The following is a 115,384-nucleotide window of genomic DNA, read 5'->3' as shown; positions in this document are numbered from 1 at the left end:
GGCTTTACCCTCGGCAAAGCCAAGCCTCCCTCGGGGGCTACTACGGGGGGAACCCCTGAACGTCCCCAAAAATTGCCAACATTTTTTTTCGAAAAAATTCCGTATCCAAGTTTCTCGTATACTTAGAAAGGTAGACGCAAGGCGCAAACGACTAAGAAACGGGATCGGCCGAGACGCGGGATCGCCTACGCCTCCGGGATACGGCATCCCCACTCACCTCCCTATGCCTAAGTCGTTTGTGAACGCAAACTTCCTCGCTGAAAACTATCTAAGACGCATATGAGAACACAGAAGTAAAGTAGGAAAAAACGAGGGCTCGAACACACAAGGCCTCGATCGGCCACACTGTCAATGTACATTAGCAGATTTCTTACTCCAAAAATACAATTACGATAAAGTACTAACTTATGTACATGGGCTCCGAGGCCCAGACTCTCTACAGGTTATCCTTCCCCCTCTGCGGGTCTTCAATGGCGTCGAAATCAGCTATCGGGGGGATGTTAGCCTCGAGCTTCTTGGCCAGGGCAGCGGCGAACTCCTCGATGGCGGCGTCGGCATCATCCATGATGGACGGTGCAGTGTCCGCATCGGCGCCGGTCGGGATGACGTACCCCGACGACACCAACGGAAGGTCCATGTCGTAATGCGTTGAGGCCACGGCGAGGGCCCGTTGGACACCGAGGCAGAAGGTGCTTTTGGCATGCTCGGTGACCCGATCGCCCAATGCTTGCAGGCGGCTGGCTACCGAGCTACCTGACAGAGCACCCTCCCCCTCGAGTTCATGGCACACGGCCACAGCGGTCAGCTCGAGCTCTGTGTACTCGTCCTGCACCGCCGTGAATGCGGTGCAGGCAGCCTCCTTCACCGCGGTCTCGTCCGCCACCTTCTTCCTCAGCTCTGAACAGGGGAACCAAGATAAGTTGCGCTAAATAAGAATCAAACAATAGTGAAATCTTGAACACTTACCCGCAATTAACCCCTGCGCCTCTTCTTGCTGGACCCGCGCGGCTTCCTGTTGCGCGGACAAGGAGTCCTCCTTCTCCTTGAGGGTAGCCTCCATGTTCTGGAGGGCCACGTCTTTCTCCTTGAGGGCTTTGTCCTTCTCCTCGAGGGTCCCGGTGAGTGTAGCGACAGTCGCCCTCTCATGTTGGAGCCCGGCCTCTTTGCGTTGGAGCTCGGCCTCTTTCGCTTCGAGGGCTTTCTCCTTCTGCTCGAGCACCGCTCTAGCTTGCCGCAGCTCGGCCTCACATGCCTCGGCCTCCTCGGCCTTCTGGTCAGCTGCGGTCACTGGGCGTCGCGCTCACCGGTGGCTCGGGCCAGCTCCTGCTCCAGCTCGCGGATGCGCGCCTCCTGGGGTGACACCTGGTTAGCTCGTGCGTTGGCCTCCTCCAGTGGTGTGACCAGGGTGTCATTGTGTGAGCCAAGCTAGTGCACCCTGGAGTGCAGCCGCGCCAGCTTCTCGCTCTTCTCCCTCTACATGGACAGGAGTTGCTGCAAGTGGGGAGGTGCGTGAAGAAACATAAGCAGAAAATGAATTTGTAATATTGAGAGTGGGCGAACAGAGCACTTACGTTCCTGGCGTCGTGGTACGCTTGCGGAAAAAGTTCCACGACCCGGCAAAGGCCCTCCTCGACCTGGTCCCCGATGGTCATGTGGTTACGCCAGGCGTCGCCTTCCTCCCGCTCGGCGTCGGCAAAATCCGAGGGGATGACATAGGCCCACCAGTCGCTTCCTCCTCCCCCCTCGGCGTGGGTAGGCCCCGATGGGACTCTGGATTGAACGATCGCCTAGTTGTCGTCACTACCGAGCTCCTTGTACCTCTGCGTACCGAGGACCGCCTCGGAGGTCGAAATGAACTCGGCGACCCGGTCGGCGGCATTGACCGCAGCAGCGGGGTTGATGTCCCCTGAGTCCCCGTACTCCTCGCTGCTCTGCGGCAGCTCCACCAACGGCACCGCGTTCTCCGACGCTGCTCGCTCCATCGCGGCCGCAGCGGCACCCTCGTCCCTAGCCTTCGCAGGCTCCGGGACGCGGGTCTCCTCCACCGCCGGCGCCCGTAGCGCCGACTCCTCCTCTGTGACACCCTCGACCCCAGCCCTTGGGGGCTCGAGGACGAAGGTCTCCTCCTCTCTCTGGCACAGCTGGGCGGCGCTCTCCGCGTCACCCCTGCCGGTTTCTCTCTCGGCGTCGTCCCAGGCGGCCGCCGTGGCCTCGCCCTGACCAGCGTCGCCTCCGCCCTCATGTGCTCGGGCCAACTGGGACTACAGGACCCCCCGAGCCACCACTTCGTGGAGCTTTTCGGCCTCCTCCTCTATGTCCACTCCGGGCAAGGGCTGTGGCGCCGTGTGCGCCGTTGCAAACGCCCCGGTCTTGAGGGCCTTGTTCGGTGCGAGGTGGGCCGCACTCTTGGTAGAAGCCCTGCAGCCGGGCAATTGGGGAGGGAACGTTGGTGTCAGCAGGATTTGGAGAGTCGAGCAAACGAATGCAAAAGGCAAAGTCGAGATCACTTACTCCAACCGGTCGCTCATGCTACGCTTGCCCGCACTGCTCCTCCGGGCCCGCGGCACGCTGACACCTCCCGACAACTGGCCCGAGGGCGCCACCCTCGGGTCGGCCTGGCGCCTCGAGGCCGTCTGCACGGGCATCTCCGCACTCGCCATGGACCCACCACCTCCCGTCGACGCCGCGGGCGCGGGTGTTCTCCTACCCGTCGCCGGTGTGGGCGACCTCTGCCCCGTCACGGGCGTGGACGATCTCCTGCCCGCTGCCGACGCGGGCGACCTCTGCCCAGCCACCGGCGTGGGCGACCTTTGCTCTGTCCTCGCGGGGGGCGGCTCCACCAGTGATCCCGGTGTGAGCCTCGCCTCGCCTCGCCCAGCGTCACCGTCGAGCCCTCGCCGTCATCCCCTCGATAGACCGGCAAGGAACCCGCGCCCATCGCCGCCTCGTCGTCATCCGAGAAATTGAGCTCCACGTCGAGGAGTCCTCCTCCTCGGTGGACTCAGGCGTGGCGGGCCATGGAGCACCCTCCGCTTCTGCAATCTTGCACTCCCTGGCGTGCTTCTCTTTCCTCTCCCTCTTCCTATCGGCGGTCTTCTTCACCACATCCTTCTTCTTCTTCGCCGCATCATCTCGCAGGCGGTTGGCTTCGCATTCCTCTAGGACTGGGGGATTTGAGACATAGTCCTTGTGGCTCACCACTTGCAAACGCAACCAAGTTAGAAATAAGGAGTGGGAAAGAAATAGCACGAAATCAACAATAAATTGAAACTTAAACCCACCACAGAAATGTACCCTGCCTCGGGGCGCATCTTGATCTCCCAGAGATCATTTGGGTTGTCTGGGAACTCCGCCACCGCACTCTTCGCTCTATGGGCAGCGACGACGTGGGGGAGCAGCACGTTCGACGTTCGACCGTGAGAGGAATCACCCTCTACCAATGAAAATTTGCGATGATGGCAGCCGCCGTCAGTCCCTTCCTCGCCAGGCGCTGCAGTGCGTTGGTTAGCACTTCGAGCTTGGCCTGCTTGCTCTGGGGCGACATCCCCCAGCCCCACTTCTCCGGTCTCTCCCGGAGGACCTTGTTGGTGAACGCCAGAAGCCGCCCGCCATCGTTGCGCAAGTAAAACCACCCTCGGGTCCACCCGGCGTTGTTCGTAGTCATCCTGCAGGGGATGTACAGATCCGACCTGTTCGTGCGCAAATGGAGCATAAGGCCGCTAGTGTGAGTGTACCTCTTCGGCTGGCCCTGTGCGTTCTCGATGTAGAGGTCGCTGCGGAATAGATGGATCCACAAATCCCAGTGCGCTTCGATCCCCAGGTAACCCTCATAGAGGGCGACGAATACCGCCGCCTGCGAGATGGAATTGGGGCCGAAGTTGTGCAACTCCACCCTGTAGTAGTTGCAGAGCGCCCGCATGAATCTGCCGACGGGGATGCCGAATCCCCGCTCATGGAGCCACACAAGGCTGATGATGTAGCCGTCGGGGGGATTCGGCTCGGTCTCCTCCGGCCACGGGGGGATCCACACCGGCCGCTCCGAGTTGGTGTTCAACGGCAAGATCCTATCGTTGACCAACTGCTCCAAGACCGTCGCGGTGGTGGTGGACTTCCCAAACGGAAACGGCTTCTCGGTCCTCGACATAGCTTCAAGTCGGGCGAAGAACGCGAAAGGCTAGCTCGAGCAAAGGCTAAGGTGCGATCTCGCTCTCTCCTTCTTCTTCCTCCTATCGCTCTCGGCTCTGGGCTCTGGATGCAGGGGAGGCGGAGAAGGCAGGGGAGACGAAGGCAGGATGGCCAGGTGGGCCCGAACGATTCCCCCTTCCCCGCTTTTATCCATCAAGACGGGCGGATTCACCGCCGCAGCCCTAACCCACCGCATTGAATGCAGTAGATTTTGCTATCGCTGACAACTGGGCCCCACGACCACAGAGTCCCCCATGCGCGCACCCAGCAATAAATACGGCGCGGTAACCGACGGGCACGATGGGACTGTAGCACTGTCCCATCTGCCAGCCGCCGCCCACGCCTCTTCGCCTACCCAAGGCAGCCGCCTGAAAAGGCGTTCCCGCATAGCCCGCACGTACTGGGCCATGTCACCCACGACTAGCGGGAGACCAACGCACACGACCGGCGACTCCGCGCCATTTAAACGAACCGTTACGGAATATCCCCTCCGGGGATTCTTTACCGTCGAAGGAAGTCAATTTCGAGGCCTTACTGATTAGGGGTTCGAAGCGTGGCCCATCGAGGGTTCGACAGGCGCCCCAGATCACCAGAGTCAGGGACTGCACGGATGTGCCGTACAAGCTACCCTCGAACACGGAGTTCGAGACATCCTATGCAGTGTTCAAGGCCAGTCGAGGGTGCCTAGCAGGGGGATCCCATCGAGAGAGAGCACCGAGCCCTCGGACCCTATCGAATGGGTTCGATCCCCGCCTAGCGAACCTTTGCGAGTGCTTTATGTGACGTGTCCACGGACCACAAGCCGACCCTTACCGAATGGGGCACGGACGTCCACTTGAACCACCCGATAATAGCTCACTGAAGCAGTCATGGCTCGCGGTCCGGGCATGGGTAGCCTGGTGCGCTTCACCCCTCCTTCCTGCGGAAGGGCGACGTGGGTCGTAATAAAAGTCGAGGGTCCCCTGAACACCTTCATGCAGGCCAGGGCTCGGGGGCTCCTCGCACGCCGCGGCTCAGGTCGCGCCCTTGAATGAATCGGCAACCGTCGATTGTGGAGTTCCATGTGTTTAACCTAACCCCCCGCACTCAACGCGCGCAGGCCAGATGGTTCAACAGAATCACTGGTCGCTGTCCCAGCGCGAAAAATGCCGAGGCCGGCTGAAAGGAACGCCGAAGCCGGCTGAAAAGACGCTGGACAGCCACCCCAGTTAATCAACCATGCAGGGCGGCGCATATAGCCCTTGGACGAGTGCAAACACTCCTCCAAGGCTTCGGGGGCTACACCCGCGGGTGCGCTGATGCGCCCCCACGGAGAAATCACACACATTCGGGGATTGAAATTCTTTTCAGACCAGCTCAAACACCCCTTTCGGCACGTTGGCGACGCCCCCAGCGGCAACGCCATGGTGCTCGAGGCTACTATGATATGCATAGACAACTCGGAGTAGACTCCTCGCTAGTTCTCCAACGACGAACCTCGCCCTCGAGTCAATCTCCTCCAACAACGCTCACCGGAACGCCGTCGCGCCCCCGCCGGACAAACCAAGATCTCCACGGTCAGTGCCCGAGTCACGCCCTCGAGGGGTCAAGCCTCTGCAGGGCTGATGCTCATCCCTACAAAGGCTCGGGGGCTACTGTCGGGTACCATGATTAGGGGCACCCTAATCAGGAGACAAAATCACCTTTAAAATGCAAAACATCTGTTAGGTGATTGGGCCCACGAAGGCCTACAGCCTCCTTCCGATCCAAAGGAAAGGAAAGGACTCAAAGAAGCCCAAGCCACAGCCCAAGAACACAATGTGGCCCATCCGAACCGCCTCGAACCCGCGAGGCAATCTCCGCCTCGCTCGAGGGCTCCCCGTCGAGACCCTCGACAGCACCCCGCGTCTCCACCTCGCTCGAGGGTAGCGAGCCTACCCTCGAGCAAACAGATAGACTCCGCCTCGCTCGAGGCCACCCCTCGATGGAAAGGACAAAATGGCCATCCGTCCACCCACCCGCCGTACGGAGGCATTAAACGCTAACCACTCCGCCGCAGTGCCCGGATCAGATGGAGTCATGCTCCCACTCCGCACAGTGGCTGCGACCAGGGTCTTATCCGCCAACTCCAGTCACTGCACAGCCATTCCCGGCGCTGTGGCACCACGTGGGAACCTGCGACGCACTGTGCGAACGTGCGCGGCGCTCCTCCCTCCGCTGTGCTGCCAACTCCTCGTACTTTCCATGTACTTTCCCCTCTGCAGGAACCCTCGAACGGCATGGGCATGACCCTCGGGCGCGGTTCGGACCTTGACCAGATCAAGACCCCCGCCTGCAGGACCCTCGGAACACCGCCACGTCGAGCGCAGGGGACGGTACCCTCTACAGTGACCACCATGCCGCCCGCTGGAGCTGCCAGGACGCCGGCGCGATCTCCGCAGGACCAAGGACGACGCCCAGGACGACTAAATTCCCGGCGCCTCACTCTCTAGTGCGGCACAGTGTACTTTGCATAGTAGCTAGCCACTGCACGCCCCCGATTCGGGGAAGACGACGACTTCTCCCACCATCCTGTATAAGTACACCGCCCCTCCTTGTGTCTATAATAGGGGGAGGCAGTTTCTGTCTTCTGCATCAATGCTGTTCTCCACACTTAGCACAACTCACAAGAGCACACACGATCTCCTGAGCCCCGATATTGGCATTTGCCTCAATCAACCTCTCCTCTAGCAGAGACTTGGGAGCTTCCATCCCTCTCTCGACTAGCTTGTATCCCCTACCGCAGGCACCCCCGGTGCAAGATAATACAGTGCCCTCGCACACTCCCTTGCTGGACGTACGGGCCCACGGTGGGAACCAGGATATATCGTGCGTTCCTGTGTTGCCTCTTGCATCAACCACCCATGAACAGAGATCACGCAGCACTTCACTAGTTGGTGCCGGACCGCCGGGTCAGGACACCGACAGGTCTCATATCATGTGGGTCCCATACCTTAGTGACTTAATGTCATCGAGAATGTCTCGGAGGAATATCACCAAATCTGCGTTCGTTGACGGCCTACTAGTCAAAATAATATAATCCCGGGATTCTTTATAGAATAGGGAGGAAGCACTCGATTTATTTGTATGCATTATCAAAATATATTCCACAATAAATTTAATAGAATAAATTTGACATATTGTTATATTTTTTATGAATTTAATAAAAGTCAGACAAATTTTGATTCAAGAGAAACGTTAATGTGATATGTAAAAAAAGAACGAAGTAGATGGGGAAAATGACCCTTTTCTCTTCTCCCTTGAAGAACCCCTCTCGACCTCGGAGCTGGAGCACCCGGCGGCGGAGCTCCGCGTGGAGATCTTGGACACCGTGTCCAAGATCGGCGTAGGTGGGCACACAACACTTGAGAGAGCCTTGGGTGTGGTTTGGGTACGCCTGGGAATGGATCGTAAAAATCCGAAGGCCGAACGGAGCCGCCCCCAACCCGTGGGCCTTCCTTTTAAGGGAACATGTCGATTTGGATTGGATTCTATTCGCTGTGTTTGTTTGGCTGTGGCTGGTGCTTCTTTGTTATGAAAAAACAGTACTGCTGGCTGGTTGGTAGCTGGTGGCTTAACTAATTTAGTATGATATAACAGTACTGCTGGCTGGTTGACTAACAAACCAAACGAACAGAGCGATCATAGAGTTGGCCCGAGTTAACACGTACGGATCATAGAATAGGGGCGGTCCGCGGATCGGGAGAAGGATCCATCTCTTAAGCCCTCGTGAGTCGCGACCTTGGAGGCAGCTCCAATATGACAAAAAAGTTGACTTAAGCATTAAATGCAGCTACGGTTATTGACAACAAGCATTGTGAGGACAAACCACAAGAAACATCTAATAAAAATGCACCATAAGCTTAAGGTGCAGCCACAAGACATAAAATACAATAAATTTACTGATTTACCAGAGTAGATTTGAGGGACTTTACGGTGGTGGTTGAGAAACGTGAATTGTTTTTCCCATAAAGCTGGTCCACCTTTATTCCCCAGAAAGCTTTAACCATTGTATAATGGATCATAGTTACGGCGGACTGCAAGAACCCTACCGTTATTGCTATACGAGAGATATACACTGGAGCTGGCATGGAGACTATGGCCTTGATTAGTTGAGACGTATTTACTAAAACTAATTAATCTGCCATTAGCATATGTGTACTATAGCAATTTAGTGTCTAATCATAACATAATTAGGTTTATTAGATTCGTCTCCCAATTTATAAGCAAACTATGCAATTCATTTTTTATTTCATTTAGATTTAATACTCCACGCATATAAGATTCTCTTTCGATGTGATAGTTTTAAAATTTTGAATTTTACAACTAAACAAAACTTATATATCACACGCGTTACAGAATTATCATTCATCACCTGAAACATGTCAGAACGGTCATTTGAAAATAGAGTTGCGTTTAGTTTGTGAAAACTTTTGGGTTTGAGTACTGTAATATTTTTGTTGTTATTTGGCGAGTAATATCCAATCATGAACTAATTAGGCTTAAAAGATTCGTCTTGTTATTTACAATTGAACTGTGTAATTAGTTATTTTTTCCAACTACTTTTAATATTCCATACATGTGTCCAAAAATTCGATGCGATGGATACTGTAAAAAAAATTTTAGGAACTAAATAGGACCTAGGTCTAATAACTTTCCAACAGCCTAGTGTAGCGGCCCGGCGCTTTCCACACACATGATGCATGCATGCAAAATTTTAGCTTTTCCCTCTTTCCTTTTTTCCCCTGTTCTTCTCTATGTTTTATTCTCTTTCCTGTTTCTTTATCCCTTCTTACTTTATTTCTAATCTAAAGCTGCTCACAGTGGGGAACTGCAAAATTTTCTTGAGGACCGTTTTATAGGTAAATACCCTGCAGCGGGCAACGCTACAGCCTCCGGTACCCAAGAGGAAGCCAGGGACTCCGCCAAATCTATCGCAACTCCATTCGTCCTCTACGCTCGTCTCCGGGCCCACCTCGCAACTGCTGCTCCTCCCTCCCGCCATGCCTTCGCTGCTGCTCCGCCGCGCCCCGCCCCGCCGCGCCCCGCCCCGCCGCGCCCCTCCTACTCCTCCGCCCCGCCGTGCCTCTGCTTGTGCTCCGCCACGCCGCGGCCGCCCCTGCTCCTCCTCCCCCGCCACCATCCTGCCCATCGCGTGACTCCGCGCCGCTGCGGCTAGCCTCACGCAGCTCCGCGCTGTTCAGCCTGCCACGACCGCCCCTCCTCCTCCACCTCGCTGCAGCTCCGCGGCGCTGCAACTCGCGAGCTGCGCGCGTAGCTCCGCACCCGCCGCCGTCCAGCCGGCCGCGCGCCGTGGTCCTCGCCCCCGCGCGCACCCGGCCACTGCGTCGTGCACGGGGCCAGCCGCCTGTACGGGCCGGTCACCTCTGCCCCGCCGCGCACACACCAGCCGCGCGGACCTCGGTCCCGCAGCGCTCGCCACCCACCTCCGCCCCGCAGGGGAGAAGCGAAGCAGGGGAGAGCGAGCAGGGACGGGGGCCGCGCCCGCCGCCCGCCGGAGGGAGCAGGGAGGTGGGAGGGGCGACTGTCAGCCCAAAACCAGGAGAGTTGGCCCAATCAGGCGCACGCCCGGAGGAAATCCTGCTACACCCCAAAAGCTAGCCCAAGAGGTGAGAGACTCCCCCCACTTTTATGTTGGTTCAACTCTCCCCCACAACCAATGTGGGACTAATCACAATAATCTTCCCCTCACACATTGGTGCCCCTTAGCACTAACTGGGTCCACACCACAGTCCACCAGTGACCGGCTCCACACACGAGCACATATGGGCCTCACACCCGCAGGTCCACTGGGCTTCAGGCCTACACCACAATCCACCAGTGACCGGCTCCACACACGAGCACATACGGGCCTCACACCCGCGGTCCACCACTGACCGGCCCGACACACGAGCACACACAGGCCTCACACCCTGTAAGTGCATCAAGGCCCTAATGGGTTTTGGTGAGTTGAATGACAACATGATTAAAGGACTAATATTTTATTTGAGAGATCATGAGCAGAGACTTGTTTGTATATCACTTATACATTGACTCATATGAAAAAGAATCAAATAAAAGAGAAGTTTATCGTTAAAAGTCAAGCATATTGTGAAGGAAAGCAAGAGACAAGTATTCATGAAATATTATCAAATTGTCTCTATTTATGGCTTGGCACATTTGAGGTACAAATTGTTGAAAGCATTATTGCAAGGCTTCATGGATTAATAAAATTAAAAAAGACATACACCTGTGAGTAAGATATATTGGTCTTATTTATGGAAGCTTGCAATGCGTGAAATATGGTTATCATTCATGATTACAACGCAAGACAAAGAAATGAAGATATGAGAATAGAATATTGAATTTATTGTTGGTGTGCAAAGCCTAACTCAACATGGCAAGGGTAAGTGATGAAAAAATCAACCGGGATGACTAGTGCGAGGGACTAAGCAAGCTTTGGTAGAGCGACGGCTCACCATGTGTGCGAATTGCTAAGGTGAAGTGCTAGTATCCGTGGGTTGTTCGAAGAATCATATCCAAGCCTTGTTGTGAGAAACGATGCAATGCATCAAATATCTTATTGGAGTGACTTGAGGATATAAGGATAGATTTGCAAAAGTATTGGGACTCTAAGTCACTAGCTCAAGTATGGAATTGCTCAAAAGAGAAGATTATGCAATGTTGGAATCCCAAGTTCGAGGAAATCAAAGTATGGAAAATATGAAGTGATTCAAGACTCAAGTGGATGAAATGTGTTTTATATTTAATCTTGAGTATAGATATACCGTACTATCAAGAGGGATGCAACATTGATTATTTGACTCGGTCAAAAGTGCTCATAGTTGACCCATGAGAGGATCCTGAGAGAGAACCTCTGAGAACTAACATAGAAATACTTGAATGATCAAGTCTTGACTTGATAGATCAAGTGGAGTTTTGTAAACTGGGGTTTGGGCTTCTCTGGCCTGGACCGATCTGACCAGTCAGGGGCCAACGGCTAGTTTATTTGAACCGACCGGTCTGAGGGACCGGTCTGACCGGTCTGTACTGACAGCAACGGCTAGTTTTTGGGAGTGGTGCATTTATACCCCTCAGCCCTCTCCTTTGAGGGTTGCTGGTTCCTTGGCATTCCTGAGCTTCCCAAAGTATTTTCTTGACCAGCTAGCTCTCCCCAACACTCTTTGTGAGTTGTGCTAACTAGATTGTATATCTTTGGATTGGGTTGAGAGATTGAGCGTGTGTGAGATTGTTGAGCATTGTGAGAGCTCTATTTCGAGCTGTTGAGAGCAACCATAGCTTGAGCACTATTGGTTCTGTTAAAGATTCGATTTGCATTTGTTACTCTTGGAGGTGTGCCTCCTAGACGGCTAGGTGTCGCCGGCTATCTCCCAACAGTGTGGTGAGCAGCGGCAAGTTTGTGCGGGCGTGATCTTGCCCCCTTAGTGGAAATTATCAAGATAGTGGAAAGGAGGATTGGTTGAAAAAGACCCAACTCAAGGGATCGAGTTGCAAGAGACTTAAACCCAACAAGTTCCTCAACGGAGACGTAGGATTCACGTTGGTGAATCTGAACTTCGGGAAACAAATCTTTGTGTCTTCTTTGTGGTTTGCCTCACTACTCATTTATCTAGCTATTACTTTGTGCTTCCGCTTCGATCTACTTGGTTGTGTTGTTTTTGTGTGTGCAGGGACTAGAAATACATTTGATATCACCTGCAAAAACACTACACCAAATTACATTTGTGCTAGAGTGAAAGAGGGGAGAAACTCTGATTGTGGGCAGGTTCTACATAGGACCGGTCTGACCGGTCTACACAACCGGTCTGACCGGTTGCCTCTTTGATTTTTGCGATTAAGTCTTTGACCGGTCTGACCGGTCTGCCTGACTGGTCTGACCGGTCTGTGTGCTGACAGTGCTTTTAAGTGTTGAATTTTGCAGAAATTTAAGAACACATATTCACCCCCCCTCTAGGCGACATCCAAGATCCTTTCACACCCACGGTCCACTGGGCTTCGGGCCTAACACCACCCAAGTGTGCACGGACACAGGAGATTGCGGACCCAGTTCTGATACCAATTGTTAGCCCAAAACCAGGATATTTGGTCCAACCGGGCGCACACCTGGAGGAAGGCCTGCTACACCCCAAAAGCTAGGCCAAGAGGTGAGAGACTTCCCCCACTTTTATATTGGTTCAACTCTCCCTCCACAACCAATGTGTGACTAATCCCAATAATAAATGTTAGCAATAATCTTGCCTTGTGTGTGCGTGTGCTGTGTGCGTTGTGTGCATGCGTGTGTGTGCAGGTTAGCTGCGTGTGTTAGTTGTGTGGAAGCGCTGGGCATGGCTCGCGGATATCTCGGCGTGGCGACCAATTAATGCAGATGAGCAACGGCTCAGGTGAAGGCATGCCGGGTCACAAGGAGGAGCTCGTGTGTACATGCCGCGAAGACCGCAGGAAGCAGTTGCAAACGCTGAGGCTATAAAACCATGTAATCCCGTTCGTCCGGGAGATGCTGAGGAGAAGATGTAGTCTCTGATAGGCTAGATAGCTGGCCGGCAGGTCGCCGTGGAGGACCGCCGGAGATGCCGAAGTGTGTGCTTTTGCATCAATAGATAGCCAACATACAGGTCGTTGTGGCGGCCGGGGCGTTGGTCGCCGGAAATTCTTGTGTTCATTGTCTCCCTCGCCGGCGTCGTGTGATCGTGAGTATGAGAGAGTTCCTAGGCGAAGACAACAGCGACGGGGTGGGTGGGGAGCAGAGAAGGGGCTATGCCCGAGCTCGGGGCGGCGGCGCCCAAGAAGGAGGAGGATGTGTGGCCGCCATGTCGCGTCGGAGCCCCTACGACGGAGGAAGGGAGTGGCCGGCCTCGTGGCGCGGCTGCGCGGCCTCGCGTCGCGGCTGCCCGGCCCGGCCTCGCAGAGGGCCGGCTGCCAGCGAGGGAGGGAGGGGCGGAGGGCCGGCGAGGGAGGGAGGAGAGCGGCGGAGGGCCGGCTGGGGCCGGGAGGGAGGGGTCGAGAGAGAATGAGAGAGGGAGGGAGGGCTCGGTAGATAAAAAATGAAAAACAATATGTGATGCGTGGGCCCCATAGGCTGGTAATTGATATAGAGGATGAATGGGCGTAGGAGAACTGGAGATAGAGGAGAGAATCTTGATGACAGAAGGAAATATTTCTTATAGAGGATGATTTTAGAGGAACATGAGTGCGAGCAGCCTAAGTCTCTTTCTGACTTTTCTGCTCATGTTCATATTCCATTTGCATATAAAATAATTTATTTGTGAGGTGGATGCATTGTTCTTCATGTAAATTATTTATCTGTATGTAACTAATTTGTTCATAATATTAAATTATTTGTTCGTTTTATAGACTAAATTATTCGGTGATGTTGAATCTTTTGTTCATGATATGCATGCATATATTATTCCTTTTCCTCTGGTGGGAGTACTACTCGTCCAGCTAATTTCCCCTTGAAATTTGTGGAGCAGGTGAATTAAATGACTATACACCTATTTAATGACCGCGTGGAAAATACTCTTAGGTGATGATTGTTAATTTCATCACCTCTGGTGATATATAATCGCACCCCGTGGGGCGGGTCCTTGCTCAGAGCGGAGGGTCAAGGAGGCGAGGTTGCAATAGCGGTGGAGGATGCATAACCTAAGTGGATTCCAGCTTCACGTATTAGGCCATTCCCAGTGGAAAGTTTCGTGGGGTTTCATTCTCATTAAATAGCATGCCACATATGAATTTTTGATGACATGACATCAAATTTAAGAATAGAGAGGAAACCAATTTCATCTAGATGAAACCATATCTACACGGATACCAACTCTTGTTGAGTCATAAAATTAAATGCTACTTGGAGCCTATGAAACCGTAGTATGAAATTATACATTGTAGAGTTAGTTTCAAATATCATTTCATTTCTTAGTTGTTTATGTGGCTGTCTTAGAAACATCAATATGAAACACTCCACTGGGATTAGCCTTAGCCACAGTAAGTTTTAGTTGTTTGTTTGCAGCCACACCTGCAGCCTAGAAAAGCTGCAGCGAGCACTCTATTTGTAGGCAAATACTTCCATCTTTACCAATCAGTTACTTCTCGAAACTTTTTCCTTTTTGAAATTTGAAATGCAATTACTTCCAAATGCCACATTCTAAGAATGAATTATTCTTTCCTTGAGCTTCATACAAAAGAGAAACAACATTTAGGAGGCATTCAGTTTATGTACAAAGTTATGCAGTTTGCCTGTGGCCAATGTCTATAATTTTTACTGCAGATGTGAGGGCAAAGAAACAAGCCCTGGTACTATCTGGTGCTGATCATCCTACTGAAGATTTGCAATGCAGTGATTAACTGATAAATTTACAAGGCACTAGCTAAATAGTTGCCATTTAGAATTCTCATCCAGGTGTTTTTTGCTTGCCTCCTGACTTTGTTTGGTTAGTTGGCATATCAAGTTTCCTTGTCTTGTCTGATGGCATAAAACTTAGTGATAGTAGTTGTGCTGATTAGCTTGCTATGTTGATCTGTTATTGTAGCTGAGGGAACTGGAACGGGGTGTATAAATCCTTGTACCGTAAGATTGTTGAAAATATATTCTTTCCTTACATATCTATATTATATTTGATTCATTTGCAGGTGTTTAGGCTGCACAATCACTTCAAATAGTAATGGTTAAATGAAGCAACTCGCCAGTCAATATGCAGAACTTTTGTGCTTATTTGTTATAATTCCATTGTAATCGAACTGGATGTAATTTATTGATTGTCTGTCAGTTATCTGAACTGGATTATATTACAGTCAAATGGTTATATTTAATATATGCGACAGCTAGCCTTTGGTTCGTCGTCAGTATTGGCGTTTTGTGCTTGCGCTAGTACATTTGAATATAAATGTGCCGGCACTTGGATTGTCAGTACTATCGGCCCGTAGGATATATCTAAAAGGATCAGGAGTGGGTTAGGATAGTGTGAAAAGGATTGGATTGAATCGGGCTATATATTATAATTTCAAGTTGGAACTTGATCGGGCTTACAACCTAATCACACAGGATTGGAGTGGGGCTCGGAGCCATTCCCAGGCAGGCGTAGGTGTAGGTTTAGCACAACACCGTACCACCAGCCACGGCTGCGTGCACAAAGCATACGTGCTGCATGAGAATGAGCAGTTGCTCGGCACCGCACGCACGCGCACTCACCACAGCACCAGCATGCCGCCCTCCTTTCATTTGCTGTAAACATGCATGTTTCATTCGTTCGAATGATATGATACCCATCGGTTTTTGTATATTGTGTGCCGCGTCTGTCTGTACTCGATCACTTTTCATTCCGGACTGGAACAGGGTGTTGTGCTATTAAGCAATCATTAAGTACTTAGATGATCTGATCGATGTAAAACCATACTGTTTTGGTGCACTACTACGAAGAGTGTTTCTAGGGCAGGTAAAAACCAAATTTTAGGGGCGGGTACTGCCTGACCCTACTTTTCATAGCTAAAAATGTTGTTTGAAGGGGCGGGTAATGCGCCCTGAAAATCCAATTCCAGGAGCAGATGAGAGCATGATATGCCCTTAGAAATTGATTTTCAGGGGCGGTTTAGACCACGGCCTGCCCCTACAGCACGGGTGGGCCCAGACATCTTCGTCAGAACAGCAAGATTTTAGAGATACAAGCGCTGCAATGTGGCCTGTCGTAAATGTTTTTTGGAAAAATCTACAGGGGTCAAATCTTTCCGATTCAGGTTCTGCAGGGTGAGGCCATTGATTCTGCAGTCGTGAAAAAAAAATCTGGCTCGATTCTGTGTCCGGATGGCAAAGATATCAAGGTTTTATTGTCGCCACAAAATCAGCATCGGCAGTCCACGGTGTCGGGTCCGCAAAGTACCTTATCGGACTGGTTATGAACTGTAATTGATACTGACTCATCTACACAGTCCACGCTACCACCCTATGCACCAGTCATGCCGCAAGGAACTCATCTAGGAACAAGATTTTAGAGATACGAGCGCTGCTCTGTGGCCTATAGTAAATGATTTTTCGAAAAATCTACCGAGGTCAAATCTTTCCGATTCAGGTTCTGCAGGGTGAGGCCTTTGATTCTGCAGCCGTCAAAAAAAAACCTGGCTCGATTCCATGTCCGGATGACAAAGATATAAAGGTTTTACTGTCGCCACAAAATCAGCATCGGCAGACCACGGTGTCGGGGTCCGCAAGGTATCTTAACGGACTGGTTACGCACTGTAATTGATACCGACTCATCTACACAGTCCATGCTACCTCCCTATGCACCAGTTGTGCCGCGAGGAACTCATCTAGGAACACGGGTGGGCCCAGACATCTTCATCAGATACCAAACAAAAAACAAATGAAAATGTCACCCATTCAAACAAAACACCCCTGAATTAAAATGCAGCAGGTGTGAGATCCAATTGTTTATTCATGTGTTGCGTCTCTCTGGTTGCCATTTCGTGGCTGCTTTAGACTACAGATGATTAGGTGTAGAAATTGATTTATTTATTTTTGAATAATAATTTTTAGAATAACATATATCTGAAATTGCGGAGGACATCCATTGTAGTGTTGAATCATGTAGTTTTAGAATAATAAAAACACCAGCAACATACAATAGACTTGGCATCTCGCTAGTTTATTGTTGTACCGCTATAAAAGGGCAAGTCCGTCCAACAATTCATGCTTGCCCTGTTAGCATTACACTTTTTTTGAACAGAAACAGCAGGGGAAACCCCCACTGTGGTAAATATATTTATAGGATAAAGCAAAATAAATAGAAAAAGTACAGAGCCCTAGAAGGGCAACAACAACACAAGAGTGCCCCCACCAACTGAAAAGAAAAAAAAACTATACATCAGCTATACAGAGTTTACCCAATCTAAGAAAACTTGTTTGTTGCTATCTTTTAGTCTGTGCGCTTGTAAAGCTGCTTCTTCAACAAACTGAGATGTCCAGGCTTGAAGAGAAGGCCTTCTTCCTTCAAAAATAAAGTTATTTCTTTGCTTCCAGATTCCCCATGCAGCAATGATAAAAGTTTCCACGAAGAAGTTGTTGCTGTTTTGCCTTGCATCTTTCATCATATTATAGAAAGGCAAATTAAAATTCCATAGCACTCCGATCTTTTCCCAACAAGCTTTGCTAAAGGGGCAAGTAAAGAAAAGATGCAAGGCGGTTTCTTCCAGATTTTCCCTACAAAGCACACAATTGTAGTTTCCATTTTCAATTTGAAAGTTTCTCCTTCTCAACAGATTTCTTGTGTTAAGCCTATCCATCAAAAGCAGACATGAAAAAACCTTCAGTTTGTTGTTGCATTTAGAGTTCCAAATCCATTGGAGTGGGGGGGGGGGGGGGGGGGGGGGGTTGATGTTTTTGAAGGGCAGGTTGTAGAACTTCTTGGATGAGTACCTGTGTGTCCCCCAAATGTAGTGCCATTTGTCCTTTTCATTCTCTTGAATCTGTAGATTCTGAATCAGGTTCTGAAGTTCCTGATATTCTTGAAATGCTTCAGTGGACAAAGGAGTGTGAAACTGATCTTCAATTATATTGTTTTGGAGGAATTCCACCACTGAGATATCTTGATTCTTGGCAAAGGAGAAGAGTCGAGGGAAGGCGTCATTTAGATGGTTATTGTTCCATACATCTTTCCACATCCTGCCTACGAAGCCACCACTGAAGTCACAACAATTAGAAGAATCAGACTCTAGATGCCCACGAGTCAGTTTGCCATTGGCATTCATCCGCTGGATTCCAGATTGATCGGCTGCATTAGGTGAGCAGCTGACCTTCGCCTTCGCTTCCCATCTGGTAGGTCAGCCTTCGCTTCTTGGGGGAGGACTCGCCACCTTTGCCTGCATTTTGCAGTGGGGACTTGACTCTCTTCCGAGCAAAGTGTGCCTCCATTTCTGGCCTCTGGATTCCAGATTGATCGGCTGCATTAGGTGAGCAGCTGACCTTTGCCTTCGCTTCCCATCTGGTAGTCAGCCTTCGCTTCTTGGGGGAGGACTCGCCACCTTTGCCTGCATTTTGCAGTGGGGACTTGACTCTCTTCCGAGCAAAGTGTCCCTCCATTTCTGGCCTCCGATTGGGACCAATGAGCCTTACATGGAATGGATTCTCTGCTGTGTAACACACCAACTCATTTGTGGCTTGTCCTTTGTCCAGACCAACACTTCTGCCGTTCACCTGTAACATTCACGTGGCTAAAAAAATGCTTGGGGTTGCACCAGATGACCAGATTACGAAACTGGAAGAAAAGGGAAGTTTACCAACTGGAGAAGGGCAGAGAATGTTCTGGCAACCTCATATTTTGGCCTGCCACTAACAATCTCACTAAAAGATGCAGTTCCTGTATTGTCAGTTCTTGATGAAAGTGTGTCAAGGATTTGCTCCCCATATGAACCGATATCAAAAGGTGGGTTTTTATCCTGACAAGACATGAATGTAGGGGAAGCGCTAAACAAGTTAATGGATGAAAATTTGTAAGCAGTTCAAGCCAGCAACAAACCTGCTCTTCCAAGGCATCCTCAATTCTTTCTTTCCATGTTGAAACTCGAGCATCCATCTCACTCTGTTGTTCAGCCTCAGCGATGCTGGCAAGGAGAGCATTCTGTATGAAGAATTATCTGTCAGTTTTGGAAGTTAAAGAGAAAAGGCAAATTCAGGACACAACTCAAAATTAAAGTTCGCAACTGCAATTTGGATTCTAGAAATCAACAGGCAAAATAAAGTTTCCAATCACATAAAAGCTTTGAAGCATCACCTCCAGGTGAGTTTTGAGGATTTTATGTGTGTGGATGGATGTGTAATATAGCTAAGTTAGTATAGCTTCGCTTTAACGTCATGTCATTAAGACTTTAGGTGTTTTTTTTTTCCACGAACGCGCCTGAACATGTATATTTCATTAAGTGGGATAGAGAGTGCGATCGCACACACGTCCAAGCCAGAAAAGGGCTTAGGCAGCACCAAAAACAAAAGAGCTTGTTACACTAAAGGAAATAAAAAGTGACCTACGACTAAGAATCTAACTCCACATCTGAAAATATTCAGCTGAGACATGCATGCATCTCATTGTCCAGGCAGTAACAACATTGAGGACAAACAACCATATGGCCAAAACAGTATGCCTTAAGTCCTTAACCAGTGCATGAATGAAAGGTGGAAGCACATTAAATATACCAGCATAATATTTTATTACTGCCAAAGATTGTTGCATGGGAATTTACTAATCACAATCAGTCAGTTCCTCCTGACACTTTATTCCAGAAACTTGTTTGTAAAACCCAACACATGACAAGGATGCAATATCAGAATTGTTGGGAAGACATTGCAACTAATCCTACAAGCAATTTTGTCCAATGCAGAAATAATCTATTATAATAAGGTTTATCCTAGCATGTTTTGACATGCTTACACCTAATATTTAGCCAACATATTGACTTATAGGGCACCAAGATGCTTGTAACCACACAAGACATAGATGTAAATGGACTATAGAACCATTAAAAAACTCACCAGATGTGAACGACACAAGTCGTCGAGGCTTGTATGTGTATTTATGTCATCCTGTGTACCATTCGGAGTTGCAGCAATAGTCTGAACAGAGGAAAAATAAAAATGAAATATTACCCAAATGTTGATGGATAAGTCTGTGTACTTGGTCTTTGTGGGGCTGCACAAGAGGAGATGCTCTTGCTGCAGCACGTTGTGCTTTGCTGCCCCTAGAGGACAGCAAGGACAGCATCTTGACTACCTTTCAGTTGGCATCTAGGACAACATCTAGGACAGCAGTTAGGACAGCAGTTAGGACTAGCAGTTAGCATCTTGGACTAGTGTCCTTAGCATCTAGCTTGGCTGCCCTGCAGCCCCTTTGTATAAATGTATCCCCAGCCCCCCCTTAGGATGGCATGGCTTTGAGTTTGTGAGTGAAGAAAAACCCAGAAAATTGCCCCAAGTTCATTGTCATCCTCTCAGCTCAATGAGAGTTAGAATTGAGCTTCTAACATCTGGTATCCAAGCCGTACTTTCCTGTAGGTTAGACATCTCCTGCTCTTCTCCCTCCCAAGCAGCAGTTCAGCCACCACCACCACCAGCTAGCACAGCAGCACCTGCTGCACCCTCTGCTCCACCTTCCTCACCCGAGCAGACGAGCAGCAGGCTGCGTCTTCTCCACGCAGCAGCCCCTTGGAGGCGCGCCATGTCCGACGCACCGTCTCAGCGCTCGGTCGCCTCGAGCGCACGGCGTCAGCGAGATGCCGAGCTCGCCGCGGCAGAGGAGCGCAGGCGAGCGACGGCACAAGCCGCTGCAGCAGCGGCGAGGGCGGCCAGGCTGGCTGCAGCGGAGCTGGCGGCGGACAGGGCGGAGGTGGAAGCAGAGGCGGCGGAGGATGCAGCGCGTGCGGCGGAGGTCGAGGTTGAGACCTTGCGCGGCAGCCTCAGCGGCTCCATCGCCGGCGACGCCACCGCCGACGAGGACCTTAAGGAGTTGGAGAGGGAGAGAGCGCGGGACCGGACCGCGCGGTTGGCAGCAGCCCACCCCGGCGGCGGCGGCCTGGATGGCGGCGCGCCCGGCGGCGGTCCAGGGGCCCGCGCGCCCGGCGGTGGCCTGGACGGCGGCACGCCCGACGGCGGCCTGGACGGCGGCGCGCCCGGCGACGGTCCAGGGGCCCGCGCGCTCGGCGGCGGCCTGGACGGCGGCACGCCCGGCGACGGTCCAGGGGGCTGCGCACCCGGCGGCGGAGGCCGTGCCCCTGGCGGCGGCGCGCAGGGCGGAGGCGGCGCCCCTGGCGGCGGCGCGTAGGGCGGTGGCGGCGCTCCTGGCTGGGGTGCGCGCGGCGGCGCCCCCGGCTACCACGGCCTCCAGGCGGTGGTCAGGGACGTCGGTCCCGGCGGTGGGTGGCCCACCCTCACCAAGACCAACTACGTCGAGTGGGCCGCGGTCATGGAGGTGAAGCTCCACGTGCGGCACATGTGGGAGATAGTCCGGTACGGCGACGTCGGCTACGATGAGGATCGACGGGCGCTGGATGCTCTCATCACAGCAGCCCCGCCCGAGATGCAGTTCACGCTTTCCAAGAAGCGAACTGCCAAGGAGGCCTGGGACTCCATCGCTGCGGCACGTATCGGCAGCGACCGCGCCCGCAAGACCACTCTCCAGGCACTTCGCAAGGAGTGGGAGAACCTGTCCTTCAAGCCAGGTGAGGATGTTGATGACTTCGCCCTCCGTCTCAACACTCTGCTGCAGAAGGTGGTGCAGTTCGGCGACGACACCTACGATGAGGAGAGAGCCGTCGAGAAGCTCTTCCGCTGCGTCCCCGAGAGGTACAAGCAGACCGCTCGCTCGATCGAGTCTCTGCTGGACCTCTCCACCATGACGATCGAGGAGGTGATAGGTCGCCTCAAGGTCGTCGACAGCGACGAGCCACAGCCTCCCTCGGGAGGCATCTCCATCGGTGGGAAGCTCCACCTTACTCAGGAGCAGTGGGAGGCCCGGCGCGGTGACAGGAGGAGGGGGGAGCCCTCTTCCTCGACTGGTGGCCGCAAGCGCGGCAAGCCGCGAAAGGGGCGCGGAGGTGCCCAAGCCGGGGCACGAGGGCGCGCCGAGGGTGGTGCCCACGGAGATGCTCATGGCGGCGCCGCCAATAGGCCCAAGGCGGCACGAGACGACGCTTGCCACAACTGTGGCAGGCCCGACCACTGGGCCAGGGACTGCCCGCAGCGGAGGCATGGGGGCCAAGCCCACGTCGCGGAGACCCAGCCGGATGACGAGCCGGCTCTGTTCCTACTCCACGGGGACATGGAGCCGCATCCGGCGGCACCGCCTGCCACCGCTCTACTCCACCTCGACGAGCCGCGTGCCCGAGTCCTCCTCGGCAACGGCTCCGACGATGACAGGGTCGATGGCTGGTACCTCGACTCCGGCGCCACGCATCACATGACCGGGCGGCGGGAGTTCTTCTCTGACCTGGACGTCGACATAGGTGGCTCCGTCAGGTTCGGGGACTCCTCCGCCGTGGAGATCAAGGGCGTGGGCTCCGTGATCTTCACCGCCAAGTCCAGAGAGCACCGGATGCTCACCGGAGTCTACTACATCCCGGCGCTGCGGAACTCCATCATCAGCCTTGGGTAGCTCGATGAGAGCGGCTCCCGGGTGGTGATCGACAGCGGGGTCCTCCGCATCTGGGACCACCGTCGCTAGCTTCTCGCCAGGGTGGTTCGAGGGAAGAACCGCCTCTACATCCTCCACGTCGGGGTGGCCCAGCCTCTTTGTCTTGCAGCTCGCAGGGACGACGAGGCGTGGCAGTGGCACGAGCGCTTTGGGCACCTTCACTTTGAGGCCCTGAAGCGGCTTAGCGCCAAGGAGATGGTGCGAGGCCTCCCGAGCCTCGACCACGTGGAGCAGCTCTGCGACGTCTGCGTACTGACGAAGCAGAGGCGACACTCCTTCCCCCAGCAGGCGAGCCTCCGAGCCAGGGAGCGGCTCGAGCTCGTACACGGGGACTTGTGTGGCCCGGTGACACCGGTCACACCAGGAGGACGGTGCTACTTCCTGCTGCTCGTCGACGACCTCTCCCGCTTCATGTGGGTGATGATCCTCGGCAGCAAGGGAGAGGCTGCGGACGCCATCAGGCGTACTCAGGCTGCTGCGGAGGCGGAGAGCGGCCGCAAGTTGCGCATGCTGCGCACCGACAATGGCGGCGAGTTCACGGCGGCTGAGTTCGCGGCGTACTGCGCGGATGAGGGCATCCAGCGCCACTACTCCGCGCCGTACAGCCTGCAGCAGAACGGCGTCATCGAGCGGCGCAACCAGACGATTGTGGGGATGGCCCGGGCCCTCCTCAAGCAGAGGGGGATGCCGACTGTCTTCTGGGGAGAGGCGGTGGTGACGGCCGTCTACATCCTCAACCACTCGCCCATCAAGGCACTCGACGGCATGACGCCGTATGAGGCTTGGCATGGGCGTAAGCCGGCGGTCTCCCACCTACGGGTCTTCGGCTGCCTCGCGTTCGCCAAAGAGCTTGGCGACATCGGCAAGCGCGACGACAGGAGCACTCCGGGAGTGTTCATCGGCTACGCGGAGGGTTCGAAGGCCTACCGCATTCTCGACACGGAGACACAGCGTGTGCGCACGGCGCGCGACGTTGTGTTCGACGAAGGGCGAGGATGGGCGTGGGACAAGGCGGTGGACGACTGCTCGGCTCCGACGTACGACGACTTCACCGTCGAGTACGTCCACTTCGAGGGAGCCGGGGAAGTAGGCAGCTCTCCTTCGCCGAGCGTGCCTACCCTGGTCCCCGAGCCTCCACCGACTCCGGCGCCCGACACACCGGCGGCACCACGCTCTTCAGCTACGACTCCAACTGCGCCGAGTTCCTCGGCTGCACCACCACAGCCGGCGACGCCGCGCACTCCAGTACCGATGGCCACTCCTCCGGGCACGTCTACTTCGACACCTGCTCGCGCTAAGCACAGTCCGATGGAGTTCGCTACTCCGCTCTCTCACGATGAGGAGCGCGTCGACGCGTACCACGACGGCGAGCCGTTGCAGTACCGTACGATGGAGGACCTTCTCGGTGATCAGCCGGTGCCGGGACTAGTGCCTCACGACCTAGAGGCGCAGTTGCACCTCGCGTGCGACGACGGCGAGCCTCGGTCTTTCGCAGAGGCCGAGGGACACGCGGCATGGCGTGCCGCGATGCAGTCGGAGATGGACGCGGTTGAGAAGAACTGCACTTGGGAGCTTGCTGACCTCCCTCGCGGTCACCGCGCGATCACCCTTAAGTGGGTGTTCAAGCTGAAGAGGGATGAGGCCGGCACCGTCGTCAAACACAAGGCTCGCCTGGTGGCACGAGGTTTCGTGCAGCAAGAGGGAGTCTACTTCGACTATGCCTTCGCTCCCGTGGCACGGATGGAGTCTGTGCGACTCCTCCTTGCGCTAGCTGCCCAGGAGGGCTGGCGTGTCCATCACATGGACGTCAAGTCGGCGTTTCTCAACGGCGACTTGAAGGAGGAGGTCTACGTGCACCAGCCGCCGGGGTTTGCGATCCCTGGCAAGGAGGGCAAGGTGCTACGCCTACGCAAGGCCCTCTATGGCTTGCGGCAGGCCCCGAGGGCGTGGAACGCCAAGCTGGACTCCACGCTCAAGGGGATGGGCTTCGAGCAAAGCTCGCACGAGGCGGCCATCAACCGGCGGGGCAATGGAGCAAATGCCTTGCTGGTGGGTGTCTACGTCGACGACATGGTGATCACCGGCACCAAGGATGCGGAGGTGGCGGCATTCAAGGAAGAGATGAAGGCCACCTTCCAGATGAGTGACCTGGGGCCTCTCTCCTTCTACCTGGGGATCGAGGTGCACCAAGATGACTCCGGGATCACGCTTCGACAGACCGCCTATGCCAAGCGCGTCGTTGAGCTAGCTGGGCTCACCGACTGCAACCCAGCTCTCACTCCGATGGAGGAGAGGCTGAAGCTGAGCCGTGACAGCACGACGGAGGAGGTGGACGCCACCCAGTACCGGCGCCTTGTGGGGAGCCTTCGCTACCTCGCCCACACATGGCCGGACTTGGCGTTCTCCGTCGGCTACGTTAGTCGGTTCATGCAGCGACCGACGACGGAGCACCAGCAGGCCGTGAAGAGGATCATCCGCTATGTTGCGGGGACTCTCGACCACGGTCTCCACTACACGAGGTGCCCTGGAGCTCTGCTCCAGGACCGGGATGGTTCAATCTTCCCACAAGACGACGCACAAGACTTAGGGGGAGAATGATGGATAAGTCTGTGTACTTGGTCTTTGTGGGGCTGCACAAGAGGAGATGCTCTTGCTGCAGCACGTTGTGCTTTGCTGCCCCTAGAGGACAGCAAGGACAGCATCTTGACTACCTTTCAGTTGGCATCTAGGACAGCAGTTAGGACTAACAGTTAGCATCTTGGACTAGTGTCCTTAGCATCTAGCTTGGCTACCCTACAGCCCCTTTGTATAAATGTATCCCCAGCCCCCCCCCCCCTTGGGATGGCATGGCTTTGAGTTTGTGAGTGAAGAAAAACCCAGAAAATTGCCCCAAGTTCATTGTCATCCTCTCAGCTCAATGAGAGTTAGAATTGAGCTTCTAACAAATGTTGGGTAGCTAAACACAGGAACCAGCAAATAAAAATGTCAATTAAATAAACCTCGCCAGGATATGTTGGAACATAAGGATCAACATCTATGTCATTTGGCATGTCTGGATCATCATTCTCAAAATTAATGCCAGTATTTGATCCATTGTCATCTTTCAAATCTCCAAACACATTGGGATTTTCTTCTCCAAATTCAAATGATCTCAAAAATTGCATGTTGGATGGTTAACAAATTAAATAATTTCTAGTTCACCAAAAAAGATATAAATTAAATAAGTCAAATCAAAAGATTAGACATGCCTAATTTACATGGACACTGTAACAATGCTGAGTACCTTTTCAAAACAAGGGGGTGATTGGAAACCATAATGTTCCTCCTGCTGAGACTGCTGCGCTTCAAAAGATTTAGCATGTTCAGGTATGACGACGCCATCCATCTTTGCCATAGGAAAAAGAAATGTGAGAGTTTTCTTTTTCGAAGTGCCAATAACCACCCGTGGAGAACCTTTCACTGCTCCAAAACAGATCAGTAAAGACAGTTCAATACATAGGTCATCAAAATAGCTTTACAAAGCACTAAACAAAAGAGATATATCCAACTTCCAGTACCTCTTAGGTAAGACCGAATCTTTAGGTTGCCAGGTTCATGTGGATTCAAAGGTTTCCATGGATCCTCATCATCAGAATAATCTCCAACAGGATCCTCTATATCATCTGGGTGAGGCATTCCAACATCATCAGCAAAGCTAGGTTCAACAGGATCAGACCAATGGTTGTCATCAGGAATGGTTTCTTGAGTTGAAGATTGGTCAGGATTCTCCTGGGTTGGATCTAGACCTCCTAAGACTTTTCCAGCGGACGATTTACGACATGTGCCCGCTGATCTAGCATTTGGGGAAGTGAAAACATTGGCTCGGCTTTTAGAAGGTGCTGAACTGCCTTGATGAGCCACACTATTTTCTTTACCAGAATGTTTTCCTTGCAGGAAGTCAAAAACAGCTGGTGCATCACAAGGATCCAGCAGGAGGAAATCTCCATAAAAATCACATGTTGCTAACTGCAATACATAAATAATTATGACTATTTCAGTATGGAAGTAAAATTTGACCAAATTTGGCCAGAAGGTTTTGCTAAAGGGGGATAGAAAGTTTACCAAATATGTGTCTAGCTCACTCGCTTCGCTATCCAGACAGTCCCCTTCAAACACCAGTAGATTTGCTGGTGGCCTCACAATTTTGCTTCGAAAACCATCTCGATTGACATTGTTATTCAGAGATGTCCTTGATTCCGCTGGAAATTTAAACAGGGTTAAAAAAATGTTCTTAGCTCCATGACATTCCAAGTCAGTGATGGATTCACTTACCAGGGACATCATCTAACCCCATAAATATATCATCTTCTTCATTGGCAATCGTGCTAGGGTCACTTTGATTAGCTTGAGCTGAGCCATTTTCCAGTTGATCCTGCCTGGTATAATTATAATGCTTTAGACTATTGCAGCTAATAAGAAAAGATTAGCATGTTATAGTATTAGAGAAATCCTCAAAATATCATTTAAATGTTGAACACCTAAGGTGCCACGCTGGTCTAAACTCTAGACGATCATAAGAACCACTCTTGTACATACAATGACAACTTGATGAATCAGAATTCTATTCTCCCAGCAGTACTATAAGCTGAGAGTTGTCAAGATGTTTATCAGACTATTGCAGCATTTTCCCACTACTTAAAGAGTGTTCCAAAAATGTAGGAGTGAAATAATCAAACAGTAAGGCAAGATCATACTTTTTAAGGCTGCAAGGCGAGACATGGCAAGCCACTCATTCGAGTGGACTAGGCGGCACCTAGGCGACCATAAGGCGAGGCAAGGCAATGCCTTACAATTATAAGAAATAGGAAAATGGCAACAGGGAATAGGCAAGAAAAAGGGAAAAAGGGAAAAAGAAAAAACAGAAAAGGGCAAATGTAAAGAGAATGGTTGGGCCAGCCCAATAAGCAGCCCACAAGTGTGTCATTATCCCTTCTCTGGTCATCTCTCACCTCACGGGCGCAGAGCAGCGGTGCCGCATCTTCTCCCTGCTTCACGCACACAGATGCGCGCCGCCGCATCTCCCTCCTTCATGCAGGCGCAGTTTCGTCGCATCTCCTCCCACATGGCTCACGTAGGTACAGTGTCGCCCGCCCATCCTCGCTGCTCCTGGCTGCATGCACTCAGCCTGCCTCTGCTCCCTTCACTACCTCCTGCTGCTGCTCCCTCAGATCCGCCGCAGATGACCCAAGCGGCAACAGATCTGGTGGGGATGAGCGAGGAGGTAGCTGTATGGCCTCTCCCTATCGATTTCCTCTGCTTTTGGCTAGGCGATGGGGACGCCTTACACCCTGCAAGCGCCTCGACGACTTGTTTTTTTTTTGGAAAGGAGTCGGCAGGGAAGATCCCTACTTATTTTTTTTCATTTTATTATATATATGGGCAAGAATACAAAGAATAAAGTAATATACCTGCCGACTACGTTGAAACCTAAGCACCTAAGGCGTACATGAGGCAATGTGTACCCTCCTCTCAATGGAGGTGGAACAGGGTTCAAGGCAGTAAAGGAGGACATGCTTAATTGCTTACTGTAATATTAAGAGTGGCAGCAGCAATGGTGAAACAAAGGAGGAGGCAATGTGGAAGGGGCAATGGAGGAAATGGAGCCATTGGTATTGTGAAAGGGGCTGACCCCGATGGCAAGTAATATTCCATTGGAATTTCCAAATTCGTCGGGGCCGGCTGACACCGATGGCTCGCTGTAGCTCCACCCCTACACCTACATGATGCTTTAGTACCATGATTAGATCACTATCTTCCAAAGTACAGGAAGGCCTTCATTTAGCATTATGTTGGCATTGATCCCTTTGAGCACAGAGTAAATCTAACCAAGTGAACATGGATTTGGGCCATCTACTTGAGCTCAATGCTTGGGAGCTACATATAGAGTTTAAGACAATAAAATGCCCGGCATGGTGGAGTCCCAAGAGGAAGAATGATACTCCGTAGGTGCCAGCAGAGATAATCTGAAACAGGCATACTTCATCGAGGTTCCTATGAGGGGGATACATATGCCTTATTTTGAAACTCTATGGTTTCCAAACCAAGCAGCAAATGTGTATCTGCCGCATTTTTAAAGCCTACTCATTTTAGATGCACAAAAATGTAGAATGCATTTATCACTGTCGGTTTCAGGCCCACATTCGACAACGGTAACATTACATATAGTGTCCAGGGAACCAATTAGTACATAACGGATAAAAATGAAATCAGCATCTACCTTTACTTACTTCTTTTGCGAAAGGAACTCTAACGCATGAAGCACCAACGAGTACAAGAACTCCACCTTCCTACTGTACACTTGAACCGATCCTTGGAGTAATAATGCGGCTGCAGATAAGAAAAAACAAATTAACAGGGCAACTGCAGACTTGAAAAAGGAAAGAACTTTGCTGTGATGCGATACCCATATTAAATTGTCCTTAGGAAGGCTAAACCTTGGGTGAGCTAAACAACTAAAAAGAAGCTGGTTTCTTTAACATTTATTCAAGCAAAGGAAATAACACAACGCAAAATGAAGCAAGTCCACATGTTCCAGGCTCCATCCATAGTCAATCCATCCCTGCTCTACAGACACCTACAGATAGCACAAAACCCCGGCCCTCCGCACCACCGTACCTTCGGCAAAGTTGACAGAGCGGGCCCCGTCCTCGCTGGAGACCTCCCCTGAGCAGAATCTTGAGCAGGTACTCCTCGAGGCTCTTGGCAACTGTCATGACCCAACGAGGATGCTATGATCCAAGAGAAGCCCAAGACTATCAAGCCCATTTGCGGAGTCACAGCCCAAGTAAAGTCAAAGGCCAAGACTACATAACTGAGCTGCTAGCACATCTGTAGGGATCGAACAAGAAATTCAGAAACAGAAATAGAAGAGGAAAAGGAAGAGCGTCTTCCTCCTCAGGCTACCAAGATCTTCTCATACTTTCTCTTGTGACTGCTCACGTCCCGGAGTTGATCTCGCCGGTGGCTACGGGTTGTTACAGCAACGTCCACCTCCCAATTCGACTCGGGGTCCCTATTTGCCTGCAGAATCGGGAACCTCCCGCTGTTCGAGCCCACCTCCCATCCGCCGCCGTCCATGCCTCCGTCCCAGGCTACTAGGCCCAAGAAAACATCTTTTTTGCGGGATTAGGGCTAGAAACCCGGTTCCAGAAGCTTCTGGAAATGAGCGGGAGACGTAGGCGCGAGGAATCGGAGATGCGAAGGGGAAGGGAAAGCGGAAGAAGGGGGGCAAGCCGGCTAGGGTTGGGAGAGGGTTTGGGGAATTTTGGATTTTGGGGTTCTCCCGCTCAATGGATTTGCATTAGCGCGAAAGAGAAACCCGTTCGCTGTGACGTAGAACCCTCTATGGTGACGTTTGGATATAGGGAATTGGGAGGGATAGGGAGGAGGAGGGGAGGGTGCCCTCGCGGGGTCAAGCGCCGCCGCGCGCAGGGGAGGGAGCAGGGGGCCCACCGTGCACCGGCCGCCACGCAAGGTGGAGGAGGGAGTCCTTTGACATACATGCCATTAAAAAAGTTAGGTGTGTCATACATGCCACTGAATAGTTGAATGAGTCATCTATGCCATCGCGCGAATTTCTTTTGACATGTGTGTCATTCCATCCATATTCCATTAGAACTTAACAGAGTTAGAGCCCTTACAGATGGGACCCACCAATCCAAATGACCATTGTGCCTCTGGATGTGCTCCTACGGTCCGTGCGCGCGCCACCGGCAGGGCGCCGCGCCCCTCCTTCGCCTCTCCCCTGCTCGCTGTGCCGCTCTGCCCTCCGCGCCGCCGCCCGCTCACCGCGCCACCGGCTCGCTTGCTTGCCGTGCCCGCCACGCCCCCCACGCCGGCGGAGCAGGGGAGGGCCGCGCCGTGCTTCGCTGCACGCGCCATGGCCCCGCGCGTGACCGCCGCCGTGGAAGGCCATGCCCGCCGCTGACCATGCCCAACGCGAACGTCGTGCCCGCCACCAGGGAAGGTCGTGCCCGCCGTGCCGCCACTGGCCGCGCCCGCCGTGCCGCCACTGGCCGCGCCCGCCGCGCACGCCATGCTGCTCCGGCATGGACAAGGGTGAGGAGAGCGCGCACGCGCTCGCCTAGTGCCTCGCCAACGTCATCTCCCCGGCGGGCGGCGACACGCTCGTGCTCGTGCACGCGCGCTGCCGGTCCCCCGTCTACGCCGCCATGGACAGCGCAGGTATGACTGCCGCATTGGTCGCTAGGTTCCTTTGCTCAAATCGACGATCGATGATGGCCTTGCTTCCGAGCTCACCGGCGGTTTCGAATCGGCTGCTCGACCTGCTCGTCATGGGCAGCCATGGATACAGCTTCATCCAGAGGTATCACTCATTTTCGTTACATTTCAAAACTAGGAGTACAAGCATCCATCTCGATCTCGCGAAAGCAATGCCATGGCCACTGGATAAGGATCGGAGGAGAAAAATCTTTTGCTTACCATCCCCTCCAATTTTGACATTTACACGGCCGTCACTGGGTGCGAATTGCTTACAGGGCGGGCGTTCCTGAGCAGCGTCAGCAACCACTGCGCACAGGCACCCGGGGCCGCAGGCCCAGAGGAGGCGCGGCAGAGGAGCAGCTCCTCGATGGCGCCGCCGACACCAGCTGCTCCGACTTGGTGCTGCCGCGCGCCTTCGCTCGCCGGAGAGAGAGAGAGAGAGAGACAGAGTAGCAGAGTATTCGAGGGAGAGAGAGACACGGAGGGAGGAGGACGCTGTGGGAGTAAAAAAAGAAGGGACACAGGGAGAAAGCATGGGGAGAGAGACATCGAATCCTCTCCAGGAAGTAGAAGGGCAAATCAGTCTTTCTCCCTCTTCGTTAGTGTCTGTTATGCCTCTTTCCGTTCAAAGTGGCATGTGCGTCACAAAAAAATCGTGCGATGGTATAGATGACCCATCTAACTTTTTAGTGGCATGTATGGCACATCCAACTATATTAATGGCATGTATGTCAAAGACTCTGGAGGAAGAGGGTGCTCACGCGGGATCAAGCGCCGCCGCCCGCGCCAGGGAGGGGAGAAGGAGGGAGGGGGGGTCGAGCGCCAGGGTTTTTTTATACATTTTTTACCATTATACCGAGTGTCACTCGCTCAATTATCACTCTTAGGATGACGCCTACATCTATACCATTATTGTTTAGAGGCTCCTTCTTTTTTACCACATTTGCCTATGTGGCAGTCCACGTCGGCCTGACATGCTAGATCCGAGTCAGCGGAGGGGTGCGCAAAGACCTCGGTGCCCCTGCCCATTTCCTCTTTACGTCGCGCCCGCGCGGACCCCGTTGACCGACCCCTCTCTCTCTCTCATTTCGTCCCCCCTCCCCGTCCTCGACGGCTCTCTTTCTTACCCCCGCCGCCACCGCCTCCCCTCCCATCCCGCCTCTCCCAGCGCCAAGCCGACCTCATGGTGACCGGACTTTTGTCGCGCCGCACATGATTGAAGGTATGTATGCCGGATTTCTCTTATTTTCTCATTGCCACCGAGAGGCCACGTCGATTAGGCCCGTGGTCGCAATGGATAGTGGTGATTGCCCTCCCTGGTAAGTCCTTAAGCTCCACTCCTTGAATGTGCATAATCCGCATAGCAAATAGAGTAGTTCCTCATGTTTTTCATTATTTCTTATGATGCCAGGATCGATCCTGGCAATGCATTTAGGCTAGTTGTTAAGGTTTCTCCATATGTTGCTAATGGTGAGTACGGGCTAGTAGAGATGGCAGAGCAGCACCATGACATATGGTTTGATATCAACAGTCCTTACTCTCTGGATCAATCCACTGAGGAATTAGCCTCAAAAATTATGTGGGGGCCTAGTCAAACACTATCAATCTGGGTTCTTGACCAAGATACTGGGTCTAAGTGGAAGCTAAGGAGGGATGAGCATCTGAATCAAATGATTGAGGACAGATTGGATGAGAGAAAGGCCTTTCTTGTAGTAGATGTTGTGAGCAAAGCCTCTGTTAATGCCAAAGCTTTCTCTGATGCATCAAAAGGTAGATGTGTCTCTGGTGTGACTAATGAATCCAATGCAGAGGCAAATGAGGTTGAAGGTTGTGGTGATACCCAGAGTCTCCCCCCCCCCCACCAGCCCCTGCTGAATAGCCAATACTAGTAGTAGATTGGAGCACTCTTACCATATTAGAGGACCCAGATGAAGATGGACTAGCTGCACAGCTCCTTGATGAGGATCATGTATATGAGGCAATGGGGTTCAAGGACACTGTGCAACCAGAAGAAGAAGAAGCTGGTGGACAAGAGGTGCCAATTCCAGCTATGTCAGCAGAGATGCAGGAAGATATGAATGAAGCATCTGTTAATGTTGATGACACAGCTGATGAAGAGCCAATGTATGAATGGGACAGGGACAATCCCGATCTGAGTGTAGGCATTTGCAACCCTAGCATGACAGATTTGAGGCTTGCTGTTAGGCAGCATGGCATAGTTAATGAGTTTGAGGTTCAAACTGAACATTCTGACAAAGAATGGTACATGATTTGCTGTGCTGCTCAAGGCTGTCCATTGAAACTTAGAGCTAGAACCCAGCATGATGGCAGTGTCAGGGTATAACTTCTTTTTTTTTGTACTTTTGTGAAGCATCTGACTTTATGTGCTATGTTTGATACTAATTTGAGTTGAATTGTACTTATCTGTGGCTGTTTGTTATATGTGCATATACAAATAAATCGGGGAGCACATAATTGTGTATCTACACAGAGGGTTCTGATCAGGATGGCATCAATAAGCTGGGTGGCAGAGAGGGCTGTTCCTTTGCAGAAGATGAAGCCATCAATGGGGGCTACTGAAATGCAAAAGGAGTTAAGGTTCAAATACAACATTGATATCCCCTACCAGACAGTGTACAATGGGACTAAGAGAGCATCTGAGAAGTTATTTGGTAAGTGGAATGATTCTTTTGATTGGTTGTATAGGTTTAAGGCAGAGATAGAACTAAGATCTCCTAGTAATGTGATAGAGATTGACACTGTCACTGATGAAGATGGCAAAGTTAGGTTTAGCAAATTTTTTTGTGCATTCAAGGCATGCATAGATGGTTTCTTGAATGGCTGCAGACCATATCTTAGTAAAGACTCTATGGGTCCGTTTGGTTGCCTGTATTTGGGGGCCGTTTAGTTCCCAAAAATTTTCACCCAAAAATTTTCACCTCCCCTTTAAACACATGTATGAAGCACTAAATGTAATTAAATAACAAAACTAATTACACAGTTTGGATGTACACGATGAGGCGAATCTTTTAAGCCTAATTATTGCATGATTAGCCATAAGTGCTACAGTAACCCACATGTTCTAATGGTGCGGTCAAAGGCCTCAAAAGATTCGTCTCGCGGTTTCCAAGTGAGTTTTGAAATTAGTTTTTTAATTAGTGTCCGAAAAACCCTCCCGACATCTGGTCAAACAGTCAATTTGACATACAAAAATTTTCATCCAGGGAACTAGGGCAGTTAGCCAGGCTCTGGCAATGCAAGAAAGGCCTCTTAACCTGGCTTATCTAGTACGCTCGATTCGGTCGCATTAATTTGGCCAGGCTAGCATTGGTGCACGGTGGCTCTGCTGGCGGTTCCTATCACCTCCGCACCGCATCTCCCCTGTCCTCCTCCACCATGGACGTTCGCAACCACGTGAGTTCGTCCTCCTCCACCATCTCCGTCGGAGCTCGGCGAGGTGCCGCGGGATCGATGCGGAGCTCGGCGAGGTGTCGCGGTGTGGGAGGCTGCACGAAGAAGAAGGACTCCACTACCGGGTGTCGAGGCTGCCGCTGGGCGCGGGCGGCGGCGGCGGCGGCGCGTTGTCGTCGTCGCGCTCGCGGTCGCCGTCAATCAGGCGGACCTCGTCGCACCGGCTACTGCAGTTCTCGCAGGAATTCTGCGCCGCGTGCTGCTGCTGGCCCCGCTGACGCCGTGTCCAAGCTGCTGGCCATCTCCTTCGCCGTGGCCGCCGCCTGCTGGGCGGGCTGCTGCGGCTGCGGTAGCCGCACCAAGGGTCCAAGGCCACCGGCGGAGCAGAGACCATTCTGAAGGTCTCAAGGCTCGCCGTCCTCCCCTCCATTCCCAACCCCGAGGTGCTGCGGCTCAAGGCCGCGGCGGAGCTTGCCGCCCTCCACTCGCCTGGCGCTGCGTCTCAAGGCCGGTGCGACCTCTTTGTCGTCGGCGGCTCGTCCTCCATCACCAGCCATGGTGTCGCATCGAGCCCGTTGGCCATAGACTCCGTGAGCCATTCGCATCGATTTGCTTTGATTTGCCAGGCGGCCATGACCACGTCCGTCGTCCGTGTCCGTCGAGCCGCTCCGTTGATGCTGTGCTGCTGCTCTTGGTTTGTCCGTGTCCGCCATGAGCTCTTGGTGTGTGCTGTTGCTGCTCGCCGTTGATGCTGTGCTCGTCACCGTCGTCTGGAGGCTGGAGCTGGCCGTGTGCTGCTGCTGCTGGTCGGGGTGAGCATGCCCAGAACGTGCTTGATAAAATGGGTCAAAGGGGGTAAATTCACCTACTCCAGAAAGGGGTAACCGTATGCAAATCAAGCCACCCAACCAAACACCATCTCATCCTAGCCAGGCTCAACATCGCAGGTAACCAAATAAATGTTGGTTGGCTCCCTGGGGACAGGCCTCGGCTGCCCAGGCTACGTTTGTTGACCAGGCTTCATGAGACCAACGAACCAAACACACCCTACACATCTCAATGGAACGTGGTGTGGCCACATGCCTGCAGCCTTAGCTCTAGATGGCCACAGCTGGATGTTTCCAGTGGCCTTTGGTTTCTTTGATAGAGAGAGCAAGAAAAATTGGATATGGTTCATGCAACAGCTTAGGAAGGCAATAGGTCCCATGCAGCCTTTAGCAATCGGCACAGATGCAAGCAAGGGATTAGAGTCATCTGTGAAACATGTGTTTCCACAAGCAGAGATGAGAGAATGCTTCAGTCATTTGATGGATAACCTTAAGAAGTTATATAGTGGTGATGTCTATGGCAAGAACATGTGGCCCGCTGCTAGAGCATACTCTCCACATAGGTTCGAGTATTTCTTTGACAAGGTGTTGGCAGTTAGTCCACAAATCCAGAGCTGGTTGGATGAGCATCATCCCTTTCTATGGGCAAGAAGTAGGTTTTCTGCTGACATAAAGTGTGACTACATCAACAATAACCTAGCAAAATGTTGGAATGCTTGGATCAAAGAGCATAAAGACCTGCCTCTCTTTTGCATGGCAGATGCCATAAGAGAGAAGATAATGATCCTGTTTGCCAAAAGGAGAAAGATTTCTACAGCATTGCCTCAGGGGATACTACCTGTTGTCATACATCAACTCAATGCTACATCAAGAGGCTTAGGACACTTGAAAATTTCCAAAGGGCACCCCAATGAAGCAGAGGTCACAGAGGTGTACAAAGATGAGGAAGTTAGAAGGCATGTTGTGTACTTACCTCAGAAAATCTGCACATGTAGGCAATGGCAAGTCACTGGTAAACCATGTCCACATGCATTGACTGTGATTACTAGCATGAGACAGCCTGACATGGGGTCTTTTGTGGATAACTACTATTCAGTGGCCAAGTTTCAAGCAGCATATGCAGGCATAATTCCTAGCATCACTGACAGGACTTAGTGGCCTGAGGTTGACAAGGGGTTCATACTACACCCCCACCCCAATCCAGAAAAAGAAAGAACTTGGAAGGCAGAGGAAAAACAGGATCAAATCAGCTAGAGAGACAGGAGGCAAAGCTACTAGGCAAGTCAGGTGCCCTAACTGTAAAGAATATGGTCACAGAGCTAGTCGCTGGAAGTGTCACCTCACTGGAACAAAGAAAAGGTGTCCAGATTCTTATATATTTTCCATTTTTGTTCACAAGTTTCTTAACTTCATAACCACAAATGAATTATCTTTTGCAGGAAAAGATCTAAGAAGAAGCCTGCCAAGCCTGGGAGGAAGAAGAAGGCCAAGACTTCTGCTGATGCTGCTGAACCATCCTGCACTCCAAGGACCAGAAGAGCATTGGCAAGGGAAGCTGATGCCAAGGCAAAGAGAGAGAGGCTGAAGAAGCAGAAATGAAGGCAGCTGCAGCAAGGGAAGCAGCACAGCAAGCAGCAAGGGAAGAGGTTGAAGCTACAAGGGAAGCAGCACAAGCAGAAAGAGAAGCAACTGAAAAAGTAGCATCAGCAAGTGACTTTGGCAATGTCAGAGAACCAAGTGCAGACCCAATTCTTCAACCCATGGCTTTGGCAGTAGTACATGCCATAGACCCCATTCAGCATACCCCCCCCCCCTAAGCAAAAAGGTATTGTTATTGTTTTCTTAACCATTTAATTGTCCACTGTTGTATTCATGTGCTTACCTTCTCTTTTTTCACAGGGCACTATTCCAAGATCAGGAACCAGCCAAGAAAATGACACCAAAGAGGAAGATGTTGGCAAAAAAAAAGTAAAGAAAACTCCTCCTAAGAAGAATGCACGCAAGGCCAAGTGAACCATGACTGTTCTGTTCACTTACTTTTGCATGGCATTTGGGAACTGTATTTTGTGATGAACATTTCTGTAATGGGCTGGCCAATGGCCATAAAACTCTGTGTAATGGCACCCCTGTTTGTTGCCAAACAATGTGACAACTTTAGTTATGTAATGTGTTCTGTGATGGCCACTTGTCATAAAACTCTATGTAATGGCACACAATTTGTCATCTATTCTGCCCCTACATCTTTTATTCTCCAGTGCATTACAATTGTTCACACAAATTCCATCCAAAAGCATTTCATTCAAGTTGTTGGTACATCATTAAGAACGGCAACGGGTCGGGTTCGGATCGGGTGGAGTCTCCGTGCACCCAAAACCGAAACCCGAAATCGAAACCCGAACCCGAACCCGAAACCGATTCGGGTAGAAATCCATCACCAAAACCAAACCCGCGGATACCCGAAACCCGAATGGATATCCGAAACCCGCGGATAAATATACACATATTCACATGTATAAACAAGAGGCAACAAATAATAAATATTTTCGTGACTCAACTTTCAATAAATTTAATAGTCTAAGTAAACAAATTATCATTAACATATTATAAAACATGAGTTTTAATTCCAAATAATTTATTTCGGATATCCATTGGATATCCACGGGTGGAAACCAAAACCCGAAACCGAACCCGAAACCAAACCCAAACCCGAACCTGAAAACCGTGGGCAAAAAACCAACACCAAACCCGAAACCCGAAAAACCGAAACCCGCGGATACCCGCACCGAACCCGATCCGCTGCCATCTCTATACATCATTGCCTACATCAGTTCTTCACAACTGATTTCACAACAGCAGCCAATACAACAATTGCAATACAAACAACGACAATGTTCATTTTCCACATCATTTTCTCCAGCTTGTTCTCCAGATGCTTCATCCCCTCGTCTTGACCTGTTGCTTCATCCTTTGTGGGTACACCATGCTCTTCTCCTTCAAGTTCCTCAATCGGCTCATAGCAGAACTTTGATTATCTTCATATCCACCAATTGATCCAAATATTCCTTCTGAAACCTATAGAATCCACACAGCTTTGGATTCTACAAAAATTCAAAGAAAATTAAACCCTAGATTTGATTCCAATATCACAAACAGCACAACTTACCCCATTTCTAGGGCATTTAAAGAAGCAGCGCCCCTTGTTCGGTGTGTCCTGCCTGACCACGCGCAGCTCAATCACCCGCGCAACCTTGCAATCTGGGCACACAATCAAAGGGAGCCCAGTCTCTTTACCGACTGGATGCTGCTGGTGCACAGAACTGACGCCTCTTTCCTACCTCCTCATCGCCCTACTCAAGCTAGAGGACTCCGTCCTGTGCGACATTGCTGTGGTTGGGTGGGCTTGGCGTTGGGAGAGGCGGGATGGGAGGGGCGGCGGCGGGGGGGGGTGAGGAAAAGAACCGTCGGGGACCGGGGGGGACGAAATGAGAGAGAGGGGGGGTCGGTCAACGGGGTCCGCGCGGGCGCGGCGTAAAGAGGAAATGGGCAGGGGCATCGAGGTGTTTGTGCACCCCTCCGCTGACTCGGATCCAGCGTGTCAGGCCGACGTGGACTACCACATAGGCAAATGTGGTAAAAAAGAAGGAGCCTCTGAACAATAATGGTATAGATGTAGACATCATCCTAAGAGTGATAATCGAGCGAGTGGCACTCGGTATAATGGTAAAAATGTAAAAAACCCAGTGCTAGGGAGGGGAGGATGGAGGCGGGGCCGGCGCGCATGCGCGCGAGCGAGCGAGAGAGAGAGAACGGGAGGGAGGAGAGAGAGGGCGCAAAGGGGGTAAAAAAGGGCCTTGTTTGGTTATCTATCTTTCATAGCACGCACGTTTTCCAAGAAGAGAATCTTGCATGCATGGTGGCCTAAATGAAGTCTATTTGCAAAAAATTTTCAGAGATGGATGTAACTTTTCGCGACGAATCTAATGACGGTAATTAATCGATGATTGCATACGGTGATGCTACAGTAACCATCCTCTAATCGCGCGTCAAATGCCTCACTAGATTTTTCAGGGTTCCTAGCGCGGGAGTTCTGAAGTTGGTTTTATAAATTGATTTTGTTTGACACCGTAATTAGCAGTCAAAATATTACTATTCCCCAGCAAGAAACAAACCAAATAGTCCTGTGCGCATGGGTGAAAAGTGGTGTCAGGTATAGGACACGCGTCAGCGAGTAAAGGAGGCAGAAGAGAATCTACTTGAGTTTTAAAATCGAAATACAATTTTCTCTGGAACCGTTAACCCATTTGAAAAAGTGTTTGAACCGCTGTGTTGTTTGGAATTAACGCAACATAACATGATCCAATTTGAGTATATTCTTATTTATTATGAATATTTTAAAAATGAACATTTGGTATTTACCAATTCAACATTTTGGATAATACTTCTTCGACATTTTGGACATATCATTTCAACATTTCCACACAAATGTTGATCTAGTGTATCCACATTGCCTTGTTTTACTGGAAACTGACCCAAACAACTCAGGCATAGCATATGCATGTTTGTGCAAGAAAGCAGCTAGCCGACCTCTTCATATGCATGAGTTTTTTTTTTTGAAAAAAAATCATATGCATGAGTTTCCATGCACAATGTATATGCTTTGCATTTTCTATTCTGGAACTAGTGTACATACGTGTGCAGCTGCGCATGGAAGATGCATGAGAAGTTTCCTGGCAATATGGCTACACCTAGCAAAAGCAGACACTTCTGTAGCTAAATAAACACGCTTAAACTTGTACTGCAAATAACGAAATGTACAGCCGTACAGGCGTTATACACCGTAATTTTATGCAGCAGGTAGCAGGCAGTGACGTACGGCCTTTTATACGAGATACATTTGGACATGGATCGATAATCAGACACCTAGTCTTTGCGCGCTCTTCAAACGTGCGCTTACATATCACAAAATCACAACATATTAATTTGTTTTCCACACATTGATGACACAGGCAGACGACATATATGTGACTGGAACACAGCAGTCACACTTGCAGCAGAGCATCACGCGAGGACAGCCGCCGCGTTTTTTTATTTCCTTCCTTTCCAGCCCATCTTCAGGGTAGCCATGTAGGCATGAAGTTGTTCATATGCTCAGGAGCGAACCTGCAAGGCATGCCACAAAAACACGGCAGAGAATACAGTACAGGATCAGATGGCTATTCAGAGTTTCAGACTTCAGAGACGGCACCACACAGACCGCAGACAATACTCGTAGCGAAGACAGGAAGCAAGCTGCAGGTACACGGCATCGTACCCAATCTGCAGGGTTGGCTCAGGGGCAACTTCCAGGGGATGAAAGAATCCGTTCCTAACATGGGACGGGCCCTGCTGTGGGGACTGCCGCTCGTAGCCAAGCAAGTTGCCACCGTGCTCCCACACTTGCCCATGCACTTGGCTGCTGGTCTCCTCCAGCTGTTCACATTTCCTCGCAAAACAATCACAAGGCACATTAGTAAACCCTGCAGCTCATCAGTTGAGTATAATTACGTGTTGCAATCCCCAGCCACGCATGGCAAATAAATCAATAACCAGTTGAGTGTAACAATATATGATTTGATTTCAATTCCCATGCACTTTGAATGTTGGTCCATGGTAAATAAAGGATCACCCTTATAGCAGGTGAACAGTAATGTGATGGGAGACTATCCTTTCTGAAAATACAATGATAACTAAACTACAGTGTTTTTCATACGAAACCGGCCTGACCAAAGATAAGCAGCACAGTACGAGTGTACATGCAAACTGGTTCAGTCAGGATCATTGTTCATTTCTGCTGATGGAAATTAAACTAAATCATTGATGGCACATGAATTTGCAATAGCGTATAGTGTAGAGGGATCGGAGCACAGTGCTATATATAGATATATATATATGTCAACAGTAGTCAACTTGAAGGGTTCTCCAGATATGCATTTGGCTCAAACTGTATATGACTTGAAACTTCAAAACGTACAAAATAATGATATTTCCTGTAGTTTCTAGATAAGATCAACGAAAATAATTATGCAACATCAAGTATAGCTGGTAAGGAGAGCATACCTTTCTTCTAAGGCACTTATTTGCTTCGCACAGCATATGCTCCTGGAAAAAGGTTGACATCATTAGTTGGAACACTCATGCTCTTTTCTGAGCAGAAATGAACTAAGAAGATTAAACCTATATATGGCTAGGAATCAACATCATTCGCATTATATTATGAACATACCCTCCTCTGAAGGTCATTGAGCTGATCAAGCATATGCTGTGTCTGCAGGAACAGAGCTTTGATCAGTTAGCATTTATCAAAGATATATGATACTGCATCATTCAGACCTAAATCAAATATCCAGGCTGACATAATAGGTTTCAGGAAATATATGAAATTAACATAAATATTGTGGAATATAAACATTATATATATATATTATGTGTTGACAATCCCCAGTAATGAAAATTTTAGTTATGTACTGTCACAATTATATTATATATTCAAAGATAACCAATTATTTCAATACATGAAAAATTGTGTTCTCCAAGAGAACTTTACTGCATGACAAAATGGTGTATTCAATCAATTACCCTTGTGGATCTTATGTGCCTTAAGGATGAATCAAGTTGCTTCTCAAGCTGCTCAAGCTCTTTGATACCAAGTGTCCCGAGATCTTCACCGAGCAAATTTCTGTAGTTGCCAATAAAATATTGATAAAAATTATATGCATTTTAAATAAGTTATACACATTAAGCTAACTTCTTCTAACAACTTCAACTTGTATATATGCTTAGGACCCAATGCAATGCTTTAGTTTTTACACTAGCCAACCAGCAAATTAACTAGGGCAAAACCTTAAAGATGCATAGATACTTCTACATAGAAAATGTAACCGATTACCTGCTGTGGACTAGTAACATACACTAAAACTACAGTACTGCCTAGGTATTGCACTTCTTACAGAAATTGTCCATCCTCATAGCAGTTAAATCCAAAGGTCACTTCATCATGAAAAAAACTTATCGACTACAGATTCAACTTGCCTCTGAGTCCTCTGTAAATTTTCCACCCTTGCTTTCAGTTTGAGGTACTCGTTGCGACTGCTTTGCACTAACTGAAAATAGGAGCTACTTCAGAAAGATCTCTAAGGAAACAAATACACATTAAGTGCTTTTTGAGCAAATTGGCAAAGTGGACAATAGGGATGAAAAATGTATTCTGCATTAAAATAAAATAGCACTTCGCATGGAATTATATTTGGAAAACAAGTAAGCAAAGATGTAAACTTAGTTTTTCTGCATCATTATAGCTATGATTGTAACTTATACTTGGCTCATGAGACCAGAGAAACAAATGGCAATATTCTATGTATGAATGTATGACAATTCAAGAATTATTCTATAACAAGATATTTACTAGAATAAAATGAATATATGGCTATTGTAACTACCACATATTTCTTAAAACAACAAGACCATTATGTTTACTTATTAATAATTTATTAAAGATCAAAATAAATTGTTTCAGATGGAAGAGTAGTACTAGTATAAATCTTTTGACAACCAAGGAAATACTCAAAACAGAAGAGCAAATATCAGAAGAACTGGTTCATCAGATAATAAAAGTATCAAGCTAACCTCATTCTCCTTGTTCTGTATCGCAGTATCTGGTCCACCATAACTAGATTTTTGGTACCTCTCAAGTGTTTTGGTGATGCTGCTACAAGTTCAAATTGACATGGATAGTTAGCAGAGTACATAAAATACTATGGCTGGGGAAGATAAAACGCAAACGTGACTAAGATTCTCAACTTTAGAAGGATTTTGGTTGCATAAAAAAATATCAAAGCATCTGTACTTTTATTTTTATAATGGCAATGATAGTTCAAGCTCATAGAACTAGCTAGTAAGCCAGTAATACATAACACAAAAATTTCCTGAAGTTTAGATCCTTTATTTCACCCTGAAATTGACCTTATAGATACACGAACAAAAAAGCACAAGAGAGGGAGAACCTGGCTTCCCAACGGAACCCTAGAATAAATAATTCGCACCTATACCATCCTATACAATGGGAATTTCAGTTGTTCTGCGGTTCTGCCATGCTGCGGGCTTCGGAGAACATAGGAGGGACAAAATCTACTGTATACGATGAGTATGTGTCAGCATAAAATACTAGTGATACTAGAGTACTGGCAAGGTAGCAATTGTATAGTCTTTGACGGGACATCTGATAAATCTTTTCCTTGGCTGTGTTTAGTTCCTCCAACTTCCTCCAAAATTTCCAAAATTCCCATCACATCGAATCATTAAATGTACCAAAAGACGCATGCATGAAGTATGAAATGTAGATAAACAAAATAACTAATTTCACAGTTTAGATGTACATTTCGAGATGAATTTTTTGAGCCTAGTTACTCCATGGTAGGATAATATTTATCACAAACAAACGAAAAGTGCTACAGTTCGCTACAATGCTAATTTTGGAGGATTTCGCAGGATCTAAACACATCCCTCGGAGAGTTTTACAGGCATGTGGGGCATGAAAAGACAATTCCGCAAGACAAGGTGAGGAGACACGCAACCAATGACATTTGAAAGCTGTCATTGATTGTACCCTAGTTATACTTCCAGGTCAATCCTAGGAATCTTGTACCTTTCGTTGTCCTGGAACAACACAGGTCTCACGCGGTTACTTTTCACACTCATAGTACTTCAATACTACAAATACAAACCTCAAAGATGAATTAATTATGTTTTCCCTTTAAATTAAATGAAGTTAGACATGTAGGCTGTTTGATGTAAAAATAATTCACATTTTAGTTCGTGACCTCTCGACTTATTAAAAGAATTAAGAGGGACAAAAATGAAGAGCATGTATATCGGAAAGTAATAATATATTGTCCAGCATACAAACACAAATAAGGTGTGGAAATGCATACTCTGGTTTCTTCTGGACATTTACAACAGAAATAAGAGTTTGTTGTTTCAGATTTAGAACTAAATAAAATAACAATTGCTTGCAATTACCAGTCATCAGATTATCATGAAAGTTTGTATAGAATTTCCAGCATCTCAGCAAAATATTTAGTGACGCAAAGACAGACCAATACACACCCAATCGTTACCATAGCAGCTAAATTTGGGAAGCAAGGTTTCTCTTTTTTCCATCATTTTTTCCCAGCAGAGCCAGGCCGAAATTACAATGTTCCCTAGAGAGTAGGGCAAATTTGGACAGACTGCATGTGTCCATTAGAAAAGAAAGTTATATAAATTTGTTACATACTGAAATTCATGAGTGATCTAAAATCATGCTTATTGTTTTTTTTAACTGTATGTTAGATCATTCAAACGAACCAGAAACTGACCTCTACTAGCCTTTCAGCTGCATATATCATGGCAAAAAGTATACAAATAAACCAGGAAAATAGACATTAAAAGTTCACATATGCGCTGTCATCTTTAGAATATTTCGTTTGCTACAAAACAAAAACTTAAGTCATCAATCCTCATTATTAATTTGAGACTAACAAAAATACTTTGGCAAGGGACTTCAGAAACAGCAGCCACTCATCAGATGCGAATAAACGTTTTCTGTTTCCTCCCAAATCCCAAACGATCTACGCAAACAAACTAGGGGTTAGGGGATGCATGCCGAGAACCTCGACCAGGACCAGTGTCCCTGCACGACAACAGAACGCCAACTGGCTAATACGTGATGCCCAAATAATAAAATAAACTTTCGCCAAACTCTTGTCAAATGGCACACCAAAACATGCCAAAATCTGAGCAATGACGGCCCCGGCTTTGATGTCTCTCTCTAGCTCTCACGCATGCAAGTACGCAGTTATTAACCGTGAGTTTCGCGCCATCTCTAGACCAATCGGGTGTACTCTAACCCCGTCCGGGAGCAAAAACCACCAGATCTACAAAGATCACTACACCCCCCACAAGCCACAGAGCAACCAAAACCCTAATTCCGCTAGAAATCCACCAAGTTTCTACTCCCAAACCTCGAAAACGCATCACACATCACAAGTTTAGAAACCAGGAGCTGCGCCTCTGGCAGATCCACCCGGTCTAACCCAGATCCCCGCGAAACCACGCCCGGAAACCCCTCCAAGCTCCCGCCAGCACCCCGTGCGCTTCCTCCGGAGACCAGATCCGGCGAGATTTCCGGTGCTGCCAACTCGTACACACACATGTATGTGCACCGTGCTGGCGCGTGCGTATGTATATATACCTCTGCCCGCTGCAGAACTCGTAGAGCTTGCCGCGGTTGGAGAAGATGATGAGCGCGACCTCGGCGTCGCAGAGCACGGAGAGCTCGTACGCCTTCTTGAGCAGGCCGTTGCGACGCTTGGCGAAGGTGACCTGGCGGTTGATCTTGTTCTCGATCCGCTTCAGCTCCACCCGCCCCCTCCCCATGGCTCCCAACCCTTGTTCCAGCTAGCCGCAGCAGCTACCTCCGCACCACCCACACCACCGGAGCTGCTGCTAGCTGCTCTAGCTCCGATCCCTCCTCGCCTCCCCCGATCGAGCCGCGCAAAAGCGAAAGCGGAGGAGGGGAAAGGTGGGGAGGGCGCAGGCGGGGATGGGAGGGGGGAGGAGCCGGGGTTGGGGTTAAAAGGACGAGGCGAGCGGGGTGGTGAGTGATTGGGCCGCGGCCCCCATTGCCATTTCCGGCAAGGTGGTGGGCGACGCGGAACCCTAGAGGCAAAAGGCCAACCCCCCCTCGTCTCGTGATCGCTCTCCCTCTGCGGCCGCTCGATCGTACACGCCACCTTCGTCGCATTAATCAAATTCAATTCCGCACCACAATATCCGGCCATGTGTCAGCCACCCTCTCTCTCTCTGTGCTGAGCTGATGAATGGACCAGTGAGGACTCGACAGGTCGAGGCAGGAGGGAGAAAGAGAGAGAGAGAAAGGGGAGAGAAAGGCCGTGGACTTTTCCGGATGGAACCTCGGCGTGTCGTGGTTTTGGGCAAAGGCCCCCTAGCCTGCCTAGACACGCACACACCACTTTCCTCTTTGCCCCAGTTCTTCCCTTGAGTCCCTCCTTCCCGTGGATCGTTTCCGGCTTCTTCCAACGGGCGTGCAGCGGCGAACGAGCCTGCACCTATGCCGTTCTGGTTCGTCTCTCGTTGCCGTAGTTCGTGTAGACAGGACGGAGCTCTCCGGTTTGGAACACTGGATGAGGTGAGAGTATACGTACCTGCTGCTAGCTGCTGCCTCCGTTTCGCTTTTCCCTGAAAGGAGAGGACGGAGTTGCTCCGTTTTGAATTGCTCGCCGCCTAGGGATCAGGATGTGTGTGGTGCTGTTGTTTCAGTATGCGTGCAAGATCGTGTGGAGTCCTGGACTTTATCACTTCCATTTCTGTTTCAGATTCAGAAAAGGGTGGATCTGCAGGTGCCATCTGAAGCTGTTGATCTGGTTCGATGGGAACCGAGGCAACAGTCATCACTGATGTAGTAACTTGCCCCGGATTTGATCTCTCTTGCAAGATGGTAACTGCACAGCAAAGCATTGGTAGTTACCTAATTAATTGTTGGGAGCTGACAATTTGCCAAACGTGGCTAATAGTAAGGAGCTAGTAAACGGTTGGCTGCTTTGCATGTGTAATAGTACATGGCAACTGGATACATCAAGAAATTTTGCTGCAAAACCTATAGTTTTGTCCATGCATTAGCGAGCATGCATGCATGTCTAAGTTATTAAATAAATACTCCATGCAATATGCTTGGACATCAATTATTCAGCAAGGAAAAATTAAAAATCACGCTATATGTATATTACGTACGTTTTTCTATTCAAACGTTTATTATTTGCTCCCACCTTGGGACTTCAAATTAAATGCTTGATGATGTAACCATATGTACGCCTTCACAGATGATTGAAAAACCCAAATAGAGCATGCTGCACATCACGTCCATTAGTACCATCTGTGCAACGAAAACAAAATTCAGAAATATCCAGGAGCACAAGTTCACAGCAAAGCCATGCACAAATTAAAGACGCTATGCTGACCAATGCAAATACGTGGAGCCAAGGCCTGTAGAATATAATGTGGATCAGCGAATAATAAACAAGCAATGTGCACCTATGGTGTACCAGTACACTGAACCCACAGCAGCGGGCAGCTGGTCAGGAGCATGCACGCACGAGATCAAGTGGCAGTGGCCTGCTGCCTAACCTAGCCAAGAGCAGCCATATATATGTGCAATACTGGCATACCCAGAGGGGCTAACCGGCAAACCACCATCTCCTCTCCCCTGCCCAAGCTCATGATCAACCCGTACCGGCGCGAGGAGAACTCCTGCAGCTGCGGCCTGCACGGTGCACAGGCACTCGGGCGCCGGACGGACACGCGCCGGCCGCCGTCCGAAACCAACGGTCCGCGACAGGGGCCGGGGGACACCCAACCCGGCAGGCCAGGGGGCGAGCAGGCGATCGCCCAACGGACCGCGCGCGGTGCCGAGCCTGCTGGCTGCTGCTGACGCCCGACGCGGGGCCCGTCCCGTCGTCCGATGCGATCGTCCGAGGGATATTTGGCTGAGACGGGCGCCGGCCGGTGGTGTGCGGTGCCGTGGTGGACTAGTGGTGAGAACGTGACAGGACCCAAGCGCGCTCTGCCCCCGTCGGCACCACGTGTCGACCGCCGGGCGGGGACGATGCCGATCGGACGACGGGCCGCCGCCGGCAGCGGCGCGGGCGGTTGCGTTCGGCTCGCAGCCTGCTCCTTCGTTCCCCATGCCTGGAGCTGTGGACAGACCGGAGAGGGCAGGGCCAGGCCACCCGGGCCCGGCCGCCAAGAGCCCAAGGGCCGGTGGGGTCGCACGAGCCGGGAGGCGGGGCGGGGCGGCGCGGAGGCGCTTGCGTGCGTGTCCCTTTCGACGCTTTTCCCTTGGTTTTGTTGCCGTGCAATCAATGGCCGGTCAATCAATCAATCATGGCCCCGCCGGGGTGGCGGCCACTGCCTGCCGTGCCGTGCCGTGCGAGACAGCGAGCGAGCCCGCGGACGTGACGACCCAGCCAAGGTTGGTCGGAGCCTGCTCCGCCCGGCCCGCTGGATCGGAGCGTGCTGCCTCGCTGGGCTTCTCCGATCGACGACGGCCGGCCTTGGCGGTTAAGCGCGTACGTAAAAGGAAGGAACGGCATGCATGGCACTGTGCCGTGTTGAAACAAAACACAAAAAAAAAAATGTAGCTGCCCTGCCTGCCACACGCTGCGGCCTTTCGAAATCAAAACGGTGCATGATGCACGGTCGTTTTGTGCATGTGGCCACATGCATGCACCAGCAGATCAGTATTTATTTTCTTTTTGATAAATAAGTATTTCTTAATTTTAATTGCGCTAGCTGCATGCCGCGCTGTAACCGAGTCTCTCGGCTCGATCTGATCGATGTGCCTGACATACGTGTAGCCGGCACGTGTAGGGCTCTGGGCATGCAGGTGCAGCTACATACCCGGCACGCGTCAACGAACCCCCTGCATTGCGATTTTGTATGTAGTCGAGCTACCAAGCGACGCTGCCCCCACCCGACCTTTACGGCTGCGAGGACCGGTGCCGGTGGCCCTGCCCGTGGTTGGCTTGCGAGTCGCCATCCTCCACGGTTCCCTCGAAGATGCCGGCCGGTCAGACGGTCAGACTTGACCCCAGCCTCGGAGACGGTTAGATTGCACCGTCGTTGCTGGCCGGGTGGCCGGCCCGGCTCGCTCGCTGCAACGGCAACAGCATGTGACCTGAGGCGTCGCTCGACGTGACGTGATCCTTCTTCCCCGGGGGACTTTCGTGCCAACAGATCGAATATGTGCCTGACGAATGGTCAATGGCGGGCTTGCCCACGCTGCGTTACAACGTGTAGGTACAGCTTTCTCGGCCCATACTGGTCCAAACAAGCCCATAAGCTTTCCTGGCCTATGCTGGTCTAAACAGGCCTACCTTAGGCCGAAGCCCTCCTTCAGTCGGAGAGAGAGGGGGGCATTTTCATTTCCTTGCCCATCCCCAGCCCAGACGTTCATTTGAATCAAGTACTTACCCTAAAAAATTTTTGGAATCAAGTACTTTTAACTACAGATTTGTTCAATCCAAAATAATGTTGGTCGCACGGAACTCGGCACTCCCGAGACTGTTAATGATGAAGCCTACGATAATCCTGAGTCAGCAAGACATCGAAACGATTCCAGGAGATCAATTTAGCACTAACTTCATGCGAGTTCTTTCCAGGCCGATGATGAATCAGGAAAGGCAAAACGACGGAACGAACAAATGGGTGGAGAGAAACCGGAGGGGGCTGAGATTAATGGACACAGAAAGAACAGGGAACTGGTGATCACTACAGCTGAGCATGCAGCCAGCTACGCGCAAGCGCAACACAACTACACAAAGCAAGGAACTGGGGCGAGGACACTAGTGGTCGCCGAGACCGAGAGGGCGCTACTACTGCCACGAGAACGGGAGCGACGGGGACGTGCCATCAGAGGAGCCCTCGCCTCCGACGTGGAAGATGCCGTGGTAGTTCATCTCGTGGCCGTCGGAGCCGGGGACCAGGACGGTGTTCAGCTGCTCGCTCTCCACGCTGGGCGGGCAGGCGAACCCGCCGGCGCCGGCGGCGGAGGCCACGCCGCTGGAGCCGGCCTGCGAGCAGGCGAACCAGCCGGGGGGGCTGCCGAACTGATGCTGCTGCTGCTGCTGCGGGTGCAGGCTGGGGACGAGGGGCTGCGCCATGGGGATGTGCTCCGTCGGCTGGACCATGCGGCTGACGTCGACGCTGGAGGAGTTGGCGGGGGATGACAGAAGAGAGAGAGCACAATCCGAGTCGAGCACGGGGGTGAGCCCGTCGGAGAAGATCTTGTTGCTGCTGCTGCTCTCGGGCGGCGGGGCCACCGTCTTGAGGAGGGGCTGGCACACCGCGGAGACCTCCAGCGCCGCCGCCGCGCCCGCGCTGAAGCTGACCTGGTCGCCGTCCTGGAGGAACGGGAAGCGCCGCCCTTCCTTGGAGTTGGAGTAGGCCGGCGTCGAGCCGGCGAAGTGCGGCCGCGTGCTGAGGACCTGGTGATGCGTGTAGTATGAACTGTCCTCGGATTTGATGACCCCAGACCAGCTCGGCTCCGGCCTTGGAGCCGGGAACGACGAGAACCTTGTCCCTGCACTCGAAAACAAGCCTAAAAAGCCGTCATGAAACAAGCATGAAAAAGCTACCCAATTTTTCGCAATGTAAAACAGACTGATTAAGATGCATGGGATCAAATGGCTACTAAAGCTATATGCTTCAGTTTTACAGGCCAGATTTGATGAAATATCAGAGTTAGAAATATAGAGGCATTTTTACGGATTGAGTTTTGCGATAATGTACTCTATAGTTCAACTTCAAGTTTCGAAAGTTACCATATAGTAGCTAACTATATTAGTGGCATCTGAGTGACTAACAGAAAAAAGGTACTCGCTGAACCAAAAAAAAAACGCAAAATACCTTGCTGACTTGTCATAAAGGTTCCAGAGTTCATAGTATCTGTCTGTGGCTTCCTGCGACGCCGGTTGTGCCCATCAAGTCTCTTTCTACAGCTGCGCTTCGCGTCATCAAACTCCACCAGTAAGTGAAACCTAATGAAACAAAATTCAGGATAAGAAGTCCAAACAATAGGCAAAAAAAAAAAGGCAGGGCATACATGATAAGAGGAGCTGCAGATCCTTTAAGCACTATTATTTATAATTGCTACTGTAAAACTGTTATGTGGAAAGGAATAGCAGAAACTGCTACATCAGGAAGTGGAAAGAAGACCAGAACTTGAATGTAGTAGCAACATAATGGTACGATACTACTGTTAAAAAAAATAATGGTATGATACTGACAAGTTATAGAAAAAATGCATACAACAATCTGGATTCAATGAATAAAATATCAAGAGAATTTCAAGGAGAAACTAAGAGATCAATCTCTCCGGAGTCAGTCGGGACCATCACCACAGATGTTGATGTACACAATTTTCTGAACAAAGGCTACACTACAGGGTTACTCACATAAATAATTCAAAGTGGGGGCTGAAATGCTACTCATAGCTAGAGAAGCAAGATGCACATGTTTTATTCACCCAATATTTAAAAATAGTACTCGCCAGCCTTCAAAAATAGAAGTACACAGCTGGACCACTGAGATTTCAGAATGTCAGTTAACAAATTGGTTGCATTGGGCTTCAGCTTAGATAAAAGTTTCGCATTCAGGACCTCTCGAGCACAGAAAAGTTGTACAGCTCCTGGTGGGCATCCGGGACCACGGTATAATGGTTCCAACAGATATATGCCAGTACGGCACCCTACCAACTTGTTTGGACACTGAGGAGCAATTGATAAAGTCTGCCAAGCAGTATGGTGATCTAACTTTTCTCTACTAGGCAAGGTAATCAATCATTGGGGCCCCAGTAAATATAAAATTTTGTGAAGAAGTAGGACAAATTAACCCAAGCATTATATTTGCATTATTCAAACATAACAGGGACAGAGGTAGCTGTTCGACATATATCAAGACATTTAAAAGGCAGCAGCACAATTGAAACACACTTGAGCATCCTGAGAGGCTGAGACAAGGTTTTAGCTAGTATATATTAGTACTAGGATGTCAAATTTGGGGCACAGCATTTGTCGCAGATGATCGGAATTCAACATCAGTTGGATCTATATATCACTTTAACAGTTAGTCAATCCGGAGTGCAGGTTAGACAGAAGTTTAGGTTCATGGCTGAAACAGATTAACATCAGTTTAGCTCGGACCAAGGCAACAAAAGTACCAGAATGTATAAATAATCCCCTTAGTGGATGGAAGCTGATAGTGCAACATATATTTTCCAGGTGACATGGTTGGTTGCTAAGATAAAATGGCTGCATCATTTTTTTTGAATGATAAAAAAGGCTCCACCAAAATTATGCAGAAAAGATCCGCTAACTGTCTAGTGTCTAGGTCTCGACATATGTGTTGCTTTTCTTCATATGAAGAGCATGATTCATCGCCAGATGCAAGCAAAGGCAGATGTGGTAGGCCAGTTTCTGCCAGGAATTGAATAAGGATGGTTTTTTTTTTGAATAAGGAGGTTTTATGTTCGCTATCTTTAACCATAAAGAGCCCCCACACAACATATGCTGCGGCGCAAGACAATCCACGAGAAAAATGCAAGAAACCTACGGATCTCATTACTAATTGCAAGGAAAGGTATTCAGAAAAAGTAAACATGCAACAATGCCAAAGATGGGGCTTAAAGATTTGAGAGTAGTTCCTCTCAAGTGGATGGTAAAAGAAAGATCAGCTCCTGACCTCCATGTTTGCTTCGAATTTGTTCTGTCCTTGTTTTGTACTAAAGAATTGAAGCATTTCCGTTCAACAGTTTGATATCGCAAAGGATTTATTTTTCAATTTTATCCAAAATACAAATTCGAGTTCATTACTCATTTTTCAACCGCATGTCTGTATCATCAAAAAATATACCGTTCCAAGGGTCAGGTGAAGAAGCATCAACTGCCACAAGAAAAGACGACTCCAGCTGATATCTTCAGCACATGAAGTGCTCCCAGGCTTTTGCCGGGTGATGATTCTCACTGATGGGTTAGAAAGTTGGAATGCAGAAGTAGAAAAAAGAGGTGGTGGTAATTCAGGTAATACTTGTTGCCAAGCTAAAGGGAAGCAGGGAAAAGATTGGGGTACGTTCATATGAAAAGGCTGAAAAGGTGGGAGCCCGGAAAGGTAAAGCTGTGCATCCTTGAAACAAGACAGGCAGATATATGCTCACCTCACGTTCATCATATATGATTGTGATGACAAATTGGCAACGATTGAAGCAAAGACAGGGAAAGCCAGGGCCAAGGAAAGAACTGATTTGGCATTTTCACTTTAACCGGAGAGAATAATCAGCAGTAAAAAGGAAAAGCTGTGGGGAAAAAATGACTGACGTCAATCAGTCGGTTCTTTTGATTGCCTGTGCCAATTTCCATGGCGACAATTCAAGCAACTAACTTTTTTCAACGAAAATCAGTTTTGCGCAATGAGTGCTGGTGGATTTTTGCAAGCAAAGTGAAGTGAATTGAGAATGGTTGGAATTGTTGCGCATACCTGCTGCACTGTTGGCAGAAGCGCATCTCGCGGCCGGCGACGACGACGACGGGCGTCTTGGAGTGCGCCTCGCAGACCTTGTGCCGGCGGTGGTAGTCGCGGCACTTGCTGAGGTCGGCCTTGCAGCCGTCCACCGCGCACGACGGGCACTGCGCCCCGCCGCCGCCGCTGGCGCCCGAGCGCGGGCGCTTCATCGGGCTCGCGGACGGCACCGCGGCCGCAGCCGCCCCGGCCGACACCGGCTCCTTCATCCGGTCCGCGGCGCCGAACTCGCCCAGCCCACCGAGCTTGAGGTCGACGGAGCACTCCGCCCGGCTCGGCGCCCCGCGCGCCGACGCCGCCGCGGCGGCGGCAATGCCCGACGACGCTGCGGCACGAGGCGCTGCCGCGGCGGTGGCGATGGCCGGCACGGCGTCGTGCTCCAGGTCGGCCAGGTCCCAGGACACCGGCATCTTGAGATCCCAATCCATGAACGGAGCTTCGCCGAGCAGCGGGGGGCAACCAAGCAGCGCAAGCTCCGCCGTCACCGCCTCCTCCCGGGCCACTGCAGAGGAAGCCACCGCCCGCCCGTGCCCGTGCCCGAGCTGGAGGAGCGCTCTGTTCACGGCCAGGACACTGGCGCGGCCGGTTTGTTGTGTCCCCCCGTCCCTCTCATCCTATAGGCCGCTCTGCCGCGGGGAGGGTGGCAGCCACCAAGGGGGAGTTATTGCCCCGGGGGGCACCACCGCGCCCAGAAGCGAACAAATCAAGCACGGGAACAGGGCAAACGCCGCAGATCGGGCAGGGAGCTAGCGCGGGCGCAGCACACACAGGAAGCTTATCTTGATGACTGGTAGCTATGGACGATCCCGCTAGCTTAGCTGCTGGGAGGAAGGGGAGGAGAACAAGCTCAAGCAGAGACCACCACGGCGCTCCGCGCCGGGAGACAGCGCCACAGCACAGCAGCGGCAACGAGCCAACGACACCGCCACCGAGGACGAGCGAGGCGGCCGGTGGCCACAGCCGGCCGGCCGGCCAGAGTGGGAGCGGCAGAGCCAGGAACTGGGGGGCAGTCAGTACTTGCTCGCAGAGGCAAGTGCAGCGCAGGTGCATCAGCAGCGTCTGGGTCACTGGGAGAGAGGGCTAGCTATATCAGTCAGCCAGCCAGCCCCGTCGAGGCCGAGCAGCTCAGCTGCTCAGGTATGGCAGTGTTTAGTTCCAAACAAAAAAAATTTGGTTGTCAAATCAACCGTTTAATCAGATGTCAGATGTCGTGAGGACTTTTAGGACACTAATTAAAAAACTAATTTCAGAATTCATCTGGAAACTGCGAGACGAATCTTTTGAGGTCTTTGACCGCATCATTAGCACAAGTGGGTTACTGTAGCACTTATGACTAATCATACACTAATTAGGCTCAAAAGATTCATCTCGTCGTGTACATCCAAACTGTGCAATTAATTTTATTGTTTAACTATATTTAGTACTCCATATACGTGTCGAAAGAGAGAGGCACAAATTTCGAGGTGAAAATTTTTGGAACTAAACCCACTGGAGTGTGAGCCTCGTCTCGCTCGACGGCTCGAGAGTCGAGACACATGCCCATAATATACTGCCATTTCTTTAACATTACATTTCCCATCTCGTTAACGCAAAATACAGAAACGCAAAATTTTATGAAAGAATCTTACTAATTTGAAATACTAAATGAAATCTATTTACAAAATTTTTTATATGGATTGGCTGTAAATCACGAGTCGAATCTAACGAACCTACTTAATTCATGATTTGCAACAGTAATGCTACAGTAACCATCCGTTAATTATTGCTTAATCATGGATTAATTAGCACCATTAGATTCGTCTCGCGATTTACAACCCATCTGTGCAAAAAAATTTATAAATAAACTTTATTTAGTACTTCAAATTAATAAGATTCCGTCGCAAAAAAATTTGCGTTTACATGCATCAGGAAACAGGGCCAGTGTTGTTTGGCGATGTGCTGCAGTGGCATTTGCTTGCTCGCAGCCATTCATCAGGCCATCAATCCCCTGACAGAGATTCTAAGGACTTGTTTAGATGTTTACCCGTAAATTTTGTAAATGTAAAAAAAACATCCCATCGAATATTGAGACACATATATAGAGTAATAAATGAAGTCTATTTACAAATTTTTTTTTACATGGATGTGTTGTAAATCTCTAGACGAATCTAATGAGCCTACTTAATCTATGATTCGTCTCTCGATTTACAACATATCTATGAAAAAAAATTTGTAAATAAATTTTATTTAGTACTTCAAATTAATAAGATTTCAACACAAAATTTTTACATGTAAAAAAAACTAAACACGGCCTAAAGGCGAGGGGCAATGAATGGCGGGGCCCGCGGCGGCACCAGGGGCATGTTCATCCTTTAACACCAGCATGGAACCCTTGCGCTTGCCTGCAATTATTGGGGGAGGGAGGGGTTGGTTTGGCTCGGTTGCTTTGCCTTGCCTTGCCTTGTCTTGGCCGGGGAGCTGGAGGAGGGGAGAGCAGATGGGAGCATTACTCTTCTTGGCTTCATGTTAGCAAGGTTTGGTGAGTGGGGGAGAGGAGGTTATCAGTTTACCAGGGTGAGGAGCTGCAGTATAGAGTAGTGATGTTTTTTCTTTCTTTCTTTCTTATAAACAACAGTAAAACTTTTCTTCCTCCAAAAAAAAACAACAGCAGCAGTGAAGCTCTTTCTGTGCTTCCACTGGGGATCATTGTGAGTTGTGACTGCTGTTGTCTGAGGTTTCTTATTACTACAACAGTAAATTTTTTCACTGTGCTTCCACTGGGGATTGTTATTGCCGTTGTCTACCGAGGTGTACAGGCTATTTTTGTGTTTGATGCTCCTGTTGAGCATGATGGCACTAGGTTACTATGCCGGAATAGTCTCGAGAGTTGGATGGTTGCATTGTTTGAAACGTGGAGTAAACATTAGTTTCCTCGGAGGAAATAGCTATGCTTTTTGTTGGACTGTTGAACATTATTGCTCTTTTCAAGGGAGAAACACATTATTGCTAAAATAATTAGGATGTTGCTCTCTCTCTCTCTCTCTCCAGCAGTGAATAATTGTACTCTAATGAACTGATGCATAGAAAGCCCAAAAAAAAGGATCCATTGTTTTACTGGACTAATGAAATCCATGTCGCTTCAGTTTTAAATGCAGGATTTGTCACATGGATCGATCCATTTCGTATTGAAGCTAGAAAAAAAAAAACCCAAAATTAAAATGAGATTAATGCACGTCTTTAAAAGTTCCATGTATTCCATATTTGACTAATGTGAATCTCGTTTAAAACAAGTTTTAGTTTCACTATTGTGTGAAGTTGCAAGCATAATTTTATTAGGTTGTATAAGTAATTGTTCGGCCAATCTGGTGGCGTCCTTAATAGTTAATATGCCTCTTGGTGTCCCTAAGAGCTAGTTTTTCATGTGCTTGATGTCCAAACATTATTCTATGAAACATATCTGCATCGACATGAGATATTCAATTGCCTCTGACGCTTCTCCCCTTGTCAGGGACAAGTACAGTTAGCAAATACCTTATCCACAGAGCTCACAAAACCAACAACATGGGTAGACCACACAATCTGACGCCATGAATAAAAAAACTCCCTGAGAAAACTTGGACTGGAACACTAGTTTAATAATGGTCTTGTTTGGTTTGGTGCTACAATTCTAGCGCTACAAGAGAATTTTTTCCGCATGAAAGACTCAATGAAGTCTATTTGCAAAATACTTTTTAGAGATGGGTGTAACTTTTCGTGACGAATCTAATGACATTAATTAATCGCTGATTTGCTACAGTACCATCCTCTAATCGCGCGGTCAAATGTCTCATTAGATTCTTCAGGGTCACTAGCGCGGGGGTTCTGAAGTTGGTTTTGTAAACTGTCTTTATTTAACACCGTAATTAGCGGTCAAATTATCACTATTCACTGACACGCTGCAAACCAAACGGGACCGATGTACTTCAGCTTCCCCAAATCCAAGATTCATGCATGTTCCAACTGCATCTCTACAGATCCCTGGTCCAGTTTTTTTTCTTAAAAAAAGAGAGAGTTGGTTCGTGGTCCATTTCTCCATCACAAGTACAATTTTCTATCAATCATATACAAACCATCTGCTTGTTGCTTGCACATTGTCGCCACATGTGGCACCACGCCTTCCTGAGAATGTGGTGTACGCACTGAAAAAAAAAAAGGTTTTTGTGGGTGCATGGGGAGATATGTTGAGAAGGGAATCTGTATGTGGCAGCCTGATTTGCGGCCTCAGGGCATGGGGCTGGTTGGTTGGTTTGTTTGTTTGTTCCTTTTGGTGTGTGGACTTGTTGTGTGCGTAGGATCAACGGCTCTATAAAAGGAAAAGGATGCAAGGATGATAGGTGAAAGATTGCACCACCATGATAGGGCACCTCCTTGTGCCCTTCATTACTCTGCAAAACATGCAGGAAATAATTGGTCATATGATGTTCCCTTCTTTGCCATTCTCTGTTGCTTTAGCTCTAGTCAACCTTGTGCATAACTAGTATTAAAACAGTCTTGTGTTGTGCCACAATAGCATGCTGTTCTAAAAAAGGGCATTGAGTGTTCCTAAAGTGTTGTGGGTTACTGGATAAGGAAGCCACACCTGATTCAACTGTACCTCAGGATATGCACGGCTTTGGGCACCATCAATTATTTATGATCCCCTGTAATGGATTCCTCTGCCGTTTCCACATTATCTTCAACACAATTCCCACATCCACCAGCGTTGTGGACTGCCCCAGCTCGCCCCCCTTTCCGTTTCCGTCGAGCGATGGCTGCAATTCGAGCGAAACCGATTTGATGTCCCTAAGGACGGCGGGGTAGACGAGCCAGCAAGGTGTGTAGTAGGGCAGCCACACTGCAAGAGGACAGGTTTTTATGAAGAAGAAAGGGGCATGGTGGTCATTTCGTCCTTAGAAATTTCAAGATTTATTTCCTCGTAATAACCCACAAAATATGATCAAGGTTTTTAGTTTTTACGATTTTTTTTTGGAATTGTAGCATATGTTGCGTAGGCATGCAAATCAGCCCCCACTGCAAGTTAACCGTCTGCTTTTGTGAGGCTTGAAACACGAGTCCTTATTACCATGTCAACAATGTGAAAGTGAACCCATGCATCAATCGGTTTCCTGCCAACCAAACAAGAGGCCGTGCATGTTTCACACAAGTCTTTCACACTTGACAAAAACGTCGACCTCTTCCCGACGACCACCCCATGGATTTCGATGCATGTTCTTGACGTGCTCAAGTACCATACGGTTGCTATCTCGCACGTCTTTGACCTGGCCAAAGCCGCCAAACACAACAAGTACAGCAGCGTGAAGTAAAACATGGCCTGCAACAGAGCTCATGCATGCAGTGGTCTGGTGGATTGTCAGTCAGGTCACCTGATCGTGAGCAAAGCTATTAGCCAAGCGAGCCGTGACCACAGACGCGTAGTTGTGCTAGCACACGTACGGATATGATCGCCATGCATGCGTGTGAAGAAGCTAATGCGCAGCTGATGCTGACCGTCGATCGAGGCATGAACGTGCTCTCGTCAACTGCGAACTGTTGGACAGTCAGTTTCTTGCTGTTGGTGAAGGTGTTGTGACTGTAAGCACCGCGAGAAGTGCAAGCAACTTAAATTAACAGGCAGGATCAACGCAGTTGTTATACGAAAAAAGGGGCACTGATGAACAATGACCGTACAAATCAATACAGTAACACTTTGACGAAACAGAAATCGCCTCTGTTAATACACGTACGGTTGGTGCCGGTTCAGAGCCGTGAGCAACATTCAGAACAGTGGAAGCTGGTGAAAGCACCAGCCTCGCATCACAAGTAACTTGCCCTTCCTCGCTTGAGAGATCAGTGGCACCTAGCGATCTTGTTCCATAACTGTCCGATGAGCGGGGTCGTCATGACTTCACCGAATCCTACCCGCGCCCAAAAATGTGGAAGGTTTTCTCTGCAAGCACCATTCAATGATCCCATCCTGACTAGTAACCAACATGAGATCATCGACAAGCCTTGCGATTAACTTCCTGTGCGCAATCTCTCGACATTACTGGACAGAAAAATCCGGAGTGAAAAAAAGAAGCACTGTATTGTTACTGTACAGGTAAAAGGGAAAGGCCCACTTACTGGTGGCAGTAATTGTTGAACAGAAATCCCAGGGCGGCAGCAGCTGCTGCAGCAGCCAGTCGTTCATCTTCCCTGGCGCGAGTGGTAACAGTAATCAGAAAAGCATGGCGGCCGCAGCTACGCCCGGTAGGAGCGGAGCTATGCTATGCCAGCATTACGAGTGGAGCGAGAGGTGGTGCGAGGAGACGGAGGAGGAGAAGGCGAGTGGGATCCCGACTCTTTTTCGCGACCGTGCCTAAGCACGTTTTTCATTAAAAAAACAATTACAGACACAATCTTGTTGCGGCCAAACAGGACTTGGACCACACAAGAACACAAAAGACTAACAAAAAAGAAAAACTGAAGAAAAAATACAGACAAACTCACAAACAGTCACATACAGCAGAAGAACACACAGAGGGGGAGGACACTCCAAACAAACCACCAAAACAAAGGCCACCCGAGGAGCTGGATCAAAAAACTGTCGCCAACACGAAGCAGAAGATGGTGGCGAAGCATCCACCGAAAAGCACGACCATAGCGGCAAAGCCTAGAGGAATGGCGGCAAAGCATCCGCCAAGCTCGAAGTAACGATAGGTGGCAAAGCATCCACCAAGCAACACGATCACGGTGGCAAAGCATCCACCAAAGTACGGCAGCAACGCATCCGCCAACGATCCACCATCTGCAAGCAAAAGCAGACATCGCAACAGGGCGGCAAAGCATCCGCCACAAACCTATGCTTCCAAGACGACAGTGCATAAATCAGAGCGAGGCAGGTACAGGGGAAGGTGACCAGCCATAGTGGGCACAGCGGAGGAAGGAGCGGACGAATGATGCCTCCAAGAAGGATAACGGCGCCCGAAGGCAAAGGCTTTCGCCTCAGCTCCACCCCAGAGCACCCACCCCAGTGACGATGACCCACCACAAGGCGCGCCGAAATGATGGAGACCACAGCGAAGAGGCGGAAGGACGACGTTTCCCAGGGCAACACAACAACACCTCCAGCGAGGGGAACGACGCCCGCAAGTGCCGTCGTTGTTGGCCCAGCACAGTACTAGGCAGAGCTTTCGCCCAAGATCCTAGGAACTAGACGAACGCCGCCCGCCACAAGCGTCCACCAACGGCAGCGCCAACAGATGGCGCCCCCACCGGCAGAGGAACCCCCACGACCCACGGCGACCACGGGCAGCAACAAAGGGAAGGGAAACCCCAACCCGTGGCCATGGGAAGGGGATCCCCAGGCCCGGAGGCCACCACGACGAGAAGGGGCGGCCCGACGGACGAAGGCGCGCGGGATGCAACCACCCGAGACGAGCGGCGATGGCCACGGCCCCGGAGCGGCACCGGCGGCGGCGAGGCCACCCGAAGTCATAGGTGGCCGCGACACCGAGACGGCCGCGACGCCGCGGCGCCCAGGCCGGCAGGAGGCGGGGGAGGGAGCAATCCAGCCAGAAATGGCTAGATCCGGCCCGGCGGACCCCGGATCCGACCCCGGCAGCCGGCGACAAGTCGACGTCAAGGGCAAGCTTGGGGACCAGGAGGAGTGAGGCGGGGGAGGAGGAAGGGAAGAGGGAGGGCGGCGGCCACCAGGGGCGTCCCGGGGAGGAGAGTTTGCCGGCAGTGCGGATCGCCCCCGAGTCGCCAAGAGGAGCGACGCGGGGGAGGGGGGATTCCTCTATGGGTAGTTGGATTTTTTTTTGAAGCACTCAGAAGTACTGGGGAGTCATGTAAAATTTTTGGACGTCCACGCTGACCAGACTCAGCACAGTTGAGACTGTCTGAGAAGTCTCAAAACACGTCGTACAGAAATTTACGCACACCACTACACACGCACACACACCAGCACACACTCACGCCCCACTGTACCCAGGTGCGGGACGGGGTTCGAACCCCCGCCGGTAAGCTCCCATGCTTGAGAGTTACCACTGTGGGCCTCCCAATGGGCAGTTGGATTGCTTCCTACTGTGCAGGAGACAGACGGCTCCTGTTGGCCTTTATTGTGCCCACCCATCCATCCGTCCATCGGTGGTGGAGCAGGACCACACGCCCAGCAGAACGATCGACTAGGGGCTTGTTGTAAAAATTTCTGGAACTTTGAAATTGTAGTACTTTTGTTTTTATTTAGTAATTATTATTTAATTATGAATTAATTAGATTAAAAAAATTCGTCTCACAAATTACAAACAAACTATATAATTAATTATTTTTGAAATTTTAGATGCCACTCTAGCTGCTGCTGCTACGTGTGCTACGTCTAGTGGACGACGATGATACCTGCCAACTTGTGCTTGCTCCGCCTGCGTGTGAGTGCGAGAGGAGAGAGAAAATCGAGAAGGATCACGGCGCAACTGCCACGTCCTCGTCCCCGAGCGAGCAGGAGGCGCCTAGGGCAGCGTTTAGTTATCGAACTTCTGAGCCAACTTGTGTTTGCAAAGTAGCTGTCAAATCAAACTTTCAAACATATGTATGGAATATTAAATGTAGTTGAAAAAATAATTAATTATATAATTTAACTAATTCATACGAGATGAATCTAATGATATTAATTAATCCATAATTAAATATTAATTATCAAGTAACAACAAAATATGCTATAGTATCTAAATTAAAACTTTTTCACCAACTAAACACCCCGCGAGACGACGCTGCGGGCGAGCAAGGTGCGCTCTGCTCTCCACGTCTCGCCGCCGCCCGTGCGAGTTCCGTGCCGCGCCCGCCCTCTTGTTTTCCAGGCACGCCACGGCGTTCACACAACGGAACCCTTCCGCACGAACGAGACATGGCAGCCTCTCCTTCCTAGTTCTCCCCGAACCCTCGCCGCGGGGCCCTCGCGCCAGCGGCACGCCAGCCGAAAACGCCAAGCAGAGCACACCACCACCTTTTCCACCCCTGCTCTTGCCGCGGCCAGGCCCAGCGGGCGACGGCGACCGGAATCGACGGCTCGGTACTCGCGTTACGATCGGGACAGGGGGGGGGGGTATGGGGGGTATCTGTATGACTGTATCCAGCGCCGCCGTCGCCGTCGCCCTCTGGTCAGGCTACAGGGAGCGGATCGGAGGTTCGATTCGGATCCCCCTCTGCCCCGCCGCGTGCGTGCGCGTGCGGGGCGAGAGCCTGGCGCTGGCCGCGGGGCTCGGCTCGGCGTCTCGGCCCCGGAACAGTGCGCGCGAGCGCGACGGCTCGGGCGGGGTCGCTGTCGGGGCACACTGCGCGCTTTGAAACCGGCGTGCCGCGCCCGGCGGAAGACGACGACGCGGCCACCGCCAGCGGCCCGCCCGTGTGTGGATCGGGATCGCCATCACCAACTGGTGGTTGTTGCTCTTCAAGCCTTCGAGGGCGGCCTCAAGGGTTACGGCCTTCATGTACTCTAGCGATTTTATTAACGAAACCTCTGCAAAATTGATGGCCTTGTCAAGTCTGCGTAGCTGGGAGCAACACACGCCAGCATGATTTTTCTTTTCGGTTCGGATGCTTTTGTGAACTACTAGAGCTGATAATTTCTTATGTCTTTTTTATTCTCTCTCTCACACACACATTTATTTAAGAAAAAAATCTCCTTTTCTTATCTTGCTTTCCCTGTAGCGTCTTCTAGCTAGGGTCACATGTGTATGCGCCAGAGATTGCACGCTGACTCACTGCCGCGCGCCTGTGCCGCTGTGCGTGCTGCTGGTAAGCCCTCGCAACGAGACAAGGGGCGGCGATTTACCCTACCGTGCCGACAGCCGAGCCTGTCTGCCCTTTGGGAGTTCAAGTTGCCAGCATCCCTGACAGCGCCATGTAACTATTTTTATTTACCGTGGCCTTGTTTGTTTTCACCACGCTATTCCATTCTACGAATTTTTTTTACATGCATGATATACTAAATAAAATCTATTTGCAAAACATTTTCAGGAATATGTGTAATTTTTCGCGACGAATCTAACGATAGTAATTAGTCGATAATTGCTACAATGATGCTACAGTAACCGTCCTCTAATCGCACAGTCAAAGACCTCATTAGATTCTTCAGGATCACTAGTGCGAGAGTTCTAAAGTTGGTTTTATAAACTGATTTTGTTTGACATCGTAATTAACGGTCAAACTATCATTATTCACTGTCACGCTGCTGCAAACCAAACAGGCCCGTATACCGACCGGCGGACTTCGGATGCTGAGCAGCATGACATCACGCAAAAAGAAAAAGAAAAAAAGGGCACTCACGTCGTGCTGCCTCTCGTCCGGTCAAAAAGGATGCTGAGCAGCATGACATCACGCAAAAAGAAAAAGAACAAAAAGGCACTCACGTCGTGCTGCCTCTCGTCCGGTCAAAAAGGCTAAGGCCGTGTCTAGTTCACGAAGGTGTAAATGCAAATTTTTTTTTGCGAAAGAATCTTCGAAGTACTAAATGAAGTCTATTTTCAAAACTTTTGTACAGATGGGTTGTAAATCGCGAGACGAATCTAATGATGCTAATTAATTCATGGCTAATTAATAATTAGTGAATGGTTACTGTAGCACTACTGTTGCAAATCATGAATTAAATAAGCTCATTAGATTCGTCTCGTGATTTACAGTCCATCCATGCAAAAAAATTTGTAAATAGACTTCATTTAGTCCTTCAAATTTGCAAAATTCCTTCACAAAATTTTGCGTTTTTGCTTTTACAGGGTGGCCTAAGGTTCAGTTGCGATCAATGATGACCTCACCCGGGGGGGGGGGGGAAACATTTGACCGCGTGGCAGAATCGCGCCACCACAAGTCAATTAAGCCACGTGTGATTGCTCAGGTAAAAAAACTGCTCAATGCACGGGAGTCAAATGCAGGAAGGGCCCATCAGCCACATTGTCGGACACAACGCACCGAGCCGCTCCCTGACCAGACCAGCTAGCATCATGCAGAAAAACTCCTCACATTCATCAGAGTCACCGGACGAACAGCTTCACGCCGCGAAATACCACCACCAGCGTGGTGAGTAAAGTACTCGTACTTGTCAAAACACTCGGCATGGTATTCCGCGTATTGGCAGCGCCCATAAATGAGCTTTCCCAGACACGAGCTGACAGGGAAACCAATCGGGCTGCGCCCTAGGGGACGCCCTTCTACAGCTGCAGAGACATCTGCGCGGCGCGACCTCCATCTGCAGGAGCCAAACAGTGAGCAGAGAGAGAGAGTCAGGAACAGCTGCCCTACATAGTGCTTCAGAGGGTCTGTTTGGTTTGCTACGATGAGTAGCCCACACGATTCCCGAGAAAAAATCTCACATGCATGAAGTACTAAACGAAGTTTATTTGCAAAACCTTTTCACGACGAATCTAATGACAGTAATTAATTGATGATTGGCTACAATGATGCTACAGTACCATCCTCTAATCGTGCGTCAAAGGCCTTATTAGGTTCGTCTCGCGAAGTAGCGCAGGGTTGTGGAGTTAGTTTTATAAATTACCTTTATTTAGTAACCCAAATTATTGGTCAAAATTTTTGTGCTACTTATACTACGAAGAACCAAACAGGGGCAGAGAAATAAAAAGATCCAAGACGGCGCGCAATCATTCCACGACTCCTGCAGCTAGTCGTGCGTTTAGTTCCCAAAAACAAAAAATTTTGGGTGTCCCATCAATGTTTGACCAGATGTCAGGAGGGCTTTTCGAACACTAATTAAAAAACTAATTTCAGAACTCACTTGGAAACCGCAAGACGAATCTTTTGAGGCCTTTGACCGCATCATTAGCACATGTGGGTTACTGTAGCACTTATGGCTAATCATGCCCTAATTAGGCTCAAAAGATTCGTCTCGTCGTGTACATCCAAACTGTGTAATTAGTTTTATTATTTAATTACATTTAGTGCTTCATACATGTGTTTCAAAGGGGAGTGAAAATTTTTGGGAACTAAACGCCCCCCCCCCCCAAATATCATCACATTGATTGCTGGCGACATTGAATTGTGCGATCAAGGTGTGTTTAGCTGGTAAAAAGGGTCACATCGGATACTGTAGCATATTGTAGCATTTTCGTTTATTTGTGGTAAATATTGTCCTACCATAGACTAACTAGGCTCAAAAGATTCGTCTCGCAATTCGTCTCGCAACGTACATCAAAACTACACAATTAATTTTTTATTTACCTACAGGCTGTGTTCACTTCCCCCAACTCCAAACTTTCCAAACTTTCCATCACATCGAAATCACATCGAAACATTAAATATAGCAAATGACACATGCATGGAGTACTAAATGTAGGTAAATAAAAAAACTAATTGCATAGTTTTGATGTACGTTGCGAGACGAATCTTTTGAGCATAATTAGCCTATGATAGGACAATATTTACCATAAACAAACGAAAAATACTACAGTACACTACTACAGTATCCGATGTAACCCTTTTCACCCGCTTTTCGCGGATCAAGCGGATCTAAACACAGCCCAAAAGTTGCTGTGATGTTTCTATTGACGGAAAGCTGAGACAGCAGGGTTGGTCTGCTAATGGCAAGTGTAGATTTCTGGAACAGTGCGTGCGATAATTTGGCAAGCCTTAAATGTGCACGCTAGAGCTTTCGATACTCTTTTACCAGTGTGAAAAGGCTCGTACCTGTACCATAAACGTCTGGCGATGGTACACGGTACATCTGTTTACTGTTCCAGATGACTGCCAAGCTGCTCAGCATTGTCAGAAGCTTTATCAACGCCTGCACGCTGCAAGACAGCAAGAGGAAAGACAAACATGTGTGTTTATAAATACATTCAACTGAATAATCAAAATTCAGAAATGCAGCATCTAAGTAAACGTAAAAACTATGGGATATGTATCGTGGAGGCTGGCATTCTTATGGTTCTGGGAAAAACAGTAAGAGGGTAAAATGATCACAAGAACCATCTTGATTTAACACGCTCTGTTTTCCTCATTAACTCAGTATGGAAACAGCTATATGTAGCTGCAGATAGCCTTCTAGCTTATGCTCACACGATCGAGCCTCCTTTTCAAAATGCCTTATAACATAGCCTAGGTGGAATGGCAGATCTAACTAAATACTTTGGTACAGAAGCGCATGATTAAAATATTTGGCAAGTCATACTTTTGCAACACGCACAAAGCTGAAAACTAACATGATGAGTACTGTATGTCCCTTCCATGTAACTTAATACCAAAAACAAATTACTCGTAAACAGCTCAAGCGACTTGAGTACAGTGCAGATTGTAACTTAATACCAAAGAAAGGAAATGACAATAAAGCCAGCTGTAAGCAGGGCAACTTATATGGTACCATTGTTGAAATAGATGAGAAATGACAGTCTGAAACTGTTTGCAGCTAGTGTTGAGGTGAAGTTAAATATGAAAAAAAAATGAAAAATCACATTTACCATCCGTTTGCTGATGTATGGTTTTATCTCCAAGGATAACTCATGGTTGCTCTTTGTGTCATGAAGTTTGCGGTTCTTCTCAAAACCTTTCCTCGATTCCTTTCTGGTCCCAGATTGCCAGACACCACCAAAATTAGGTAGCCAACTAGAATCAGATGTTTCTGGAACAATTTCGCCTCGCTTCTCCATGTCCATTTCAGCTCTTCTTCTTTCTGCCCATGCAGCACCAATACGCTTTGGGTTGAGTTTCCTTGATTTCCCTTTCCCAGGAGGACCACAGCTTCTGAGTAACAAATTATTTGGATCATGCTCATTTGCTTTTAACCAAGGAGGAGCACCAGTATGCACATTTGCTTTTGGGCCTATATAGAAATGATGTTGTTTCAGAATTCTGAGAAGGGCAAAAAAAAGAGAGAGAATCCCCACAGGTGCCAGCAAAGACTAGTGTTTGTCAAAAATTACAACACAAGAATATAAAAGCAAATGCATCCCATACCAATGCTCAAATTCCCTCCAGGGTGATTTTGTTGGACCTGCGAAGGTAAAATCTGTGCATCAAACAAGCACACCAATTATGCATACATGCGGAATAAACGAGAGAGAGAGAGAGAAAAAACAGAGCATTAGACACATGTACTTCTGTATTGAATATTGCATGCATAATATGCTTTTCTTAATATACAAGAACTTCAAAGAACTAACAAGAGAAAACTTTTTCTTTGTAGAAGCATATGATTATCATTCTGTTTAAACTACAAAACCACAATCCAGTGCATGTTTTGCTAACATATTGATAGCATTTACAATGGCCACATGTGGAACATGAATGTAGTGGACCAACTACGGATCATATAGCCAATCCATGGGCCAACGGAGATTGTAACCTGTTACTTGGGAAGGTAAAAAGATGTTTTCAAATAGGGGGAACAGTGCAAGAAAATAAACAAGGCAACAAGTTCAAACAGAAACGGAAAAGCATTTGTGTGCTGTTCTCCAATGTATTGTGATTTTGTGAAGAAAAATATAAACTACACACATAAAATCCAATAATGTGGTTATGTGAAAAAAAAACACACACACTACAACGGTAACTAACTGATCTAAATAAAACAAAAAACAAAAAATAAACATAAATTAGATGCTAAGTCATTGGCTAAAACTGCTTCAAATTCTGTGACAAATTCCCTTTGTTTAGCTTTCCTGCCATTGAGGTTCGATATACTTTAATGGTGCAAGCTCCTGCGGTACAACATTTAAGAAGCATACCTTTCTTTTGTGCAAGTGAAATGCATATTATCAATTGCTAACAGTATTTCGAATATCAGAGCCATGATAATATTGAAGCATCACATCATTTATTGTCATTTTTTTCACTGGATTTTGTGCTACTTGTTGCATTGACAAGTGCGTGCGCACTACAGACTTACATGTGCATCACAAGAAATCGATGGGCTTCGTCCATTTCCAAGGATAGTAGATTGTTGACCTACAAAAGGAAATAAAATTATCCAAATATGAACCAAGAAATATAATCACAGAAAATAGAAGCATTGGTGGCGGTACAGTAATTTGACGCTTGTTCTTACCTTTCATTTCAGTACTGTGAAAACAATTTGTAGACAGCACAGCCTGCTGTTCATGTGTTCTGGCCGATCCCCAAGGTGTGATGGGTAGTCCAACAGTTCCATATGGAGCAGAATAAGAAACACTTGCAGAAGCAAAAGCTCCATGACACGCTGTACTAATAGGGTGGTATGCCCCATTGGTAGGAATTTGTAAAGGCATAACAACAAAAGATGCAGTATTACTAAAAGATGGGATATTGGTTTCTGCACAACTATCCAAATTATCACAGGTAGATTCATTTTGGATATCTTTCATTGGCCCAAGGGATGGTCCAATCAGCCCTTCAGTCTCCGTCTTTGCTCCTTTGCTGAAGGATTCACAGCCTTTCTCCCACTGAAATTACAAAATTATGACAGATCAGCTTAGCACACACTGTAACATCTCATTCTGTCAGGTCAATTCACAAAAAAAAAAACAATCAACAGCATACCTAAATAGACCCTCTTACATAACTAGACTGAAAAATGAGGGCAATCAAAGCATATGACACACCTTAGCAAGCTCATCCTCTGAAATCCTAAGCGAATCCACCTGATCCATCCCTCCCCCATGCTTCCGCAGGAAATCCTTCACACCCTTCAGGTGCTCACCACTTGCCAGATGGTAAATCGCATCGCTACTGTAATGGAACAGAACCGAAGTTAATTCCGCCCCTAAAAATCCTTTGTCTACAGTGCTCAGGAAACCTAATTACGCATCCAACGCCCGCCGTACTGAGCCCCTTATCCTACTGTACGATGGTTCAGCCAACTAGTGCCCAAATGCATGTTCTATCGGGCAATTCCACGCTGCAATTGGAACCAGCTAGCACCTGTAAATCCAAACCGAAACCCTAGGTGTGCGGGGACGAGGAGTAGGTAGCGAGTACCAGGCGGAGCGGTCGTCGAGGTCGGTGGAGCAGAATGGGCACCAGAGGCGGGGCCGCGGCGGCTGGGAAGAGGGGGAGCCCTGGAGGAGGGCGCGGCGGAGGTCGGATAGCTTGGACCGGAAGCGGGTGAGCGTGGCGCCGAGTTTGTCCCGGTGCTTGCTGCCGTAGCGGTGGCGCCGTCCCAGGTCGTGGTGGTGGCGGCACAGCTCGCAGTACTCGAGCTCGGCGGCGGGCGGCTTCTTCGCCGGCTTCGGCGGCATCGCGGAGTCCCGGCGGCTCCCGCGTTTGTGCGCGAGAATGTTTGGGTTCCAGTCTTCCAGACGACGGGCGGGCGGAGCGCCGATCCAACCGGGCTCGGACGAGCCGAGTTGGGGCGGCCCTTGGGTTGGCACACGCAGAAGAACCGGCGCGCAAACAAGTGATTATTTTTCTTTCCCAGAGCACCGTACAAATTTCATGTGAATCTGAACAAAATCGTTCCGACGTTCGCATTATTTCACGGGGGGTACTTTTGTGGTATAGTGTGGTACAGATCTAAGAAATACGGAGCGGGTTCGTTGTACACACGGGGGTACTTTACATTGTCCTAAGAGCAACTCCAATAAATTAATCTGTCCCTTTCCTCTTTCTCATCGTATAGGGAAATCACATTTCTCAATTTCAACATATATGGAAGAAGTGCTCCAGCAGATTGATTTTCCTCTATTTCTATATGGAAAGGGAGATGTGATGTCTCCCCTTTCTATTGGGGATTGGAGAGAAATTATTGGGGATTGAGAAAAAATAAAAAGGAAAGGGAGATGGAAAATCAATCTGCTGGAGTAGGTTTTTTCAACATCAATCCCTTATATTGAGAAAAAGTGGAAAGGAAAAAGGGGAAAATCAATTTGTTGGAGTTGCTCTAAAAAAAAGATTTTTGTTTCAGTGCCGTGTGTGTTCATGAACACACCTCTTGCCAAAAACGTTCGAAAGCCCGTAAACATGAATTGATGCAATAAGCTTGGCATGGTTCTCTATAAATTCTACACCAATGGAGTAAAAACTGCAGCCATGACCGGCCGGTACAAAGCAGAGGATGATCTCGTATCGTTTACCCGATATGCTAGCAAAAATATGTTCAGGAGCTCTTAAGAATCCGCGGTGAAATTCTCCGGTAAAAGAAACTGTGGTGACTGGTGAGCGCTTGCTAAGCAAGGGTAGGAAGATTCTATCCCAAGATCCAAACGTACCATTGCCACCCAATCCACCACAACCCCAGCAACCAGGGACCCGGCCTACATCCCATTAACTCCAGCCTCCAGGAGGCGTGACCACAGCGCCGGCAATAACTGGGGTGCAGCCAACGGATCCCCCAAACGACTGAAATGAATCAATCATTCACGCACAACCGTAGCTCGAGCAGTTAGCACAGGTGTACCGCAACATAAGCACATGGGGCGAAATTAAGGCTTGGTCACGATCCACGGAGACCACCTACCGATCATCGGACATCAGTGCCACTACGCAGGAAAGGAGACGAGGGCATGGGCATCCAAGCCGGTCCCCTCCGGAAACTTTCGCAATACGGCAGGCAAGGAGAGGAGGCAGCGAGCTGCGAGCCGAGCCCTGTCCGCGTGAACAGTGCCCCCGTGGAAAGGCTTGTCGAAAAAGGGAAAGTCCAGTTGCGGTGTGATGTTAAATAGATCCAACAAACAAAAGCGGCCTCGACCAACCAAAGAGGATCTCCAACAATGTGTGACCACATCTCATTTATAAGTTCCAGCGGCGTGTTTGTCGCTGAGGAACAACAGCATAGCCAGGTCACAGTGGAACATAACTCAACATGGGCACTGAACTTGCTGGGGTGCTCTATCTGCACAGGTTTAAGAAACTGACTTGGGGTCTGAAGTTCTACGCCTGAACGACACACCAGAGGAACAAAACTCTACCTTGCGAAACATAGGGACTGAAATCTACAATCTACCGTGAGTGCTGTAGTTGCCTATCTGCAGAAGGGCCTGAACTCGGATCTGTACTTCGCCTGAACTACGAGGTTAGCTGAGCGTGTTACTTCCACAGTTCCACCCCACCTCACTGGGCCTGAGGCTTTTGGCGCTTGACATGCTGGAGTATCGGCTCCTTCACCTGCGGCATTTTCATGGGGGGTTACAATTCAGTGTTCATGATGTCATGCTGTAGCAGTGATGTGGGGTACAAGATGAACATGTCGATCTTGATAGGATTGAATTATCTGTGACGTGAGTTCATTTCAGAGAATAAATGCTGAGTTTACCATGCTAGCCTTCCTGGATCGCTTGTCCTGGGTAGATTGCATCTCACTACCAACAGTAAGGGACCTTTTGATTTTCTGTCCAAGCACTCCACTCTCCAGGGAACAAACAGGCACCGCCAGCTGCAAGAAAGTTTCAGACATACATTCAACTCAATGTTTGGGATCACCAATGCTCTAGGTTGTAACATTTTACTGGGAGACCAGGCTGTGGATATACCTCACGCGCACTTGTGGGAGTCCTGCTAGGATCCTTATCTATTGCCGAAGCTTCTTGCCCGCTCTGCATGGACACATTCTGCTGCAACTCTGGTAGCTCCCGGGTGCGGGTAAGATCAGATCCGATTGAGTGGAGGCAACCCATTGTGGAGCCATCTCTCATTTCATGGACTGTGAAAAGAGAATTTGGACACGTTTGAACAACATGATATCACTAGAGCAATGCAAAATTCATCATTGAAGTAGTGTGGAGATGCAGATTTCCTTTAGCACTTACCTTTCAGAAGTTCTTTGCGCTCGGACTCAGCACGCTCTGCATTGGTGTCAATGACCTGCACAATGTAACATATATTGACGACTAGTCCATGAACGCTGACTCTTTGGTAGAACAACGTTGCAAGGAGTTGTTGGAGCTGCTAGTGATATGAAAAAATCTTATTAGAGTATAGATGATACGTTACCATCTGTTCGCCATCATTGCCTTCCAGTATCTTTTTTATCTCAAGGAGCTTTCTGTTACTGGATTCGGAGTGAATGACTGCTTTGCCTACAGCATATCAGGTATTGCAAGTACAAATTAGACAACTGCATATGGGTATCTAAGTATGATAGCATGGTAGAATCACAAATTAGACAACTGTTTTTAGTTAATTACTCCCTTCATTACAAATCATAACATAGCGTATATCAAGCTATGCACCTAGAAAAACCAAAACGCCCCTATAATTGGGATGGAGGGAGTAATTTACTGTCAGTACATTGCATTTCAAAGCTGGGACTACAAAATGACAAGATCAGGCATCCTGAGTCATTAGCTTTTAACAAATCAGAATGCAACAATAAAACATGACCCAGAACTATAGCCCATTCAAACAGCCAAAATTCTTATAGTATGTATCCCTCCAAACAGGCCCTAAGTTCCATAAACAAGTATTAGTTTAGACAACATCCTCTCCTGACACAACATATATCCTACCTCAAGGAAATTCGTTCAGAAATTCTGCAAATGATGCAAGTAATTGTTGCCATGCACCAAACCAAGTAATTATTTGAGTTACAGTTGTCCTTTGAAGAAACAGGACTAAAGTAATATATTGATCAATATTAATTCATGAGTTCCAATGTCCTGTAACTCAAGTTACTTCCAACACGACATGTTAGACTACTAATTCAACAACATACTCCATTCTCCCCAAATTATTAGTCGTTTTGGGTTTCTAAATACATAGATTTTGCTATGCACCTAGACATAATATATATCTAGATGCATAACAAAAAGTATACACCTAGAAAAGCCAAAACGACTAATAATTTGAGACAGACGGAGTAATAGACAAACACCTGGAGATATACTAGAAAGTAATAAGGTGTTTCAGACTTGCTGTATATAAATTCAACTAATTACCCAGTCTTCGGTTGGCTGAATTGTTCACATATCCATCTTGCACCATTTTGTCGATTAACTTACGGACCGTATTCTGGCTGGCTTCCCCATCCAGCTTTCCTTGAAGTTTGCCTATTGTCACATAATCCATGGGAAGTGCATGATATAATGCCTGACAATATAATGTTGTATCAGATTTCAGCAGGTGGCAAGTGGCATACATAAGCAAAACTAGGTAGCGAATGTTAACCTTCATATATATCAAATCATCATTGTTCTATTTGGTTCCTTCAGTTGGTGATACATTTTGCATGATGACCTCTTTCTTTATATGAGGTGTTTTAGGGTCAACACTCTGAAATGTGAAAAATTCCAATACCTTGTTAGTAAAAAAATAGTATTAGCAAAAACTTGAAATAAAGTATAGCATATGATAAACAATGCACTTCATTAGGTTGACCTGGTTGATGGTATAACCATCTTTGCTTGCCCTGGATAGTACACCATCTTTAAGTAGCCTCTCCATGATATCTGAAAAGCCAACCATTAGTCTAGCAACTTAATACTTCAATGGGAGTAAAGAAGGAATGCCTGATTTTATTTCCTGCAAACAAAACCCTTTTCCTGCATTACCTTCAACCATTTCCTGCAAAATATCAACACGAGGTTGTCAAAAACAGGTCATACAACTCATGTAGTGTGTATGAAGACATGGGTTGATTTACATGTGCTGTACTGCAAAAAGTTTGTCACTTGCTTATAAATATAGCACAGAAAACGAATAATATACAGAACAGCAGCAAATTACCATGGATATGTCAGGGAAGTTAGAAAGGACATCTGAAACATTAATGGTTCCAATTTCTTTTGAGCATATCCACTCTTTTAATTGGGTTGTTAGCTCTTCCTCATGAGCAGCATCTTGAGTATCATCTGCGAACATTGAAAGTCAGAAGAGCAAATATGCATGGACAACAACTACTGTGAAACATATCAAATTCAGAAGTGACTAAGACACTTTTTTTTTAATAAAAGTGCCCAAGACATACAAATACACTACTTGATTAACAAAATCTGGCTTTGTAATTAGTGACAAATAAATCTATGCACTGGCACATGAAGTTACCAAACCAAATATACCTTCTGAAATAGTACCAGTACTCTGACCTTTGCATTTCCCATCTGTTAGAAAAACTGTATTAATTCCAGAAACAGCAAATGCCAAACAAAAAAAAAAGGGGGGGGGACTTACCATTAGGAGCTACAACGTAACGATTTGCCTCAGATGGACGAACCTAATACGATAAAAAAATTATGTCAAACAAAACTTAAGATAAAGGAACAGAAGTTAGAGACATGGGTACTTGAGTCCTTATGTTAGTAACACACTAGATCGCTAATTAAGGCCATTGCAAAAACAAATATAGCATCATGATTCACCTCAGTATCAGAAAAGTCACTATCTTGATCTGACTCATTATCCACACTCATGCCATCATCTCCACTGTTAACATTGTTGTCGTCACATGGATCAAGGACACTCTTAACCTGCACAAAAGGAAAAACCGTGAGAAATGTCACTTAATTCCAAAGTAAAAAGTCAAAGACCTGCTGTCTCATTTTCCTTTACCTTCAAAGCTAACACAAGGTGCTTGCTATTGACATTCCCCACTTCCATCTTCAAGGGGTTCTTATTCCATATATTAATAGCTTCATTTTCAGCACAACCCTTGAAGAAAGGAGGCTCGTAATCCTCAGGCTGATAATATGGGGGGAAACAGTATGCACTTCAGCCAACAAATTCAAGAAGAACAAGAGAATTTATTTCCTTATTTATTAAGATCAAAAGAACAAGGTTCTCTGCTGTGGTCAAATGAATAAACTCACTGTGACATCATCATAGTACAGTAGCTTCATTAGAATGGTTCGCTGCATACAAACAGACCACAGTTTCAGGTAAGCATAATATATTGCAAGTTTGTAAACAAATTAGGTAAGCATAATATATTGCACGTTTGTAAACAAATTACAGAATGCGAGAAGGTACCTTCTCTTGCATTGGGTCCAAGGTCCTCATAAGTGAAACCAGCGTTCTGATCATCTTACAAGCAGAGCTCCTGAATGGAAACCATGGTCATGTCAGGTTATGATCATCATAGATCACAACGCCAATTTCCCACCAAACAGGCACATTGGTTAAACAACCAGAATACCATAATTGATATTACAGGATGTATTAAAGCACCACAAGGATGATGACCTCAAACCTTCACTGCTAGAATTCTTTAGGGCAAGTAAAAAAAAACAATCTACGGCCCCAGACCCCCAGTTCCACATGAATTGAATGGGTATAATCTACTCAAGTTTTGGAAGAACTGTGTACTTCTAGCACAGCCAACAGATAGGGGTCTTACACCATGAAATGAAATCATAATACTAAATTGTTTCAAATCATAATAATGTGAATGCAACACTACTTTTGACAAGACTGCAACTTCATGCAAGAAAATCGGCATCCAATGTAAGAAAGTACCTCATCTGATCAGGAGTTACTTCTGAAGCATTTGAAGTAAATGTAGTGCTACCCTTTTTGCTCCCTGTACGACTCATGTTCATTGCAACTTCCTCAGTACTGGTGTTGGGGTAGCTAAATGAGACTGTAAGGAAACATCAGCACACAATAAGCAGAGGTGAGATACATGATCCCTAATCAAACCTGATATGCGATTACATGGGGCGAAACTTACAGGCGTACTCCTCAATCATCGGGCCATCTTCCTTCTCACAGATACAAAAGAGAAGGGTCTTGAGATATTTCTTTTGCAAAGCATCGTAGACACCTAAAATTTGATTCCAAAGTTGATCATATAAACGAATCAGGACAAATGGACAATAGTGTCACACATACAAATTCTGTTCCAAAACGAAATGCTCTAGAATACATAAAAGTACATTGATATTATTAATTCATTATTTTCTCATGTACCTAAGAAAAATAATGGTCAGGAATGTGTGTATCATGTAGATGTCCAAAACAAGGAAAATACAAAGACTTTTTCTAGAAGTAAACAAGACAGGTGGTAATCGTTAAACAGTGGTCACTGAATGAGATAAGGGTATGTTTCACCTTGCTCCATCCAATCAATCAGCCTCCTCGACTCGGCATCCATCGGCATCAGCTTCTTAATCTTCATCTCTGCAGCAATAAAAGGGTGTTTGAGGTAAAAAAAATTGACATCAGCTGTTGATTTTGGATATAGATGCTGGTTTGAAGTTATTGCCAATTCTGACCTAGTGCTGGAACTGACTTATCACTGAAGTATTTTTCATGGAATAGGCCTCTGATGTAGCTGATGTTGTATATGGCAATCCGAAGCAAATTCCTTGTCTGTTGGATAAAAGCAACTTGACTGTTATCAGAAATAGCGATACAAAAAAAAGGCTATGTCATGATTTCCCACACCAGATGATTGTTAAGACCCATTAACTCAGAGAATCCTTAAGGGAAATAAAAGAAAGAAAACATAAAGTGGACAATGTTCACCAAAAGAACACATCATCTTTCAGTAGTATAGCACAGATTGACAGTCAAACAACAGATTTCTTTTTCAAACAGACATGGACAGTATTAAACAATTCTCAAGAATATATAAAAGTGATTTAATGCACTGACTCCTTTACTACGAATGTTGTTTCAATGACTCAGATCATTGTGCAACTGCAGCTAATAGCATCACACATCCAGAATGCTATACAAAACGAGATCCGGCAATATAAAGGAAAACATTCCAGGCAAAATGTAACTAATCCCATATACCAAAAAGGTATAGGTGAACATAAACAAGAGTAATCTAAATGGAAATAAACCATACGGCATTTTTGAGTAAATAAGGTAGCAAACTTCTATACCAAACCAAGCATCACCAAACTAGGGAATTACTAATACAGCAGTTGTTGTGCGTATTCGTCATGATCCGATTGCCAAAAACATATAATCTGCTGTAGTACAATGAAGAATTGATATTACTGGAGCAAGCTAGGAAGGGCTTAATAAGCTCATATATTCCCACTGTTACAACATACAATTTAAACTCCTTAGAATGGCAAAATGCAACAACCAATTAGAAACTGTGGAAGAAGAGTTTAATGATCCCAAAAACTAATGCAAAAATATGTACTGCTTGGTTTGAACCCAAAGTAGAACCAAATTAAAATATGTACTGCTAGAAACACGAGCATTGGCACTGTCAAACTCAAATTCCAATAAAAGCAGTGTTGCTATTGAAAGCATATTTGGACATAAATGCATGTCCATTCCACGTGCAACTGTGCAAGTAGCAGTAAGATGAGGAAAAGGCTACTAACCATTAACCAAGCCTGCTCCTTAAAATCGCAGAAATGAACCATGATGGAAAACTAAAGCAGAACCTGAGTGTGTATTCAATTGGGTGACAATTTTTAGAGGCTCCTAATGAATTATTTGCAGCCCCTACAAGTGCTAATTTCTTTTAAAAAATGAAACAGCGAGAAAATACTGTATGCAAAATTGCAAATCAATCTGATAGGGGCGTACATATATGTATTGCGGCCTGATAAAGTCTAAACACACCGAGTCTAAGACGATTTACTGGCTCCCAATGCTGAGAGTCGACGAAATCAACCATAAAAGTAGGAGCTAGCAGTCCAAAACCGCAGAAATCAGACCACAAACAAGTAGGGGTTCCGCATGAGCTTTGGACAAAATCGAGAGGAGGGACATAGTAGCACCCTCTCCGGAGCGCTGCTTCCAAATCAGTGGAAAAATTCGAACAAGCAAGCAGCGTGAAAAACAAAAACGCCTACAAATCCATGTGTGCAGTGCAGTAACCAAGCAATATATGAGAACATCCAAAATTATCCGCACATTAGAGATTGCTTCGCGGAGAACAAGTGCGCAAACGCAATTTGATCGATCTAGAAGCTACTAACGCGTGCACGAACCGACTGAATTAGAACTATTGGAGTCAGAAATTAGCAGAGACCAGAGAGACCCCAAAACCCCACTTCTCAAGCACCAAGTGCGCTAGAATACGCACGCAAAACGGGTAAAAGCGAGACCAAATCCACCAAAACCCTCCGCGGATGCAAACAAACTCAAAACGCGAGCACGAGTGATGCTCGAATCGACCCCAATTTGGACCAGCAAGGAGCAAGCCCACGACGAAACCCTCGTATACGCCGATCGAAATTTCGGGAGAAAAACTCAACCCAACAACAACGATTCGATCGGCGGGAGCCGCCCGAACCCACTCGAATCGCACGGAATTGAAGCGGAGAAGGGCGAGGAAATGGGGAGGAGACTTACTACAAGCAGCGAATCCTGCTCCGTGATCTCCGCCTCCTTCGTCTTCTGAGCCATCACCTGCATAGGAGAGGCACAACCACGATCAAGGCGCACACAAGCTACGAGGGAAGGATGCGAAGCGAAGCATGAAGTGGATTGAGAGCTTACCATCTCGCCGGGTCTGAGTTGCGTGCGCGGCGCGCCTGTGCGCTGGGGGAGAGGGAGTGGGGGAGGAAGGCCGAAATGCCGAGGGGTTTTAGTTTGAGGGGGGTACTTATAGAGGAGCCGTGTTAATGAGCTGATGCTGATGGCCGCAAGCTTGGAGCCGTGTATGAGAAGCCAAGCCAGGAAGGGGTGCCCATGCCCTTTTCGTTTTTGAATTTTAGTCTGGCGGGATTTTCCTAATTCTCGTTTGTTTCCACTGCTCCATCGAAAGGCCTTTGTTAACTCGAACTACGTCAATGTAAATGGGATCATAAGATGTTGGTTTAGCTCATTTTATCCATAAGACTTAGGTTAGCTCATTTGATCCATCCATTGAGGCTCCCTATTTGAACGGAGATAATCAGATAAATAACGGGAAATTCGGAGGACTCAAATCCTACAATAAATTTTCCTATAAAGAGCATTTCCTTTGTGTCCAATCTCGTATGTTCTTTTCTTTATATCTTAGATTAGAGCATCTTTAGTAGATTACTTATCTCTCATACCCTATATATTTTCTCTCTCTCCATCACTAATAATATTTTTATATTTTTGGTACTCCCTCCGTTCTTTTTTATATGACACCGTTGACTTTTTTCTTTAACTTTGACCAACATTATTTAATTAATCAGTTAGTTAAATGAAGTGAAATGAGTACATTTACGTCCATTATCAAGAGTCTCTTGAATCTAACTTGAAGATTTGGCTATTTGCATAAATATTTGTAGAAAAGACGAATAGTCAAACGAAGAAGAAAAGTTAATGGTGTCATATATTTAAGAATGGAGGGAGTAGCAAATTACTCAAAAGATAGGGTGGATGGAGGAATCCCCCTATATTTGAGCAAGAGTGAGGACCAAATTTTTTTGATATTAGCGATGTAATTAGTAGTCTGCTGGCGCACCTTCCATTACCAAAAAGGATAGATTTTTTGTATTAGGGAGAGAGACGGGTAATCTGCTAGAGATGTTATGGGATCTTGTGTTCTTCCTGTATTTTGAAATTATGTAGGATTCAATTGCATATGCATTCCAGTTATATATATATATATATATATATATTATTCCTGTTTTATGAATCATGCGGTCCAAAGTGGTCCTGATGATGAAGATGCATAGCTACTCACACCTTCTAAATCTCAGGTACTTGAAAATGAAGGAAATTGCATGTGACGTTCAAGTTCATGTGAGTTAGTCTAGGTGTTGATGTTTTATAATTTCTCCGATGAAAGTTTCCGGGCTTCCAGTCTTCGAAGAAATTGATGCCCCATTCTATCACGAGACAGTGGTGTCGCTTTTTCCATCTAAGAGCAACTCCAACAGATTGATTTTCTCCTTTTTCCTTTTTCACTTTTTAGACATAAAAGGGGATTTAGGGGGGGGGGGGGGGGGGGGGGAATTTAGCTCCAACAAATTGATTTTCCCTTTTCCCTTTATTTTCCTCCCCTCTCCCCTTTTTAAAGGGGAATTCCACCTTCTCCCTTTCTATCCATTCTTTCCTAACCACAAGATCCACATGCATGAAAAGATCTTGGCCACTCATGAATTAAAGGGGAAAGAAAAAAACCAATCTGCTGGAGCACATCTCCCCAATAAGCTAAAATTGTGATGGGAGATTCCCCTATAAAATGAGAAAGGGGAAAGGAAAAAATCAATCTTTTGGAGTTGCTCTAACCGATACGACTTGTCTAAAAAATGAAGACGATAGATGAAAGAATAAATTGTACAGTCCATTGTGAAGTTCCTCGCATCTTTTCTTTAGTCATATTGAACAATGGCAAAGTGGGCATTTCCTACTTTGACGCTGATCATCATTCCAACTTCCAATCAACTCAGGGACAATTTTCAACTTAATTAAGGACAATAGAGGCCTAAAAATGAACAGTTTGAAAATTTTAGTAGCCTACGAAACTAACGTAAAGGTTATCACGCAAAAGCTTAATGTAGAGTCTCTGAAGATGTCAAAATGTGTACCACTGATTGTTAAACTGACGAAAAAAATATTACTAAGGGCCTAAGGCTATGCATGGAACGCAGAATTTACAGGAAAGAGCAAATCTGTGTATAATCAATCCCTGCATGATGATGATTGATGAATCACACATGGCCGCGTCGTTCCAGCTGCAACCGTTCTCAAGTACTATGATCTGCTCCTAATGTCAGCTATAGCCATGCTGTGGGGCGCGCAGCTGTCGACCGTGCACTCCAGGACGTCCTTGTATAGTCCCTGGTGATGTTGAACGCGTCGGGCGCGGCGCCGTCGTCGGCTCGTCGCTGACTCGCTGTGAATGAACTCCACCCGCAGCGACGAGTGGTCGTCGGCCGTGAGCTTCACGTACCCGAATCTCTTGTCCGTTGTCGTCCCGGGCCACGCTCCACTGCGGCCACGGCCCCGCGGAGTTGTCCCGCAGCTTGGCGCCGCCCGTGCCGGCCACCCATGTGGATCGTCCCGGCGTCCCGCTCATCGCGCCGGAGTAGCTGCTAGTGCTCTTGTCGTCCTTGGTCTCCCCGTCCATGCATGTGCTCTCGTATCGGGTCCGTAGGTGCGCTCGTAGTTGTGGACGTGCACGTAGAAGGCGAGGTGGACGCGGTGCTTCTGCCACAGGCCCATCAGGGCCCTCCGCGGCGTAGAAGTCGTTGGAGGACATAGGAGGAGTAGCCCAGCGCCAGCGGGCGGGTGCGCCGCGAACACCAGCCACGGCTGGTGCTTCCGGTCCGCCGACGCGAAGCACCGCTCCAGGAACGCGTGCTGCTCCGACCCCGGCCACCAGTTGGGCTCCGTGTCGCCGACCCAGAACCGGAACATGCCGTGGTCCGCCGCGTACCAGAGCTTGCCCCGGTTCTCCGCCGGCGCGCCGCACTCGCCGCGGGAGTCGTTGCCGGTGTAGACTGCAGAGTCGTCCCCCCGTGTCGTGGTACGTCCTCTCGCGGTTGCCGCTGCACACGCATCTCGCACCACACACACAAGTTTAGCTTCAGATCGAGATTCTTCTTCAGAAACGGCTAGAATTTTGCAGTAGGAATGTAGGATCGAACGGGCCTTGCCACTATGCACGGCACCCTGGACCTGGAGGCGATGGGCTCGATCTGCGCGGTGGAACTGGTCCCACTGCGCGAGGAAGCCGTTGGCGTAGGAGAGGTCGCCGATGTGGAACACGGCGTCGTAGTTGGCCAGGTCCAAGTCATTGATCAACCGTACCGGTCGGTGGTCACCTGCGCCCCGGGCTGGAAGCCGGCGAGCTCGTTGCTTCCGTCTCGTTGCCTCTGGCAAGGGGAAATGCATCGTCATCTACACTGAGGGACAGAAGGGGCGACCAGAGAGGTGAATGGGAGCCGATTCAAATTTCTTGCGATCGGAAAGAACGGCTTAGTCCCAAAGACCACGCCCAACCCTAGAGTCCTAGGCACAGTGTGGAGTAGATATGGTGGAGCTACACCAACACAAGAAAGCCCTAGGAACAACCAAGATCCAACGCGGAAGCAAACACCGTAAAACAGCACAAGAAACCAGCACGGTATAACACACCGGTTGATCCGACGCACAATTTGTACAGCGTCGGTTCAACCGATGAGCAGAGCCGGCAGCATAGAGAAACGAGCACCGGTTGATCCGATGTGGAGTTTGACACGGCGTCGGTTCAACCGGTGTTAGCACACACCGGATGATCCGACAAAATCAAATCCTATCGCCGGTGCAGTTGTCCAGAGGGACTGCAAAACGCTCTTAACGAGCACCGGTTTAACCGACGTCTAGGAAAATCTATACGCCGGTCGAAGGAGCGAAAACGCAAATCCAGTAGTAACACCGGTTGATCCGATGCATGACGCTTTTGATGCACCGGTGCAACCACAGAAAACCCCAAAAACCCTAACACGTGAAAACTTCGCTCACTAGTTGATCCGACGCAAAAGAATGTGATCGTCGGTTCAACCGGCGATAACGAAAAATCCTGCCCGAGCAGAACAGGGTTTTTCCAGCCCGCGAACTTTGAAAAACTTGACGATTGGACGATCAAATCAAGTCTAAAGGAGCTCAAATTTTGGGGTGACGAAGATAATGACTTCAAGAACACATCCCCAAAAGATTTCGACGAAAGTCCTCACGGATTGAGAGGAATCGAAAGAAATCGGAGCAAAAGCGGAGTTTTCTCTAGAACGCAAAAACTCCGATTCGTGGAGACTCGTGATTCCGGGGATTGTAGCACTAGGCTAGATGGATTAGGATCACTCCAAGGAGTCACGAAAGTCATCAAGAAGTAGCCCATCATCTCGTGCTCAAGAATTGACAAAAGAAAATCGGATTTCAACCAAACGAGGCACAAGATGAACGAAATTGAATCGAAGTCAAAACCCCGGAGGGCACAAGGAGAGAAGGGCCTCCTTTCCCGTCAAATCTTAGTACAAAAATCTCAACAATCCATACCTCTATTTCCTAGAGGGGAGAGGGAGGAAGAGAGAAAGAGGAGAAGGGCGCCAGGAAGAGGGGTGGCGTGCTGCTCACTGGACAAAAGAAGAGTCAGATAGAGATGGGGTGAGGGGGTATTTAACCTCAACAACTCTTAACCTCTAAAGACTAAACTATCCCTAGACTTAATTAGGCACTAGAAAGTCCGTAGGGGTAAAACCGGAAAAAGATACAAGGACTCATCCGACGGTCGAGGTTCTATCTTCGAGTCGAAGTCTTCTACGCGATGCCGCCGTGTGGATGAAGATCCGGTTCGCGGTTTTGGGGGGTCCGCGAAACCCGGGTAGATGGTCGATTTTGAGAAAACCGCCAAAACTCCACGCGCTGGAAGATTCCCGCCTCCACGCCGTGGCCCTAGACGCCGTTCCCGCCTCGGCTGTAACATCCCAGTTTTCATCATGATTAAGGGGGAGTGTTGAAATTTATAATACAAACTTCTAGAAGGTTCTATAAAAATAAGGATAAATCATGGCATAATTTTGGTCACCATGACAAGGTTCTAGAATGTTCCACAAGAATCATAAGAAGACAAGAAGCTTGGATATTTTCTTGTCATGGTAAAATTTAGAATTTTCTAGAATTAGATATTTGTATGGAACTTAGATATTTGTATGGAGCTTCCTAGATTGTGACAAGTGTCACTCATCCAAGAGGGTATGGGTGCCTATATAAGGAGGGTGCCACCCCTTGCCATGCCATACTACTCCACTCCATCCCACACACATCCAAGGGCATGGTAGAAGTGAGCATAGGTAGAGTGTGCTAGGTGTGTGTTCCTTTGTTGCTTCATTAAGGTAAGCGTCTTTATAAGTGTTAGTCTCCCGGTTAAATTTAAGTACTTAGTGTATAAGTTGTGATCCATCGAAGGTTGGCTCTGCCACCCGGGATCACAAAAGGGTCTGGGCTTCATCGAAGGTTGGCTCTGCCACCCAGAAGCCAGCTTCATCTGTTGGTAGGCTCTGCCTCCCGGAAGCAAAAGGTGGCTCTGCCGTCAAAAAGGACCCGGTACACTAAGTAACTAGAAGCTGACCGACTCTGAAGTGAGTTGGTGTAGATCCTCAACTTAGTAGGGCTGCCTCAATTTCCATCAATCACTAAAATAAAACTTATGTTGCAATTAAACTAGTAACGTAAAATAATACTAACGAGGTATTACATAACTACTAGGTAAACTATTTTTACTCTTGCCTTGCGTTAGTACATTTGTTCCCTCCAATAACCAGCATACGCATGCTTGCACCTACGACAAAAATCATCTCGTCTCTTTTCATAAAAGCCTCTCGAGTCACCATACCATGCCATAATTCCCAGACAATCATGACAGCGCCTACCTCCTTTGCCATAACTTCATCATTCCCTGGAAGCCACAGAGTACCCACACCATTGACCTTGAAAAGACCGGTCATGGCAGCACCCACCTCGCCATAAATCAGGGTCGCCACGCACAGTGCCGGCCGAGATATTTTCCGCCGAACCGCCTCACCCGCACCCACACAGCAGCCCGGCCCCCACCCTGCTGTCCTCACCCGCGCTCGCTCTCGCTCGCGCACGCGCGACATGCCGGCCCCACGACGGGACCGCGCACTGCCGCCGGCATCATGCCGTGCCGCCCACTCCCGCGTCCCCACCTCGCCCACGCCGCTGCAGCGCCCTCGCCGGCTTTGCCGCCTCGGCGCTCGCGCCTTCAGCGCTGCCACTGTTCGCGTTGACGACAAGCTGCCGCAGCCCACGCCGTCGCCCGTCCTTGCGCGACGCCGCTGCTGCTTTCCTCGCCTATAAAAGGAGCGAGGCCGTGACGAGCCCCGTCACCAGCCCAAGCACACCGAGCCGCTTCGCTCCGCCAGCTGAACTACTCCTTCCGAGCCCAGCTCACTCACGAGACGAAGCTCCAACAATTGGTCCTCTTCCTCGAGCTGTTCCACGCCAAGGTGAGATGGCAGGCAGCTCCCCCGACCATTAACTCCACTAATAAAGGCCCAAAACACCCCCAGGCCGTGAGCACTTAATCCAAATCATTCTACCAATCAATACTGTAAACTCAAAATCTCCTTCATATCAACTCCTTTTCACGTAACTCTTTTTCCTCCTATTTTCATCTCCATTTGAGCTTATTGCTTGCTTGTGTTTGTTTGCCGGTTGTGCCGTTCTCGCCCGTAGATCACGGAGTGACCGAGGAGGAGCCCGCCAAGGAGCCAGAAGACCCGTACCACGAGCAGGAAGCCGCCGCCAACGACGCGTACGCAAGCGAAGGCAAGTTTCATCGACCCCTACGTGAGCGGTTGCACCCATGTGAGGACGTTTAGCTGTAGCCTGGGTCTAGGATCGATTACATATACCAGTACTTGAGTGATTGAGTGTGCTCATACATGCATATGAGTAGTTATGCATATCCAGAGTTGAGACTAGGATATGAAGGATTTTGGATGAGGCTAGGGCAGCTGGGTATGCTGGAGCCGGCGCTACCGTGGTGGTAGACTGGCAGGTGAGTGCTACCGTGGTGGTAGGCTCGAGTTGATATGTTGAGGGATGATTGCTGCCCTGGTGAACCATAAGGACCGAGTTGTTTTGACATCTCACCTAGCTTACTTTCAGTACGACCACATGAGTTTGTATGGGCAGCCGAGCGTGTGGGTACAGTGTACGACCTCTGCAGAGTGTATAATCCATTCGAATGGTCCGTGTCCACGGTATGGACAGGCTACGGTGTGGTCCTGACAACTAGTGAGCTACCTATTGTGAGTTGTGTCGGGAAGAGTTGCATACCATTAGCTGCATTATTAGTAGAATGTGCTTATTATGCGTCGTGCATGTCATTTCCCCTCCCGTAGGGTGAGGTGGAGCTTGCTGAGTACTTTTGTACTCACCCCTGTTGATTTTTCTCCAGAGGATCCTGACTTTGTGCCAGAAGACTACGAGTAGATCGTGTCCGCACCCAAGCTGATCGAGTGGAGCCGTGATGGATGAAGAGCTAGTCCTGCATGTCACTATGCTAGTTGTTATCCTATGGTTGTTCTGTGTAGCTTTGTGTTGTCACTTTACTCCTCATGTACGTGTTAAATAAAGCTCTGTATGACTCTGGACTCCACTTGATGTAACATGTATTATGCCGGAGACCTTATTCGGTAATTAATACATGGTTTAGCCTTGATCTTCGGGTCGGGGCGCTTCAGGTGGTATCAGAGCCATGCTTGGCTGTAGGACGCGAACCGGTAGTAAACGATGACCGTAGGAGCCCTAGGATGGTCAATCCTTGAAAATATATTACTCCTTAAACTTTATCCTTGTTATGCTAACCCTACCCTTGAAAATCAGATGGCGGATGACTGGACCACCACCTACTGCATCAACGAAGATGGATTCCCCAGGGTGCTTTATGCTGCCACGATGCGACTTGGTATTCCGGAACGACCGGAGTACGTAGGTCGCGAGTTCGTGGAGCATGGCACCGAAAGTTGTGAGGTCACTATCCATATTGGTGCCAGTGATAAGTACTTGGAGATGCAACCCTGGAGCGTCACCGCCACTGGAGCCCGTATGCCTGACACCATTCAACTTGCAGCTCGCAAGGCGCTGCGGTACCTGTGCCAGATGTTTGAATGGCACTTGGGTTCCACTCCCATGAAGTACTTTCCACCGCTGGACCGTAGCCGTCCTGCTTGGGCGGCGAGGATCCGCAACTTGGAGAGCCCCGCAGGGACAGAGAAGAACCCCACAGTTGTCGCTATGTCTGGCGACCAACTGCATCAGCGTGTGAGAGATTTAATCCAGCGTGCTGAGGAAGCGGAGTCCCGTTGGCGTAGGGCTAAACTGGCTGTAGCCCAGGCAGAAGCCCGAGCAGCCGAAGCTGAAAGCCGCCTTGCCATGGCCGAAGGGAACCTTAGGGAGCAGGCAGATCGCCACAGTCAGCTCCTTAGGGGTGTCTACCTAGTGGACCGTGCCAAGCGCAAGGAACGCCATCCCAGGACTACCGCGGAGCTGGCAATCCTAGAGGGAATTCCGCTATGTTCCTCGTCCCAACCACGCAGGAGGATTTGTGAATCAGTGCCGCCCACGCCTCCCGCATCTCCCCGAGATCCCGGAAACAGTGACCCCGAAGACCGTGTTGTAGGGTTCAGTAGTCGAGTCGTCCCGGCCGACCCTTAAAAGTCGAGCCGCATCATTGTAATCCGTCGTGTCATGTATCCCTGCTTGTTTGAATGAATGCTTGTTTGGTGCTTGAATGATTTGTTTGTGTGCATTGTGCGGTACAAAATATTTTATATATACAAATATACCCCAGCATTATACTAGGGGAGTCACCTAATCTTGCCCTCCTTGACCGTAGATGTCTCGTCGCTCGAGCCGAATCCAGGGACTCCATGCTCAGGAAGACGGTGACGAGGTCAACCCGAGAAACCAAGCCCCTCTGAATGTAGCCCCGGAAGCACCAGAAAATGGACAACTACCGCCGCTACCTCCCCGTGCCCCAGCACCCATTGACTTGGCAGCCATACTGCAGCAGCAGAACCAACTCCTTCAAGTTCTTGTGACCACTCTCACAGCACAAGCTCAAGGCAATCCTGGCAACAATAGACCTGCAATGCATCATAATGGCAATGGCAGTAGAATTGCAGATTTCAACCGCCTGCAGCCACCTAAGTTTGGAGGATCTGATAACCCTATTGAGGCAGATGATTGGCTGCGAGAAATTGAAATGAAGCTTGAAGTGGTCGATGCAGATGATAGAGACAAGGTTTTGCTCGCAGTACAGCAGTTAAAGGGACCAGCCCTTGCTTGGTGGCAGAGTTACCGGGAAATAAATGAAAATGCTAACGAGATGGTATGGACTGACTTTGTCAAGATCTTCAGAGAACATCACATTCCCAGCAGTGTTATGAAGCTCAAGAGGGATGAGTTCAGAAAGCTTCGTCAAGGTGGTATGACTGTGACAGAGTATCTTCATAAGTTCACAGAGTTGTCTCGTTATGCACCAGAGGATATCAATGATGACGGGAAGAAGCAAGAAGCCTTTCTTGGTGGGCTTAACCCTGAAATCAGGACCTTGGTTGAAGTCACCACCCACAGTGACTTTAATGCTATGGTCAATAGGGCCATCACCATTGAGAGAAACAGGAAGGCAGAGCTCAGTGAGCGCAAACGTCGGTTTGAAAGTAAGAAGCCCCAGCAGTTGGAGAAGTTCCAGAGGACCCAGTATCCGGCTCACTCAGGCCCAAGGAGCCAGGGTGCCTTTTCATTCAAAGCGCAGCCCGGTTCTTTCCAGAAGCCTACTCAGTCAGCTCCTGTTATGAAGACCCAGAATACCCTCCGTAACCAACCGTCTGGTGGAAGTCAAGTGACCGATGCGAAGACCTGTTTCCACTGCCGCGAAGCCGGACACTACAAGGCCAACTGTCCGTATCTCAATCAGCCCGCCCCTTCTATTTTCTCCAACTCTGTTCAAGGACCAAAGCAGCCGACTGGAGCCAACCGTGCAACACCAGCTAAGAGCCAGCAGCAGTCCTTCGGCAAGGCAAAAGTGAATCATGTGAATGTTGAATAAGCAGAGGATGCACCAGGAGTGATTCTCGGTGAGTTTCTGGTCCAATCAGCTCTAGCCTCAGTGCTTTTTGATTCTGGAGCATCGCATTCCTTTATATCCTCCCACTTTGTGGAAAAGCATGATATACCTACTATAGCCCTTAAGAGGCCACTAATAACCCGTTTCCCTGGAGGTCATATACCTTGCCACTTAGGTGTTTTAGATATCCCTATAAACCTAAGTGGGGTAGTATTCCTTGCCGACCTAGTAGTCCTTACTTCCAAAGGGATAGATGTCATACTCGGTATGGACTGGCTCACCAAGCACCGCGGAAACATAGCCTGTGCTGAGAGAGCAGTGACAGTCACCAACCGCCAAGGGTTAACAGTCACATGCCAAATCCAGCCTAGCCTGTCAGACTCCATAGTGAACCATATCCAAGCAGAATCCCCAGAAGAGGTGCCAATAGTTCGGGAGTTCGCAGATGTGTTCCCAGATGAATTACCCGGTATGCCTCCAGAAAGAGATGTAGAGTTCACTATTGACTTAGTCCCTGGAACCAAGCCTATAGCAAAGAATGCTTATCGGTTAGCAGCCCCAGAGCTTGCCGAGTTGAAGAAGCAGCTTGAGGAACTTCAACAAAAGGGATTTATTAGACCCGCTGCTTCTCCTTGGGGAGCCCCAGTGCTCTTTGTGAAGAAGAAAGATGGAAGCATGAGACTTTGTGTGGACTACCGTGATCTGAATGCAGTCACCATCAAGAACAAGTACCCTCTGCCTCGGATTGATGACCTATTTGATCAGCTGAAGGGAGCTAAGTTCTTCTCGAAGATAGATTTAAGGTCAGTTTATCATCAGCTTAGAGTGCGACAAGAGGACATCTCCAAGACAGCCTTCAGGACCCGTTATGGCCAGTATGAGTTCACAGTGATGCCTTTTGGTCTGACTAATGCCCCTGCCTTTTTCATGACCCTCATGAATAAGGTGTTTATGGAAGAGTTAGATCGGTTTGTCGTGGTATTCATAGATGACATACTGGTCTACTCTAAGAGTGCTGAGGAGCATGGACAACATCTCAGAATTGTGCTGGGAAAGCTCAGAAAACACCAGTTGTATGCCAAGTTTAGTAAGTGTGAATTCTGGCTGCAGAGAGTCAGTTTTCTGGGTCATGTCTTAACAGCTGAAGGTGTTGAAGTGGACCCAGAAAAGGTCAATGCAGTATCAGAATGGAAGCAACCAACCTCAGCCTCGGAGATTAGGAGTTTCTTGGGATTAGCCGGCTATTACCGGAGATTCATCGAAGGTTTCTCTAAGATAGCCCGGCCTATGACTGAGTTACTCCGGAAGGACACGAAGTTTGTTTGGTCTGAAGCTTGCGAGAGAAGCTTTCAAGAGTTGAAGAGGCGACTAACTTCTGCCCCAGTGCTAGTTTTGCCAGATAATCAGAAGAGCTTTGTCGTTTATTGCGACGCATCCCGACAAGGATTGGGTTGTGTGCTTATGCAAGAAGGAAGAGTTGTAGCTTATGCCTCAAGACAGTTGAGAACACATGAACAGAACTACCCCACCCATGACTTGGAGTTAGCTGCAGTGGTGCATGCCCTCAAGATTTGGAGACATTATCTGATTGGGAATAAGTGTGAAATCTACACGGATCACAAGAGCCTGAAGTACATTTTCACCCAGTCAGACCTCAACCTTAGACAGAGAAGATGGTTGGAGTTGATCAAAGACTATGATTTGGAAATTCATTACCACCCTGGAAAGGCTAATGTGGTGGCTGATGCGCTCAGTCGTAAAGCATATTGCCATCACTTAGTCACACAAGCCCCAGAGCTGAGTGAAGAAATGAGGAAGTTGAACCTAAGGGTTGTACACCGCTCTTGCAACTATAACCTTAGTGTCTATCCCGTCCTGGATGACCAGATAAAGGAGGCTCAGATGGAGGATAAAAGATTGGTATGGATTAAAGATCGCAACAGTGAAGGCAAAGCCCCAGATTTCAGAGTAGATAAAGATGGAGTCTTGTGGTTCAAGAAGAGATTATGTGTGCCTAAGCAAGGTCATTTCCGCAGGACCATCTTGGATGAAGCCCATAACTCAGCCTATTCCATTCACCCTGGCACTACAAAAATGTACCTAGACCTTAAGGAGAAGTATTGGTGGAATGGTATGAAGGGGGATATCGCTCGATTTGTCGCTCATTGTGATGTGTGCAATAGGGTTAAGGCAGAGCATCAGAAGCCCAGTGGATTACTCCAGCCGTTGCCGATCCCAGTATGGAAGTGGGATGAAGTTAGTATGGATTTTATCACCGGTTTACCAAGAACCCAGAGTGGTCATGACTCAGTTGGGTAATTGTTGATCGACTCACTAAAGTGGCTCACTTCATCCCAGTGCGTACCACTTATGGAGGTGATAGATTAGCCAAATTATATATTGAGCGTATTGTGAAGTTGCATGGAGTACCTAAGAGGATTGTGTCAGATAGAGGCACCCAGTTCACTTCGAGATTCTGGAGCAGGTTACATGAAGCACTTGGTACAAAGTTGGACTTCAGTTCAGCCTATCATCCTCAGACTGATGGCCAGACCGAAAGAGTTAATCAGATCCTTGAAGACATGCTAAGAGCCTGTGTTCTTACTTATGGCAAAAATTGGGAAGACAGTTTGCCATATGCAGAGTTCTCTTACAACAACAGCTACCAGTCAAGCTTAAAGATGTCGCCGTTTGAAGCCCTCTACGGGAGGAAGTGTCGCACACCTCTCATGTGGACCGAAGTCGGTGACCGCATTATTGAGGGCCCAGATTTTATTAAAGAAGCAGAAGACAAGATAGCAGAAATCAGAGAGAATCTAAAGGCAGCTCAATCCCGCCAGAAAAGTTATGCCGATAAAAGAAGATGTACTCTCACCTTCGAAGTTGGAGACTATGTGTACCTTAAAGTTTCCCCAATTCGCGGCACACGCAGATTCCAGGTACGAGGGAAGTTGGCCCCACGTTACATTGGACCTTTCCCAATTATCAAGAAAGTGGGAGCGGTAGCCTATAAACTTCAGTTACCAGCAGAGATGTCAGATGTACACGATGTATTTCATGTGTCCCAACTCAGAAAGTGCCTGCGAGTACCAGAAGAACAAGTGGCCCCAGAGACAATCGACCTGCAGGATGATCTCAGATATCAAGAGGTACCAGTAAAAATTCTGGACACTGTGACGCGAAGGACCCGCAACTCAGAAGTCAGGATTTGTCGAGTTCAGCGGAGCAGGCATTCGGAAGCAGAAGCAACCTGGGAGAGAGAAGACGCGCTCCGAGCTGAGTTTCCCAGTCTCTTTAGTGGTGAAGCTGAATCTCGGGGACGAGATTCAACCTAAGTGGGGTAGGTTTGTAACATCCCAGTTTTCATCATGATTAAGGGGGAGTGTTGAAATTTATAATGCAAACTTCTAGAAGGTTCTATAAAAATAAGGATAAACCACGGCATAATTTTGGTCACCATGACAAGGTTCTAGAATGTTCCACAAGAATCATAAGAAGACAAGAAGCTTGGATATTTTCTTGTCATGGTAAAATTTAGAATTTTCTAGAATTAGATATTTGTATGGAACTTAGATATTTGTATGGAGCTTCCTAGATTGTGACAAGTGTCACTCATCCAAGAGGGTATGGGTGCCTATATAAGGAGGGTGCCACCCCTTGCCATGCCATACTACTCCACTCCATCCCACACACATCCAAGGGCATGGTAGAAGTGAGCATAGGTAGAGTGTGCTAGGTGTGTGTTCCTTTGTTGCTTCATTAAGGTAAGCGTCTTTATAAGTGTTAGTCTCCCGGTTAAATTTAAGTACTTAGTGTATAAGTTGTGATCCATCGAAGGTTGGCTCTGCCACCCGGGATCACAAAAGGGTCTGGGCTTCATCGAAGGTTGGCTCTGCCACCCAGAAGCCAGCTTCATCTGTTGGTAGGCTCTGCCTCCCGGAAGCAAAAGGTGGCTCTGCCGTCAAAAAGGACCCGGTACACTAAGTAACTAGAAGCTGACCGACTCTGAAGTGAGTTGGTGTAGATCCTCAACTTAGTAGGGCTGCCTCAATTTCCATCAATCACTAAAATAAAACTTATGTTGCAATTAAACTAGTAACGTAAAATAATACTAACGAGGTATTACATAACTACTAGGTAAACTATTTTTACTCTTGCCTTGCGTTAGTACATTTGTTCCCTCCAATAACCAGCATACGCATGCTTGCACCTACGACAAAAATCATCTCGTCTCTTTTCATAAAAGCCTCTCGAGTCACCATACCATGCCATAATTCCCAGACAATCATGACAGCGCCTACCTCCTTTGCCATAACTTCATCATTCCCTGGAAGCCACAGAGTACCCACACCATTGACCTTGAAAAGACCGGTCATGGCAGCACCCACCTCGCCATAAATCAGGGTCGCCACGCACAGTGCCGGCCGAGATATTTTCCGCCGAACCGCCTCACCCGCACCCACACAGCAGCCCGGCCCCCACCCTGCTGTCCTCACCCGCGCTCGCTCTCGCTCGCGCACGCGCGACATGCCGGCCCCACGACGGGACCGCGCACTGCCGCCGGCATCATGCCGTGCCGCCCACTCCCGCGTCCCCACCTCGCCCACGCCGCTGCAGCGCCCTCGCCGGCTTTGCCGCCTCGGCGCTCGCGCCTTCAGCGCTGCCACTGTTCGCGTTGACGACAAGCTGCCGCAGCCCACGCCGTCGCCCGTCCTTGCGCGACGCCGCTGCTGCTTTCCTCGCCTATAAAAGGAGCGAGGCCGTGACGAGCCCCGTCACCAGCCCAAGCACACCGAGCCGCTTCGCTCCGCCAGCTGAACTACTCCTTCCGAGCCCAGCTCACTCACGAGACGAAGCTCCAACAATTGGTCCTCTTCCTCGAGCTGTTCCACGCCAAGGTGAGATGGCAGGCAGCTCCCCCGACCATTAACTCCACTAATAAAGACCCAAAACACCCCCAGGCCGTGAGCACTTAATCCAAATCATTCTACCAATCAATACTGTAAACTCAAAATCTCCTTCATATCAACTCCTTTTCACGTAACTCTTTTTCCTCCTATTTTCATCTCCATTTGAGCTTATTGCTTGCTTGTGTTTGTTTGCCGGTTGTGCCGTTCTCGCCCGTAGATCATGGAGTGACCGAGGAGGAGCCCGCCAAGGAGCCAGAAGACCCGTACCACGAGCAGGAAGCCGCCGCCAACGACGCGTACGCAAGCGAAGGCAAGTTTCATCGACCCCTACGTGAGCGGTTGCACCCATGTGAGGACGTTTAGCTGTAGCCTGGGTCTAGGATCGATTACATATACCAGTACTTGAGTGATTGAGTGTGCTCATACATGCATATGAGTAGTTATGCATATCCAGAGTTGAGACTAGGATATGAAGGGTTTTGGATGAGGCTAGGGCAGCTGGGTATGCTGGAGCCGGCGCTACCGTGGTGGTAGACTGGCAGGTGAGTGCTACCGTGGTGGTAGGCTCGAGTTGATATGTTGAGGGATGATTGCTGCCCTGGTGAACCATAAGGACCGAGTTGTTTTGACATCTCACCTAGCTTACTTTCAGTACGACCACATGAGTTTGTATGGGCAGCCGAGCGTGTGGGTACAGTGTACGACCTCTGCAGAGTGTATAATCCATTCGAATGGTCCGTGTCCACGGTATGGACAGGCTACGGTGTGGTCCTGACAACTAGTGAGCTACCTATTGTGAGTTGTGTCGGGAAGAGTTGCATACCATTAGCTGCATTATTAGTAGAATGTGCTTATTATGCGTCGTGCATGTCATTTCCCCTCCCGTAGGGTGAGGTGGAGCTTGCTGAGTACTTTTGTACTCACCCCTGTTGATTTTTCTCCAGAGGATCCTGACTTTGTGCCAGAAGACTACGAGTAGATCGTGTCCGCACCCAAGCTGATCGAGTGGAGCCGTGATGGATGAAGAGCTAGTCCTGCATGTTGTTATGCTAGTTGTTATCTTATGGTTGTTCTGTGTAGTTTTGTGTTGTCACTTTACTCCTCATGTACGTGTTAAATAAAGCTCTGTATGACTCTGGACTCCACTTGATGTAACATGTATTATGCCGGAGACCTTATTCGGTAATTAATACATGGTTTAGCCTTGATCTTCGGGTCGGGGCGCTTCATCGGCCTTCTGACGGCCCTAGACGCCGCCCGTCACCTCCTCGCCCGCAGCGAGGCCCTAGACGCCGTCGATGCGCGTAGTCTCCGTCAGTCCCGAGACCAACGTCCATGCCTCCACGACTTGGCGTCTTCGATCGCCGTCCGCCTCCTTGGTTTTGTGGCGCAAACCAAGAAACCCGCCTTCCGTCGCCGCTTGCGCCCTTGATCCAGGAGTGGACGCCACAGCTGCCGCCCGGCCTGAGCTTCTCCACGGCAACTCTCTGTCGACACTCGACGCCCGTGTACCTGCAACCAAAGACCAAACACACGATTATACTGCACGGTTGACAATTCACTCATCACAAACAGAATAGAGTACTCAACATTCCTCATACACCTGTCGTGTTTCCATCAAGCTGAGAAAAACTGCGTCAAAATTCCTTCGAGTCCCATGTCGCCGAAGACGACGACCCGCTGGAGCGAGTCCTGGCCGGGGAAAGGCGGTGGTGCGCGGAAGGTGGATGGCTTGCCCCGCATCACTGTTCCGTTGGCAGCTCGTGCCCAAATTGGTAAGAACACATGAAGAGAACATTCTTCTTCTTCTTCTTCAAAAAAAAAACACCTGAAGAACAATTCTAGTGTGGTTCTACGGGCAAAGTGATCATCAAAGCATGCGTGTGGATTCTGTCAGTGTTCATCGTACTCTCTGTTGGGCCACAAGTCCTCAAGAAGGCTGGGTGTATGAAACCAGGGTCTCTGTATCCTTCCAACATAAACATGTATCATCAAATCATTTAGTACTAGGTGATTCTCCGCGTTTTGCTGTGGGATCTTTAGTATTTTTTTGTTATTATATTTAGTTAAGATATATGTGGGTACAATAAAGAGAATTTCTTATTTATACATGAGGTGATGTAGACCAATTACTGGTAATTAGAATGAGGAGGCACCATATATTCATGCAAATATAATTTGTCATCACTAAAAGAATATGGATATAAGTATCCACCTTAGCTTGTCACTGCTTACCATGTTGAGAACCCCCATGCATGTGCTCCACCCTTCACTCGCGTGCCATCGAACATGAACCGGAGCTGCTTGCGTGTAGCACCGCCGTCCGCCGTGAAAGGCCTGCTTGCAGTCTGTCTTTGTGTGTGACCACGCAGCGCTAGTTGTCCTGCACCGCCAGAGTCATGAGTTATGACGAGCTTGATGATTAACACCACCGGTATGGCGGTGACGCTGACCCAGCAGCCCCATTGCGGAGACGCACTTCTGGCTCCGTTTCAGGGAAGGAGAGATTGTTTTGGTTGGCTTTTCCTGTTATGGAGATATGAAGTGTACATAGAAATTTAAGAAATATGAACTTTAAATTCAGAGACACTTTGGAAATTAAACCTTAGCTGGAACAAAAATTGAAAGGAATGCTATCGACGAACAGAGAGGGGTCTGAAAATTAAAAGAAGTCATTTATCAGTTCATAGGGGATTGAAAGAGCTTATCAAAGTAGAAGGGCCTAACGTAACTTTACCTTGCCCAATGTGCAGATTGGTTCAGCTTAGGTCTACATCAGAAAGGGCAATGGGAGACTTGGGGGCCAATAGCTTTGAACAAAAGGAGAGCAAGCAATGGGATGAAGACGGAGCAGGACATTATCGTGGCCACAAATGACTGCAAACACAAATATAAATAGGGGAATTAAGCACCAAATGAAACGCATAACTGAATGGGATAATTAAACAGAGAACGCAAAAGGCACATGGTCAGGGCTGCTGGACGGAGGTGGTGTGGAGGCGGTGGATGACCATTGATAGCAGGCGGCGCTGAGATGAATAGGGGAAATGCAAAGGGGCGAGGCTGCTGTTGTGCAGAGGTGTGGGGTGAGAGCTGCTGGACAGAGGTGGTGTGGGGGCGGTGTGTGCTTCATTGCATCATTAATAGCGGGCTACACTGCGGGGTGGAGGTGGGCCGAGGCTGCTGGTGGTGCTCGGAAGGAAGCTGAAGGGAGGGAGCCGAGTGGGCAGCGCTGTTGTGCGGAGGCCGAGGAGGAAAATGAAAGGCGTTGTTGTGCGATGGTGCGCGCAGCCCGGGCAGGCGTGGCGGGCAGGTGTGGGAGTGATAGGGGCAAGAGGCACGATCTGAAATGCTTTGGTGTAGTTGGATCATAGATCGAGTGGTTAAAAATTATCAAGCTGATGTGGCTACACCAAATTTCAAAGAAATAGCAATTAATGCAGTTTAGTGGGGATGATCTATATAAGAGTTATAGATTTGATTTGTTATGAGAAAAAAATACTGCTTACTGACTGATGGCTGGTGGCTGGTGTTGATTTGGTGTGACAGAAAAATACTGCTGGCTAGTTGGTTGACAAGCCAAGCGAACAGAATCTGAGTCTAAAATAAATCACATCTAATTATTCTGGAAATATGAACGGGTTGATAAATATGAGATCATACTCCCTCGCGAAATTAAGGCCCCGTTTGGCACGGCTCACGCCGGCTCCGGCTGCACTGCCAAATCACTGTAGCTCTACTGTAGTGACACTGTTCACCGAAGCGGCTCCGCCTCCCTTCTCTCACTGACACGCGTACTGTTCACCGAAGCCGCCTAAGCCAGGTTTGGGAGGATCATCCGGCTCCGCGCTACAGTAGCGCTACAGTGCTGAAGCCGGAGCCGGTGTGAGCCGTGCCAAACGGGGCCTAAATGCCGCGACAGCTTGGGGCAGCGCCGCCTGCCAACAAAGAACGCACCGAGGCCCAGAGCCGTAGCCCAACGCCAGGGCGAAGTACAGCGGAGCCATGGCCTCCGGTCCGCCGCCACCCACGTCCCTCCACCCGTTCATCTTCTCCAGCAGCCTTCTTGGTTTGGTCTAGTGGAAGTAGACCTGGGCAAACGTCGGGTCGGGTCGGGTTCGGGTCGGGTCAAGGCCGGGTCACGGGTCGCATAGGACGGCCCGCGCCCGACCCGTACCTATCACCGGGTCGGGTCGGGTTGGCCCGTGCACCCTGCGCGGGCGTGTCAGGTCGGGTTTTTTTCGGGTTGGGTCGGGTTTTTTGGCCTTTGGGTCGGGTTTTTCGGGTTGGGTCGGGTTTTGGGTCAAAAATCACGGCCCGTGCCCGGCCCGTTGATTGTTGCGGGTCAAAAAATACGGCCCGCGCCCACCCGCCACGTAGCTCGGGTCGGGTCGGGTCGGGTTTTTTTCGGGCGGGCTGGGTCGGGTTGTTCGGGTCGGGTGGCCCATGCCCAGGTCTGAGTGGAAGTGAGGTTGACGAGCTAGGATGTGGCCATGGGCCATGGCCGGCCTTTTTTTTCCCTCTTCTTTCTTGCCTCGATCGGTCGGGTCAGTTAGCATTCCGTAAGTTACAAGGAAAAATCTAGTTTATATCCTTCAACTATCACAAAAGTTCGATTTTCAACTTTCAACTACGAAAATGAATAACAAAGACCATCCAGCTGTTCAAACCGGATAAATTTAGCCCTTAGGTGGTTTTGAAGGAGGCTTTGCATTTTGTGAGAATTAAAAATATTCAATTTTAAACTAAAAAATCATAAGTAATTTATTTTAAATTATAAAATGAAATAGATATTAATAGTTTTCTAAAAATGTAACCTATCTATTGTCACAATACTTGTCAATTACAAATCTAATTTTTTTATGTTCATAATATTTGTTTGCTTGTAGTTATAACTATGATTTTTGAATAACTAACATTCAAATGGAGCAATAATAGATAAGTTACATTTTTAGCAAAATTTTGGTACTAATTTCATATTTTCTAATTTAAAATGAATTAATTTTGATATTTTAAGATCCAATTAGATATTTTTATTTTCTTTAGAAAAATGCAAATCATCTTCAAAATCATCCTAAGGGTCAAATTTTTCCGGTTTCAATAGTTGGATGGTCTATATTGTCCGGTTTTATAGTTGAAGAGTGAAAATCAGACTTTTGCGATAGTTTAAGAGTATAAATCGAACTTCTCCCTAGTTTATATAGACAACGACGAGTCGACGATGATCAGGGCAGTCGTGGCTTGATTTATATTTTTACCGGCTCATCCGTACATGTGTGTGTTAAACTTGCACATTGTAAACAAATTGCAAGCTGCAACCACATTATGCAAACCAAAACAAACATGCATGTGTCCTGTCAGTCAACTACTCATCAACTAATATAAGCACTATGCACTGTGCGTAAAGTTATCGTTGGCTTCTAGGAATGCAGATGGTGCTCGTTTGACAGATGCACTTGCGTCCTAGATATGTTTTTTTTTTCTTTACAAACTGATCATTGACATTAGCTGGGCAAATCCATTACTGTAAGTGTAACTCCACGAATAGAAAGTTCAAATGACTCGTGCTTATACATTCTACAATAGCATTTCGCGAAAAGGAAAACACTCCACAGAAGCAGAGAACGTTTTTATTTCTGGCTGAACGGGTCCTTTGAATAAAATTTCAAAATGGTTTCAATTTTTTTGTGGCAAAAATAGTTTCTTTTACAAACACGCAGAGAACGAAATTTGCTCTGGGCTGGAACTGTATCTAGACAAAGAAATCCAAGCCGACTCGGCCCATAGCCCACAAAAGGTCCATAACGAGTTTGGGTTACTGGGAAGCAAGACAAAGCGCAAGGCCGTCCACTTCTCTTCGCGTTCCGTGTTCCAACTCCGGCGACTCGACCACCACCCGAGACCCGAGCAGCCAGTCTACTCCGGCCACCGCGATGTCGAGGCGCGGCGACTGGGTCTACGAGAACAACGGCGGGTAGGCTCCCTGTCGCCTCCGTTTCCGTTCCTCCGCTCGTCTGCAGGTCGTAGCCTGTGCTCGCTGACGAGAGTCCTTTTTGGTTCTGCAGGACGTGCGTGGCCATCGCCGGCGCCGACTACTGCGTCGTCGCGGCCGACACCCGTCTCTCGGTCGGATACAGCATCCTCACGCGCAACCACTCCAAGATCTGCGACTTGTGAGCCCCCGAACCCAGTCGCGTACCTCGATCTACCTTTGGGCTTTAGGGTTTGTGGATTGGGGGACTCGTGTAGTGTGGAGTTAGATTGTTAGGTGGGAAGGCGTGACCCGTAGCAGGATTTGGTGCTGCCGCCGGTTGATTTAGCTAGGGTTTGCCTTTGAGGATTGAGGCCAAAATTAGGGCAAAATACATTACTTTTCGTTAGGTCTTTTTTTTTGTTCTGCCTGCTCGTTTTTCGTTAATTGCTAGTTAATTCGGTGCGCTCCCTGTAAATGATAGTGTTTGATGGGCTTGCTACTATGGAATCTATAGCATCAATTTTACTTATTTTAAATAATTCCGAGTATGTGGGGTTATGTGGTTAATCTTCCTAGTCTAAGCTTGCTTTAAGTTCCTGCGTTTGCTTTTGCATTAGGATAAATAGATTGTATATAAAAGTATGTTAAAAACTGGTTGCTGCATCAGAAGCAAAACATTAATTTCTAAGATTAACTGTTGGTTCTGGCAGACTGACAATTCATTAAGATATATGACGTAGGGAAGGGACATATAAGCATATAATTTAGGTTTACTCTCATATTGGTCGTATTGCTGGAATCTTTCTGTTTTACCCCCCTCAAGAACAATGAGCTTCGACTTTGTCACCACTTAAACCAAAAAGTTTTTTCATCTTGTTGGGTTGTCTTATGTGGCTTTCTGTTAACATATGTTTCTAACATGAAAGGCAAAGTCTGGTTGAGTTTTGTATAATTTTCTTTAACTTTTTGACAGGGTTTGATTTGATAGCTGTTTTCTCCTTAGATGTATCACACCCAAGTTGTCAGAGCAGGATAATAATTTGCAACTACGTATGGTTTCTGTTGAGCTGTTTTTGTATTGGTTCTGATGTTCTTATGGCTTACAAATGATCATTAATGAAGGCTGTTACTTTGTTGTGCTCAGTTCTGGCGTGAGACCACAATTTTAGTGGTGCAAAATAACCTTCCGATTGCTAGTTGCTGATTCTTTTGCCCTATAATTGAGGGTTTTCTCTGCATTTTTTTGCATGAATACCCATAGACACAACCAAGGCCTTCATTAAGGATTGTCAGTGTCACTGCTTTATCATTCTGTTTTGTTACCAGTATTGTCCTTATTGGTTGAGGTTTCTCATTGTATTAGTGCCCAAAATCAAACATTCGTTCGTATGTATGTAGGGCTGACAAATGTGTACTAGCATCCTCTGGCTTTCAAGGTGATATTAAGGCTCTGCACAAGAACCTAGCTGCCAGAGAATTGGTAAAGTTTACAACTCAAAACTATATCGTTTGTTTTCATTCTATCGTTTGTTTTGTTGATGTCAAGCAGTTTTCTGATATCCTCAGCAGCACTGATGTGAGATTGTTTTTCATTTGTCTGTATAGCTGTACCAACACCAGCACAACAAAAGGATGAGCTGTCCTGGTATGGCACAGCTGCTCTCCAATACCCTGTACTACAAGCGGTTCTTCCCGTATTATGCCTTCAATGTGCTTGGTGGGCTTGACAGTGAGGGTGGGATTTGTTGATTGCCTTCCTTCATTTCTTTGTTTGCATGCTGTTTGAGCACTCATTAAGCATGTCCTTCACTTGCACAGGTAAAGGATGTGTTTTCACCTATGACGCTGTTGGTTCCTATGAGAGGACCGGTTACAGTGCTCAGGGGACAGGATCTAGTTTGATCATGCCAGTCTTGGATAATCAACTTAAATCACCAAGCCCTCTATTACTCCCGGCCAGAGTAATCCTTGCATTCTATATCTTTCTTGTGTTTCTTTCAGACAAGTAAACAGTGACTAGAAAATTTGAACAATATAGCTCCAGAGAACATAAGGATCTTCTCAATGTATGCAGGACGCTGTCACACCTTTGTCGGAGTCAGAAGCTGTCGATCTTGTTAAGGATGTGTTTGCATCTGCAACTGAGAGAGACATCTACACTGTAAGTAGCATTTGCCCAGTTGCGAAATTGTGTGTTTGTCTCTTCGATTGTATCTACTGTGCTAACCCACAAGTATGCAAAATATGCAGGGAGACAAGCTAGAGATCGTAGTCATTAACAAAGCCGGGACAAAGCGTGAGTACATCGAGCTGAGGAAGGACTAAGCTGACGCGTCGGCTGTGCCGGAGCTGCCTTATGCTTCCAACGTGTTCCCTAGTCTGGGGATTTTATGTCTAAAGCTGCTGTTGCTTCATAGAAAGACTCGTTTGTTTGCATCTGGCTGTACCAGGATTCAGTGAGTTTTTTCTTTGTTGAAACAAATTGCTTGGATACTGAAGAAATATTTATTGGCAAGGCTACATGGTTGGAGAGCCCTACATATATCCGTTGCGCTATCTTTTTCACGTAAGAAAGTAAGAAATGCCCAACTAGCCCGTATTATCTTCATATTATAAGATCCAGTGCAGTTTTTTCTTGTAGAGCATATGCAAGAAGAGTACACAACGAAGTCTTAGTAAAAAAAAAATGCAAATCCTCGTTAGATGCCATCAATATTTGGAGGCTAGAATTCAGAAATCAGAACCAGCAAAATACGACCTATAACTTTTATAAAAATATAAATCATCGTTAGCAGCCATCGATGATGGGAGATTATTGTGCAGAACCAGCAAAATATAGAACCGCGTGTATGACACGTGGGCCACCTACTCCCCATACTCTGCGATCCGCGCACGCGTGAGCGTGAACGAAGCCGCCGACCCGAACTAATCGTCTTCCCCCAGTGCGCTCCCTCTCCCCACCCCAACCCCAACTACTACCATCGAGCGCCACCAACTAATCGTAGGAGGAAGCGACCCGGCGGGAAGCGATCGGTCATGGCGGCGGCGAAGATAGCACCGTCGATGCTCTCATCGGACTTCGCCAATCTCGCCACGGAGGCCGAGCGCATGCTCCGCCTCGGCGCCGACTGGCTCCACATGGACATCATGGTACGATCCCCTCCCCCTCCGGCCATTCCCGTCCATCACTGGTCTTTGGTACTGGCTACCGATCCGAGGAATAGTCTTTCTGGGTAAAGTTGAGTTCGCCGTGGTAGTGTTCCTGGGGCTTGGGTATAATCCTGTCATGAATAGCTAAGGCAGGATTGAGCGATTGTTGACTAACTTGCATTTGTACTAATTACTATGCGAATTAGGTTGTACGCACTACTGTGGCATTTAGAGTGACTCCGATTCTGTATGATTTTTTTGTTCAGAATTTGGCTTTGGCTTTGTCAGGTCGATCGAATCCTCGAGTACTAGTATGTCTGAAAAGTTAGCTGAATATTGACTTTCAGAGCCTAAAAATCTTGTTTGTGCTAGTCTCAGTTTCCTCCTCATGCTGTCCTAAAATGATCCAGTTTGCTTACTGCAAGACTGCAAACCATCGTTTTGTTCATGGCAACCTTGTAGTTGTGCTCACACGTCTTCCTTTTCGCTGAATTCTAATGCTTCTGTTGATGTATTTCTGTTCACGTTTGTATGAAATTGATGATAAAATGTATTCAATATTAAGGTTATCTTATGATGATTTCTGTTTTTATTTCTCATGTTTTCTTGCAGGATGGGTGAGTCAGTCTCTACTTTCTAATATGGACCCGTTACATCTAATGTGGTTTGCTACAGAAGTGTCTGATGGTGATAAAGGCCTAGTTAGTTCTCAAGTATCATTTCCTACTTTAAGCCACTAGCATGACTGTAAGGTCGCTTACCCCAGTTGACATGAACTGTCTTATAATGTATACATGCCTGAAACCAAATCTTCTACCCAAGTTACCATTGTCCTTAAATCCATTCCTATCCTTATTCTTGTTCAGTTTTTCGTCTACTTGACTACTGCTCTAGCCATTTAATTATCAGAATATTCTATACATACAGAAGAATTTCGGGGAATCTCATGATTGAATCTCTCTAGAATTAAATGGAGACCTGCACAGCAAAAAGGGCATGGATAAAGTAATACCAAATGTTATATGGACCAACTTGGAAAAGGAACAACATACATTTAATTTTGCTTTTGGCATACTTTTTGGAATGTAATCCTGTCACTGATAAAAGTATAAGGATATTGCAAGTTGCAAAACAATGAAAAAGAATATATCAGTAAGCTTTACTCATTCTCAGATATCTTAGAAACTCTCTTCCCATCCTTTGGAAAAAAAAAGAAAGTATCAGTAAGTATCAAGTTGCCAACTGCCAATCAATTTGCTGTTCACTTGCATGTCTTGGATGGGATGATCCAACATTCCCTGAGCATTAAATAGAGTAAGTTAGAATTATTTTGGAGATGTTGAAAGCTACTTGCTAACATAGCCTGTTGCATGTATGAGGCTATACCAGAGAACTTTATTACAAACAATTGCTAACTTTCACCATGCTTTTACTTCACCAGGGGCGCTGTGTTTTAAAAAATAAAACCTCTCAGATATCATTTCAGTTTAAGGTCATGTTGATGTCTGTGAAAAAAGATTAATTCTCTTTATAATTTACCAAGTTTGGAGGACAAACCTCCACTGTTTATTTGAAAAATGATGACAATCAGTTCTGGCTGTTACGAAAATAAGCTATCCTGTAAGTATTTTGTTTGAACTTCAATGCCTGTTTGCCAATGCAGGCACTTTGTTCCTAATCTGACTATTGGGGCTCCAGTGATCCAGAGCTTGAGGAAACATACCAAGTATGGTCTTTATTTCCTTTGCTTATATGGATGACTTTTGTTCCTACGTGTTCCCAGTAATGCTAACCATTTTTGGTTTCTAGAGCATATTTGGACTGCCATCTTATGGTCACAAACCCTTCAGATTATGTAGAACCATTGGGAAAGGCTGGTGCCTCAGGATTCACATTCCATATAGAAGTAACCAGAGGTAAACACACATTCGTTGGCCAATGGCCTATTCTTTTTTAGTTTTCCTCATCTTATGGGAAAACTTGATGCAGACAACTGGCAAGAGCTCATCCAAAGCATTAAATCGAAGGGTATGCGGCCTGGTGTATCATTGAGGCCAGGTACTCCGGTGGAGGAAGTTTTTCCCCTGGTACGTCAATACTCGCTACAACTTCTGAACTTGTCATGTTATAATAGAAAAGAAACCTTCAGCATTTGGTCTGAGAGTGAATGTCATGCTTTTGTTTTACATATTCTTATTGGTAGCTGCGCTCAGTAGAAGTAGACTTGGGTTTGACTCCGGGTGGGGGCGAATTTCAGGGTGGGGTTAAAAAAATTCCCTCGCCTGACACCACGCCAAAGCACGAAAGGAAGGTCCCGGCCCGCACTCACACGGGTAACGGCGCCCCTGTGTAAGGGTGGGGCAGGGGTTCGTGGGTTTCTCGGCCTGCGTGAGAGGTCTTCTCTTATTCAATGCTCGGGGGTTTCTTCCCCCCGCAAGCCGAGTAGAAGTAGACTTATATACATATAGATTCAGCTTGTATGATTTTTTAGTTTCTGGTTGATTTTAATTTCCTAATATCCAGGCCCATATTCATTTATACTCTTCAAAATTGTTCTGTTAATGGTGTTTGTTGATATATGTTCTGTACCCTTTTAGCGAATATCCTTCACCAACTGCTAAACTCTGTTATTAAGGTGACAATTTGACAAGTACTTTCTATTCCTCTTGTTCAGATGTTCGTTCACCATTTGTTATGATCACAATATATCATCACCGGGAGTAATTGTACCATGCAGTGCATCCTTAATTCCACACTAAGTGTGCTGCTCAGACCTGTTTTCATATAGCTTTTTCTACCATGTTACTGTTTACTTACAGATTTCAGAACCATTTTCAGTTATCTTTTCTATCTCTCTAAATGCATGACATTAATAAGAAATTTTACAGGTGGAAGCGGAAAATCCGGTAGAATTAGTTCTTGTGATGACAGTTGAGCCTGGTTTCGGTGGTCAGAAATTCATGCCAGAAATGATGGATAAGGTATTGTTCTCCCTGTTCTATATTCTATGTATATATCTGATGTTTGACAATTCTGCTCACTTTCTACAATCTGTATGAACTAGGTGCGTACACTGAGAAATAAGTATCCTTCCCTTGACATAGAGGTATGATATCATCTGTGTCTAAGCATTATTCGTCGTCTCTGGGAAACCTTTTTTTTCTCCATCACGTCAATATGCTGAATGCAGTTTATGATCTGCTCTTTCAGGTCGATGGGGGTCTAGGTCCTTCAACCATCGATGTGGCCGCATCTGCTGGCGCTAATTGCATTGTGGCTGGAAGCTCCATATTTGGCGCTGCTGACCCTGGAGAGGTTATATCGGTGCTTAGGAAGAGTGTCGAGGGCTCTCAGAACAAAAACTGATCTGTAATCCACTTCTGGGCTGTAAGCTAGATCCACGCTGCACGTCAATCATATAAAAGGATCCTCACGATTGCACGGAGAATTGTTAAGCGTGAATAAAAGTTGATGTTGGCCCTGATGCCATTGTCATGTAACCACACGTTCTTTTTGAAAAAACCCCCGCAAAGCTGAGCTTTTGTGTAGCTTTTTTCAGTCTGCCTTGAATACACCTGCCTTATTATTTTTTTATTTGTAACGCTTGTTGTGCTGTCAAAGATCTTGCTTGTGCATTGGTCAAATGGCACGTCTGTTTACAAATAACTAAATACTCTGATCACTAATAGAAGGCATTTTAATATTCCTACTTGTAACTTTTTTTTAAAAAAATGATATTAAATATCTGACAGATATAAATAATTTCACAAACAAGAGTAAGATCTAAATATTTATCGTGAAAAGTGCTTTCATACTATGTTCTGTTTTATACTGAATATCGAATTTTTATAGAAATGACAAGCCAAACCGTGTCAGTTCCCAAAAGAAATGATTTATATTTACGGCAGGAGGAAGTGAAGAATTAATTAGACAAAGTATAAGACTCGGTGCCTCTTCTTTAAATAAGACATTTTGCTGCCGTGCATTCGTCGTCATTATTTTTTATTTTTGAAAGATCATCCGTCGTCATTGTGCAATGGGATCCCTTGTGCAATCTTCGTTGGACCAGAGTCCTCGCTAGGAGTAGCAAAGTGCATGGGGGCTAAGTCAAATCAATGTTAGTTTGGGATGTTGATAGAGCACCGGCCATCTAATCACTGAACCACTGACTGCCTGGCCATTGATCCAGGCGCACAAGACAATGCAATGGCGAGTGAAACCAGGGTTTAACTTTTCGGCGGAATTTCGCCGAAATTCCGTTTTTTTTCGTTTCCGCTAGTTACTGGGATCCGAAATTTCGGTATTTTTCGATATATTTCGTTTCAAAATTCAACAAATTTCGTCCAAAATCCACCGAAATCCACCAAAATTTACCGAAATTTCGGAACGAAAATTTGTTTCCGCTAAACACCGGGATTTCATCGGAAAACGAAATAGTTAACCCTGAGTGAAACTGCGAAGGGAGGGAGCGCACTGCCGTAGCCGACAGGCGAGACCGAACCAAAGCATCTTGCCCTGTGCTGGTGTGCGGTGCGCCCCCCGCGCATCCTGTTCCTCTCCCACCGGGGGAAACGTGCATCGCCCCCGTCCCAAAAGTTGTCAACCCCCCGGCACCGTTGCCCTCATCCGGCCCGGATTAGGCTGGATAAACAGTGCTCCCTCCCGCGGTTCACTCATGAGTACTATAGCGATCGATCATATCCATCCATCTCAGATCGGACGGCCCACAGAGGCTCAAAAAGTCACGGGGACAGTATTCCTGACTTCCTTCAGCAGGGAATCCCGATTGCATCCGGTGGCAGGCACGGCCCATCCAAGCCTACAAGAGAAAACAGAGCCCCCACAGGCAGACCGGAACCCCGAACCCGCGAATCAATCCCGAATCCCGATCGGCCGGCGGCGCTGGGAGGGCGATGCCGGAGAAGGCGGTCGACGACGTCATGGAGGCGGCGGTGGGGGCCCACTTCAGCGGCCTCCGCCTTGAGGCGCTCCGCCTCTCCTCCCCGTCCTCCCCATCCTCCCCTTCCTCTGCCAGGGCCTCCCCGGCCGCCGCCACCCACTCCAACGGCGCCGTCTACGCCAACGGCACTGCCGCCGCGGCGGCGGTGGAGCTCGCCTCCCCGCCCGCCGCCAGGCAGCCCTTCGTCATCGGTATGTCTCTCTTCTGGTCCCCACACCCCTTCCCCTTGCGCGCTCGCTTCTCGCACGCAAGTGGCCCGCTCCTCATTCTGGCGGTCCTGTTTGAGATTTTTTCGCTTGATTTTTTTTTCTCTCAAGGGGTTTCCGGAGGGACGGCGTCGGGGAAGACGACGGTGTGCGACATGATCATCCAGCAGCTGCACGACCACCGCGTCGTGCTCGTAAACCAGGTGTGTGTGATCACTGCTGCTTCTGCGGCTGGATTTGTTATTTGTTTTGGTTCGAGAGACTCGCCTGCTGCTACTGCTTTGTCTTGTTAAATTTTGCTTTGCGGTTTACTGGTTTTGTTTTAGTGTGTCCAAGCTATGCAGTCTATCCAATTTGAAAGTCGGGATAGTAGTCTAGTTATTTACTTAGCTATAGATAGCTGAAGATCTGCGAATCTGTATGCGAATGCTAGCAAGTTCGTGTACTGTTACATTTTAACTACCTTATGAAGTCACATTGTTCAGAACAACTAATATGAACTGGGTTTGATGGGTCCTGCAAATCAATCTAAGTGTGACTTTGGAAGAACAACTTGAACTCATTTTGGGCTTGCAATTTCAGGATTCCTTCTATCGGGGCCTGACTGCTGAAGAATCTGCACGTGCCCAAGACTACAATTTTGACCACCCTGGTACTTCATTTCTATTTGGAATACCCTACCTGTGGTAGTGATCGGAGCGCTAATTGACTATTCTTTAGTTGAAATGTGAGGTAAGCTGTACTCTTTTCTTGCAGATGCATTTGATACAGAACAACTTCTGGAATGCATGGGACAGCTGAAACGTGCTCAGCCTGTAAATGTTCCTATATATGATTTCAAGAAGCACCGACGGTGCTCTGAAAGTTTTAGGAAGGTACCAGTCACTTTGAAACCTGCCAATGTGATAAAGTTGCCTTTCCTTTGTGAGTTCGAGTTCATGCTATTGGCCTTTTGAATAACTCTAGAGAACTTTTGTTCCTTTTAGTTCTTATTTCTTGTTGAAAATTAACAAAATCGTGTAAGCTGATACACTTCAAAACCCTTTTCTTAACTAATGGATGGTCTAATTTCATTTTGCCAGGTCAACGCATCAGATGTCATCATTTTGGAGGGAATTTTAGTCTTTCATGATCAGAGAGTTCGCAATCTGATGGACATGAAAATTTTTGTGGACACAGGTCTCTTGTCTTTATCACTGTTATATGTTGGTTTATTATAGCATTTATTAGGCTCTTCATGTGTTAATTGAAATTTTGTTCATTTCATTGGGTCCAAATGCACCATTAGATGCTGATATTAGGCTTGCTCGAAGAATCAGGCGTGATACTGTTGAAAGAGGTAGAGATATCAGCTCGGTGCTAGACCAGGTGATTTACATGTTGTGTTTTTATTTGTTGTCTATCTTTACGCCTATTACATGTTTCTTTTTTTCAATAGTGTACAAATATCTGTATCCTAACATGATCTGTTGGCATCTTTAGTATGGAAGGTTTGTGAAGCCAGCATTCGATGATTTTGTTCTTCCCTCGAAGAAGTACGCTGACGTGATTATTCCACGAGGAGGTGATAACCATGTAGCAGTTGATCTGATTGTTGAACATATCCGTACAAAGCTTGGTCAGCATGACTTGTGCAAAATCTACCCCAATGTTCATGTAGTTCAATCAACTTTTCAGGTAAAGCTAGTAATTCTTACGAATCTTAAACACTGTTATTTTGCTGATTTCAGAATTCCATTTGCCTTTTATAATCAATTTTACAGATCCGAGGAATGCATACTCTTATTCGTGACCGGGACATCACTACACCTGACTTTGTTTTTTATTCAGATCGGTTGATTCGTTTGGTACTACTTATTTTCATAACCTTTATTTTCCATCTCCAATTTTATGGCTGAGTTAATTCATTTAACTGATATGTGAAATTTGCCGTGTCAGGTAGTAGAGCATGGTCTGGGTCATTTGCCATTTACAGAGAAGCAGGTTATTACTCCAACAGGTATTTGCTAGTAGCAACATACTCCTTCCGTCCCAAAAAACAAGTCATTCTAGGATTCAAAATTTGTCCCAAAAAACAAGTCATCTTTCTCTATTTAGAAAGTGCATATGCATGCAAGAATCAATTAGTGCCAAATAAAGATAATAAATAGGAGCAACCATGGTCATCTTACATTCTTGTTAATTTGTCCTAGAATTCCTAGGATGACTTGTTCTTTGGGATGGAGAGAGTATATCTCGCCTCCTCTTAGTTGTTCACCTTATTATGATTATTTACTACTCCATTTTATCCCATCCAGAATGTTTGACTCAGGTTTAGGTTCTCCAGGAATATCTTCTGTAACTGTGTGGACATTTGATTATGTTTGTCATCTTAGTTGCTAAAATAGTTTAGCATTAGTTTCGAAAGACTTAGCCACCTGAATGAGACAATAAGGAATTAATTACCCCTATTTGAAATATGTTAAAACCAATCTGTATAAGTAAGACTAATGTGCCACATTATTGCTAGCTGCCTTTCATACTTATTTGCTGATAACATTATTATGCTTTGAAGTGGCCATTTGTGGTTGGCTATAAAAATTTGATTCAGAAAAGATTTGATTTTGTATATATCTGAAATTTCTTTGGGAAACCAAACTAAAGTTTGTTTATGATCCTTTTATTTCAGACAACTTTGTCTTTTCCTCAAACATTTTGCTAGGTGTATATTTACTTTGGGTAATAAAAATACATTTTTTGACTGAACATCCTCTCATGTCATATTTGTTGGTTCAGGATCTGTTTATATGGGAGTCGACTTCTGCAAGAAGCTCTGTGGAGTATCTATCGTGCGAAGGTAAGCCAAAAAGCTACTGTAACCCCAACAGACAAGCATAAACATTTCCGGAAGCAGGGAACCTGAATGATAGGCAGTTAGACACATACTCTGAATTGTCGTGGCACATAATATATGATAAACAATCATGCACAACAATATTTTTTATGTTTAGAACTTTGCATTATGTCTTGGCATGTAGAACCTTTTGCTTTCAATATTCATTGCAACATACTATTATAAACCAGAGTACTTAAGTACTGCTTCTGGATACACATACTCTTCTTTTCTGAGCACTCATTTCCTTTTGGGTACCCTTTCCTTTTAGGTCTCATACTTTACCAGCATGAATCTTTACGACAGCATGGTGCTCAATGCATTCATGCATTGCTCCTGTGCAATAAACCTGTACTGAACTTCATGACATTATCTGTCACATGTATCATTTCCCTAATTTACCATTTTGATGTATGCATTTTTGTAGTCAATCTTGTGCACATTTTAAATATATTAGTAGAGTTATCGCCTCATCGGTAATAAGGTTTCTTTACACAATATTTAATTGCAGTGGTGAAAGTATGGAGAACGCATTGCGTGCTTGCTGCAAAGGAATAAAAATTGGGAAAATTCTAATACATCGTGTTGGAGACAATGGACAACAGGTAACATTCAGGTCTCATGATACATTATTTCTAATAAAACTTTGAATTGGTCAAATTTGCCCTCATTAATAACTGTGTCACACTTTCTGCATGTAGCTTGTATATCACAAACTTCCAATGGATATTGCTGAGCGGCATGTTCTACTTATGGATCCAGTGCTTGGTACAGGTCGGTTTTGCCTGCTATTTTGTTTCTGTTCATTGTTTGTTCGTACTGGGGGAATTCGATTTAGGTTGTGAACTTGTGTTAGTAAAAACGAAGAACACCTTCAAACTTCGCATTTGCATCTACAAATCATTTGGACCATGGATTATCCTTATACAATATCATTGAAGGACAAATGCTCGTGCAGTCAGAGAAGTACAATCAGTGAATTGAGAATCTCGTTTATTAGCATATCCAACTTCAGTAAAATCTGATGCATTGGTTAACTGGTTATTCCTCGTGATCTCAATAATTAAAGCGTGGTGCTACCCTTTGGAGTTCAAAGAATGTCTATTATTGTTCCTAGTAGATGATTATTGCTTTATAGCCAGTTTGTATTTATCAGGTTATGAACAAATGGAAGAAGTTCATCTCACTTTACTTGGTATCGACATGTTACGTTACTGTTTTGTAGGCAACTCAGCAAATCAGGCTATTGACCTTCTTATAAGAAAAGGTGTTCCTGAGGACCGAATCATTTTCCTGAATCTCATCTCGGTATGTCTCTTTGCGCACCGAATGATTCTATTGCTCGTTATCTCTTTTTTAGTTGCATGACATCTTCTTTTATGGGAGCAGGCTCCTGAAGGGATTCAATGTGTTTGCAAGCGATTTCCATTGGTGAAGATTGTAACATCAGAGATCGATTATGGTCTGAATGAGGAATTCAGGGTCATCCCTGGACTGGGAGAGTACGGCGATCGCTACTTTGGCACAGACAATTGATGGCTCCTGCCACCATCGAATCTCACTTGATCCCTGGAGAGGGGTGATACATTGGACGTAATGTTTACTGTGGAAGGCTGTAGTTGTGTTTTGTAGGTTCACACAACCTCCTGCATATGTTGGACCGAGGGGGAGTGTCCCGCGAGAAGCCCTGTACGGGTGCAGTAGAAGCTTTACTCACTACCTGGTGACTAATGTTTTAAATAATCTTTCTTACGAAGCGCCTCAAACTTTAATTTTCGGAAACCTCCGGTTATTGTGGGCTTGTTGGTCCAGAAAGTGATTGCTGCGCTGCAATCGTTGGTATGAAGTTAGCACAAGATACCCGACACAGGTTTCACTTAAACATACCGAACGTGATGCTACTAAATGGGAGCCATGCGAACGCCAACACTGGCAATGGTCAGTGCAGGGCTCCGTTGATGTAGAGGCCAATGTTCCTGGCTTCCTGCTCTCTCACCCGCGCCTCCGCTGCTAACTTTGCCACGATTCCCAGCCTTGCTGTCATCTCGACCAGCTCTACCGCTGGTCTGGCGATCTCCCGACCCAGTGACCCCTAGCGCGACTACCGGCGGGGACGGACCCTCAGCGACGCCACGGATCGCAGTGGCGCACGTGTGAATAGATTGCCCAGTGCCGCCGCGGATATATTTGAATCGAACACCTGGGTCTCGAACAAACCACATATGTGCCCGTTCTGCGCTTACGTAAACGTACAGGGCGCAGCACCTAGTCGGCCGCAGCACACACCTTTGGTGTGCAGCGTGCGCAGGACGTGGACACCATCTTGGCTTCGCATCCCGACGGCGCGCGGATGTGGCCACGTCGTTCGCTTGGTTGTCTGGTTTCCCCGGCGACAGCCCCTGCGACGACCGGAACCAGACGGCAAACGGCGGGTTGCCGGGTTCGCGTACGTGCCAGGGCCAGCTCCGCAAGGACCTCTACACAGAGGGTGCAGGGTGCACGGCTGCACGCCAAACTGCCCCCGTCAGGCTCACAGGCTCACAGGCCAAAGCTCCAGCAGCTCACCGAGGTGCTCGACTAGTGGAAGTAGTTCGTGGAGTGGAGATGGCCGCGCTGCCGGGCAGCAACACACCGCGCTTACGGGCTGAACAATTGTAACGACACGGCCGAGCAAGTTGCGGAACTTGCAGATGTCGGGTCCGTGGGGAGCGGGTTCGGCAGGAAGACCAGTTCCAATCTGTTGACGTTTAAATGATTAATTAATTAACAGACAATGGGACAGCACTGGTCGAGACGACGAAAATGCACAGAATGGATTCTTCTGTTTGTTCAATTGATGAATAATGTCACACCCGTCGCTGTGAGCCTGTGCCTGGGCCCATGCATTCAAGGCGAAATATGCCATAACATCTCATCGTCAACATCATAATATATTTAGCCCACTTCATGCGATGAAATCGCTAAAGACGAATAGAAAGGTCGCTAGAACACATAATATCTCATTGTCAACAACTCAACATCATGGCCTCCATCTCAACATCCCATATCCAAATAAAATTGGAAAGAGCAGACGGCTGTTAAAGAAATCCGACGTTAGCTTCAGTAGACTGAAATAGATTTAAATGCAGTTACCAAATAGTAATGTGTATGAACCTGACAGCGATAACAGAGTAGTATAATCCATGATCATCTTGAATTCTTCCATGCTTAAGAAATGAATCCTCTAGTACAGTATAGTAGCCCATGAAAACAAGAGATCGCATCTACCATTGCCAATCTAATTACCTCCAATCCACGGTAACCATCATTAGTTTGTTACCTAAGCTAGCATCATATTACTACTATTCCACTATTAAATGGGCATAATAAGTTCATAGGCAAAACCCACTTCCAGGGTCCTGGCTAGAGCAGCAGGGTGGATGCTGCTCGGCACCACGGAACAATCTTCCCGTCGTCCGCTGGCAGGACAGCGCCGTCCAGCCACGCCTCCCGCGCCGTCCCCTCAACGACGTCGACTACCACCACACGCTCTCCCATGCGCAGCAGAACCTTGTGGTTGTCGCTCTCGAAGCGAAGCGGCCGCAGATGGACCTCCTCCTCGCACCCGCCGCCGTCCACGGCGAACCCGCGGAGCAGATTCCACGTGGGTCCCGGGCCGAGGTTGTGCAGCTCGAAGCCTTCGTCCGTTCGCACGGCGGCACAGAGGTGGCCGGCCGCGACCCCGAGCTGTCAGAGAGCCGCGGGGTCGGAGCAGTGCGGGGGAGGATCGATCTCGCTGGTGGTGCCCGTGGCGACGTCGAGCGCGAGGACGCCCCAGGACGCGGCGAGTTTCCAGAAGACGCTACCGGCGAAGGACGCCGCGGAGCCCGGGACGACGGCAGAGGCCACCGCGGAGGGCACCTCGCGCCACTCCCCGGACGAGGACGCGTAGATCTCGAAGCAGCCCCGGAAGGCGCACGCCACCCAGTACCCTCCGTGGGCGTCGCAGGCGATCGCGGCGTCGTGGGGGTTGGCGCGCCTGGGAAGGGGCAGGGCGTGGCGCTCGCCGGCAGAGGGGTCGAGCACGTAGTAGCGCGACCACGGGCCGGAGAACAGCACGCGGCCACGGGAGGAGGCGACGGCCTCGGCGGCGGGCCCCCCGATGGAGACGGGCGCTGGCGCCACGACGCCCCCGGTGCCGCCGCTGGAGAGGAGCACGCGTCCGCAGCTGCGCGCGGCGGCGTCGGCGATGGGGATGGGCGCGGCGACGCCGGCCGCGATGCTGGCGGCGGCGCGGCCGAAGAAGACGGCTGACATGGAGCCCTCATCGCCGACGAGGACGACCCACTCCTCCGGGACGCAGAACTCCTCCGCGACGTCGACCCAATCGTCGTCGGCGGTGGCCATCGCTGAACTCTAGAGACCAGATTAGATTGGCGAAGAGAGAAATCGAAACCGCAAGGAAAATGTGGGTGGGATTTTGATGTGTCGGGCCGGGCGGGGGGATATTTTGTGCTTGCTCCCGGGGCATCCGGGCTCTCGGGCTGCGGTAGGAAACACGTGTAGCATACCAGCCGATTAGTTCTTTTTATGCGAGAAAAAATGCCCATGCGTGCGTGATGATGTCACGTGTATAAAATTTCGTTGACTAATGAAAATTTTCATTTGATCAAAATACACTAATATTTTCTTTTCTCGAATACATAATTGCACATCATTTTATTTAAGTTCTATTAATACTTCATCCCACAAAGACAGTATATTTAAAAATTTTAGACATATTGCTAGTTACGAGAAATGATATTGTTACCCTTAATTAATGTCACACCCGATTTCAAAGAACAACCGAATGTCTCCCATGTGTATGCCAGGATCAGTTAAACATACACACAGTGACTTTAAGTGAACCATTACAGTGCCATTACATAAT

General features: G+C 48.0%; 6 protein-coding genes and 3 pseudogenes across 9 annotated transcripts; 4 read left to right on the top strand and 5 right to left on the bottom strand.

Annotated features, from left to right (window-relative positions):
* Window positions 1-17,971: 17,971 nt before the first annotated feature.
* LOC120661177 lies at window positions 17,972-29,695 on the bottom strand (annotated as a pseudogene).
* A 9,965-nt stretch (window positions 29,696-39,660) lies between these two features.
* On the bottom strand, window positions 39,661-45,644 carry LOC120661176 (MADS-box transcription factor 8-like). Of its 2 annotated transcripts, none has more exons than XM_039939907.1 (8): window positions 45,153-45,644; window positions 42,548-42,629; window positions 41,954-42,024; window positions 41,501-41,600; window positions 41,148-41,189; window positions 40,982-41,023; window positions 40,197-40,354; window positions 39,661-40,045 (listed from the first exon to the last, which is right to left on the bottom strand). In XM_039939907.1, the coding sequence occupies exons 1-8, from the start codon at window positions 45,335-45,337 to the stop codon at window positions 39,997-39,999; spliced, it is 729 nt and encodes a 242-aa protein (XP_039795841.1). In that variant the 5' UTR covers window positions 45,338-45,644; the 3' UTR covers window positions 39,661-39,996. The 2 variants fall into 2 exon arrangements, with proteins under 2 accessions (XP_039795841.1, XP_039795843.1); XM_039939909.1 differs by having other exon boundaries at window positions 42,548-42,626; window positions 45,153-45,610.
* A 3,438-nt stretch (window positions 45,645-49,082) lies between these two features.
* Window positions 49,083-54,145, bottom strand: LOC120661175 (squamosa promoter-binding-like protein 18). 2 transcript variants are annotated; one of them, XM_039939906.1, is made up of 3 exons: window positions 53,009-54,145; window positions 50,384-50,514; window positions 49,083-50,057 (listed from the first exon to the last, which is right to left on the bottom strand). In XM_039939906.1, exons 1-3 carry the CDS (start codon window positions 53,476-53,478, stop codon window positions 49,351-49,353), a joined length of 1,308 nt encoding a protein of 435 aa, XP_039795840.1. In that variant the 5' UTR covers window positions 53,479-54,145; the 3' UTR covers window positions 49,083-49,350. The 2 variants fall into 2 exon arrangements, with proteins under 2 accessions (XP_039795840.1, XP_039795839.1); XM_039939905.1 differs by having other exon boundaries at window positions 49,083-50,075; window positions 53,009-54,144.
* Window positions 54,146-60,288: 6,143 nt separating this feature from the next.
* LOC120662753 (basic salivary proline-rich protein 4-like) lies at window positions 60,289-60,699 on the top strand. The gene has a single exon (XM_039941833.1). It carries the CDS (start codon window positions 60,289-60,291, stop codon window positions 60,697-60,699), a length of 411 nt encoding a protein of 136 aa, XP_039797767.1.
* Window positions 60,700-64,009: 3,310 nt separating this feature from the next.
* LOC120661174 lies at window positions 64,010-78,406 on the bottom strand (annotated as a pseudogene). Its single transcript, XR_005669817.1, has 30 exons — window positions 78,347-78,406; window positions 78,200-78,256; window positions 76,147-76,243; window positions 75,983-76,051; window positions 75,603-75,695; window positions 75,389-75,512; window positions 74,903-74,972; window positions 74,743-74,784; window positions 74,486-74,614; window positions 74,296-74,403; window positions 74,108-74,150; window positions 73,996-74,037; window positions 73,664-73,788; window positions 73,489-73,501; window positions 73,316-73,386; window positions 73,106-73,210; window positions 72,877-73,027; window positions 71,933-72,018; window positions 71,749-71,803; window positions 71,473-71,642; window positions 71,256-71,375; window positions 71,085-71,107; window positions 68,984-69,166; window positions 68,608-68,734; window positions 68,076-68,448; window positions 67,917-67,975; window positions 66,986-67,022; window positions 66,490-66,851; window positions 65,720-65,823; window positions 64,010-64,268 (listed from the first exon to the last, which is right to left on the bottom strand). The product of XR_005669817.1 is annotated as a meiosis-specific protein PAIR2-like (transcript).
* Window positions 78,407-80,521: 2,115 nt separating this feature from the next.
* On the bottom strand, window positions 80,522-95,779 carry LOC120662752 (annotated as a pseudogene).
* Window positions 95,780-99,121: 3,342 nt separating this feature from the next.
* Window positions 99,122-101,829, top strand: LOC120661172 (proteasome subunit beta type-1). The gene is made up of 7 exons (XM_039939904.1): window positions 99,122-99,287; window positions 99,379-99,486; window positions 100,686-100,767; window positions 100,893-101,022; window positions 101,106-101,248; window positions 101,362-101,448; window positions 101,538-101,829. The coding sequence occupies exons 1-7, from the start codon at window positions 99,247-99,249 to the stop codon at window positions 101,610-101,612; spliced, it is 666 nt and encodes a 221-aa protein (XP_039795838.1). The 5' UTR covers window positions 99,122-99,246; the 3' UTR covers window positions 101,613-101,829.
* Window positions 101,830-102,151: 322 nt separating this feature from the next.
* On the top strand, window positions 102,152-105,998 carry LOC120661171 (ribulose-phosphate 3-epimerase, cytoplasmic isoform). Its single transcript, XM_039939903.1, has 8 exons — window positions 102,152-102,437; window positions 103,050-103,054; window positions 104,101-104,163; window positions 104,247-104,353; window positions 104,427-104,524; window positions 105,326-105,418; window positions 105,502-105,543; window positions 105,648-105,998. The coding sequence occupies exons 1-8, from the start codon at window positions 102,324-102,326 to the stop codon at window positions 105,801-105,803; spliced, it is 678 nt and encodes a 225-aa protein (XP_039795837.1). The 5' UTR covers window positions 102,152-102,323; the 3' UTR covers window positions 105,804-105,998.
* Window positions 105,999-107,071: 1,073 nt separating this feature from the next.
* Window positions 107,072-112,257, top strand: LOC120661170 (uridine kinase-like protein 1, chloroplastic). Its single transcript, XM_039939902.1, has 14 exons — window positions 107,072-107,588; window positions 107,715-107,806; window positions 108,186-108,255; window positions 108,360-108,478; window positions 108,686-108,782; window positions 108,892-108,971; window positions 109,086-109,280; window positions 109,367-109,450; window positions 109,542-109,602; window positions 110,379-110,439; window positions 110,987-111,080; window positions 111,177-111,249; window positions 111,701-111,783; window positions 111,865-112,257. Exons 1-14 carry the CDS (start codon window positions 107,351-107,353, stop codon window positions 112,009-112,011), a joined length of 1,494 nt encoding a protein of 497 aa, XP_039795836.1. The 5' UTR covers window positions 107,072-107,350; the 3' UTR covers window positions 112,012-112,257.
* Window positions 112,258-115,384: the final 3,127 nt, after the last annotated feature.

Source organism: Panicum virgatum, chromosome 2N (assembly GCF_016808335.1).
Source record: "Panicum virgatum strain AP13 chromosome 2N, P.virgatum_v5, whole genome shotgun sequence".
NCBI classification, from domain to species: domain Eukaryota; kingdom Viridiplantae; phylum Streptophyta; class Magnoliopsida; order Poales; family Poaceae; genus Panicum; species Panicum virgatum.
The sequence above is the reverse complement of the archived record's forward strand: the minus strand, read 5'-3'. Positions and strand labels throughout refer to the sequence as shown.

Excerpts from the sequence above, each read along its gene's own strand:
- LOC120661175 (XM_039939905.1), bottom strand. The coding sequence starts at position 53,478 with ATGGATTGGGATCTCAAGATGCCGGTGTCCTGGGACCTGGCCGACCTG. Across the intron at positions 50,515-53,008 it reads TTCTGCCAACAGTGCAGCAG|GTTTCACTTACTGGTGGAGT; the intron begins GTATGCGCAACA and ends TTGTTTCATTAG. Across the intron at positions 50,076-50,383 it reads CTTTATGACAAGTCAGCAAG|GCTTGTTTTCGAGTGCAGGG; the intron begins GTATTTTGCGTT and ends ACGGCTTTTTAG.
- LOC120661172 (XM_039939904.1), top strand. The coding sequence starts at position 99,247 with ATGTCGAGGCGCGGCGACTGGGTCTACGAGAACAACGGCGG. Across the intron at positions 99,487-100,685 it reads CACTCCAAGATCTGCGACTT|GGCTGACAAATGTGTACTAG; the intron begins GTGAGCCCCCGA and ends GTATGTATGTAG. Across the intron at positions 100,768-100,892 it reads ACCTAGCTGCCAGAGAATTG|CTGTACCAACACCAGCACAA; the intron begins GTAAAGTTTACA and ends TTGTCTGTATAG.
- LOC120662753 (XM_039941833.1), top strand. The coding sequence starts at position 60,289 with ATGGCGCCCCCACCGGCAGAGGAACCCCCACGACCCACGGCGACCACG.
- LOC120661176 (XM_039939907.1), bottom strand. The coding sequence starts at position 45,337 with ATGGGGAGGGGGCGGGTGGAGCTGAAGCGGATCGAGAACAAGATCAAC. Across the intron at positions 41,190-41,500 it reads GGCACATAAGATCCACAAGG|ACACAGCATATGCTTGATCA; the intron begins GTAATTGATTGA and ends CTGTTCCTGCAG. Across the intron at positions 40,046-40,196 it reads GAGCCAACCCTGCAGATTGG|GTTCGCTCCTGAGCATATGA; the intron begins GTACGATGCCGT and ends CATGCCTTGCAG.
- LOC120661170 (XM_039939902.1), top strand. The coding sequence starts at position 107,351 with ATGCCGGAGAAGGCGGTCGACGACGTCATGGAGGCGGCGGTGGGGGCC. Across the intron at positions 109,281-109,366 it reads TAGTTCAATCAACTTTTCAG|ATCCGAGGAATGCATACTCT; the intron begins GTAAAGCTAGTA and ends TCAATTTTACAG. Across the intron at positions 111,081-111,176 it reads TTGGAGACAATGGACAACAG|CTTGTATATCACAAACTTCC; the intron begins GTAACATTCAGG and ends TTCTGCATGTAG.
- LOC120661171 (XM_039939903.1), top strand. The coding sequence starts at position 102,324 with ATGGCGGCGGCGAAGATAGCACCGTCGATGCTCTCATCGGACTTCGCC. Across the intron at positions 104,354-104,426 it reads CCATATAGAAGTAACCAGAG|ACAACTGGCAAGAGCTCATC; the intron begins GTAAACACACAT and ends AACTTGATGCAG. Across the intron at positions 105,419-105,501 it reads TGCCAGAAATGATGGATAAG|GTGCGTACACTGAGAAATAA; the intron begins GTATTGTTCTCC and ends TGTATGAACTAG.